The following is a 144,179-nucleotide window of genomic DNA, read 5'->3' as shown; positions in this document are numbered from 1 at the left end:
TCATAGGCTGCTGCTGTATCTAAATTTTACCTGATCAGATTTTATTCATCTTTATATTAATCATTACCAGCACCTGGAGTCATTCTAATATAGTTGTAGTCATTGGTGAATCATGACCCTACAAAATTTATGTCTGCTCTTCCCCCCTTACCACACACATACACACACACACACACACACACACACACACACACACACACACACACTCCTCTTTACATAATCCCTCAGGCACCTCCTGGTACCCAGTGACTTCCAGCTTCCTTCTGGCATTTTCTAACACCTTGACCACTGTGCACAAATCAGAACTCTAACCACCCAGATGTGTTCTTGGTGCTCATTTAAAATCCATTTTAAAACCCTTATTCCGTGAGTGCCCATTATTCCAGCTGCCAGAAATCTGACTAAACTCAAAGTGGGAAGAGAATTTCGATGGAAATTGGGAGGCTGCCTTTAACTAGCTGAAGATTTTGGATAAAGAGTTTCATTTCCCTTGGCTTCCAATTTCTCAACTAGTTTATAATGCCTATTGTAAATTGAAAGCATTTTCTGAGAAATGAATTCATACTACAATATGAATGGTTAAAATTTTGTTTTACATTTTTTGGGATATATATATATATTTATTTAAATAGATAAATATAAGTATAGAAAATTTGTATGTTTTTTTTTAAGTAGGCTCCATGCCCAGCATGGAGCCCAATGTAGGGCTTGAACTCACAACCCTGAGATCAAGACCTGAGCTGAAATCAAGAGTTGGATGCTTAACCGACTGAGCCAGTTAGGCATATATATATGCACATATATATATATTTAAAGATTTATTTATTTATTTATTTATTTATTTATTTATTTATTTATTTTAGAGAGAGAGAATGTGCAGGGAGGTGGGCAGAGGGAGAGGGAGAGAGAGAATCTCAAGCAGACGCCCCGTTGAGCAGGGAGCCCAACACAGGGCTCAATCCCATGACCCTGAGATCATGACCTGAGCCGAAATCGAGAGTCAGAAGCTTAACCAACTGAGCCACCCAGGTGCCCCTTTTTATACATATTTTAAAAGGTACCTATAAATCCAGTTACATTCAGCCTGTTGACGGGAATGAGGGATGTCCAGTAGTGTTGAGGTCATACTGGGAAGATTAAAAAAAGTGATTTTCCTGGCACCAAAGTATATCCATCGCTGCCTCACCACACGCACTCACACACACCACCCTTCCCAACCACCCACTCATACATCACTTGAGAATCACATTTTCACTTGCTCTGAAACGGGCAATGGTCTTGTTGACGCACTTGGACAAGTTTGCTGACTCCTGTATTAGATGTTCGTCCTTTGGTTGTCCATCAAGGCTCACAACGGATGTCCTGACAATGAAAGACAGAAATACTAACATGGAAGGGGGTTGAAATACAGGACTAAACCTTGGTTATTTACACCTAACCACTCCAAAGTTCTAAGAGAAAGGAAAACTGGCAGAAACCTCCATATTTCTTTTCCCCACCAGGAGGAAGAGACCCTGAAATCCCACACCTTGGACAAATGGATCTTGCCTCCTCCCCATCAGCTTTAAGTACTATAATTTACTAGGATGACAGACAGCCTGAGACTCTTCAAATGTTCCTAAGTAAAATGTGCTGTGGGAAGACTGCCACCACCCCACCCCACATTCTGAGAGACTGCAAGAGAAATGCAGAGCCTATTTATCTCTTGTCCAAAGTTTTTGACAGGATCCTTATTTTTCAGGTTCTTTTTAGTCTGAGAATATAGGCAATAGATGGCAGACTGTTCTCCTAAATATTCCTGAGGGCCCCATGGAGTCACCAGAGTGGCAGCCTCAGGACAGGCAATGAAATGTGGGAAGCTTATTGCATCCCACTGATCAAAAGGACCATATAATATGGGATAACATTTTGAAGTATTAGCCAAAGGTTTTCCCTCACTTTTCTTTACTCTGTGATACTTCTTGTAACCGGACAGATAGAACATTCCACTTTCATGTCTCAGGAAGGGAATATTTCAGCAGACCAAAACTGACTTTTGAAACTCCGGGCAGGAACAGTGGTCTTCAGAAAAAAAAAGATTTTTAAGTCACAAGGACCCCAAAATGATGAGTTTCAGGGGCATGCATGGTACAGCAAATGTTCTCATAAACATCTCTGCAATGAAAGAATAGATGAAGAATGGGCTATCCTGCATATACACTGGGCATGTTTCATAGGCTGGGAGGAAAGAGGGAACTGGAGGTGAGGGAGAAGTTACAGACCGATTAGGAGCTCACCTGCCTCACTCCCTACCCACCTAGTCCTCAGGCGAGGTCAGCGTGACGACACCTCTGGCTGGGTTGGGAGGAGTAAGGCAGCACCATTTTGACTCCATTCCCTGTGGAGCCTGGGAAGATAACAGCCCTGTTCTCTGGCACCCAGGACAGCAATGGGGCTGTCTGTAGTGTGTGTCCCCAGTACTTAGAGTCCTTGAGCCTTAAGAATGGGACTGGAGAATAGCTGAATGTTTGCCTTGCACCCTCCAGTGAACCACAGCCAATACTGAAGGGAAGCCACATCGCTGTATGAGAAGAGGCCTTTTGGCTGGGACAAGAAAGATGAAACAACAAGTTAAATGTCCACGTAACTGCAGGAATGATGAGAACAAGGTCAGCTCAATGAATTCCAGCAGTGATGGACAACCTAGGGCCAGACGCTCGCCCCCCCAAAGACCCCCATTCACACAGACACACTGCCACACACACTCACAGGTGTGGACACACACCTGCCTTGCCACTTGGTAAGAAACTGAGTTACAACCATACAGGAACTAGGGTAATCCTAAAATTCACATGTTCCAAAACTCGCTTCTTGCGTTCTACACATCATTTTAGGATTCTGGGGCTATACAGAGGTGTAAATGAAATTTAGCTTCTACACCCAGTGGCATAGGATCCTAAAAGAGAAAATAGGATTAGCTACAGAAAACAAAGTCACATTTCTTGCAAAGGTGAGTTTGTGACCTGAGATTAGGATTAGGATTCATTCCTCCTCGGGGACCTCAGAGGTGTGGCAGGAGTCAGGAGGCACAATGGGAGGGACATTGACAATTTTGCTCTGGTGTCCTTAGCTTGAGAGCCTTATCATGCCAGCCTGATGTACAATCTGCTTCAGTTCTCTCAGCAGGCAACTTTCTGGTAGTTTAACCTCAGAGCAAGAAAGAAGAACCACCTTGATAGGTGGTTCAAAATAGAAGCAGAAGCTCTGGGACTAAATTAGATTTCTTAGGCCTAGACTCTTGATCTTGCCTCTTCGCCCAACACTCACCCTCATGTAGTTTGTGTATCAGCGTTTCCAGAAGGACTTGTCTTCTGGCCCAGATGCTGTTATTCCAAGTGCCCAGCCTCTAGCTACTAAGCTACCAGCTACCCTAGTTAATAAGTCCCTAGCTCCCTGAGGCTGATGGAATATGGCCAACTCTGTTTTGATGGAAACCATATGTTTGTAACTTCATGTCAGTGTCAGATGGCAAGACATGGAGTAGAAGCTATGGTTTCTTGTTCCAAGGAGTATTTGCTTGCCTTAGGCTCAGCAAGATCAGTCCTGTAGGCTGCTGGGATAACTCAGCATTCCCTACTCCATACAAAAACCCTTTTGCTAGCCTTGCATTTTCTCTTGGTGCTTCCAGACAAGGAGTCAGACCAGTCAGCTCAAAACTGAAGCAGTTCACGCATCATGTCACCCACCCCGACATTGCTGCCTCCAGGAAAATGGTTCACCTAGAAGGCAGTGAGGATAAATCTGGGCTTTGTTCATTATGGGGGCGGAAAATACTAGTCACAAAACTCTAAAGCCACCCCGAGTGCCTGTGGTTGATTATAAACAAAGAGGAGGGCCTGAAATGGGCAGAGTCTAGGGTCAGGACCACCATCTTGGGCCTGAGCAGAGGAGGCCATAAAGACTCCTATTGTTTACACTGGGTCTCTCTGATGCCCAATCAGGAAGCCCCCTTCACAAACAGTCACCTCTGCCAGCCCTGGGGGAGCAGGGGAATACATTCGCCCAGCCTTTGGTCTGTGTTTAGACTCATGCCACACTGAATTTCATCTGGGAGGAAAAGCTGTTTCAGATGACCGTGAATAGCAGCTTTCATCAGCTGTCACTTCCCATTATGGCCAGCATGACATGGAAATGTACTAGGGGCTGCTGGAGGTCTGGAACAGGAGCAGCTCTTTCTATTCCAAACATTGATTGACTTCATTTATCCTTTTAAAAAAGTTAATTAGTCCATTTGGCTTTTTGTTCCCCCTCTCACTTAGGTTCTTCTGACTCTTTGGGGCAGACAAACTTGGTACCTTAGGCTGGCTCTGGGTAAAACTACGATGCCAACCGAGCCAATCCAGATGATTTCTAGAGCTCCATTCCATGTTCTTTTCCTGGGAGCAATCAGCTGCATCCCACTTTCTTCATCTGGCCTTGACCTCAAAGAAATAGGATGCATTTTCTGTATTTGGAGAAATAGGATAATGCTTTTGTGGCACATGTTCTGTCTTATATTTTTTGTTCAGAGTAGTTGTTCAGGCTTACTTCAGTGGCATTTGATAAAACAGCTCTCTTAAAAAAAGAAAGAGGAAGGGAGGAAGGAAGGAAGGAAGGAAGGAAGGAAGGAAGGAAGGAAGGAAGGAAGGAAGGAAGACAGGCCATATTTGTAGTGTTTGCCAATTTCCACACTCATGGAACACTCCCACCATAGTTGATTTCAAGCTACCAGCATGATATCACTGAATGCAGAGCCCATAAAGGTGGGAAGAGATGCAAAGAATTGCCTCCAGTGAGCCAACAGGAGTCAGCACCAGCACAGCCCATGAACCTGTTAGTTAGTTATACAAAGCTGTGTGATGGGCACAGGCAAAGAACTTCTTCTTGACTTGTATTCTTCAAGCCAGCACAGATAACAAAAGCTCTTAATCCAGGGGCAGGGATGGGAGGAAGTGGGGTGTGACTGGCTGTAGTCCAAACTACCTGACATAATGGGTTTTACTCCAGCCTGAGAGCAAAGAGGTAAGAGGAACCATTCATTGACCATTCAAGATGTTGACTCGGGCAATGGGGAACAGGCCAAGCTCTCCTGTCTTGACCCCCAAACTCCCGCTTAGGCTTCCCCATACCATGAAGAAACAGAGAATTGGGAACCAACCCTTATTCATCTAGCCTCGGAAAAAAAAATCACCCGATCATCTTGTGCTGGGCAGGCAGGAGAATGAATCTAACTGCCTTTGAGGAAAAAATGATCCTCACTAGTCATTTTCTATATAAGTTGCTATGGCCAAAGTAAACTCACATGAAGCATCTGGACTTCCCTGCTCATTGCTGATTAAGGTTTCGTGCTTGATTCACAGCAACTGTATATGGGGCAGGGCCAATGGAACTCAGTGGCCTCTGGGGTGATCCAGGACAAATACTGCCCAGTTGGGGGTCCTTATACAGCCTGGTGGCAAAATGACCCAATTGGGTCCTTTCTGGGAAAACATAGAAATGTAAAGTAAACACAGAAGATTTGAGTCATTTGCCCTCAGTCGTTCCTCTATGAAGTGTGAGAAGGTGCTCTTGTGGGTTCTTTGTGAGATGGGGTGCATATCCAGTGCAGTAATGGCCATAACCAGGCTCTCTTTCCTCGTGTCCTTCATCACAGTTTCCGTGTCTGTCTCTCTCCCAGAGTGAAACCAGTCCCGTGCTTAAGGAAACTGCAATCTAGGAATGTAAGTTTTATATATAACTAGTATATAAATAACAGCATAGAACTCATCCCCAAAGTGTCCGCTGAAGGCGTGGGAGTGGGGGAGAAGAGCTTAAATTACGGAATGATTGGGGAAGAGATTATGGAAGACACAGCATTGCAACCTGGCCTAAAAGGGTTCACAGTAGGAAGACCTGCAGAGAAATTAGGAGGTGGGGAGAACAAGAGAACATTCCAGAAAGCATGAGCCAGTGGATGAGAGGGAGGCATGGACAGTAAAATGCGGCACAGGAAAAGAAGAAAGGAATCACAAAAAGGAACATCAAAAAAATCATAATCCAGACTGGATCATGGGAAGACAAATAATGAGCTAATGAAAATTTCTGAGCAGGAGGGAGTCCCTCTAAGAATGTCTGGAAGATTACTGTGGTGATAGTGTGAAGCCAGGAACATAAAAGCAACAAGATCCTATTTCGCCCAGAAACAATCTGACGCTGAAACTTTTTCTGATCAGGATGCCATTTGTATTAAAAGATGACCACAGATAGGCTATCTGGCATCGATGAAAGGGATACGAGAGATGTGGAATGCTAGCTCTAGAGGTAAGTTAACCCAGTGTGGACATCTTGCCAGACCTTGGGTAACTGCCATGGGGGAAATGTGGTCCCTACGGCAGTATGAATGAGGTATGGGTAATCAAAGGAAGTGGAGATAATAGGATTCACTCATTAAATTGTTCTTTTGGGTTTTCTTTATAAAAGTGCCGTCTCCAGAGGAAACGATACCCCTTCTCTTATCAACCTTCTCTCCCAAGAACATGATTTGGAAGAAACACAATAGATTCATCAGACGGTTGCTACAAAAAGTAATATAAAACCATCTAGCACCGTAACTATAGGAACTGCTTAGAAATGCTTTCCAAATATGACTCATTTGACTTTGAAACTCCAAGTACAAAGTCCTCTGTGGTAAGGTACCTGTCATATTAAAGGGGTGGTGGAGCAATGGGCTATGAATAAAGGCTCTGGAGCCGGACTGTCTAGTTTCCTATCACTTGAGTCCTTTGAAAACTTAAACAAGCACTGAGCTACTCAATGACTCAGTTTCCTCTTCCAGAAACTCATGTTGAGGTGCTGCGAATACTAAGTGAATCCACATGTGAACTTAGAATAGAACCTAACACATAATAAGCACTTAATAAATATTAGCCAGTGATACCTACCAACTTCTCTTTACTGAATGTTTACCTTTGTTTATATCAGTTGGACATTTGTTAATGTCCTGTAACATCCAGAATGGAGGCGGGCCATGTTCACACCTCCAGATTCTACCTGTAGCAATGCATTCCCTGGTGCTCGTAAGAGAAATTGTCTAAATGATGCCCATTTTTGTCTATGGACAATAAGGGCTTTTAATTGCTCTCTGTCAAAGTAATCCTTGGATGTCTTTCTGGAGCCTTTAGACTCCCAGAAGGTCTGAATTGCTCTAGACCACGGAGCATGCCCTTTATTCCCCTATGCTGAGCAAAGCTAAATTCCCCCCCATCCCCGGGGGGATGGGAAGATGGAATGGGAATTCATCTGGAAGCACATTATTTAACAGGAGCATAAAGAATTCCTGAGTCTTTACCGCTTTCTTCCAAGAACATGTCTCCTTTATGGTCTGAGTAGGCTTTTTAGGGCAGCTAGAGCCTGCCTGCCTTCCTTCCTTCCTTCCTTCCTTCCTTCCTTCCTTCCTTCCTTCTTTCCTTCCTTCTTTGTTTCTTTCTCTTCTTCTCCTCCGCCTTTTCTTCCCCCTCCTCCCCTTCTTCCTCTTTCTCCTCCTTCTTCTTTTACAATTTTAGGTCACCTCCAACATCTATAACAGGGTTTTAAACAAAACTTTAAAGATGCTTCATTTTGTGCTGGTGTGCATTACTGAGTGTGAGAAACATGAGGAGATCTAGAGAGTTTTGTGCCCCCAGCTCCATTGCTACTGGATGACCCAACAACATGCCTGTGGAAGAAATTTGGGTCTCTTTACTCACCCCCCAATTCCCAGTACTTTCTATTCTGGAGCTGATTTTACTCCAGGATAATATGTATATTTGCCCTCCTCTCTCGCTCTCTCTTAAGCCAATGTGAATATGCAGTTTGTGAGAAGACTTCATTTTATCTATTTGTTCCTCACTCAAAATTTGCTATCTCTCACTTATCCTCAGAACCTCCTAACTCAATCCAGCTTTCTTCAAAAATGCCTGCCAATTAAAATTAACAAGTCAGGAAATGACAGATGTTGGCGGGGATGCAGAGAAAGGGGAACCCTCCTACACTGTTGGTGGGAATGCAAGCTGGTGCAACCACTCTGGAAAACAGTATGGAGGTTCCTCAAACAGTTGAAATTAGAGCTACCCTACGATCCAGCAATTGCACTACTGGGTATTTACCATAAAGATACAAATGCAGGGATCCGAAAGGGTACGTGCACCACAATGTTTATAGCAGCAATGTCCACAATAGCCAAACTGTGGAAAGAGCCAAGATGTCCATCGACAGATGAATGGATAAAGAAGATGTGGTATATATACACAATGGAATATTATGCAGCCATCAAAAGGAATGAGATCTTGCCATTTGCAAGGACGTGGATAGAACTGGAGGGTATTATGCTGAGCGAAATAAGTTAATCAGAGAAAGACATGTATCATACGACCTCACTGATATGAGGAATTCTTAATCTCAGGAAACAAACTGAGGGTTGCTGGAGTGGTGGGGGGTGGGAGGGATGGGGTGGCTGGGTGATAGACATTGGGGAGGGTATGTGCTATGGTGAGCACTGTGAAGTGTGCAAGATCTGTTGAATCACAGATCTGTACCTCTGAAACAAGTAATACATTATATGTTAAAATAAAAGAAAAAGAAGATAGCAGGAGGGGAAGAATGAAGGGGGGGAAATCAGAGGGGGGAGAACCATGAGAGACTATGGACTCTGAAAAACAAACTGAGGGTTCTAGAGGGGAGGGGCATGGGGGGATGGGTTAGCCTGGTGATGGGTATTAAAGAGGGCACGTTCTGCGTGGAGCACTGGGTGTTATGCACAAACAATGAATCATGGATCACTACATCAAAAACTAATGATGTAATGTATGGTGATTAACATAACATAATAAAAAAATGCCTGCCATTCTCCCAATTTTAAGATAAATAAGTCATGGTGATATAATGCACAGCATGGTGACTATAGTTAACAATAGTGTATGATAGATCTTAAAAGTTCTCATCACAAGAAAACAAATTGGGACGATGAGTGTTAACTAGACTTAGTATGGTGATTTCTTCACAATATATACATTTATTGAATCATTATGTTATACACCTTAAACTAATGCAAAGTTATATGTCAATTATATATCACTAAAACTGGGGGGGTGGGAATTAAATGTCATTCTCCATTATAGGGAAAAATGAGCTGAAGAGTATTTTCTTCCAGAAATTCCCCATAGTCCAAAGTAAGTATTTTAGAGAAAACAATAACTCATTCCTTTCTTTTCCATACAGTTTCCTAAGTATGGTTTTCAAAAAGACCAAATCAATAGGTGTGCCATGGTTAATTCACAGGGTGGGAGGCAGGCTTGCGTGTGTGGAATGCCAAATGGGATAGGAGCAAAAACAATGGGTTATAGGGTTCTCTTCTCCCCCCTAACCCCTGCCCCATGCAGATAGGATTTCTGAAGAATATAGAATTTGGGGACACTCCTTCTAATAGCTTCTCTGACTTCATTTGGCAATTTCCCCTGGCAATGCATAGTGATGTGGACAACTGTACATGGCCAGTTCCTAGTAGGTTGTCAGAATACCATTGGAAAATTGCTCTGGCCATCCATTACCCCTCTCACTGCCCTTCCCCAGAGGTTAGAATGCCTTTCTAAGTTCCATTACCTTCTGAAATGCTAGCAGGTGCAGGGTGATACTCAGATGCATCGGATCCATGGGTATAGGCCACACAGTTTGATGAGATGATGGAGGGGGGAGAAAGGATTTTCATCAAATTAGATCGAAGTGTTTCTGGATTGAGACAGCCTGGAAAGAGAGAGAAGAGTTTCAAATTCTCTTCTAAGATGTGCTCTCCTCAAGGACTAAGTTCAAGTTCACTTGTTCCTCACTGTAAAAGGTCAGACCAGTCCATGTGTTTTTCTGCTTTTCTGTGCATATTTGGTACAGCATTATCTTGCTCCTGGAAGATAATTCATTTTTGCATCAATAAAGTTTATGAGCCAAAACAGAAGCAAAAACAACAACAAAAGAGGAGTTACTAGACAAGCATCCCAGGACCCCAGAGCATATCCAAAGAGATGCTTAAGAAAGGAGAGGACCCCCCACTAGGGGGAGTAGACCAGGCCCAGGACCACCAGGGACATTTTCCCCCAAGAGCAGAGGGGTGTTGGGAGCTGCGTCAGTACCCTAGGATTCTCCTACCTTCCCTGTTGAGCATCGTTCCCTGTCACGGACCGCAGGGCATCTCCAGTTTATGCAAACTGAAATAGCCTCTGAAGACATTACTGATATAGTTGCACATTATTTGGAAAAAATGAATTGAAAAGCCAAATTTCAAAAAATCACAGGAGAAATCAAGTGAAGAACCACATCGCTCCGAATGCCCACACGTATCATCACCGTACCGACGAGCAGCCCTGTTTCATCTGTAAACAGACATTCTTGGAACTTTCTGTCCACGTCCTTTGTGCTATGCTGTCATTTCTGTGCCTGGAAATTTCTAAAGTCATACTGGTAAAGGGTGTTCCTCCGTTTTGGCATGCATTATAGGTATAACCCCAAATCCTTTTTAATCTCATGATGTCATCTGAACATTCATTAAGTAGTAGTACTAAGGCTATACCAAAAATCGCACGTGAAAATCAGTAGGTTTGGTATGAGTCTTAAATGGTACACACTGCTCTGAGAAAGGCCAAATAGGCCCTATGATATGTCATGCTGTTATTCAGAAAAAGAACTCTACAGAATATTCAATAGTACTGGGGGAGGACAGGAAACATGGCAACAAAACTGTTTTCAGTGATTGTAGATTTGTGGAATCCAAGGGTGTTTTCCTCCTGCCTTATAGATACTTTTAAAACATGCAGGTCTTCCAAAAATGTGTCCTTTGCACCAAACATGGCATCCTAGGTCACTGATGAGACTCTAATTTTCTCATCTTGTGACTGTTCACCACGAGGGACATTTTCTAGACTCTGCACCTTTGCCCAGTCCTTTTCTCCTCCTTGCCCACGCAATGCTCCAGAACCACCATCAGCCCAGATAAGAGGGGATGGGGGGTGAACGGGAGTTGGGGAAACCTCTCGCATGTGTCCTTTGGTGCCAAAGAGCATTGACATGAACCGTTTCAGAATCCCATGAATTGTCATTGATAACACCTTTCATTTCACTGATGATATAAAGGAATCAGCTCCGTTTTTCCCTTCAGAGACACTGTGATGGGATTCATTGAAGTGAGAATTTATAGTTCAACATCAAGAAAATGTTGGGGCTAAAAGAATAATCAGAAGGTAGTCAAGTTACCACACTGGAGAAATGTGGGTTTTGATGTGGGGGAAAGCAAATGCAGAAATTGGATATTATGTCATCTCCCAAAAGGCTTGCTAGTGGTTGATATTCAGCTTTCTGTGGCACAATAGCTTGGCATTAAAGGTTTACTGAAGGCACTGTGGGTGGGCACATTTCCTGGAATTGGTTGCGGCCTCTGGGGACTGTGCCTGGGATGATCGCGGCCACCACTGAAGAGTGATATCCTTTAGGATAGGCATCTGTTAGGGTGTCATGAGCGGAATGTAGACTGAAGGCAGAAATGAACCACAGAGGACTCACAGAAGAAACCAGCCACATATCCACTAGGGTCAGAACTTAAGAGTATTGATGATCATTCTAGAGGTCAGTAAAGTGTTACAAATAAGGCCAGCCTCCTAACCATCAGGGATTACTACTACAGCCCTTTGCAATACTTGTGTAGATAGAATGGAAAGAAATGCAATTTCCTCATTTACTCAGTTGGGCAGTACACTCAGTTCTTCCATGGATGACTCTTTGAAGAGAGACCTTAACCATTCCATCTGCCAGGATCTTCTGGGATTATGGGGGTGACGTCCTTTGGCTGGAGAGGATATCCTTCTGGAATAAGCCAGGAGTTAAGGAGTAGAGCCTTACAGATGAAATCAACCCACATGTCACAACCCTGACCTTCTCATCTCTTCCCGAACCCCTTTGGATGATGTTCATTTCACACTGTCTTATCTTCATTTGTTCTTGGCTTTCTCTCACCTAACTCATGCCATCCCTCCATCGGAGTGAGTTTGGCATGCGGTAAATGCCTTCAATCTTTGAGCCTTCTGACTGCTATAACTAGAGCTTTATTTATACTAGACTCTGGCTCTATGAATTGGATCAAACCTCTCCGGTCCCCACCCCACATGTGGTTTGCATTAATATCAGGAAGAATGTCTCATGCCAGCCCTTGAGCTGAACCCAGTATGCTACACAATGCAATGGTATCCATTTCTTCCCTCCAGCTCTGAAGCCCCAGTTCCTGCCGGTGAATGCCCTGATGCTCTCTGTATTGAGTCCCAAGTAAGTCAGAAGGAACCTAGAACTGAGCAGACAGCTTAAGTAACTTGTGGGCTGTAGACTTTGTGGCTAAGAGCACAGTGCACCAGGAAAAGGGGCAAGGAGCTAAATGTGTGATTAGCGAGAAAATCAGACCAAATGGCATTACTCGGACAAATTATAGAGCCCACAAAAGGTCTGGGTGCACATTCAGAAGCAAAGCCAAGAGTGACTGAAGGATGGAATTGTTTGTGGTAACCAGTAACTTCTAGTGGAAGTACTGGGTTCTCCCCTTCCCACCCCTTCTAGTCTAAAAAATATATATATTTCCAATGTGCTACTGGATGCAGTTTGAAGTTGCAGAAATACAGTTAAAAGTTCCTGTTTTGTCATGGAGGGCCCATCTAGGATCTCCCTTTACTTCTGAATAGTTAATAGAGCAAGAGGGGCTGAAGGATCTCTTCCTCTGTTCTCTTAGAAGGTCGAGAGAATCAGGATGTGACAACTGGAAAAATGGACTAAGACAGACCCTTGGGGGGCTTTGTGTAGGTCTTAATAAAGCTGGAATGGCTAACCCCAAAGATCTCTTTGAACTCCAAGATTAAATTGAATTGAAAATTAACTACGCTTTTCCGTATTGCAGTTGACATTTTATTGACAATTCCGTGCATTTGTTGATGCACCTGGCCAATCATATTGAATTCTTGGATTTGGGTCCAGGGGATTGGGGGAAAGATCAGATTGCTTTGCTGTCTTTAAAATTGTAAGTTGTTGAAAAACTTTAAAAATTAATGCATCTTCTGTTTTTCATGAAAAAAAGGTAGTATAGTTTGTGGATATAATTAGGATCAAAACAGAACATTTTTTGGCAATAATTGGAATCAATGAGTTCACTGAGGTTTTTTTTTCATTGCTTTCAAATATTTTTTATTTAGAGCGTGCACACACACACGCAAAGACACTGTGAGTTGCCAGATTCTTCAATATCAATCTACCTTCCCTATTACGGCCCTTCAGAGTGTTACGATGAGTGATCCAAAGGAATAAGGAGGAGGAAATGATGTACCTTCCAGGTCTGGAATGGAAGCTGATATCTCAGAACACTTCATAAATTGGGGGGATGGGCTCCCTTAGGCCTGTTGGCAACACTTAGCCTCCGATCCCTCGGCCAGATTGAATAGAACCTTGCCTCCAAGCCTCGCCAACCTGAAGCATAACCCTATTGTGCCACAGGAAGGTCCCTGAGGGCCACTAGCTCCAACTTTCATTGCTCTGTAGAAAGGAGGTCAGGGTGTTCAGCCATTCTTCTTATTTTTAGGCAGCGACATGGAGACAAAGATAGGCAAAGAGGTGGAGACAGTGATTGTCATCTGCTTCACCCTGAATATGTGATAGAAACCTAGGACCCTTTTTTTTTTTTTTTTTTTTTGCTTCAAGGCTACAGCTAAGCCCACTGAAACAGCCATGCATTGCCAAGAGCATGATGACAAAATTACTTTTCTTAATTGCTCTTGAATATAATGCAGCAGAAAAGGGAAGGCAGGTCTTTCGACCCTCAGCCTCATCAGTAACGAATGAATCAAGCATTCCATCCCTGGATACCTTGGGTTTTAACTAGCCCTAGGTGCAGGATTTATTGGGGCAGATGGTTATGACGTGGGATGCCACTATGAAAAGTTCCCTTGGAGTTGGAGAGCTGTGCGCCCACTGGGGCAACCCGGTCCTGCGGAACAGATGTATTTCCTGTCCTGGTTACTTCACTTGGGCTCTGTAACTAAAGAGGTCCCTCATGACAAATTCCTCCAACACTTTTAAAACCACATTTCCCACGAAGTTCTTTCTGAGGTGAAGTAAAAGTTAACGCAAAGCACAGTGAGGGGCCAGGCTCAGGTTGCATTCGGGAAGTTTATTATGATTCACACAATGCTGTGGATCTGGCAGACATAACCACTCTGCTAGGACATGGTGAATGTAGAGGTAAGCAAGTTTGCCAGTTCCTTCCCAGGGCTTGTCCCTGGAGCAGAGGCAGAATTCCTCCCAGCCCACACAAGGGAGGCTGTGTCGGTGGGAAAAGATACTTCCCAACCCTCATCTAAAGGTAACTTCTTGGGAAGCCTAAGTAATATCAGTATCAATGTATACAGCTAGTATATATCAGGTATCTATTCCATACCAAGCACTACTCTAAGAACCTGATGTACATAACTTTATTGGATGATTACAATAATTCTACAGATCTGAAACCATTGTTACTCCTATTTTGCAAAGGAAAATGAAGCAAAACACTATAATCTGGTTCTGTGATCTCAGTGTACCCAGATATCTTCTGGGTACCTGTATTTCAGTTATAGGGCTGGGAGGCTGAAGTGTGGTGAAGTTAATCATACTGTAAGAAAGAGTGAGCTGTCATTTGAAATCCCTGTAATCCTGTCGTTTTCCTTCTTTATAAGCCTCTGTCTGCATTTTATCCCTTTATATACCCTGAGCTCTAGAGCAGGGATGACAAAGAGATTTCAGCTTTAATCAATTGGTAGTAGCTTCCCAAAGCATGTGGTGGGGGAGGATTTTCAGGGCAAATTGGGGTTCGATATGTCAAAGTACTATGATCAATCAGTGACATCTTCTGTGGGATATGGAGGGAGTGTACGGGGCAGGTGACCCGCGTAATCTTCATTCGCACAACTCTGTTGATACTTCACTAGTGACCTGAGACAATAAAGTCATTTATTAACGAATGTATTCTGAGAAGCTTCTCTGTGGTGGTACTACACTGTCTCTTGCCCTCACACCACCAAAAATCACCCTATCCAGGGACACCTGGGTGGCTCAGTCTGTTAAGCCTCCAACTCTTGACTTTGGCTCAGGTCATGATCTCAGGGTCATGAGATCGAGCCCTGTGTCGATTCTGCACTCAACAGGGAGTCTGCTGGAGATTTTCTCTCTCTCCCTCTCCCTCTGCCCCTCTCCCCCACACTTTCTCTTTCTACGATAAATAAATACATCTTTAAAAAAAAAAATCCCATCCATCCTATGAAGGTACAGTCAAATACTACTGCACTGAGGAATGGGTTCACTGTTGTGAGGCTGGCAGTTCAAAGAAGAGTTTCAACAGATACTGGCCCGCAGTCAGAAGCATTTAACTGAAATCTCAATGAAAACTGATCTAGCTCTGTATTGCTGTATCTCAGGCTTGAGAACGTCATTCTCTCACCAGTGAGGCAAGATGTGGGGTGGGGGTAAGCATGGAGTCGTAGAGCAGGCTGAGGAAGAAAGAGGGTATTAGGGCTTCAGGAGCTGCCCTGCCAACTTAGCCCAGGCATTAAAGAGCCTAGAGTCCTGGGCGGGGATGGGGAGGAAGGGGTGGAAGAAGGCTGCCCAAGTATATCGGCACTGACCAGAGTGGCAGCTCAGCAGGAGACTTGAGGTAGGGACATGTAAGTTCTGAGCTTTTCTCTCCCAGAGAGCATCATTTTAACTTAGAAATGCTATTGTAAAAAGGAGGGTGGGTGTATTACTAGCTGCAGCAGGGCTGGGACAGGATGAAGAGGGAGGGCACCAACAGGGATATGAGAAAAGATAAAGAAAGGCAGTGGGCACTTCAGGGTTTGCGTGTGTGTGTGTGTGTGTGTGTGTGTGTGTGTGTGTGTGTGTGTGTGTGTGTGTTATTTTGCTACTGTTTTACTTGAATGATGTAGCAGCAAGACTGGGTTGGTTGTAGCTGGAGAGGAGAGAAGAGAGGAGGAAAGAGAAAGTGGCAGTGTAAGCAAAGAGAATCCAGTGGCAAATGACAGGAGGAGGATTATGAAACAAGCCTTCTAGGCAAGAGTCACGTGGAGACCGGGTCTGATTAAAGCAGCCCAGGGAGGGGAAAAACAGTATGATAGGGACCTTCTCGACCATCAGTAAGTTATATCAAAAAGTTATAGCTCTGTAATTTACCTTTTCAGAAGCAAGAGATTTGAGGATAACCTCAGATCAGCAAAGAAAGTGTTCTTATTCTTCAAGAGACTACACAAGAGAGTGTATCAAGAAAAAAATAAACAAGTCAATAGTGCTATGAATTCCAGTTACTCTACTCAGAGGAAAGTGAAAGTCTGGTTTTATGCAGGAATTAAAAGTCACCTTATGTTGGCTGAAGAAGCCTTTCTATGAATGTTTACCAATCTTAGCAAATGTAGCTGAGAAGTCTAGGTCTTTCATTGACAAAAACATGGATACAGTTATAAATGGCTTTGTGCTTAGAAGTCAAAAGTGGGACGTGATGGATGGGCAAAGAGGTTACCAGCAGATGCAAACTTAGGGGTGAAGGATCTCCCTAGACATTTAGATACAAGGGCTGAAGGAAACCCTGACACCACCTTTTGTCCCTTCATTCATCAGGCAAGGAAACATATGGCAGACAGACTCTAATGGGTCCCTCAAGATCCCCACTTCCTGGTGTACATGCCTCTGGGTAATCCCCTCCCCTTGAGTGTGGTCAGGACTTGCTTCTAGCCAAGAGAATATGGCAAAGGTTACGGATCTCATTCCTGTGATTATGTTACACGATATAAGATTTCACCCTGCTAGCTGACTCACTCTTGAGACTCTCCTTGCTGGCTTGATAAAGTAAGCAGGCATGTTGAGGAAATCTACAGGGCAAGGAACTGTGGTGGCCTCTAAGAGCTGAGTGGCTTCCAGCTCTTAGTCAGCAAGAACTGGGTCTTTGGTGCTCCTAAAAAAAAATTCTGCCAACAACTTGTATGAGCTTAGAAGCAGAGTCTTTCTTAGACTAGCCTCCAGATAAGCAGGCAGCCTGCCTGATTGCAACTTTGTGAGACTCCATTCAGAAGACCCAACTAAGCTGTGCCTGGACTTCTGATCCACAGAAACTATGAGATAATAAACTTGTGGCAATTTGTTCTGCAGCAATAGATAACACACACACATGCAACCCAGAAAGAATAAATCACTGGTCTATGGTGAATTCGGTGTAACTCAGTAAATATTTATTTTAAGTCTTCTGAATTTATGTACTGCTTGGGATTGAATTATGTCTCCCCAATGAGATTTGTTGAAATCATAATCACAGTTACCTGTGAATAGGGTTCCATTTGGTCTTTGAGAATGTAATCAAGTTAAGATGAGGTCATCCTATTTAAAAATGATGAAAATTTGAAATAGAACTACTATATGATCTAGCAATTCCACCTCTGGGTATTTATCCGGAGAAAATGAAAACACTAACTCAAAACAATACATGCATCTCCATGTTCATTGCAACATTATTTACAATAGCCAAGATATGGAAACAACATACATGTCCATCAATAGATGAAAGAATAAAGCAAATGTGGAATACGTACACCATGGAATACTATTCAGCCACAAAAAAGAGTGAAATCTTACCATTTCTGATCATATAGATGGACCTAGAAGGCATTATGAAATAAGTCAGAGAAAGACAAATACCATATAATTTCATTTATATGTGGAATCTAAGCAAGCAAGCAAACAAACAAATAAACAAAAAATAAGCTCATCAATACGGAGACCAGACTGGGGGTTGCCAAGGGTAGGGGGTTGGGGAGTAAATGAAATGGGTGAAGTTGGTCAAAAGGTACAAACTTCTAGTTATAAAATAAATACATTATGGAGATGTAATCTACAGCATGGTGACTATAGCTAATCATCCTGTATTATATATTTAAAAGTTGGCTAGGAGGGTAGATCTTAAAAGTTCTTATCATAAGAAAAAATTTAACTATGTATGATGTTAACTAGATTAACTGTTAAAGGATGCACGTTAACTGATTGTGGTGATCATTTCACAATGTATACAATTATTGAATAATTATGGTTTATACCTGAAACTAAGATAATGCTACGTATCAATTATACTTCAATTAAAAAAAGAAAAGCTGAAGGCATACTGGATTAGGGTGGGCCCTGAATCTAATGACCCGTGTTTTTATAAGGATAGGGCAATTTGGACGGAGAGGGGATACGGATGCACAGAGAGGGAAGATGGCTATATGAAGACAGAAGCAGAAATTTCAGTGATATGCCAAGGAATGACAAGGATTCTGGAAACCACCAGAAGCTAGGAGAGGCATGGAACAGATTTTCCTTCAAAGTCTACAGAAGGAACCAATTCTGCCAACACTTTGATTTCAGACTTCTGGACTCCTTAACTGTAAGAGAACAAATTTCTGTTTTAACCTACTCAGTTTGTGGTCATTTGTTAGGGCAGCCCAAGAAACTAATATACAAACCTTGGAAGTAAGCTTAGTGACCCAAATTCCCAAGGTTCCTAAGTCTGAGTTCTTTTTAAAGTGATGAGATCCCAGGACAGAGTTAGAGATGTGCAAGACCAAATGAGAGCAGTGGAAAAATAAAGTGTGTGTGTGTATGTACACATGTTCATTTAAACCGCATGTGATCAACCATAATAACAAGCAGATGGAAGGTAGGAATTAATGCTAGAAACACAGTTCTTTTGTTTTTGTCATGAAACTATAAAGACTAGACAATGTGACAATCCCACTTTTCTTGGACATCTCATATAAGAACAAAACAAAACTCATTATGCTAAATGACCCACTCCAAAAGCCAACAAAGACAAGATGGCATCATAAAAAATAGTCAATTAATCCAAAGGAAGGCATAAATACATAAAGAAAAGAACAAAGAACAGATGAGTCAGACAGTAAACAAATATCAAGATGACAAATTTAAACCTGACTATATCAATAATCACATTAAGTGTAAATGGTCTAACTACCTCAGTTAAATTGCAGAGACTGTCATAACGGCTAAAAAAGGAAGACCCAAATATATACTTCCTACAAAACAAATATTTCAAATATTTTGACACAAATGGATTAAAAGAAAAAGAATGGGAGAAAAAAGGACTTACCAAGCTAATCAAAATAAGCTTGAATGACTATTAATTCTAGACAAAGTATATTTCCAAGAAAAGTATATTACCAAGGATAAAGAAGGCTATTTCATAATGGTAAAGAGGCCAATTCATCAAAGGTACATAATAATCCTAAATGTGTCTATACCCAATAACAGAACTTTAAAATGTATAAAACAAAACCTGATAGAACTATAAGAAGAAATAGAAAACTTTTTGGAATGTTGGGTATATTTGTTATTTTGAGTATGATGATGGTTTCATGGGCTTTTACATATCTCAAACTTATCAGATCATATGCTTTAAACATGTATAGTTTATTACATTCAATTGTATTTCAATAGAGCTGTTAAGAAGTATTTTTGAAATCCAAAAGAATAAAATGAACAAAATATAAATAAACTAACATTAATTTTTGCTTTATCAAAAACCGCAAACCCTCCCATGTGTTGCTTTTGGATTGAAAGAAAGTTAGACACAGTTGATTTTAAGGAAAGAAAAGAATATATGCAAATCTAAAGCTTTGATAATTTTCATTTTAAAGAACATAAGACTAACTTTAGTGTTGAAATAATGTTTACCCCAGCAGTAATATTGATATCCTTAAGCATTATGTTCTATAAATAGGCATAAATAGATGAGAGCAACTAACCTGTGTTGTATGAAATCAGTGCATTTTATTATTAAGTAAAATAAAAACACAAACCAAATTTATTTTCTTAAACAGAAATAACACTGAAGGGAAAATGTCCAACGAAACATTATGTGAAGACAGATGTTTTAAACTCTTTAAACCTTTATTGTAGAAAACATACATATTTTTGCTCATGTAAGAGGAGACAGAAAACCTAGTGTTGTGATGCAATTTAATAAATACATTTAAAATGGGATTTTTCCAATTTTAAGTTTAAATTTGTAGTTATTGTCTATACTTTCCCTGGTAGTTTTGTCACGGTGAATTTACATTTAATACATGAAGCAGTTCCCAGTTTAAGTTACTAGAGTAGAAAAGTCACAGAATTAAGAAAATTCTCAGAGAAGCATTTTGAATAAAAGGCCTTTGCAACTGTTGTAAGAAATAATCAAGAATGATGGACATAAAACAGGAGAAGAATCTACATTTCCTCAGAGAAAGAAATTGGTGAGTTCTCTCAGATGGGGCAAAATTTGCAATACTAAAAAAAAAATTCAAAGACTTGAAGCACATAAAAGCTACCTTTTTGATGACTTAGTCATAGAAAAATATTTTAAAGGAGCTTTGAAAGGAGCTTTATATAAATTTTAATGATCTTCAAATATAGTCAAACAACTTGGAACTTTAAATAGAGTGCCTCCTTAATATAGCATATGCATAAATATAATTACTACTTCAACAAATATGAGAAAACAAATTGCATCAAATCACCATCCACCACCACAAATGATCTTTCAGTTCCCTTTCCACTACAGGGGGAAGAAAATAAACAAAAATGTACAATTGGCTTAACTGAACCAAACCATTTAGGGAAACTATTAATTTGCTTGTTTCTTACGAACCTTAATATATGTGCAAAAATCCCTGGGAAGCCCACATTTGCCCTTGGAAAGCTACAACTTTTAATTTAAGAAAAGGCAGGGAAGCTAAAACTGTTTAACTAACTTGATAGGTACAGAAAACGCTGATCACCCTAGTCTATAAAGCTGGGAGCCTTGTAAAGTTTTATTTCATAGTATAGAAGTCCTACTTCATGGTAAATATCTTCATCTTATGAAACCACTGCTAAAGACCATTTTCATCATGTTGAAGTTGTGCAACTGTAGGTGTGAATTTGTTCCATGACTTCAAAACATTCTGACAAACAGAGCATCCCCATTTGATTAACCTAGTTTTTAAAGATTTTATTTCTTTATTTGAGAGAGAGAGAGAGCAAGCACAAGCAGGGAGAGGGGCAGAGGAAGAAACAGACTCCCTGCTGATTGCAGAGCCGGGCGCAACGCCACATTGTTCAGGCTCCATCCCAGGACCTTAGTTCATGACCTGAGCCAAAATAGAGTCTGACACTTAACCCACTGAGCCACCCAGGCACCCTGATTCACTTAGTTTTTATAGTAGTTGGGGTTGAATAGCACCCTTGCCAGGATATGAATCATGTCCCATCAAGCTTTTTTCCCTAAAGCTTATCACTTAAAAAAATCAACAGATTTTTAACTTCATTATCTCCATCTTTCTTCCTCTGCTAATGAAAATATAAAATCTGTGTTTAAGTTGTTTCTAGACTAGATGGTTGTGGAAGTGGGGTGTGGCATAGATGACTTAATCTACCTGATCACTGTGCCCATGAAATTATTTTTTTAAGTAAAGAAAATACTCTGCCATGTTGCTACCAAGGTGTTACTGAGGAAATGTTGTTGAACTTAGGTGTTTTAGGAGTGTAGAGTGATGAAGATGGAATATTCCACCTTTAGGGACACTGACTGCAAAAGAAAAAAAAATGGGGGCACCTGGGTGGCTCAGTCAGTTAGGTGTCTGCCTTTGGCTCAGATCATGATCCTGGGGTCCTGGGATCAAGCCTGGCGTCAGGCTCTTCACTCCTCGAAAGTCTGCTTCTCCCTCTCCCTCTGCCCCTCCCCCCTGGGGGTGCGCTTTCTCTCTTTCTCTCAAATAAATAAATAAAATCTTCTTAAAAGAAGAAAAAAATGTAGTCTGTGCCATTCAAAGACTTGTGCAAACCCTAAAATGTTCTACAAGTGAAATGTATCATCAACTAGAATTCCCCAAGCAAACAGTTTGATGAAACTTGCATTCATATTTGCTCACAGCTGGTAGGGACCTTCAAAACCATTTAATCTACTCCCTGAGGAGCAGATGGAGACTCGAAGAATTTATGGAAAATCACAGGATCGTGCCAGACAGTGGAAAACTCCAGGGCTGGTTAGGGGGTGCTCCTTCCAGAGCCTCACAGCTTTGCAGTGGGGAGACCCGTGGGTCACTCTACCAAGTAACCCCAAGCGTTTACCTTCTTTTTTAAAAAAAAAAATTTAAAGCAAATTCTACCCCTACGGTGCGCTCAAACTCATGACTCTGAGGTCCAGAGTCACATGGTCTCCCGACGGAGCCAGCCAGGGTTCCCAGGTGTTCACCTTCTGTTGGATGACTTGATGAGGAAGCTGGTGTCCTTCCTGTCCATGACTTGTCTCTGCAAAATATGGGGATGCAACTCTAGAGTGATAAACATGAACTCCTTAAGTGAGTTTAAATTATCCCTCACTCCTTTTGTTTTCCTTTTTTTCCCCTCCTTGCTCCTTTTGATTTCTACTTAATTATTAGGCAGATTTAAGATTTGGAAACTTTCTGTGTGTATCTGAGCTTTTATTTTTTTATTTTTTAAAGATTTTATTTATTTACTTGAGAGAGAGAGAGCAAGTGGCGGGGAGTGGCAGGGGCAGAGGGAGAAGCAGACTCCCCGCTGAGCAGGGAGCCTGATGCGGGGCTCGAACCCAGGACCCTGAGATCATGACCCGAGCTGAAGGCAGACGCTTAACTGACTGAGCCTCCCAGGCGCCCCCGAGCCACCTTTTAATTCAAAGGAAAACAACATTAAAGTGTAATGCAGTGATCCCTAGTTGCGCAGTCTGTGTGCAGAGGCCTGGGAGGGCATAGGAAGATAGGATGCGTGTGTATGTAAATATATTCATGCAAACTACAGTGATTTTCTGGAACCCACAGAGTGAGTGCATAAACCTTCTAAATAGAAGCTGAAACTTATATCCTGTTTACTATGTCCCAGGCATTGATATAAGCATTTCTCGTAATATTTCAATCTTCCTAACAACCTTATGCTGTGAGGGTTACTGTTATCACCCCTTCTTTACAGGTTATAAAACTGAGGATCAGAGAGATTAAGTATGCTTCCCAAAGTCACACAACTAGAACTGGCAAATTAGGATTCAAATCAAACACCCACACTCGTTTTTTGGTTTTTTTTTTTTTAAGATTTACTTATTTATTTGAGAGCAAGAGCAAGAGAGATCACAGAGGGAGAGGGAGTGAGAGAAACAAACTTCTCCCTGAGCAGAGAGCCCAACACAGGGCTCGATCCCAGGACTGTGGGATCATGACCTGAGCTGAAGGCAGATGCTTAACTGAGTCACCTAGCTGCCCCCAAAGGCACACACTCTTAATTAAAAATCTACACTAACTTTCAGTAATAAAGATTTATGTTAGAAAAATGGGCTCAGAAGGGTGTAAAGTGATTTTTATTTTTTTGGTTGTATTAACATATCTAGTGTCCTGATCACCATGGGTTTAGGCCTGTGCTGATCAGTTTCATCTGACACTAACAGTTACAATTAAAGTGCATCATTACCATTCCTTTCAAGTGTTGCTGAGAGAATGCACTTTGATTGCACTGGCTTCGCATTGTTTCTTTCTTTTCTTTCTTTCTTCCTTTTTTTTTAAGATTTTATTTATTTATTTGAGAAAGTGAAAGTGAGAGAGATCACAGAGGGAGTGGGAGAAGCAGATGCCCTGCTGAGCAAGGAGCCCGATGAGGGGCTCAATCCCAGGACCATGGGATCATGACCTGAGCTGAAGGCAGATGCCTAACCGACTGAGCCACCCAGGTGCCCCTTGGCATTGTTTCTAACATGGATCCATAGGCCTCTCTGTAAGTTAGAGTTACAACCAGATGTTGTAGGGAGAGGAAGAGGAACGGGACAATATAACTGAGGGGTTGAAGGAGGATGGAATTTGGGATGTGCTGTCAAGAGGGGGGTGAAGGGAAAGAAATCATCGCTGGCTGATGTGGCAAATTTATACTTCCCAAGAATCACACAGGCAGATGTGGAGACAGGTTTCATGGGGCAGCCTGAAACTCAGACAATTTTAGGTGTTCTTTTAAGAAAGGAATATAAAACTGCAGATCTAAAGTTGGGTAAAGACTCTTTAAGGGTCTTATCACCAATAAGGGACCTGAAGCTGGAGCTTTATTTCCTTCATGGTAAATTCACCTGCTCAAGGGTAAAGGCAGGAGAAGACAGAAAGCACTGTTGTCTGTGCGTCCAGGTAGACGGGAGAGTTCTTCAAGAACACCCTTCAAGAGAATCAACAGCCACCCAGGGAATAGCAATGAATTTGGGAGGAGCTAAAGTCACATAAGCTACCCTTCAAACTCCTAAAAGAAACACATTCAATTTGAGAGTGAAAACGGATTTGTCTTGGAAAATGTATGAAAATCAGCCATGGTCATTGAAACATGTTCTTTAGAATTAGGCTTCCCTTGGCTTTCGCATAGGTCAACAACGACATCACTAAGATAATCAAATAAATAGAGAGTAATAAAGGCAAAGGTCGGGTGCCCAGGCAAACTCAAAAGGAAATTTACTATCCCATCACCTGACCTGCCTAGGTAGATAAAGCCAGGGAGGTCTGGCAGCAGATATCGGGAATGCAGTCAAAGAGACCGACTTGGACACACCTCCTGAGCCTGGAGGAACTGGAGGGAGAGGGTGGAAAGGCAGAAACCCAACTGTAGAGGGAGAAGACAACACTTGGGTACTGGGCAGTATTTTGAGATTGGAAGCTTGATTACAGAAAATCAAAATGAGCCTAGTTGTTAGAAGTTGAGCAAAATGTCAAGGCAGGTGGGACCTCAGTGGGTGTGGTTGTCTACTTAAGATGGAGGCATCTATTCTCATCTCAAGACAGGATTGGGCTGTGAACCTGGGGTGGCTCTGAATTTGTTCCTAGTGGCATTTTTCTGAGATGTACTTTTTAAGAGACAAGTGCAAGAATTCATGCAGATTCTTCATTCATGGTTGTTTTCTTTTTAAGTGAAAGCGATGAGTCACTTTTATTCATAGTGATCCTACTAAGTAGGCTTAAATTTTGCTTATCCCTTCAGGATAAAGGAGAAATTGTGACCCAGCGAAGAAGTACTGGCTGTGTTTACAATTCTGGCGAGGTCGACAAGTCGTCCCTGAGATTGTATTGATGACTATATTATGTGAAAAAGGAATGTGGCAGGAAGGAAGTCGTGTTTCCTCTCTGGAACTTGCTTGGTCATGGCTGGTAGTCAAAGACCTGGACCACTCACTCATTCAAGTCCAGAGGAGGTTGAAGGGGTCTCTTGAGTGTTTTATACCAACAAGAAAGCATCTCCAGTGTTCGAAACAAGAATCTGGCAATACTTGGAGTAAAGGTGAGACTGAACGTGGTCTTTGGGGGAAAGCTGTGGGTGAGCACACGTGTGGGCTCATGAATGTGGGTGTCCTTACCACATGCTTACTGCGATGAGGAGGAAAAATGTACAGTTGGTCAACTTCAAGAGTCCAAAATGAAAAGGACAGATATGTGGGGCGAATCAGGTCCATCCAGATGAAGCCACCATATGTTTTCATGATAGACAATCAGGGGTTTCCAAGCTGTGGGAAGTGTGAATGAAAGAAGAGGAAGCAGTTCAAGAAAGTAGAGGAGCAGTTTCCTGTTATGGAAAGAAATGGGGTAAGCGGATTTCATGTGAGGGACAGGGAAGGGGAAGGAGGACACAAAAGGGCAAGGAAAATGAGAAGTGAGTCTGGATATTATTATTTTTTTAAAAGTCCCCTAGAGGATTTAGAAGAAGAGGAGGAGGAGGAGGAAGAAGAAGAAGAGGAAGGAAAAGGGCATCCAAAGACTTTGAGTTAAGGAATAAGAGCAGAAAAAAAAAACCTTTTTCTTCATAGCTACTAGGATGATGACAATTAGTTTTTTAAAAAAGGAAGGAAGGAAGGAAAGAGGGAAGGAAAGATGAAGGGAGGGAGGGAAGGTAAGGAAGAGAAAGAAAGAGAGAGAGAGAGAGAGAAAGAAAGAAAGAAAGAAAGAAAGAAAGAAAGAAAGAAAGAAAGAAAGAGAAAGAAAGAAAGAAGAAAGAAAGAAAAAGAAAAAGAAAGAGAGAAAGAAAGAAAGAAAGAAAGAAAAAGAAAGAAAGAAAAAGAAAGAAAGAGAGAAAGAAAGAAAGAAAGAAAGAAAGAAAGAAAGAAAGAAAGAAAGAAAGAAAGAAAAAAAAGAAAGAAAAGAGAAAGAGAAAAAAAAGAGAGGAAAAGAGGAAGAGCGGGAGGGAGGGAGGAAGGAAGGAAGGTAGGTATCGGAAAGGATGTAAAGAAATCGGAAACTTCATGCATGGCCACGGTGGAAAACAGTTTGGTGGTTGCTCAAAAGACAGAGACTCTAGCACTTATCTGTACCCCCGTGTTCATAGCAGCATTATTCCCAATAGCCAAAGGGTGGAAACAACCCAAGTGTCCACTGACAGATGAATAGATACACAAAATGTGGACTATACATACAATGAAATATTATTTAGCCTTAAAAATGGAGATTCTGACCCATTCCACCATGTGGATGATCCTGAACAACATTGTAAGTGAAATAACCCAAGCACAAAATGACGAATGTTGCATGATCCCACTTATAGAAGGTACCTAGAGGGGTCAAATTCATACAAACAGAAAGTAAAATAGAGATTACCTGGGGCTGAGAGCAGTAAGATGGGGAGTCATTGTCCAATGGGTACAAAATTGCTGTTATATTGGATGATGAAAAAGTTCTGGAGATGGATGGGGGTGATGGTTGCCGAACAACATTGCGAATCTACTTAATGTCACTGAATTATACTTAATGGTTAAGAGGGTAAATTTTATGGGATGTGTATTTTACCAAAAATTTTTTAAATGACCCTCCCTTTTTTGTAAAAAGAAGTTCAGAAGACACCTTGGGACCTAAGTAAATTCCCACAAATGAAAGCTGGCTGGATTTCATTGTAGGGATCATATAGGCAAGGAGCCAAGGCAACAGGTAATTGCCTTTTCTGGTCACTCGATGACACTCTTTCTGCAAACCCTAGACTCAGAAGGCACTTTGATGGTTGATCAGGAGGCAAGAAACACTATCTCCAATTTTAAATGGTTATAAAGTGTGCATTCAAGGATTTAAAGAGGAAGATTCCTACCTCCTTCTTTTGCAAAAACAAGGAAGGGGGCAGGAGTTGGGGAAAACCACGATATAAAAATTTGCAGAAAATAGCAGATGTCCAAGGGAAGACATGTTCTATCTGGACCAGATCAAAGTGATGATGGAAGCAATGGTTAGCACAAGAATGAATGAGTTTCTTTATATTTTACTGTTCAAGGTGGGGGGTGGTCTGTAAATTAAAGGGGCTAAAGTGGATGGATTAAGATAGGCCCAATTTAGAAACTGTGATTCAGGACTTTTTTTTTTTTTTCCCAATAGAACTTTTTCAGGATCTGGGAAAGATAAAGCCTCAGAGTCAAGAAGGTTTGATAATGCCTGGACTTTAAGGAAAGTAGGAAGAAACTCACAATTCAAATGCAGTCACCACTCTTCCAACACTGACAAATGTGACCCAAGTGATGGAAGAAAATTTTGGTGGCCAGCTTGCACTAAATCTACTAATAAAAATACATTTTGGTTGTAGTTTCCAATGGCCTATTGGAAATAGGTAAAGTGATTGATCTAATGATAACCATTTTAAGAGACAGAAGAAAAATTATTAGTGATGGCCCCTGCCATAAAACGTTTCCAGACATTTTGGTTGCAATGAACACAGTTGATTCTCTGCATTTTTTTAGTAAATAAAAACAAAACAAAACAAAACAAAACCACTGAAGTTCAGTGGTACTGAATGATTCATGCAAGACTTCCTTATTTGTGGTCAAATCAAGAATATTCCCCAAATTATCCACAAGACATAGGGTTTCATCATTAAGGCACAGGAAGAGCTGATGGATTAAAGGAACATCATTTTTTGAAAAAAAAAAAACAAGTAGGATCAAGAAAATGGGCAGTTTGGGCAAAGTATGGCTTCCTTTCAAGGTATATAGAAGTATGATGTACCAGGAAAGTCTAATGAATACAGAATCACATGATTTGCCATGTGGCTGGGTCTCAGGACTCAAACAGCAAATGGACGAACATTTTAAATAAAGTAGTTGATGAAGGTGGTGTTGGTGAAGATGTGAGAACATTGGAGAAAGGCACACTCAGCACAAACACCTAGAAAGTATCATAGTGGTGATCGTAGAAATAAAGAGATGATAGTGAAATGGATGACCATCAGGCTGGAGAAATGAAAGCTAGAGTAAATTCAGTGAATAAACGGGCATGGAAAAGCAGAGATCAGACTGGCTGAGAAACCTCAGGGCACACATTGAAGGACTGGTGTGAAAACCAGACACTGGGCATCGATACCATGTGGGAGATTTGCAACTCAAGTTAGAGGGCAGGATGCGGCTGGTAAAAACATATCTGCTTCCAATTTTTTCTGGGTATTCATTGTATATGGCTCAGGCTAGTGGAGTTTATCATTCCGTTGATACAGAACCGTTTTATTGATGGCCTCATCAAATAGCAGGGGCCAAAGGGTCTGAAAAAGAGTTCATTATTTATGGCTGGGTAGAAGAGCAAGAGGGTGTTCAATACGGAAATCATTTTACAGTTGGAAGCCAATGTTGTTTGCTCCTTCTGCGCTTTTGTGGGTAAGGAGGGATAACACAGCTCCAGCCCCAGAAAGTTTCAAACGCCGTATGCTGGAAAGCTGGTGGAAACGAGATGTTTCTCTAAAGAGAACTTTTCCGAAAATGGAGAGACACCTGAGAAAAAGTAAAAGGGACAAGAAGGTAGACTGAAGGCCAACTTCTGAAATGAAAAATAAGGTATAATTCTGGGGCCAGATGGTTAGCAAAAAGCAGAGGAAGGCACAATTCTGAGTCTCATCGAAAAGCAAGGAGGAATACACAAAAATAAAGGCACAAGATGACTTTTCACTGAAGGATTTGGATACAGGAAAATATTAAAAGGTAAAAGTTCACACATAAGAGAAATGATATGATTTACAAGTCATTCAGTTGCGGGGAAATGTGATTTGTTAGAAGTGAAAAAATGTGGTAATATATAAACTTCTTTTTTTTAATCTGGAAAGAAAGGAAAACCAACAACGGAGAGGCTATTCCAGCCTAAAGGTGGATGTAAAACTGCTTTGAATCATCTTATATAAAGTAAGTTGTTATTATAGAATAGCTGGGTCTTCCCTAACAGAGCACTGATCTGGGATTTGAAGAGTAACATCAAACAGTCTGAGAGAAGAATTGGGCTCGAACTCTAAAGGCATCAGTTGATGGGAGGCAATCGAGAACTTTCATTCGTGCTGAAAAATGGCAGTGAAAGTTTTCTTGCTTCTTTCTGTTCTCTGGTTGACCAGCTGTTGCGGGCTTGAAATAAATATGAGCTTAGATAAGACTTTCTGGGAAAACAGGAAAATGCCACTGCTCCGACCAGAGGCAGACATGCCTTCGGAACTGGAACGCCAAGGTGCCGACCCTGTTCTTCAGGTGTGTGGTGAGGGGTGGGGCACTGGAAACCTCCCTGGGCAGTGTCCTTCCGACAGCACCTCCCTCTCCTGTCAAAAAAATGTGCTCTGGTACTTGCGTATTCGCCTTCGTCCGTCCTCCTTTAGGACCCGTTTTCCTCACATAAACACTCTTGGGGAAAGTGAAATCCTTCTGGTCTCCACCCATCCTGGTATCCACAGCAGTCCGACTCCTTTCTCTAGAACTGCCGGAGCTGAGAGCAATTTCCCCCAGGAATCTGAGGTAGGAAGTGGACACCACTGAGCATGGTGCAGGGTGGTAGAGGCTGAGATATGAGGACTCACCGGACACAGGCAGGACATGGAGAGAAGGCACTAGAAAGTGTACGAAGCAAGGAGAGGAAATGGGAAGGGAAAAAGGCACATCAGTCCTGTTCGCAATGAAGACAAATCCTCAGGGGTGGTAAAAACTCGGGGTTTACTAGAAAGTGACTTTGGGAAGGACGTGAAGCTGAGACTGTAGTTTGTCCATATGTGGACCAGACAGTGCCCTAAACGTCTTCTGAGTCATCAGCTAGCACCACGCTGAAAATCCAGCCTGATGGCATCCCAGTCAGGCAAGGTTAATAAAGGGTAGCATACCTCATCATATCTGACCCTTCAAATGCACCTAAAACATCAGACCCGGGAATTGTGGGATGGAAAGGATTCACAGCAGAAAGTATGTTCCCCATTTATTGTTAGCTTTTATTTTGACGGTAAAACTGAAGGAGACTAAGTTGCTGAGCGTGTAGCTATTAAAGGAACACAACGGACAGTTAAAAGGAACTGAAAACGGAGTCTGAGACATACTGACATTTCTTAATATCCCACAATGGGTTCATATATTAGAAGTAATTTCTATTTTCTGTGCTCTTTTCTCCTGGCATAGCTAAAATCCACTATTTTATGACTCTGTATAAAGTCGCACTGCCTCGTGATTATCTCCGAGTTCACCTTCTCTTCAAGCTCTAAGGGGAAGGCCTACCATTCCAACATTCCATGATGGGACACACAGGTTTCTAAATTTCCCTCTCTCTCTGGTTTTCATCCATAGAATTGAGACTCTGAACGCAAATCCGTTTGCACTTTGAAGATGTTTCAAGGATCAGATAGGCTACAATAATGGGCTGTTTCACCAACAGGGCTGGAGGTTTGGGTTTGAAAAGGCTCATTCTTCAGTGATTACAGGATACACGAGGAGAATAGGTAGGGTCTTTTACTTCTAGAAGAAGAATTTTCCTGGACTGAATCCCAGCCACACTTCCCCATGTTTGGTGATCCTAAGCTCTTCTCTTCCCCGATTCTATGGAAATTAGACACAAAATTCTGGGGTTTCTAGAATATACGGCAGAAAGAATGTCCCTTCCTTTGTGATTACTCAACAGCTCAGGGCCCTTCATGAGCCCCAATTCTGCTGTTTAACAGAAGTGGGACCCATTTACTTGTCTCTCTTGACACGACGGCTGTGTCAGGTAACAAGAAATACTTCCAACAGCACGGTCCTGGAGGCAAATTGAAACTGTAGGACTTGAACTTGAAAACACCTTCAGAAATGTTTTATCGGCATGTGATGTTCCCACTCGAAGTTGACGGATTCCACTTCACAGAAATGCAATCATCCATTTGTTATAAACAGCTCGTGGATCTCGGCTATAAAAGCCCAATTCAGCGAAGTTTCTCGTTCGCACTCCTCTTGGCAAGGCATGACGTTAAACACTCATCTGCTTACTATGATGGAATGACTTACGGAGTGAGAGGGAGAAAGAAAGGTCTGCAAGAGAAAAACTTAGGGTGATGAGGGAAAGAAGTCCCAGCTAAGCATTCATTAGAATCTGGTTTCTAGACCTGTTTCAGACATGCACTAGGTGGTATATGCTTTACTTCTTAAACCAGGACTCTCAGCACTGCTGACATTTTGCGTAGGATGATTCTTTGCTGTGGGGGGGCTCTCCTGGGCATCACACTGCCCACTAGAAGCACCCTACACTCCACCAGCCTTGGGACAACCAAAGTATCTCCAGAGATCCCCCCAGGGGGCAGAGTCGTCTTTTGTGGAGAACCACTGTTCTCCTGAGTGTTCACTTGCTCATCTGGAAAGTCAAACTCTTTGAGAGTGGAGAGTGGCTGTTGGGTTTAAGGGACAATGAAAAGGTAATCTGCTGGTGAATGTAATGTACTATGATGACATACGCACCTTTATGTATTCACATGTTGAATTGTAAGTATCTTCACGTGTAACAGATTTGGCGGATCTCAGCCCGCAGAACCAGATGAAGGTGTTGAGGAGATACTGATCCTCTTTACAACAACAGAAAAATCCAGAGTGAGAATTTCCAGACACGTTCATGTTCGAACCCCCCGTGCAACAAGTTAAAGAAAGGATTTAAGGGCCAAATGGCGATTTGATCCGTTAGGTTTATTCTGACTTTGAAGATCTTTGAAATTAGGAAAGGTACAGTGGGAGTAATACTCCTTGAGTAATAAATATCCATTCTCTAGCAGCTTATCAAGCTCCAGTCATTAGAATAAATGAATTTCCCCTAAAAGTTACTTACCTAGAGAATTTTACACCATAGACAGGGCCTCACAAGCAAACTGTTCAGGATAAAGCTCCAGACCTCTAGTTGCTCTTCTAGAGAGAGAATGCTCTACCTCTAAGAAGAATGTAGGCGGTCAGTAGGCATGGCCGCGGAGCAGACGGCTCAGAGGAAGCATGGCTAAGATGTTCAGATCAGGAACAAAACCTATTAATTGGTACAGCTAAATGGACAAAGGAAATCTGAAGCCACACATAGCAGGAGTAAGTACAATTCTTGTTCTGGAAGAAACTTCGAGTATATGGACCCTAGATCTGTAGACGTTTTGCTGGGATCTAGAACTTCTGACACTCTTATGAACTTTTAGAAGTTAGACAGTTTTCCTGGAAGGCTCTAGAGTCATTCATTATTTAAATAATATGAATTTCAAAAAAAATCTACAATGCAAGAAGAGGTGCTTTGAACTCAGTTCTGTTCTTTTATTATTTTTTAACACAGAAAGAGGAAGATCGCCCAATACAATTGTTAGATGCACTCCTTTCCTTGTGCAAGCTATGTCTGCTTATTGCCAAGCAAATGCTTATAAAAGGATCAGAGGCACAAACGAAATGAGTTAAGAGAAAAGATGCAAAGAGTTTAAGATGAGTATCTTGTTTCTAAAAGTGATGATTTAAGTATAGCGAAAACAGGGTGTTGTGCTGGAAAATTAAGGGCACCTTAAAATCAACTGGGCAAAGGAGACCTGGGATTTTTTTTTTCTTTTTAACTGTCATAAACGGGATATTCATACAGAAATTCAAAGGTTTGGAGAAATGTTGGAATATCTAGAAACTTAAATAATTTTTTCCCTGCATTTTAATCCTGTGTTAGGCCTCTCAGGAAAGACTTATTTCACCTGATGCAGCATTTAGGGTCGATGCACATTTGCACTCTGCATATTTTCCAGCAACTTTAGTTTCTTTGGACTGACAACACTGGAGAAATAAAGAATACTTATTTAAGAATACCATAGCATCTGCTCCTTTAAAATTTTGGCAGATATGGAAAAGTTCCAGGAGATTGGAGACATTTTCCTCTTGGGTTTAAACCTGTAATAAAATGTTGCTGACAGACTAATTATAAATGTTTCATATATTTCGTGCATATGTGCTTCTAAGCCAATTTAATTCCCATTAATGCTAATCTTGTTAATGCCCACTCAGAGAGGAAAGGAATACTCTTAGTAAACTATTGATTTATTTGAGCTATTTAAATGGGGGAAGAGAGAACTAGATGGGAGAAGAAAAACCTCCGCTTTACCCACATCTGTAGTTCTTAGAATATTTTCCAAATATTAATGAATATTCCGTTATTCTTGGTACAAACAGGAAGTAGGGAAAATAAAGTGACAAAGTGATAGTCCTCCACCCATGAAAAATAATGGCATTTATTCATCTTTTTAGTATTGGCTCCAAGATTAGAAATGAGGTATTAAAAAGAGAAGCAGATTTTCTTTGTTAAAAGAGAGCTCAAGAAAAATGAGATTCCTACTTGTAAGCTCTTAACTGAAGTGGGTTTTTCTTTAAAAAAAAGTCAAAACCACAACTAGGGAAGTTATGCTACTACTTTTTGTCCTGTTCCCAGTGTGATTGTCCATCTCGTTCTCCAGATAAGAAGCCAGTAATTTCTCCCAACCTCAACCAAGCTGAGAGTTCCATAGCTCGGGGCATTTCAACGAGCCACGATTGGCTCTTAGACGATACTGTGCCCAGGTCCGAGTGGTGTCCTTGAACACTGATGACTCCTCAGGACCGAGTGTCACAAGGCTGGCCTGGAACTTTTGAAGGCAATAAATAGGAAACCCTTTCTGTCTTATCTCCGATCATCCCCAAACTAGCGAACTGTTTCTAAAAGTACAGCTGTCTTACTTCTCATCCTCTCTGGAAGAAGGGGCATGAAAAAGGGAGTAAGTGGAAGATGGGGTTTTTGCCCAACCTCCCCGAGACTCAGTTTATCTTTAAAATGGGGATCATAATCTCCTTCTTCTACCACATCGCACAAAGATGGAAGAAGGTGTTTTATTTGAAAGCACTGTGGTTAACTGTGAATAATTGTGGGCAAACCTACAGTATTATTAATTGGGAAATGGTTTTGAAGAAGTGGCACAGGAAAAAAAAAGAAAGGGAGGAAATGTAAGGAGAGAGCGTTTTATCTGGGACCTGTGAAAAGAGAGACAGAAGGAGAGAGGTAGAGACAGAAACAGAGAGACTGATTTACCCCCAGGACTTTCTTGAAAGTTCATGGTCACCGATGCTCAGAGTTTATAATTGTGCATATAAAACATAAAACAGAAATCGAAAATTGCAAGTATTTTGGTGAGTGAGGTTTTCCTTTTTTGTTTATCCAAATGTTCGGGGCCGGTGACACAGGCAGATGGGGGAGGTGGTGAGAACACGCTCTTAACATTCATTGCAAAAAAAAAAAAACAAAAAACTGAAACAAACATTTTCAGCACAAATATTAAACTGCCTTTTCTCTACCGATTGGTAAAAAAATATATTATATTCTGATTTTTTTTTTCTTTTTAAATTATATGGTCATCCATCCCAGCCGAAGTCCTGGCCGGTCATCTGGTAGAACTTCAAGTTGAATGGCCGATAGAACTCGCGCAGCCTGCGCACCACCTCGCGGTCGATCTCGGGGTGGGTCCTGCCCTTGGTCTTGCCCAGGCAGTGCGGCTTGCTGCTGCCCTCGGCCTTCTTCAGGCAGGGGAAGCCCTTGGTCTTGTTGAAGTAGAAGTGCTTGTCGGTGATGATCCTCTTGAGGCCCAGGAAGTCCTGCACGCGGCCCAGCTCGCCGGCCGGGTCGCTGATGAGCCGCTCCCCACTCACGAAGAGCATCTGGCTGATGGGGAAGTGGCGCAGCCAGTGCTCCAGGTGCTTGGCGTAGATGCCGATCTGGATGGCGCTCCACGACGTGTCGATGAGGCCCGTCGTGCGGTTCTTGAACGTCAAGCTCTCGAAGGTGGGGATGTCGGGCCGCTTGGACAGCGTCTGCGTGTAGTCCGAGATGGCTCGGGTCACCGGGTCCCGCACCACCACGATGAGCTTGGTGTCCTTGGACATGGCCGAGATGCGCGCGGGCGCTTCGCGGGTGACGAAGTAACTGGGTGTCTTCTCCATGGTGATCTGCCCCTCCAGGGTCCTCGGCATCAGGTCCCTGAGGAAAGCAAAAGGGCCTGTTAGAGCCTGAAAAGGGAGCGACTTTCCCTGCTGTACAGAGAGAGCTCATTGCCAAGGAGGGGGGAGTCCTCTAGACTCTGGGGGGGGCGGTGGTGGTGCCTGAACTGCTGGTGCCCACCCTCCCACTTCCTAGATGGAGAAGTTGCACAAGCTTCTCAGGTCCCTAGTGTATTTATTTGTTTTTATTTTTTTAAGATTTTATTTATTTGAGAGAGAGAGGTAGTGAGAGAGAGCACCAGCCGGGAAGAGAGGGAGAAGCAGGTTCCCCACTGAGCAGGGAGCCCAATGTGGGGCTGGATCCTAGGACCCTGGGATCATGACCTGAGCCCAAGGCAGACGCTCAACCAACTGAGCACCTGATCCTCGTGCATTTATTTGTTTATTTAAGATTTCTTTCTTTCTTTCTCTATTTATTTGACAGAGAGAGACACAGCAAGAGAGGGAACACAAGCAGGGGGAGTGGGAGAGGGAGAAGCAGACTCCCCACTGAGCAGGGAGCCCGATGTGGGGCTTGATCCCAGGACCCTGGGATCATGACCTGAGCCAAAAGCAGACTCAGCCCACTGAGGCTCCCAGGCGCCCCTCCTTCCTCATGTATTTAATGGGAAATAGTAATATCCACCTCACACGGTTGTTGCGAGTTAATGTAATATCCTTCAATACTTCAGGAGAGTGCGGGGCACAGAGTAAGTGCTATGTAATTTTTTATCTTATTTTTACCAGTAACCCACAATGCTGTCAGAAAATCACCTTCATCAAATCCTTTAGGTAAATTAGACAATCCTAATAAACACGATCATACTACTAGGAAATGGTATTAAAATACCCCGAGCCCATTCTGCAGTTTTCTTACAAACAAAGCAGTTCTATTTAACATAATGCCACTGCCTGGTACACAACATTACTTCTCTTTAGAGTTTCTGAATTTTCCTGTAACAAACAAGACTTATTAAGCAATCCGTCTTTTATTGAGTAACTTGAAATGCCATCACTATACAGATCATGGTTCGCCTGGACATGGGCTCAACTGTTGTTATCATCATGTATTTTTCCCACGACAAAGTGAATTCTGGGTCTTTGCCATTCAAAACGTTCTTGATTCTTGTCTGCTTTTTCTTCCTGATGAAGGTTAGGATCACTTTGCCCTATCGAAGGAAAACTATGCCACTGGAGTCCTGACGGAGCAGACGTTCCCACCTAGGTCAAGCAAACAGCACCCTACTGAGAACTGGTGAGTCTCAGGGCCAGTCAAAAAGGATGAGCAGGAGAGATAAAACTATTTACTCTTCCAATTTGAACGTACTACCATTACGTCCACTATTTGATATAATGGCATTGTCTTTCTAATCCCAAATTTTGTAAGAAATAGCTGTGGCTCAAATCAATAGAATAAATGTAGCCGGGGATTTATTTCAATAACGGCACTAAATTTGTCCTCTGATCCACTGTGAGAAGAATCAAACTTCTAAATGTTCTGACACTGGATTGACTTTTATTCCTGGAATACAAGCTGTTTCTGTTGGACTCTGATAGATTGTTCTTCTAATATCATCCTGGATTTGGTTCACCATTATTTTGTTCTGGATTTTTCATTCATACTCATTAATGGGATGTTCCTATAGTTTTTCTTGTGATCAATAGCTTAATCAATTGCTAGAATATGAATTAATCCACCAATAAAATGAGTTGAGAAATGTTTCACATTTTTCTCTATCCTAGAGAAGTTTAAGTAGCAAAATAATTTTTTTAAAGATTTTTTACATTTATTTACTTGAGAGAGAGAGAGAAGCAAACTCCCCACTGAGCACAGAGCCTGACATGAGGCTCAATCTCACAACTCTGAGATCACAACCTGAGCCGAAATCAAGAGTCAGACGCTTAACAGACTGAGCCACCCAGGCGCCCGGCAAAATAATTTTCTGTTCCTTAAATTTGGTGGGCATTACCTACAAAGCCATCTTACACTGATGCTTTTGAGGGTAAGGACAGGAAAGAAACAAGATTTTCCAAACATATCTTTTCAGTTTCTTCCATGGTAATTGGTTTCTTGTAAATACCCTGCCTTGTCTTGACAATTTTGGCAATTAATATGTTTCTATAAGTCACCCAGTTTAGCAGTGAGTTACATCCTCAGTCTGAACTGTAATTTTATAGTTCCCAGGGATTTCCCATTTTCTGCCTTTCTTTCTGTTTTCTAGATTCTGTTATCTGTTTAAATACATTTATTTGCATTTTAGCTTTGCATTATCTATAATAGCCAAATGATGGAAGAAGCCCAAGTATCCACTGATTGCTGAGTGGATAAAGATGTGATATATGCACACAATGGAATATTACCCAGCCATCAAAAAGAATGAAATCTTGCCATTTGCAGTGATGTGGATGGAACTAGAGAGGATTATGCTAAGCGAAATAAGTCAGAGAAAGACAAATACCATAGGATTTCACCCACCTGTGGAATTTAAGAAACAAGTGAGCAAAGGAAAAAAAGAGAGAGACAAACTGAGAAACAGACTCTTAAATACAGAGAACAAACTGATGGTCACCAGAGGGGTGGTGGGTGGGGGATGGATGAAACAGGTGATGGGGATTAAGGAGTCCACTTGTTGTGATGAGCACCAGGTGATGTATGCAGGTGTTGACTCACTCTAGTGCACACCTGAAGCTAATATTACACTGTATGTTACCTAACTGGAATTTATATAAGAACTTTTAAAAGACCCATTCTGCTTCCCATTGTCATTATTTTTGGCAAAAATTCCTCAACATCTGTAGCAATAAGCCATTGACCCTGGGCTAGTTCGGGGATGCCGGGATTCTCAGATCTTTGCGGTCTTTGATATTTTAGCCTGGTTATGTTTACTTTTTTCCTTGGGGAAGGACATGATAATTAGATACCTGATTTCTCTTGCTTTTTTGCTGTTGTTTTAAGAAAGCTGCACTTCTTTTTGCAAAAGAACCTTTATTGTCACCCACCCCCACTCCCGAAATATGCCTTAAGCTCTGGGGAAGACTAAGCAGCAACCAAAATTCAGTGTTGCCGCAAGGCAGACACAGATTGCTGTCACTACGCACGTTAACACTGGTGTCACTGCGTGACATGAATTCACAGCCTCATCACTGTGCATCTCCCCACAGAGAACTGAGAAATGGGTGAGGCCAACCCACTCTGGAAGCTTAGGTTGCACGTTTACAAAATGAGCCAGGAGATCCACCCAGACATTGGTGGAATGATTCAGTGAAGGAAATTTGATCAACTGTGTAAAAAACATCGGGGATAGCAAAAGCAAACATTAAGTATCAGCGAAGTGATAAGAAAGAATATTTGGTGATTAAAAAAGGAAAAGAAAAAAAGTCCACATTCTTGCCTCCTCTCCTGACTTTTAACTACTCGGCCTCTTTTTTTGGCAAGACAGAACATACTTCGCTCAGAAGCTACTGGTTGGGGGGATCTCAATCTCCCTCTCTCTGCTGTCGCAGGGGAACCCCCAGATCTCCAGCAGCCCTTTCCACCCAGATTCTGGCTGGAGACTGTGCTGCACGAGAGGAAATCCCACTAATGTCTCTGAAGAAAGAAACCATATTTTACATTCTCTCAATAGAGTAAGGGAAAAGAGGTATCCAAAATAGGCGTTTGAAGAGGAAACAGCTAAAATGGGATTTCAGAAAAAAACACATTAATGACTGTCATCTCTAGGATGAGGAAAACGGACTGGTTTGGCATGGTTTCGGGGGAGGGTGGGGGTGGGGAGTCCCAGCGAACTGGAAGCCACCTGCAGGCCACCTTTCTTCAAAAAGGAAGAAGTGATAGTCTAAATAAATCCTTAATGAAGCTTACGTTGTAAAAGGACTCACAACAGGATTCTTTAAATAGTCATCTCCTTTTTAATTTCTTTATTCATTTTCTTACTGCAATTTGAATTTCAATGTTTAAAGTAGAGCTCATCTATCACATAGAACGAAATGCAGGTGTAATTTGGAATACCGTATTTCAAAGTGTTGAGGAGAACCTGCAAATCGTCCTTCTTTACCTGAGTGAGACATAACACTGTGATTTTATTCTGTGTCAGGACTTGGGCCCAAATGGGCAGAGAAAAAGCCATCCCAGTACCATGAAACCTCGGAAGAGATACCAGACAGGCTAAGGGAGAAGAAAGGTGCGTATAGTAAGACACGTCAAGTTTCCCTAAAGACGGAACAAGTTGGGGTGGCGAGTGAGAAATTCGATTGGATGATGGGAGAGGTAGGTTGCAGGAGGCCTTAATTTCCAGGCTAACCGGGTAAGGCTATCCCAACTTCACCTCTAAATAGTGATGAAGATCTGGAGACATTAATAGTAGGTATGGGGATGGATGGGGAAATGGGTAGAAACCAGAACGATAAGGAAAAATTAGGAAAGCTTATATTTTTTTCCTGAGGAAGGCAAAGAAGGGTTAAGAAGAGATCTCACAAGCAAATTAAGGGTTATTACAAAGTGGCTTGCACACATGTGCTCATTCTCCCCAAAGAACACAACAGCCAAAAAGTAGAAGCAATCCAAGTGTCCATCAGCAAATGAATGGATAAAGAAAATATACTCCATACACACAAGACACACAATGGAATAGTATTCGGCCTTAAAAAGGAAGGGAATTCTGACACCTGCTCCAACATGGAGGAAGCCTGAGGACATTCTGCTCCGAGAAATTAGCCCATCACAGAAGGACAAACATTATGTGATTCCATTTATATGAGTCCCAGACAGAAAGTAGAGTGGTGGTTGCCAGGAGCTGGGGGAGGGGGAGAGAATTGTTTAATGATACAGAGTTTTAGTTTTGTGAGATGAAGAGTTCTGGAAAAAGACTGCTCCACAATGTGAATGCACTCAGCACCTCTGAACTGTACATTTAACAATGGTTAAGATGGTAAACATAAACATTATGTCTATTTTATCATATTATCATTTATTTAAAAAAAAAAAAAAACCAACAACTCCCCAAGAAGACAAGGGCTTCAATTGCATCAATAGAATTTAATTAAACAAAAGAGCCTTTTTGGTTTTGCAGATAATTAAACATTTAGCACAAGGTACTGAAAGAGGTTTGTGCTGTGGTTTTGCTTTCCTCTTGCTAGACCAAAGGGGACTATAATAATTTATGTGATATTTTGTAGCTGTCTGATTAGGAAATAATGTTTTTTGGCCTGCGTCTGCCCACTGCTGGCTGGGTGACCATGAGCTAGTCATTCAACCTCTCCAATCTCAGCTTACTCACCTCACCCAAAAAAATCAAGCCAAGGGGCTAGGGAAACTGGACCATAAGCCGTGTTGACATGACCATTAGGGCAGGGAACATACCAAGAACTGTTCTTAAGAAGGTATTTCCAGCTGCCATGAGAAACCCACCTAGTCCAGATCACAAGGGTCCAGAGGAGGACAGAGCCCCTCTGACATGTTCCTGGAACATCCACGCATCTGTCCATTAGAGGCCCTATGTGTATGACATTCAGGCAGAACAGTGCCTGATTTGAAGGCCACGAACTGGCAAAGCCAAGTTATTTGCCTGTTATGGGGGGAGAAAGGGGAGCTCGGTTTTTAAGGGGAATCAGTTTCTTCCCATGCCACATGGCACAGTTATTCCCAGAAGGGATCTGTTTGGTAACACTTCCATGTGACCAGGGACATTGTGCCTCCTAGATGTCCTGGGGATTTCATTTTGGATCCCATGTCACACTGGGATGAATCGCTATGGGCCTACAGTTATTCGAACAGCTCTCTAGTGGTCTATGGTGTCGGATATGGCCAAGTATGAACCATGAGACACCTTCTAAATAGTTTATTTTTACTTAAGCCCTAAGTCAACTGAGTTGTTCATAGTAGGAGTACTAAGGTGACCCAGAAGGCCTTCCCACTGCCACACTGTGGATAGGACAGATCTGCCTCCATGACAGCACCCTACTGATAGTCCTAGAGGCAAAACCACCACTGTCTACATCACCATCACCTGCATGGTCAGGGACACCACCAAGAGGCAGCCCTTAGTGGCACTCAACAACACAAATTCATTGCACATTCAAAAAAGAATAAAAAAGAACCCACCTCATGTGCTTCACCCTTTGTATTCCTTTGGGTCATAGTGCTCTGAATTCCCTCTGCCCTCATATTGTCTTCCTGCTCCCCCACCCTCCCACAGGAACTGCTACTGACCCTCTCCAGAGGTACTTCTTCCTTAAAAAATTACCCTCCCTCATTGTATTTTTAGTAAATGGTGTTTGGTCAATTGGTTATTCACATGGAAAAATAAATCTTGATATCTTGCCCTATAGAAAAATCCACTCCAGGTGGTACATATAAATATAAATGATAAAAGAGTGAAACTTTTGGAAGGAAACCTAAGAGAGCATCTTAATGATTGAGGGGGGCAAATATCTCTTAAGTTTCTTAAAGGAAGAACCACAAAGAAAAGAATGATGAACTGGACTATATTAAACATAAGAACTTCTGTTCATCAAACGATACCAATAAGAGAGTAAAAAGGCAAACATGAGAATGATGGTAAATATTTAAAACACATATACCTGACAAAAGATTTATATCCATCATACACAAAGAGCTCCTGCAAATCAATGAGTTAAACAAAACTAGCCATCATGAAAGAAAAATGGGCAAATGTCTTGAATAGGCGCTGCTTACGAAAAACAGTATCCAAATAGTCAATAAATGTATGAAAAGGTATGGCACTTTATTAGTCATCAAGGAAATGCAAATTAAAACACAATAACATACACCCACCTGAATGGCTAGAATAAAAACCACATAGAATTCCGAGTGTGGGCGAGGATGTGAAACAACTGATTCTTTGTTGGTCTGAGTATAAATTGGCATAATGGCTTTCGAAAACTATTTGGAACTATCTACCAAAGCTGCACATATGTATACATATGGCCCAGCAATTTTGCTCCCAGGACTATACACAATAGAAATCGTACATATGTTCATCAAAAGACATGGTCATGAACATTCATGGTTAATCATTAACAGCCCCAAACGCAAGCTCCCTAAACATCCATCAAAAATAGATATGGGCGCTTGGGTGGCTCAGTTGGTTGGGCAACTGCCTTTGGCTCAGGTCATGGTCCTGGAGTCCCTGGTTCAAGTCCCGAGTCGGGGGTCCCTGCTTCTCCCTCTGACCCTCTCCCCTCTCGTTCTCTCTCTCTCATTCCCTCTATCTCAAATAAATAAATAAATCTTTTAAAAAAATAGAAGATTTATATACATATATATGTATGTATATGTATATGCGTGTGTATATATTTTTGATGATACAAACAATACATACACATACGTATATGTATATATAAATAAGATACACATAAAATCCAGAATTGTAATGAGTGACTCAACACTTGTGAATGAATACCATAAACACAATGTTGAAAAACACAGCCAGTCACAAAAATGTACGTACTATGTGATTTCTCTCATCCTAAATTCAAAAACAGGCAAAACCCACCTGTGGTGTTAGATGCTGGGGACAGTGGTTACCCTTAGGAGAATAAGTGACCAGAAGGGGGCACAAGGTATTTCTGGAGAGGTGGGAATACCACTCTGTAATGTGGGATTTGTGTCCTTTTCTGAATTTGGTTATATACTTCAATAAAAATTTTCCAAGACTTATAAAAAAAATAAATGGTCCAATTCTCCATAATTCTCCAAGAAAAACACACATTTCAAAACAGTGCATTTGCTAAACCAACTACATCTCCAACTCAAAGAAATTTAGATCATAAAGGAAAAGAAGCTGACCTCCCATACGTAGGAATCAGTGGTCCTCTCAATGACCCTTTCCCCTTTGCCCAAGTTATCAGAACAGGAGCCACCTAACCTCCATCCCACACCTGGGCCACTGATTCTCACAGTGCTATAAGCACGGTGGTGGCTCATGGCATCATAGTGGATGTATCTCTAAGGTGTGGGCAGGGGTACGGAGATATCTGAAGACTGCATTATGTTTGCAAACCATTTTAGCAACTGCTTCCTCATTTAATTTTTACACGGCCCCATGAGAGAGAAGTTAGCCATCGTGCTCCCCAATTTTTCTGATGAGCAGGCTGAGATTCAGAGAGGCTAGGCAGCACGCACTAGTTCCCACAGACAGTATACGGAAGGTGACAATGGGTGCCCTGGTGCCTGGTGCAAGGTCATTTCCATCGCAACGGATGAGAGAAAGTCAGCAGATGAAAGGGGTAGGATGCGAATACAGTGAAGATGGTTCGACAGATGGAGAACTTGAGAATCTGAGAAAGCTGTCCAGAGGGTGGCTGTGAAGACCCCAGCAGAGCCAAACTCTGACCTGAATACAGAGGAAGGAATCTGTCATCAAGGGAGCTGTATGAAGTTGACCAAGAAGACGATTTTAAGATTAAGGATAAAGGAAACCCCACACCAGTGCACCAGCTGGAATGGATGAAGAAACGAACTCAGGTGGTTAGGTGCGGTGGGAGGCTCTTCCAACAAGATCCGAGCTTGAGGAGCTAGAGACCTGGATTCGGGGCAGGGCGGGGGGGCTCATGTGGGAGAGGGAGGGGTGTTCTGATGACGCTGGACAGCTGAATTATGATGGGAACAAAGCAGTTTTCAAAGAAGATCCCCAAGTTCTACACATAGAAAATGACAGGAATTTTACTAAAACAAACAACCCCCACCAAAAACAGTTATTTTGAAGAAAGAAGTAGGCTCCCCTTTCTCTAAAAGAGAAAAAAAAATGTTTCTCTTTAAGTTGAGTTGAGGCTAATTTTTATTTTTATTTATTTATTTTTAAAGATTTTATTTATGTATTTGGCAGAGAGCGAGCACAAGCAGGGAAGCAGAAGAGGGAGAGGGAGAAGCAGGGAGCCTGACGCCAGGCTCGATCCCAGGATCCTGGGATCATGACCTGAACCGAAGGCAGACGCTTAACCAACTGAGCCACCCAGGCACCCTTAGGCTAGTTTTTAAAAGTTAGGATTTCTGCCTAAGAATTCTGATGAGGGTAAAACATTATTGATTTTATTATAAAATATGACACGGAAGGATCACCTATGTCTCCATGAAGATAACACTGTTTTATAGGAAACTCAAAACTGGGAATAGAATGTGGATCCATCTTGATTTTGCTGTTCCTAAACAGTGTGATCTTGAGCAAATCACTTTCATTCTCGGGGCCCTGGCTTCTTCAGAAGCAAAACAGTAAGACTATTGTCCTCCACGTCTCTAGGACCTTCCCACCTCCAAGACTCGATGTAAGGAGCAGGACTTAAATTCATTATTAATTTTTCAGGTTTACAACTCTGCACAGCCTCACAACTGCTCTGTTCTGAAGTGTGACCCCACCAATCACATCAAAAGATGTGCATATATCAGGGACACCTGGGTGGCTCCGTCAGTTAAGCATCTGCCCTCAGCTCAGGTCATGATCTCGGGGTCCTGGGATCGAGTCCCATATCGGGCTCCATGCTCAGCGGCGAGTCTGCTTCTCCCTCTCCCTTCTGTGATCTCTCTCGCTCTCTCTCAAATAAAGAAATAAAATCTTAAAAAAAAAAGATTTGTGTAAATCATTAGGCAGGGCCAATCTGCATCAACAAAATCCATTTCAAAATCAATGAAGTCTGAAAGAATAAGGTTAGTCCAAAGGAAGGCTCCCTTGCTCTTCCCCTAGCGCTTGTAGGCAAAAGAAAGACCAGGAAGTCCAGGAGAGGAGTGGTCTCGAAGCATCCAGTAAGGCAGTGACTAAGGAGAACCCATCTCTGCCCCACACCTCTTCTGTGCCCGAAACATCAAAATAAGATGTCACTGCTAGAAAATGGAAGTTTCACAGGTAGGGCTATGTTAACAATAACTGACACAGGGCCACCAAGAATTCAAATGGAGGTGTCTGAAGACAGAAGCCAATGAACACTTACTAAAACATTTACCACTGACCCAGATCTGATGTACACTTCTCACATCATTAACAGCAGTGAAAAGCTGGAATTATTAACATAATTTCATGGTTGAGGAGATAGGTTCAGAGAGGTCACGCGACTTGTCTGAAGACATACAATGATGAGTGAAAGAGAATGAAAATCCAGGTTAGTTCAGCTCTAACGTGCGTATTCTTTGAACCTCCCCAGACACCCAGGTAGCATGAGCAGGACTCTTGGGGTGGATGTTATTGGCCAGTGTCGATATTCTGTCAACACACATGAGCATTCAATGTACTACTTCCCTATGCATTGCAGAGTGCAAATCATTCTGCTTGGAATCTTGCAAACAGGCAAGAGACAGAACATGTTTTTCAAGAGCTTTCTTCCTTCCGGGAAGGACACGCTGCAAGGAAAAGACCCCCGAGTTGTAACACAAAGGTAATTTACTTTGAGGAGTCAATAACTCTGGCTCTTGCACGCACACATTTGCTTCGTCTATACAACCAAACAGAAACAACGTGTCTGTTTTTGGAAGCCTCCGGCAGCAGGAAATTCTAGGAAAAACATGCTCTTTGCATGGCCCTGGCAAGAAGGTGGCTCCCAGGGGTCCCCGTTGGCGTGAGCCTGGAGCAGGGGAAGTTTTCAGCACACTCCCAGCGCTGTCAGCCCGCCATCCCTCAGGCCAAGGTCCAACCACATCAGTATTTCTTTTCCTGCTGTTATGATGTGGGACCCCACTCCAAACGTGACTTGTAAGGCTGGAAAGAAAACTCCCTAGAGCTGGTGTTTGAGTTGGCTTCTGTAGGAGAGGAAGACTTATGTTTTTGAACCCGCTCCCACGCTGACCCAATCTAGATGTACCATTCTTATAACCAAACCCTCCTCAAGGTACATCAACGCCAAGTATAAAGGCTGGTACGCATCCCAGGGCCTTTGATGGGCGATTCCTGGTGAAACTGTGAATGATCAAGTAAAGAAAGAGAAAGCATTCTAACTCTCCCCAGGCTTTATGACAAAGGAAGAAAGCTTATTTGAAAAACAACCAACCAACCCAACAAACAAAAGCCCATTATGTTCCTTGGCTCTCCAGGGTAGGAGAGAAAAGTCAAGGATTCTTGGTTTTGGGGAACATCAGGAAAGGGCAGAAAATACATCTGTATCCAGGTCAGAGAGGAGAATAACCCTGACAGGAAAGGAGCAAGAATTATCTTAGATCATGAATTCAAGCACGAATCCTTCATGTCTGTTTAGGACTTAGTCCCCAAGCCATGCCACAAATTACCTCACTCATCGACTCTGAACAAATACAGAAATAGACCAATATTTTCCAAGGCTTGATGCCTCACCCTCTGATTATCTCCTTCCAAGTTTACTCCACTGGGGAATCCGTTTTTCTGTAAGATTTAAAATATAATTTTTAACTCTATATCCATGGATCCCAAACTCTGTTTTAAAAAGGGGTCTGGCTCTTGGGAACTGATGTGCTTCTCCCAATGTCCTAGCAAGACGCCAAAAAATATCCAGGAAAAAAAAACTTAACAACATTAAAAACTGAAATTCACATACAACTCTGTAAGATGATCAGAACCTAAGAAATCATCTGTCATGCCTCTCCACAGTGGGTCTGTTTCTGAACTTTAGACATTCTTTTCTTTTTTTAATATAGTTTTAAAAGATTTATTTATTTATTTGAGGCAGGGAGAGGCAGAAGGAAGGGGCAAGAAAGAATCCCAAGCAGACGCCCGCCCCCCGCCACCGAGCATGGAGCCCGCCCAACAGACGAGGGGCTCAATCCCACCACCCATGAAATCATGACCTGAGTCAAAATCACGAGTTGGACGCTCAACAGACTGAGCCACCCAGGCACCCCTGGATCTCAGATATTCTTGAAGCACCAAATTAAAAAGTGAGGATAATTCTTCTGTCCTGTGTGGAGAACTGAACATGTGCACCTCACCCCGAGAGTAGGCACCCCCCTTCCTCAAATTTGTGCTACTGGAGCCCCCACCCTAGTTCCTGCCCTTGGAGAGCTGCAGGCTTTGAAAACTATTTGCGAAATTTGGAGTGTTTGGGAATAAAGAAAGCATTTCATAGGTGTTCATATAGAAAGACAAACACAGTAATGCTAGAACTAGCTACTTGAAAAACGAAGGTCGAGGGGTGGGAGGGTTGGAATTACACTTTCGTAGGAAGTGCCCAAAGGTCGTTAAAGATTCAAAAGAGAAGAACTTTTATCCTGAGCTAAGCTGTATTTCATTTAAAGTTGTATCAAAATAACACTTTTGGATATGCAATGATTCAGGAACCTTAGCATTGAGGTAACCTTGGGGGAAAAAAACCCCTGAAGTTTCGTTTCGGTTGAATAACAGAGCGAAATGAAAAGCTCAAGAATGAAGAAGTCCGTGTATAAGAAACTGAGGGGGCATCTACAATCAGAATAGAACTAAGTCTTCATGAATGATTCTGCAGCTAGTTATTAAAAAAAAAAAAAGACTCCAAATAGCAGAGATGACGTATAATTAAATTAGTCAGGATCTAAAGTCTGATAAATATTTACAAACCCTTAGAAGGGTGTGAAAGAGGGAGAGAGAGACAAGAAAGAGAGGGAGAGGGAGGTGGGGGTGGGTAGGGGAAGAGACTGATTACTGAGAAGAGAAGATGAAGGTAGGATTAAAAGGAGAAGAATGTTCTGGAAAAAGACAAGTGGAAGGACCGCTCTGCTAGGCGGCAGCAGCACTGGGTGTGAGAACGGGAGAAATCTCAGAAATCCCCTAATCCAGCCCCTTCATTTCCGATGCAGAAAAAACTTCCGAAACCATCTCACTTGCATGCTATAAAGACTTCTCAGACTTCCTTCTGAGAAGTCAGGCAGCTGAAGGGACACAAAGCTTAGCTTAGATTCTGGTCCACTGGCCCTCCCCCTAGTTCATTCTCTTTCTGTGACAGAGCATTCTTCCCTAAATCTAGAAATAGAAGACGCACAGGGCTGGACCACCTTCGCGTTTCAAGCCCCAGTGCATCTGATGCAGGAAAGTGACATTGAACCTGAGCCCTGATGAGAAGGAGAATCGGGTTTTCTTCATCCTATCTGGTACTTGAACCGGTGTCAGGAGAGGAACAATCCGGAAGGGGAAGATGGAGCTCCTAATGGACGTGGGCAGGTGTGGGCCGAGGGTGGCCACCTCTCCCCGCTCTGTGGTGGCCGCCACCACCACGCCCCATCAAGGCCCATCTTGGCCCTGGCAGGAGTTTTATAAATGATTCGCGGGAGAGCCAGGCTCTCGGCGGTGTGGTACCGTGGACAGCGGCCTCAGAGCGGAGCCCCCTCCTAGCCTGGATTTACCAGCTCTTTGCATATGTGTTGCTGGAGGTAAGGGAAGAACCGTGTTTTCCTTGCCTGGCGATGGAATCCTAGGACAGTGGGGGAGGCTAAGACAGGTGCAGAGGGCAGGATGCAGAGAAACCTGAAGGAACGTCCTCTGTTACGTTTTGGCAACAGTAGGGTGTTTGCTTCTTTTGGTTTCTTTGGGTTTTGTTTTGTTTTTTTTTTTTTCCTTCTGGGTTTTTAGGTTCTGGACACAGAGCAGGGGCTAAGTGAATAGGTCTTTTAAGTTTAAAACAGGAAAAGCGACGCAAAGCTGTGGTTTTAATGGGTCCGGGGCGCTGGACTGCCTGGATGTTCCTTCTAAAATTGCCAGCAGGTGGGCGCCTGGAGGGGCTCAGTCGGTGAAGCGTCTGCCTTCGGCTCAGGTCATGATCTCAGGGTCCTGGGGTCGAGCCCCGCATCAGGCTCCCTGCTCAGTGTGGAGCCTGCTTCTCCCTCTGTGTGTGCTCTCTCATCTCTCTCTCTCTCAAATAAATAAATAAAAATAAATAAATAAAATTGCCAGCAGGTGACCCAGCCTCCAGCTTCCCTGGGTTTTGAACAGCAGAAAAAGACACACATTCTGTCCCGCCAACAGAACTTCCAAAATCATCTCACTTGCATGCTATAAAGAAACCCTCCAAAATAAGACATCATCGTGAAATGAGGCATGCAGACAAAACAAACTTCAGGAAAGCAATCAATGAGCGTCCATTAGACACAGTCCATCAGTGTGGATGTGCCATCGCTGCTCCACCAAGGACCCTGGTGAACAGCATGAGCAGTGCCCTTAGACAAGAAGCATCCTTTCTCAGAGCCCCGCAACGTAGGAAGTCCTCCTATTACAGACACAACTTTGTGATCCCATTTAGGCAACCCATGACCTTGAGCATCCACTCTCGTGACTAACACTGCTCAAGTCCCAGGGGAAGCTTCTCCCAAACTCTTGCCCTGTGTCTTCCAAGCAAATGTCCGAACGCTGACAAGGGACACAGATTTGGGTCGCTGCGGACACTGGTAGGGGACGAGGATCTGGTTTGGGGAAGATCCAAGTGAGGGAAGCGGTTAGTGGAGGGAAAGGAAAGGTCACTTATCAAATAGTGCAGAGCAGAGAGCATGGAGTACTTTCTTGATATGAAATATCATTTGCTAGTGTTACTGAGCAAAGGAATGAGCATTCCTTTGCTTTGCCGCCTGTTCCAAATCATGGTCCCGTAGGTACTCACACACCAGCCTGGGGCTCACAACAGTCACACCCAGACGTGGAGGGACATTTTGTACTATTAAGCAAATGGTGTTATGCAAAACTTTTTAAATATGTAGGCCAAGGTGAAGAGAGGCAAAGCATGAGACTGAAGTCTTTCCGTGGGCAGCCAGATGGACATGGAAAGCTAGACTTCAGAATAGTTCCAATTTCCTGAAAATGTTTAATAAGTTTAAATTTAATCACCATTTAAAAAATTATTTTAAAAAATCGACTTTAGTTTTTTCTTTAATTTCACATCTTGATATTTATTCATGATATCCAATATTTTATCTTTGGATTTCAATAGAGAACTTGGAATATTTTTGAAGGAAAATCATTTCTAAAAACTAAGGAAAATCATTTTAATTTTTACAATTACTCTAATTTACAGTTTGGATCAAAAGATGTCAAAATATGTACCTTTGCTCTTTAAAAAATCCCTTAGACGAAAGGTCGTCAAACTATGGGCCCCAGGTCAAATCCAACTATTTTTATAATAAAGTCTTAGGGAAACAGAGCCATGCCCATTGTCCAAGGCTGCTTACATCGACAGTAGAATTTAAGAAGTGGTGACAGAGACCACGCACCCACAAAGGCTAAAACATTCTCTTGACCTTTTCAAAAAATGTTTGCTGATCCCTGTCTTGCATCATTATTGTCAACAGAACAAAATTAATATAAAAATCTTGATTGTAACATAATTAGCTGAAATTAGCATAAAAACCAATTGCTCTAAGTATATAATAGCTCATGATTTGTGCAGGTCCTAATTTTATGACTCATTGAAACATTGCTGGCCCATCATCAACAGAATACCCAGTTGAGCCATAATAATGCAATCTAGTCATCTTTGGTATTTTGCCAAAACTCTCAGACATGTAAAAACAATAGATTTAAATTATTTTTCTTTTTTCTTTTTTTAGAGAGGGAGAGAGAGAGAGAGAGATCAAGAATCTTAAGCAGGCTCCATGCCCAGGGCAGAACCTGACACGGGGCTCGAACTCACGAGGCCGAGATCATGACCTGGGCCAAAATCAGAGTCGGACTAAGCTTAACCAACTGAGCCACCCAGGTGCCCCTAAACATATTTTTCTGTTCTGCTGTTAGGAAGGAGTATAGGAGAATAGAATATATTTCATTCAACAGTTCATTAGCTTGATTTCTCTCTTTAACTGTTTAGACATAGGGATGTGGGGCCTCCATTTGTACTCTTGTTCAGGGAGTCTGGGGCTGAGGGAACTCCCAGCACTTGGAGAAGTCCTCATAAAAAAGAGGCGGCTCTGGTTCCAGTCAAGCCTGAAGGCCCCCGGAGTTGAGATTTTCCAAATGAAGCAGTTCACGAGGCCTCAGTGATGTCTACCACCACGGAGATGCCACAGACCTGCTCTCACTAGATCTGAGTGACTGCACAGGAAGGAGACTCTCCTCTTTCAGCACAGGGGGGGATAAAAAAAAATCACAGGATCTACGGGGAGACTGTGAAGAAAACAGCTATATTCCAAATGCATTTTAAATGAAATTTACATTATATTTATATTATATGATAATAATACAAAATTTTAATATAAACCCAGAAAATAGAATGTGCACATAGTAAAAAGGTTCACTGTAGACAAATGAGAAAAATCAGAGAAGCACAAAACCCTAAAAAAGAAAACCACCCACCCATCACTCAGACATAGCATTTTTAAAATACATATGTCTATGGGGCGCCTGGGTGGCTCAGTCGTTAAGCGTCTGCCTTCGGCTCAGGTCATGATCCCGGGGTCCTGGGATCAAACCCCACATCGGGCTCCCTGCTCCGCGGGAAGCCTGCTTCTCCCTCTCCCACTCCCCCTGCATGTGTTCCCTCTCTCACTGTCTGTCAAATAAATAAAATCTTTAATAAAACCAAGTAAAATAAAATACATCTGTCTAGACTCTGCAGTCCTTCATAACAGATTCATAAAATGAAATCATTTTGTGTGTACACCATTCTAAACTGCTTTTTTGCACTTAGGAATAAACAGGAAACATCATTCATGGTATTAAATACACATCAGCTTATTTTAAATGGCCGTGCAGTATCCCATCATATGAATCGCCATAAAGTGTTTAGTGAATCCCTTATCGTTGGGACACTTAGGTTGTTTCCAAAATTAAATATGCTACTGTTTAATCGTTTTCTTGACATGGAAAGGAAGGCCTGTATTGTAAAGGTTTTAAAACTGCATTGCAAACTTGCCTTCTAGGAAGGTATTTACACTTTATCTTTGAATTTTAATATATTTTTTGAACATCTTAATTCTACTTCAGCAGATTGTGTTTTTTCATGTACTCATTAATGCTGAGTATTACAATATTGCACAATTACTGCCAAAAAACACAGGGAAATTTTTTTTTGTATTTTAATACTTACATTTTAAAACTAGTGAGCATTTCCCAGATAGTTTAGGTACAGGACTTTCTTAAAAGACATTTCCTGGTTATGTTTTTTTGTTTTGTTTTTTGCCTATTATTTTCAACTGGGATGCTTGATCTTTCTTAGACCTTAAGCATTTTCTTTACATTAACAATATTTATACATGTTAATGTAACAAATATTCGTTTATCATTTTTCATTTCCTCTTTGTTTACAGTATTTAAAATATTTTTAACGTTTTAAAATCGGTTAGATTTTTTCTTAACGACCTTTCCTTTGTCTTCATGATGTTTTCTAAGGCTGTTCTTCTGTTAACATTAAATAAATATTCATCTCTGATTTTAATTTTATTTTGAAATTCATTTTAAATTCTTGCTGATGCTGAATTCTAAATTTCTTCCTTTTTTTAAAAAGTGACAAGATAACTGGCTTTTTATCCAGTACTTATAGGCCACTACTCCATATACTAAATTCCTACATAACCTTCATGCTGTGCATTAAGTTTTATATTCTGTTCTATGTTTATTTTGGCACCAGGAGAACACTTTTTCAATTAAGATCAAGAGTCGGCTCTTAACTGACTAAGCCACCCAGGTGCCCCAGAATATTATAATGTATAACTTTTTGAGCCTGGCTTCTTTCACTCAGCACAATGCCTTCGAGATCCATTCAAGTCCCTGCATGCATCAGGAATTTGTTCCTTTTCACTGCTGCGTAGTATTCCACTGTGTGGCTATATCACAACTTTTTTATTCATTCACACATTGAGGACAATTGGGTTGGTTCCAGCTTTTGACAATTATGAATAGAACTGCTATAAACATTTGGCATAGGTTTTTATGTGAATAACAGTTTTTCTCTCAGGTAATTAGCAAGGAGTTGGATTTCTGGGTCATTTGATGAGTTATGTATTTAACTTCCATAAGAAACTGCAAAACTGTTTTTAAAGAGTGGCCCTCCCATGCACATTCCCAAAGCAGTGTATGAGAGTTCCATTTGCTCCAATCCTTGTCAGCACTTAATATCGTTATGTTTTCTTCTTTTCCTTTCTTTAGATACACAGTGGTTATCTCACAGTGGTTTTCACCTACATTTTCTTAATGGCTAATGATCTTGAATATCTTTACCTTTGCTTAATAGCCTCTTTGTTGAAATGTTTGTGAGTCTTTGGCCCATTTTTTTTAAATTGGGTTATTTTCTTACTGTTGAGTTTTAAAAGTTCTTTGTATGTTCTAACTAGAAGTCCTTTATTGGCTATGGAATTTTGAAATGTTTTCCCAGTCTGCAGTTTGTCTTTTCATGTTTCTTTTCATAATTGCTTGACTATTCTGTGATGATTAAATTTTGAACATTGTTTTTGGGTCCCCCCCCCATTCCTTTTGGGTTTTGTTGAGAATGTTTAAGTTCTACTCTTAGTAAATTTCAATAGTGTTACCAACTATGTCACCAGGTTTTACATTAGACCCTCAGAGTTCACTCATCTTGTAAATGAGAATTTGTGCCCTTTTGCCAGTCTGTCCCTACTTCTCCAACCTCAAGCCCTTGGTAACTACTTTTCTACTGTTTCACAATTTTGACTTTTTTTTAGATTCCCCATAAAAGTGATACCACACAGTATTTGTCTTTCTTTTAGCAGTGTCTCTGGCTGAGCAAAAGTTTTAATTTTTTTTTAAAGATTTTATTTATTTGAGAGAGAGAGCATGAGCAGGGGGGAGGGAGAAGCAGACTCCCCGTTGAGCAGGGAGCCCGATGCGGGGCTCGATCCCAGGACCCTGGGATCATGACCTGAGCCGAAGGCAGACGCTTAACTGACTGAGCCACCCAGGTGCCCCCAAAAGTTTTAATTTTGATGAAGTTCAATTTACCAATGTATTTCACGGATTACACTTTTGGTACCATGTCTACAAACTCTTGGTCACAAATCCTCAGGAAAGCTTACTACAGGTGGTTGTGTATACTTCTTGTTGCTGTTATCCCTAAATAGCTTCTATTTTTTGCTATTTCCAATGGATTATTGATTTTTCGTTTTATCTAAATCTACCTTAAAATGTTTCTCAAGATGCAAAAATCGTACTTCTTATTTGGCGATGTTTTTTTGAAATTCTTTCTTCCAAGAAATTGAACAGATCATGTGTTTACACAGAATTATGGTTGTGTAATGTCAAGTAAGTCGTGAGGCATATTTGTGATAGATGTCCCCATTTGTATGTATCTCATCAAAATAACATGTGAGTGTCAAAAATATTTTAGGGGTAAGCAAGATACCAAAAATATAGATGAAGATATAGATGACAGAATCCACATATTCTGGCCACTTGTACACTTGGCATGAGGCAAGAAGGAAGGCTATGATGGGTGGGTCAGTCATGCTGATGGTCTAACCTCAAGTCCTCAGATCTGCCCTTTGTGTAGCTGAGTCTGACACAGGGCCCACCAACTGAAGGCAGAGGTTTTTAACCTAAGTTCCAAGAAAGAGTATCAGGAGGTAACGAAACCACTGTTAAGTGTATATAAAAATGTGAAGGTGAGCATATGTGCATTTTCCTGGGTAAAAAGTCTAAAATCTCATCAGACTCTCTAAAAATACCATTCCATTTCAAGAGGCACATTCACGTTCTCCCCATTCTCTCATTCCAAACATTTCCAACTCGCTGTACACGTTCAATAAGATATTTATTGAATGACTGAACAAATAAATATGTATTGAACTATTATGATAGGGTAAAACTTTAGGTCTGACCTCAAGTGTAAGATTTTTATTTAGCAAACATTTATCGGGTGCCTCCTTTGACCAAGCACCCTTCTAGAATATGGAACTCTATTGACAAAAGGGCAATGTTCCTGTTCTCAAAGAGAAAGATATAATAGCAAATGTATTTCAGTGGGAGAAGTGCTGGAATGGGAGTGTTCATTATGTTCAGAGAAGGAGAACCTGATCTGTATATGGACCGTGGAGAAGCCTCCCCAAATACAGTGGTGCTTGAGTGCACACGAGAACGCTCACGACAACAAAGCTCTAAGTAGCCTCCAGAACCCTTCAATTGCAAATGCTGGGACCTGAAGTTATTGCAGAGTGAGCATGATATGGGAACCCGTCACCAACCAGTTCTATGTAGACTCTCTTTATCATGGGTTATATGTAGACTCTCTTAATCATGGGTTTCATGACAGTTTATCAAAGTCAAGTAGGAGAGGCAGGGGGATTCTAGAAGAAAGTGTTTGAGGACACAGAGGTCTAAGAGATCATGGCACATTAGGGAACTCCAAGGGGCTCAGTCTTGCTGCAGGATTAAGTGTGAGTGATCCGACAGTCCTACATCTACTGGTTCAATTTCAAGAAAACCCAGGATAAATACCCAAGCATTTATGCAAATGGGTGTCCACCATAGCTCTGTCAAGAAAGTCTCCAAAACAGGAAACAACTTACATGTCCATCATCAGGAGACTGGATAGAATCTTCTGGTACACCCATACAATGGGAACATCTTGCAATGTTTAAAAGATCAAGTTACATCTTTTCAAATTGATTTCAAGTTAATCTGAGTCTTTCACAATAGTATAAGCCATAAAGCGATGGGATATTTTCTCGTATTTTTAAAAACATACAATACAAAGCAAACAAACAATGCTTGTGTGTTAAAGCATGTTTCAGTGATTGTTAGGCTGATTTGTGCTGATGGCCGCAATTTCTCGCCCCTCTCTCCAATCCTTGCCTTTTGCCATGGATTCTGCAACTTTTTCATCATGAGTGGAATCTCTTTTTCCATTCCTGATACTGAGTTCTGCCATGTAACCTGCTTTGGCCAATGGACATTAGCGAGTGTATAGTTATTCCAAGGAGAGCCTTGAAAAGCCGCTTGTCTATTCCATTCGTGCTCTTGTGCCTGGCCATTACAGTGAGGACATGTCTGGACCAGGCTTCTGGGGGATGAAAGACAAATAGAACAAAGTTGAGTCACCCGAGTTATCCAAGCAAAGACCACCCTAGATCAGCCTTCAGCCAGCTTATTCCCAGACATGTGAGCAGACCCAAACAAGATCAGAAGAGCCATCTGGCCGACTCACAGCTGACCACAGACACATGAACAAGGCCGGCTCAGATCTCAAACCAAGCATGGAACCCAGCAGCCTTGTAAAATAAAGAACTCTATGTCTCTGAGGTTTTGTGGTAATGCCATGGAATATTATTTTAGCCATAGATAACTAATACACTGCATTTGTATATAATATAGGCTTACTAAATATCTGGACAGATGCACACCCAACTATTAATAGTGGTTACCTCTAGGGAATGGAATTGTCGGTCAACTAGTACTTTCAGACACTGAAAGGCCTGCTGTACGCTCTAAGAAACAGAACTGCTACTCCTGATTTGATTCATTTGCCTTCTTTAACTTGTTCTTTCAATGCCAAAAGTAGGCTAGATAAGAAATTAGGTCCTGATTCTGGCAGCTGCCTGAACAGTAAGTCTAAATGGTTACAGTGCTTACTTTATTTGCAAAAGCGTTAGAATAGTTAGAAGAGCTCCTGTCTGCAACACTAATAGAACATCAGTGAACGAGCCCCTAACCTCTACTTTTGAGCCCATTTTTCTTTTGTTAAGATGCAAGTGGGGGCGCCTGGGTGGCTCAGTTGCCTTCAGCTTGGGTTGTGATCCTGGGGTCCTGGGATCGAGGGAGCCTGCCTCTCTCTCTCTCTCTTTAAAAAATCTTAAAAAAAAAAAAAAGATGCAGGTGGCTCCTGCTGAGGGTGGGGTCATTGAGATAATCATCGTGTCTACCATGAATGAGAGAAGCCATGATGAGACACTGTTAAGGCTACCCGAAATGCTGTACCAATGAGCGAATAATCTGAAAGTATTGAGTATGGGGATGATGATTGATGATGATGATGATGGCATGTGTATTTTTAGGCCCAGTGACAGCCACCTGATCTCTTAAACTCCTTGAAGTTGATCTAGTTTGGACTTTCAGATGATCAAAATAAACCAGATGTTTTATAGGTGGCTGGATACTGATGCATATCATTATTTCATTCATTCATACGAACTCTCTAGAAGATGTGGTTAATGCTTAACCTTTACCAAGTCTAGGAAAAACAAAGTATTACAAACTACTATTGATTTGATTGGATTGCTCTCCCCACATTAAGCTTCAACAAGTACTGCTCACAGTCCGCAAGGCACTTAAAGTCACTGTAGAAATCCAAAATCTCAGGGGATCATCCCTCAGTGAGCAGCACAGAATTCAGAGGTAGTAAGATGGGAAAATACCTTGGAAATGGGTCAGGTTTGGGGACTACAAGTATTTGGTCCCATTTTCTAGTAGGTAGGTGACCCATAAGTATCTTAATTTCTCTGTGTCTCCATTTCCCCATCCATTTAATGGAAATAACCAAAGTACTCTCATTATGAAAATCAAATTCAGTCATTTGCCATCATTTCCCTACTTCTGCCTTCAAAATAAGTCTGGCAAAGGATCAATGAAGAACTGATGCACTATTACTATTGATGCTCATCTCTCTCTTTTAACGATTTATTTTAGAAAGAGCGCCTGTGTGAGTGGGGGGAGGGGCAGACGGAGGGGGAGAGAGACGATCTCCAGCAGACTTCCTGCTGAAGGTGGAGCCCACTGGGGGCTCGATCCCAGGACGCTAGATCATGACCTGAGCCGAAATCAAGAGTCAGTCGCCCAATGGACTGAGCCAACCAAGCGCCCCTCTCCATATGTCTTAAAACGAAAAAGTTTTGACTCATTATTAAGGACCTTTTCCTGCCATGCTTTTATTTGCCAATGTCTACTTGAATGGAGATACAAAAGATCTGCTGTAGTCAGGACAGTCCCATTAAGACCCAGTCCCCTTAAATCCATAATATAGTCAAGGGGAAACACACCTTTATGGATGATACCAGCCCAACCATACACCCACATTTGTATTTAAATATAAATGTAAATTTATACTTACAAGTACCTAACTAGGAGACATAAAATAATTTGTCCAACATTATATGAATCAAATAGGGACAAACGTCTAGGACCCCACCCTCTAGGCCAGAACAGCCTCTCCAACATTCCCCAACCACTGTATATCTGGAGAAGCAATCCATAGTGGTGAGAGCTAAGAATGCTACGGAAGATGCAAAATATTTTTTTTATTTGATTTATTTATTTGAGAGAGAGCACACTTATATGAGCAGGGTGAAGAGGAGGGACAGAAGAAGAAGAGAAGCAGACTCCCCACTGAGCAGGGAGCCCAACCCCGGACTCGATCGCAGGACCCCGGGTTCATGACCTGAGCCGAAGGCAGACGCTTACCCGGCTGAGCCATCCAAGCACCCCGACATTCAGATAGGTAAAATAGATCGCTACTCACAGAAACACTAGAACAACGTCCTGCTCTACTGAGCTTGTTGAGACAGGCTCAAACCTTTTAAATAAAAGCAACTTCATAGGCTCCCTTCCAGATTCTCCATTGTGCACACACGTTCTGTTGTCCCCTTTCTCCACAGTACAGCTGTCTGCGGTGGCACGGCCCCAAAACCCACGCTTCTAGGTTAGAGCCACAACATGCCTGCTGGCTGTGATATTCTCCAGACCACATTAAAAGTCCCTCCACCCTGTGTCCTGCTTTCAGATCCTTCGCTAATCGCCTCTTTCTTTTGAGGGGCACAAAACCTGCCTCGGCTTCCCTGCCCCAGTAGGCAGGATGTTCTCTGCTTTCAGAGGTCTCGGCGCTGCCAGAATATAGTCTTGATCTTGGGAAAAGAAGTAATTAGCCTGATGGACAATAAACTGCCATGTCAGCAATTTTCTCACCACTGGGTTTTGAAGACACACAGGCCCAAGCAGGTCGGAAAGAAGTTGACTGCTGTTGGGTCTTAATGCCCCACTATGCTCAAATACCAAATACTGGCACCCAGAGCTCATTAGCTCTGACCCAACACTGCTAATCGCCCTGAGCGCTGAATCAGCTTTCAGGGACACTTAGAGATGCATTTGTTAACATTTTAACCTCAAAGTGCCCTGCGTGGCTTTGAGGACCCAAGCCTCACAAGTTGGCATAAACTCTAAGAAAGAGTCTACCGAGCACTATGATAAGAAAAAAATGGGTCTACTTTATGGAGTCCCCATAAGGACAAAAATTGTTCTTACAATTCCTCTGGGAAGAACCCTGGTGTATTATTATAAGCAACATTCCCCCCTTCTTGGCTAATGCTAGCCTAGAAGCTTAGTTTTCAGATTTGTGGGTACAACTCTTTAGGACAGGGTTTCTCAACCTCAACACTACTGACATTTCGGGATGGGTAATTCTTTGTTGTGGGGCTGTCCCATGTAATGTGGGGTTTAATGTGGGGTTTGAGCAGCCTCCCCAGCCTCAACCCACCGGATGCCAGTGACTTCCTCCCCCCACCCCCTGCCCCAGAGCATGACAACAACCAAAAATGTCTCCAGACATGGCCAAATCTCCCCTGGGAAGCAAAATCACCCTCTATTCAGAATCATTGCGTAATAAGGTTGTTAGCTGCATTAAAAAGAATATAATAAAATAAGATCGGATAGAAATTATCAGAATCAAATAAGAGAAAATCTTCTTTCATGAACATACATTTCATACTTGTTTGGATGTTTATGCATACAAATAATGTGAATCACGATTTTAAAAGTTTGAAAAATACGGGTAGAGTGTCTTGACTCTCAAAAAATATTTATCTGTGTTACTGCTAAGAGATGGGTATTCGTCTCCCACTTAGAAATCTCCCAATTTTTTCTCAATAGTTTACTGCATGCTTTTTTTGAGTTGTTTTTAATATAGTTCTCTATGAAACTAATGAAATTTTGTCTTCCTATCATATTAAGGCAATTGTGATAACATATCTGCACCACAGATACACAAAATTATCAAAACAGAACGTCACAGGTCACCCAGCAATTTAGTGAGACTTTACTACGTGTTGAATGAAAAATGTGTGAAGCCAGACCCCTCTGTGTCAGGATCTATCATCTATTTTGGTATAAAATCTAGTAAGTAACACCTACGTATGTCTCACTTTGCCAACAGATCACACAGAATTAGTTGGTGAATATCAGGAGTCGTATAAGAAATGGTTTTTGCTCAGTTAAGGACATAGGACAAAAACCTGTAAAAACTGAAACAAGTGTATGTTCAAATGTTCAAATAATGCTTAACAACAAAGCTGTTTCAAGTCAGGCTTCATAGACCACATATATGTAGGTGCACACACACACATAGAGAGTACAGAAGGTGACGCTCTTGCTTTGTGCCATATTACTGAAGGAAATGGAGTTTTGTAGGCAGTGGTAAAGCACATTCTTGCGCTGAAACAGACATCTGGAATGAGCTAGAAATGTTGAGTGTTTGCAAATGAAACAAATGGGGTGAAGATAGGAACTAGAGGCGGGAAGGTATGGTCAAATGCCAGAAGTTACACAAGGCAGGAGGTTCATAAAGGAGAGAAGAGGAACTGGATCTCCAGGGTCCAGCCTCTAAGATCTAGGCTGGAGCCAAAGATGAAGCGAAGTTTTGTCCATTCCCTTCTTCTGCAGGCTCCTTTCTAGGAAAAAAAAAAAAAATGATTTCAAGAGCTCGTTGTGTAGCTGTACAGAAAATGGGTGAAATAGTAAGGAAAAGACAAAGAATCAGGCCAGTCCCCTTATTTTCTTGAGACAGAAATAGGATCGTTTCCTTGAGACAAAGGACGTAACTGGTAGGACAAAGCCTGGACCTCTGGGGGCCCACATGGGGTAAATTCAGGAAGAAAACACAGCACAGGAGAAGGACAGAGTCAATGGGAAACAAAACGAGAGGGTGTATTTTAAAAACCGGTCCTGATCAAGTGTTAAATACCAAATGCTGCAAAGACGTGATGAAGAGAGTGACTACTGTCACCCTTAGAAAGAAATTTACCTAGGCTCTGTGCCCCCTGTGGTGAGGCTTCACACATTTTGGTGCTTCAGATTAAGAGATGGGAGTTAGTCTTACGTGGAGCTTAGCTTTGTCTGCTCTTATTTGGTTGTTTTTAATTGAATTTGGACTTGTCCTTCAATAGCTGATGTCTTTCTGCTTCCTGCAGACAGTGTGGCTGATTGGTGTCTTTCGGTAGATAATTTATGTCTAGTCTATTTCAAATTCATTATCATAAAGTTATACAGTGAATGTTTCCTAACGTCTTCACTATTTCTGGCCATATCTATTCTCATTATTGTATTTTGCTCCTTTTCCAGGTTTTGGACTTGAATGTTGACTCTGCTCATTCCTTCCGAGCGTGATCTTAAAATATACAGACATGCCTTCATTCTATTTACATCACCGACTCCGCAAGTATGATAGGTATTTAGTTTATCATTTGGCTTTTATCTAAATGACCTTTAACCAAAGATTTTATTTCCTCTTTAATTCAAGGATTTTAAAGAGTTTTCAATCCTGACATTCTATTAATTTTACTTTCCCTTTTATTATTATTCACTTGTGGTCAAAGTATGAATTTATCATTATTTAAACTTTCAGGATATTTACTATGCTCTTTATGGCCACGTATATAAACATTTCTACAAATGTTTCATGGGCTTTTAAAAAGACCACCTGTTTTCTGTTTGTAAGATTGGTAGCCTTCTGATACCTCTTTTTTAAAATAAAAATTAAAGTGTATTTTGGTGAGTTCCATGTGTTTATTCATATTTCCCCAACTGCTCTGGCAAAGATTCAAATGGATGTGTTGAAATATTTTACCAGTATTGTGATCTTTTAAGCAATCTCTGTTTGTTCTGTGAGTTATATCAGTGGTAAGATATTGCACTACAACACATACAAGATGTGTCTGTTGAGAGAAGCTGGGTGAAGGGTACACAGGAACTTCTTCTATCCACTTATTTGCAACCTGCAAATCTGTAATTATTTCAAAATAATAAGTAAAACAATAAAAAAAACCCAAAGCCATAAAATCTATTTGCATTAACGAACAACTTTCCCTTCATTTATCTTGATGCTTCATAGTTATACCACCTAGTACATAAAGGTTCATGAAAATTAAGCTATGGGTTGTACTCTTATTAAAAACAGATCTTTTCGTTTCATTTTAAGTGTTTTATCTTGGATTTTGCATTGTCTGATGCGAATTTTGTCATGCTATCTTGCTTACTTTTATTTCCTTTCTTTTTCTTCAAGGAAGTGTGTGTATATACGCATATGTGTACGCACGTGTGTGCGTATATATATATGCATGTGTCTGTGCATGCGTGTGTATACACGCATGTGTACGCACGTGCGTCTGCGTGTGTATATACGCATGTGTACGCGCATGTGTGTGTATACACGCATGTGTACGCACGTGCATGTGTATATACGCATGTGTATGGACATGCGTGTGTGTATATACACGTTTACACACGTGCATCTGCGTGTGTATATACGCGTGTACGCGCGTTCGCGTATATACGCACATGTGTACGCACGTGCGTGTGTATATATGCACATGTGTATGCAAGTGCGTGTGTATATACGCACGTGTATACACGTGCGTGTGTGTACATGTGCCCATGCACTTGAGTCAGCTTTGGCCGTTCTTCTATTTGTAAACACTATTTCATACTGTTTTCGTATAAACAACAAATAGCCATCACAAATTATTAATTCCCTTTTCTACTATATAAACTTTTCTTTACATTAGCCATCTGAGGTCATTTGAATGGCTAAAAATTCTTTTTTTCCCCATTAGGTTTCTTTTTTTGATTTTTTTTATTATGTTAATCACCATACATTACATCATTAGTTTTTGATGTAGTGTTCCATGATTCATTGTTTGCATATAACACCCGGTGCTCCATTCAATACGTGCCCTCTTTAATACCCATCACCAGGCTAACCCATCCCCCTACCCCCCTCCCCTCTAGAACCCTCAGTTTGCGAATGGTTAAAAATTCTTAAGTCACAACCTTTTTCTCCCTCAAACTCTGTAATATGAGGCTAGTGCTTTCTGAAAGGCAATATTTTAAGGAAGACATCTCACGGAAGTTTCATTTATCTTCTTTTGGCGGAATCTGTTTTTGTCGTCTGGGTGATTGTAAGATTTTGTTTTGTTCTGTTTTCCCCCTTCGTCCTTCAGGAAACTTTTCTCTTTGGAATCAGGATACATATAGGGCCGTGTTCACTACTTCTGCTTGGTATTTTGTTGGCCTTTAAAGACTAAAATCTTGTTGAGATAATAAACGAGAGTTTTTTTCAAGTTTTCTCCTATTTCACACTGAAGCTCTCTACATCATGGAGGAACAGGAAGGGAGAGGCTGGTTCCGATTCCTCCAGTTTGGTTATATTCTCTTAAAAGACTGAGACTTACCTTTGATCGTGTGTCTGCAGGCTGCCCCTACAGGGTACCAGAGGTGAATCTGTATTTGTCCCTAGTTAGGGCTGAGATGGCATTTGTTTTTCTGAGATCCTACTGAGATCCATCAGGGCCAGAGGAAGGGAGAAGAGAAATGCTACATATTATCTGGGCTTTACCTTATCTAATTAAAAGTCAAATCAGTGGAAGCCAGCACCATGAGCTGTGCTGAGCCCCAATCTGCCACTGGGGGGGCAGGATCAGGGCCCCATGGTTGACTTTGTGGACTGCAGGTATGAACGCGGCTCCATCCATCCTGGCACTGGGTGTAGACCAAGTGGTCCCCAGAGTAGATGTGGGTCTGACCCTCGTCACTGCAGAGCATCACCCCTCGCTGAGGTCCCAGTGTCTAAGTGTATGGGTGTCCAGGTGGTCCCTTCTGTTGCCCTCTCCCCAATCCAAATTTCCCTACGTTCTATCTTAGAGAAGTTTATGAATTTTTTGGTGCATTGCTGGTGACCTGCCCTGCCAGCCTGAAACACCTTACCCCCTTTTTCCACTCCTCCAGCCTCAAGAGCTGGGGCTGCTGGAAGGAGAAAGTGACAAGTCACAAGAACTGGAAACGGGCAGTCTGGGTCTGCATTTACCTGCCGCTCCTCACGTTCATCACTTCCAATCGATTTTTTTCCCCTTTTCTGCCTCAGCTTTAAAAACAGACAGAACAGAGGCCTCCTATGTCCACAAAATGACACTTCAGGGGAAGGGGGAAGGAGGGAACGGAGCATGAAAAAGAAAGAAATGTAGAACGCTCAAGGGACTCGGAGTTGATTCTGTCTAATTATACTTTTTAAATTCCCCTAATTGCTGTTTAATTATTGATGTGGAAAGTGTTCCCTTTTAGGGAGTTGAGTCATCAAGGGCCCTCAGGACCAAGGAGACAGCCATCACCTGCTTTGGGTTTGGTAATTAAGGCATTATGGGTCACCAGTAGAGGGGGGCAGACCCCTGTGGGAAAGCGGAGCCCCCCTCCCCCCCCCGGCCCCCCCACCCAGCAAAGAGCACTGAGACCAGTAAGAGCAGAGTCTAAACAAGTGCATTTGAGACAGCCTTGGAGCCATTGCGGCTTCTAGCAGGAGCAACTGATAAAACAGAAAGAAAAACACTCTGCTGTGATTCACTCCCGTTCTGCCCATTGATTTTCCTCCTTCTACAAACAAACTTGGTTCAAATTCCCAACTATGGCTGCCGCTGATCTGTTGTGAGTTTCAGGTCCCTTCATTACCTGTAATTTGGGGACTTTGAGTCATAAAAGCTTAGTATTTAGTGTCAACGTTTTTTGTTTGTTTTGATGTGTTATGGAATCACTATGGCTTACCACAGATGTCACTAATAATTTCCTCATTTTCTACCCGTTGTCCATCAGCATTTATTCCTTTTGGCCCCCACGAAAGGACAGTACTTCCTGGGTGACCAAGTAAAAGGATACTTGGATGTCACTGGAATAGGATTAGAAGCTGGATACCAGATTCTGATTTGGGATTTTATTCAGTATGGATCATACAATGATGGAAATCATGATCCAGTGGGGATGATAAAGAGTTCTGCTTCCTTGTCTGTAAGATGTGGAGTGTTGCCTGCATGACCTCAAAAGCCCCTTTGAGGTCTCACATTCCGGGTATGCGGTCACGGAACAAGTCCAGTAAGGCGGCAAAAAGATGGAAGACAAAGAGATGGGCTACTCTGATCCTCCTTCATAAAAGGACTTGCAGCCCAGCTCTGGGAAGTATAATCAGCTCACAGCTTCCTGCTGTTGGAGTCCTTCTTTGGGGTGAATCTCAACCATCAAGCACATACTTTGCTCTAAGTGGCTCTTGGTCAGTGGCTGAACAAGATGGCGGCACAGGAGCTGAGCCCCGTCTGCCCGAAGTGGGACCTCCTCTGAGGAGCAATCTTTACTCCAGGTCTCCAGGTGGGGCTGGCAGAGATCGTCAGGTCTGGGTTGGGTCTGCCCAAACCAGCTGCCTTCCCTTTTCCTGTTCCAATGTTCCAAAACATTGTTTATACTCCTCGCTCCCTCTCAGGATCTGCTTTGTGGCAAACCCAAATGGCAACAAAGCATAAATTACAAACAAAGTGGCATTCAACTCCAAAAAGGAAGGCCAACCACTGGAGCCACACTGGGGCAAGCAAAGTTACGAAGGAAGTGGCATTTGAATTTATCTTTGAAGGAGGAGTTGGGGGGGTAGAAGAAAGAAAATAGATATTTCAGTCAGTGGGGTGAACACATGCACAAAGGCACAAACAAGGATATAAAGATGGCTGGGTGTGGGTCATCCATGGAAATGGAGTATGGGCGTGTGCAGTGGTGGGGGCAGGAGGGTGGTCTGGTGACATAAGGCTGGAAAATATGGGGTCCAAGATATACAGCTGTCACAAATGCCTTATATGAACAGTCCTACTGGTTTGCAGACTCTGATGTAGGGAAATGGTAACCATGCGGAAACTAATGAGGTACCCAAAGCAATAAAATATGGAAAATTCCACAGCATAGTACTTTTGACAACCCTAAAAAAAAAAGATATTTTACTTCTATGTAGGTGGTTTCCTTGAACAAATAGCACCTGCCATTTGTTAGGGAGAAAATAAATCACTTGTCCCATGGTACAAAAAAATCAATCATAGCATCACACCCATCTATCACGTAAAATTCAGTCCCGAGGCCCATGTTTTCAGGAAAGAAATAGGCAGTTAATATTCCTATCTCTGTCTACTTATTCAGGAAAAGAGAAGGACCTGCATAGGTCCTAAATTAACCTCCTGAAGACTACGATCAAATTCCAACAACAAAGTTCATCCATCCTGTGATTTTATATATCACAATTTGCTTTAATTTTTTTTTAAAGTAGCATTTCCCCAACTGTGTTCCAAGAAACACACAGTCCTACGGATTTTCGTGACAAATGCTTGGCATGGTCATTGTCCTGGGGAAACACCACCTATGACAAATCCCATTTGGTTTGTCGCAGTGAACCTTACAAACACAACTATGAGAAGTCCACTGTCAAAAAAATCCATTCAACAAAGAATTCATTTCCCATTCATATTTGACCACAAAATCCTCCTTCCTTCATGATACCTACAAAGACTATAGAAGTAATATTATAGGGAATACATTTTGTAGGCTGACTTTGAGGATTTCAAAAGCATTTCATATCAAAATGAGAAAGCAGTAAACAAAAGAATTGAACTTATTCTTGAACTTATTCTTGATCTTGCTGCCTTTGGACTCACGGATGAAGTTAACGGGGTTTGTCTCTAGCTAGGTATGCGGACAGTCCTTCCAACTGCTCATGTTGTAGAGGGTCCAGTGAATGGCGAGACGTGAATATTCAATTTACTGTTTCTGTAATCAAAACGAGAAGTTCCACACCTACAGTTTGCTGAGGTGCTGAACAACCATCTAGGGAAAGAATTTCCTATTCTGCAAAATTAAGGAACATTTATGACTGCAGTGCAATATTCTTGGGTTCATTTTAAGTTTCAGTGATGTGATAAAAATTGTCCATTACTAAAACAATGATAACAAACCTGTCCAACACCAGGAAAACTAGGGAAAATGCAAACCAGTGAGCTATGCACTCAAACCAAGCTGAGGCTCCCTGGAAATGTTTTTGGGAAACCCGACTAAGCGAGGGTGGGTAAGCAAGTGGGTTCTAGGCAGCCGAGGCCTCCCTCATTCAACCAGCACAGATTCCATTTTATGGTAAGAGTTGGCAATAGGGTTTGTTTTTAATTTTAAGAATGAATCCTAGTGGTACATTTAAAACCATAACTTTAATCTATCTACGCGCGCGCGCGCACACACACACACACACACACAAAACACACACAGTAAGGTAAATCAGTCATTGGAAAAATAGACATGACCAGGAGCTTGATCGCTGGGAAAGAAATGCCCTCCTTTTCATTGCTCTGAATAGATCCAAAGCAAAGTTTCCAAGGAATTCTCCTGGTTCTATATACACAATCCCACCTACAATATTATTCTTACTTTAACTTTGAAAAGAAGTTGAGTTTGCAGGGTCCCATGTCTCTGGTCACTTTCAGAGTGAAGGATGCTCGCAGATGATGGGTCCAAAAAGTATGGCTTCATGGGCTCCCAGGTCAAATAATAAAAACCACCATAATTAAAACAAAGTAATTCACATACGCCATCTCTACTCTTGACAAAAGCCAAGCGAGGCAGACGTTACGATTTCCACTTTCCCAGAGGCTAAGCCACTTGTCCAGAGTTACCCAGGGGATCAGGAAGGGGGTTGGGACTTAAACCCAAGACACACAGATTCCAAAGGCAGTGGGTCACATTCACTAACTTCAGGCAACCCTGGGTACCATGATCCGTCCAGACGTAGGACAAAATGGGACCGTCAGCTCTCTTTGTGGAACGTGTGGGGGAAATCTGCCACCACCCAAATTAAATGGTGCTTCAAAAACCTCGATCCCTGAATCAGGGCATCCTCTGCCTAACCCAGTGGCCACAGTCAGTACAACCCACAGTCATTGCAAGTGGGAAGTTTTCAGTATCTCAGGTTTTTGTTTTGTTTTGTTTTGTTTTGTTTTGTTTATTCATTTGAGAGAGAGAGCGTGCACAAGCAAGGGGAGCAGCAGCAGGAGAGGGAGAAGCAGGCTGCCGCCTGAGCAGGGAGTCCGACAGAGGACTCGATCCCAGGAACCCAGGATCATGACCTGAGCCAAAGGCAGATGCCTAATGACTGAGCCACCCAGGCACCCCTCAATCTCTCAGTTTTTAAATGTGACTTTTCACATGGTTAGTGGAACAAAAGAGTATGAGGGAGGCATTTCCTCTCTTTCACCCAGTGGTTTTTACAACATTGACTCAAATCCTCTTCTCTTTCTTGGACACCTCAGGGAGGGTCCTAATCGCGCTTTACTGCCCAGCAACCGACCCACCGGCTTTCACATCCCGATAAACAGAATCAAACACTAGCGAGTATTAACTTCCATTTGACCCAGTTAAAAGCAACTTCTCCCAAGGTCACTTTGGTGTCATCGAGGATTCAAGAGAATCCATCTACCGCATGAGCCTGAATTTCTTGATTTAATTCAATCAAACTCTTAGGGAATAAAGCATACAAAGAGGCCCCGTGTAATTTTATCATGACTTCTCTCCTAAGTGAATTCAGAGCAAAGCGTGGATTGAGTTTTGTTCCAAGAATGGCCAACTCCTCGGACGTGCTCAAGGCTCAGAATCCAAAACCCGGGGTTGGGTTTTCAATTTCCCATCAATTTCTGTTTTAGGTGCTATTCCTGAGTGACCAGACACCCCCATATGTGGATTTCCTCTGGCTGGAGCAGGGATTTGCAAATGGTAGCTGTATGTGAGGGGATGGGGCGGGGTGCCGAGCCTAACTACATCTCACTATCTGCGAGAGAAAAACTAAATAGGTTTGGCCCCTTTTAAAAGTGTTTCAGACAGCAAAGACCTCCTTGAATCTGTTATAAACTTGAATAGGAAAAATGTCCATTCTTCTACCCCACCCCCCACTCCGCTCCCAGAATCTTTGTTTGCATGAGCCTCAAAAAACATGTAAATCTTGGCCCAGACTAAGCAAATCACCTTAAAAAGGAAGGTTAGAGAACTGTTTATTATTTGAAATGTCTCTCCCTAGACCTTATTTTTGATAAATTGGCCTCAGCTTCATTACTTCATGATATATCTCCCTTGACATTTAATTATACTTACTCCAAACACATTAAGCGAATCAGTCTGAACAGCTTCTTATTAATATGCAAATTTCTCCTTTGAAAACCCATGAATCTGTGAAAAATCTCTTTAGACTTCCATTAAACCCACTCAGGAAGTTGTATACCTCACACAGACACTTGCTTTGATTCACTGACTCAATGATTCAGCATTTACTAATTGTCTGAGTTAACTATTCTGGCCACATCAAGAGGAGGTGGTGGTAGGAAAGAGAGAGAGACAGGGAACCGAATGGGATTCAGAAGCTGAACACTTAAAAGACGAATGATCGGAAGGCCAGGCCTGAATCAGCGGCTGTAATTAAGAGTTCAGAATCGAGGTTCTTTGCAAGCCCAGCCAGCCCACGCTGACCTGGAGAGGCCACGGACAGAGCTGACCGGACAGAGCTGACCGGGGAGTGACGTCTCTGAATCAGCTGTGAAGCCTGGAGTGGGGCTAGCTGCACTCCCTTGCACTCGCAAGATCTCAAACTGGCCAATACACGGTCCTCGGGGTGTCGTCGGGGGGCCAAAAGCCAATTTCAGAAGAAGCATGCCACCGCAGATCTGGCACCAAGGAGAAGGGAGATGATCAGATGGGGGGAAATGAGCTTTCCAGAAGCAACCACAGCCCGAGGGGTCAGAGTGAAGGTGGAAAGGTAGCAATCCGCACAGAAGAGGGATCTGGATCTCCGGAGTGTAGGAGAGGATTAAGAAAACTCCCCGGTATCTGCAGACAGGATATGCAGGATGGGGGAAGACAGCCATGCTCAGGCATCCTCGAATCAAAGTGTGAAATCTGGACCATCTGGGCAGCACGAGATAAGAACATCAAACAGTAGCAGGCTGGAGTCCGGTTCTGGCGGTTTTTATAGTCTTGGTGATTGTGAATATTTCTAAGAAACATTTGCAGCTAGCGAGGAATATGGTGACATATACAACACTTGGCCTCATGATGATAATGCAAGAATTATACCGAGTTATTTTCAGGGACATCTGTGATCTCATCCTCAATAACCTCATCCTCTGCGGACCCCTGCCTTATCATCTTAGCTAAAAGAAGTCGATGGCACCTGCTCTGGGTTCTTTTCTCAGGGACGCTGTGAGGATTACACTGAATGAAATACATCTGAGAGTAAGGGGGCTCTGTAAGCTACAGAGAATTCCACACGTGTGAAGTTACTATATATGTTAATAGCTTTCTCATTTATGCACTTGCCTTATAAAGGACCCCACTGCTGAAGACAAATAAACTGCTTAATAAGGGGAGTACAAAACGAACAAATACGCAAGACGCCCTGCTATAATACAGGTATCGCTGAAGGCGATTTTTACAAATTATTCCGCTCTGTCCTCACAACCTTTGAAGAACATGGAAACATTGGCACTGTCCTCAGTTCCGTTTGGAAGGCAAAGATCTGACACACACACCCTCCTTTAAAAAGAGTCCCCATGGGATGCCTGGGTGGCAACTCAGTTGGTTAAGCATCTGCCTTCTGTTCAGGTCATGATCCCAGGGTCCTGGGATCGAGTCCCTTGTCCGGCTCCTTGTTCAACAGGAAGCCTGCTTCTCCCTCTGCTTCTGCTCCCCCTGCTTGTGAGCTCTCTCTCTCTGACATATAAATAAATAAAAAATCTTAAAAAACTAAAAAGAGTTCCCAGACTTTTCAAGGAAAGGCAACAACAGTAATCACTGCAAAACCCCCAAATCACTCATAATCTGAAAAATTATAAAACTTCTCTTAAGTGAAGGGGAAACCACTCTGTATCTGTTATTTGAGCCTGCTTACATCCATCACATATAGGTTAATTCAAAATAATAAGTAATAGGAGGAATCTGTATGTGATAAAAAGATGTTACTTTCACAGAAACAACTTCCTAATGCTTTAGATGTGGTCTGTAAATTGGTCAAACAGGACAACAATAACCAAAAAAAAAAAAACAAACCCCATTAAATGCTACTTTGTGATAGAGTATCATAGACTACAGTATAAAGTTCCTTTCTTGTTTAAAGTTCTTATCTTATATTTACTGCAACAAATCAGAAAAGACTTATATTTAAGGACTGAAAATTCTAGAAAAGCTTCTCTGGGAACATTTTTACAGCCATCTCAAAGTAAGCCAGAGGGAGAAATTAGGATGGCCTTGGTGTTGTTGAGAAAACCAACCAGAAATATCTATTTTGGTACCTTCCCTTTCTGGGTCCAAGACTGACAGCACGTGAGTTGTCTTCTCCTTGACTATCTAGACAGACAGAAGCACGTGGGAGAATGAATTCGGAGAGTCAATGAATCGAACTGGGTCCAAATCCTGGTTGTTGTTCTTAGGAGCTGGGCCAACTTGAGTCTTTGTTCCTATAGATGGTTTAATGCCCAACTATTGTCACGAAGCACATTCCATGAGACTAGGATACATTCTGTTGCACTTTAGGGTTCCCGACCAAGGTGGGCTCTCAACCCATATAGTCTATCCTCATTATCCGAGGTCGTTATGTTCTATAAAGTCCCTGGGAGTGCTGAATTAGTGAATACTAGATGGTTGATCCCAGGGGAAATGTAGGGTTAGGTTCCCATGAGCCTCTGGTCATACTTTTACCAACCAATTGATACAAAATCTCATCTTATGTGTTTCTGTTTAGAGCCCCCTTATTTAATATGTACTATTGATGCATTAACACTGAGCTCACAGCCAACCGCACTGTAATTCATGCTGAACAAAGTTATCTAACACACGGATTTGCTCCATAGAGCACATCACAGCCGTTCTTTACTTAGAAACAATAGGTAGTTCTTCAGCACTCGGGGGGCGGGGGGGGACTTTAAACAGTGAAATCACCACCAACAAAAAACCCCGCAAGAATGTGAAAAACACAGCACTCCATAAGATGGCAAAAAGGATTATTTACAATATGAGAGCTGAAACAGGAAGGCAGAAAGTCGCTTTGTTTGACCTCAGCTGGGAATGCGCATGCAGGGTGACTCAAATTTCTTGTTGCTCTGGGCGTGTCCAAAATGACCGGGAAAGCACAGCAAGTATTAATTTGGGGGTTGCAAATCAATTTTAGCAAGCAGACGAATTCACGAAGACAAACCTGTGGGTAACAAAGGTCAACTGTATTTATCAGGTCGCTGAATAGAAAAAAGAAATTAAAAATGTATAAAAGTAGACCGAATGTATTGCAGGGCTTCTGTTCTTCCAAATCGGGTGTTCCCCTCTTGCAAAAGCAGCAAAACATCTATAGATCAAACATCCATTCCTACAAAATAGCAAGTTAATGTCAAATTGCTTTCCTCATGCTAATGAGTGGGTTTACCGACCCACTGTCTATCATCTGGGGCAAGAAAAGGGGGAAAAAAGAGCAGATCTGCAGAACTGTATTAGGTTCTCTCTTCAAGACCAGAAACGGAAAACTTAGCATGTTTTTCTGGGGACTCCAGAACCTTCCCTCAGTGACCTGGAGAACCACAAAGTTACTCAGTTTCCAGCTGTCGGACACGGAGTGATGTTCCTCAGAACTCACAAGCCAAATCTGTATGCTCAGGTTTAGTGATCCTTTCATGGTTAGAGCAAGAAAAAAGTTATACATCATCCGAATCCCATCTGTCATCTCCCTGTGGTTCAGCTTGAGAACCCAGGCTTTAAAGAAGGCACTAGGGTTTCAAGGTCTCTTTTCAAATAGATAAACCTGCCAACATTGCCTGCAAAGTCAGTTCCAAGAGAGACGAGCTTATGCTATTTTTTTTCCTTAATTTCTGTATGGGGGACAAAAAGAGGTTTAAGTTGTCTTAGAAGAAAGGCAAAGAGTAAGTTTCAAGGCAACTGAATGGACTTGATTTTATCTTACGGATATTCAAAATGTTTGTTTTTTTAAAAGGTTTTATTTATTTATTTGGCAGAGAGAGAGAGAGAGAGCACAAGCAGGGGGAGAAGCAGACTCCCCACTGAGCAGGGAGCCCAACACGGGGCTCGATCCCAGAACCCCAGCATCATGACCTGAGCTGAAGGCAGACGCTTAACCGACTGAGCCACCCAGGCGCCCCAGTGTTTTTTTTTAACCTAAGTTCTTCTCTGCTCTACGAGACAACAATGGCCACAAGTTTTCTGTTTCCCCCCTCCTGGGTACCCAAGAGGGTCCCATAGGTACATCTCTCTGCACAGATACACGGTTTGAAGAACAAGACGGGGAGAAGTTCTTTGGAATGAACACCTGAATTCCATAAAAGAGAGCGGATCCAACTTAGTAAAACTGCTAGCTGACTTCACCAAGGTTTCACCACGCCTCCCACCCCCGCCACCATCGGTTTATTTTAACACATGGAAAACTGACAACTCCAGATGAGAAGATTCTTATCACAAAGTCGTGGAGCCAGGATGGGCTTTCAGGGCGGGATTCCAAGGCCATCTCCCAGGCTCCATGCTGAGAAGAGCTTCCTCTTTGTTTTATCCTCTGCTGTCCCGGCCAAAAAAAAAAAAAAAAAAAATTTCAGTTTTTTACCCCGGACCCTGCACTTTCATCGTGCACCGAGCCTCGCAAATTATAAACCTGGTCCTGCATGGAGCTAATTGCCGACTGAGGGAGGACGCCACAGATTCCTGGTTTAAGGGCTTCTCCCACCTCTGCTAAGTGATTTGACATTAGGTCTGCGAGACGGGTCACACACGCAGACTCCTGTGTGGCGTCAACTGCCCGGGGCGGGCTGTGAGCCAACCTCTCTTGCATGACCGGCCTGGAACATGCTGGAATCGTAGACTCTGCTCAGCTCTGCACAGACCCACTTGATCTTTATTAAAGGAACGAGCCCACGGACAGGCAGGTTAGGAACATAGTCATTTCCTGGATCCACAGCGGGGCCTCCACTCGCTCCTTCGGCATCATGCGGCATATTTTATGCATATGGATTTTTATAAAGCAGCTAGAGAAATACAGTAATCTTATATCATCTAAGAACAACAAGGGGACTTGCTGTTTGGCAGGCCGCCTTGCTACACTTCGCTCTGCTTTGCCCCGGCAATACCCCCCTCTCTCCTTTAGGCCCCTGGAAGTCTCCCTTGTGTCCCCGCGTTCCTTTGCACACAGATGAGTAAATCAACGTGAAACTCTGATTATCTTATTTTCTCTCTGCTCCCTCCTGTTCTGTCCTCCCGATCTTGAAGGGCTCGAGAAAAATTAATGCCCGTGTCTCTGGAAAATGTATTACGCCTATAATTCAGTTTTAAAACAAGCATACCAGCAGTGGCCAAAGCTTGGGGGGAGAACGTTCATTTTTCAGAGGAGTAACTGGATCCTTCACTTCAATTTTCTTTCAAGTATTAAAGACAACTGGTGCCTCACTAAAAAAAAAAAAAAAAAAAAATCGTATAAAATTTCCACCAGACACTTGTCAACAGAGGGTAGGGCTTTTGCCCCAAATAGAGATGGGATGGAGGATTGGGGAGGGAGCATTTTCCTCTACTCCACAAGTAGGATATTCCAAGGCACCAAAAGTCATAAGAATTATTTATCTCATCAGCCTCCACTTTATGCCATCAATATTTCAGTAAGGTTAAAATCTGGGCTTTGGTGCTTCCTTGGGTGACAATGTGGCCAGATTTGACTGAGTTTTCCACTAATACAATAAACATTCGTGGGCAGATTGCTTTGCCCTGCCAAGCTCTTAAAAGGTGTTTTCTATCAAGAAATATCTATTTGGCCTGTAAGTGCTGTATTTGTGTATTTTAAGTGACACATCAATTTTGCAGTGTTTTCCTAGCCAACAGAAGACATCTAGCAACTGTGTTTCATGGAATTAAGCTCACTGTGGTCCTGCATGAGTAAACCGTCCTTTGTGTTTACAGATGGGGATTCCACTGTTTTTTTTTTTTTCCCAGAAAAAAATGCATTTTATCATTTGCTGACATGGCTCTATGACTCACTTACTCCCAGCTATCAGGATTGACCACTGAGTAGCCCAGGACAGGTGGATTCACCATTTTGCAAGCCACTGAGAGGTTGTTTCTTAATATTTTCATGGTAGCCCTTTATTTTGCTAGAAATTCATTTACCCTTCCTTTCCCTGTAAGTATCCGATTTCCCATTTCTGATCCTTATCACTGCCTCCTTCTCCCCGAGGATTTTAATAATCCTTTGGAAAGTAATTGTGTACCACCTGTCCCTGTCTCCCTCTGCAATAGGAATTGAAAACCAAGCACCAGTAAAATAATATGGAAAGGGAAACTTATGAAACCATGCCCAGTATTGGTGACCTACAAAGCTGAGAGCCTCATCAAGACACGGCAGCCAAGGGGCGCCTGGGTCACTCAGTCGTTAAGCGTCTGCCTTCGGCTCAGGTCATGATCCCAGGGTTCTGGGATCGAGCCCCGCATCGGGCTCCCTGCTCCGCGGGAAGGCTGCTTTTCCCTCTCCCACTCCCCCTGCTTATGTTCCCTCTCTTGCTGTCTCTCTGTCAAATAAAGAAAATCTTAAAAAAAAAAAAAAAAGACATGGCAGCCATGTCCTCCAGCTCCATCATATTTGAGCCGAAGGGAAGCTTCTACAGGATCTTCCCCTGGGGAAGTCCCTCCTGTTTTGTTTGTTTGTTTTATGTTTCTTCACCAAAAGTCTGGGCGGCATCCGAGGCTAGAAAAGCAGAAGAGTCGATTTGGAAGAAGGAAAAAGAGCCAGCAGGAGTCTATGAAACACAATCTATTAGAAATCTCCTGGCCAACTGTCTCAATGATCTACTGCTGTTTAACAAAGCACTCAAAACATAATGCTTAAAATAATTCAAAGCATTCATTTGCTCATGTTTCTATATTGTAGGAAGGGCTCGACTATGTGGTTCTTCTGCTCCATGGGATGTGAGTCGTAGTCACCGAACTTTATTCATCCTGGAGCTCAGCTGGGGCGAGAATGGCCAAGATGGCTTCCCTCGTACATCTTGATTCCTCAGTTGGGAGGCTGAAGAGGTGGGGGCTCGCCGACCTCTCTCTCTTAAGCGGGGTGGTTGGCCTCCACATATGGTGGGCTCAGGGCTCCAGGGGAGCAAAAGCAAAAGCGAAAGCCATCATGTGGCTAAGTCTAGAACCAACACAGCATCGTTTCTGCCTCTTTCTACTGGTCACGGCAAGTCAAAGGCCAGCTCAGCTCCAAGGGGGAGGAAATAATTCGATTCTGCCTCTAGATGGGAGAAGTGGAATGTACGAATGCAGATGGGAGGAAGTGTTGGTGGCCATCACCATTCTCAGTGTTCTTCTAAATCCAGATCCTAGCTCAGAGGAGGGTACTAATGGCCAGTTTGTAGGGGGGGAGGGGGGAAGTCACGGTGATTCTCCATAATTTCACTTCACAGGTTAGAAACACTGCCAAAGAATACTTTTTTCCTCAAATATCACTGTGTATTTGTTATGTGCTGATTTCAAATTTATTTTAGTTACTAGACAGTTCTATCACCATCAATCTATGGCTAAAGCAGGAAATCTGTACAGTGGAACCAGATCGTGTGCAATCCCCTCCACATATTCTTCGATCAAGGTCACACAGAACAAAGCACAGAACATACATAGGCCCCCTTGCTTGGTTCAAAAGAGACCTTGGCTTCCAACATCACAGGAAAAGGAACATATCAGCCAAATTTCCAGACACAAAAGTAACAGATTATGATCTGTTGAGTTTCTTATGTCTTTGAGTTTCTAAGAGTCCAAAGGATTCTCAGAGATCATTTTGATTTTGTTGGATCTTTGCCATTTATTTGGACTTTATTTTTTTCAGGATTTTTTTTTAAAGTAGCCTCCACGCCCAATGTGGAGCTTGAACTCATGACCCTGAGATCAAGAGTCGCATACTCCACCAACTGAGCCAGCACCTATAGTGATTTTATTTTTATTTTCACTTTTTTTGTATTGATTTTAGAAACTCACCACCAACTATGTAAGATGAGAGACCACTCGATTATTTTCCAAACGAATCACTGAAGAGCCATAAAGAAAAGGTGCCCCTCTGTTCCCCCACTGGCTTTGGTAACTAAGCCTTCATTCCCTCCATGAACATGTTTTAAACTTACAGGTCCAGAATGATAGACTTGTCTTTTGTGTGCCAACAAGTTGGGCTCCATTTCAGGTATAGATGACATGCTGTTTTGCTTTTTTCTTAAAGATTTTACTTATTTGAGAGAGAGAGAGAGAAAGCATAAGCTGGAGGAGGGGGAGAGGCAGAGGGAACAGACTCCCCACTGAGCAAGGAGCCTGATGGGGAACTCGATCCCAGAACCCTGAGATCATGACCTGAGTCAAAGGCAGACGCTTAACCGACTGAGCCACTCAGGCGCCCCGACATGCATTTTTATACAAGAGAAAGTATTGTACTTTCTGACTGGCCTCTGATTACTAGGCTTTTATGACTTGATCAAAATGCCCTCAAGCAACAATCTACGTCCTAGAGTTATCTGTGTCTAGCTGCTTGACACTGGGCAAGATATTTTGCCTTTCCTGAGCTCCAGTGAAGGGGTTTAGAAACAAACATGAAAGCTCCAGTTAAAGGAAAGGAGGTAGACATCATCACCATCAACACTTACTCTTGCAAAATGTTTTATGGGTTACAAAGCACCTTTATGTAATTATCTCCTTTGATTTCGATATACAGGGTCTCCTCCATTTTCAACGGTGTCTGATTTGATGATTTAAGAAAATACACGCTCGATTGGTAAAATTCACCTGTTTTTTTTTAGCAGTTTGTTTTAAACAGTCCGTGTTTTAAATGTTCCTGCTGTGGGAAAAACTCACCTCCTTTAATCTCTCCATTTATGTTGGAAGACCACCTCGCTTTCAAAATATTTTTCAAAACTCAGGGAGAGGTGTGACTTACTATTTAATGATCGGCTGTCATTCACACACGTTCTGTGGTTCACGGGGAGAAATTCACCGTAGAATAAGAATCTCCAAGAGAAAAAGTGTTCAATCTATCTTCTTGGACGATCTTGGCATTTGTTCTCATTAAGGGCTACCCAAAAGAGTGAAACGGAAACACTAAAGTCTCTGAGCCCCCACATCTTTATGTGAGCAAAGTAACTTTCTTTGTATTGGGTTTGTTCCATTTTACTTCAGTGTAAAATTTCACTTGGGCCCAGAGTCCTAAGGTCATCAATTATTTGAAAACTACGGCTTAAGGGAACACATGTGGATTTGTCAATCCTGCTAAATCTACTTATATATTGTGACATAATTCTCCTTACTGATGCTGTAAAAGAATTTTTTCTTTTCTTTTTTTTTTAACTGAAAGCTATGATATAAACTATTCAGACTGACCCTTCATCTCCCCAAAGGCCTCCTTTATAGTTCTACCCCGTGGTTTGAATGAGCTTTGAATGGATGCCAAACATTTTCTATCTCCCTGACTAAAAAGGCCAAGACTACAAAAGAAGTCAAGCCAGGAAAAAAAAAAAAAAAAAAAGCTCAACCGTAAAGTTTTAAAGAATTTTCCGATTTTAATTCTGACCCGAGCTCCAGAGTGATTCACTGGTGGGTGATGCTAACTAATCTTACTTTGGACTTCTTAATCCATGTTCTATTAATGGATTTTAGCCACAGCTCAAAAGGTTAGGAATTAAAGACCCCATTTCCACCTCTTTTTATTAAATTATTCTAACCTCATCTTGGGTAATTCATCACTGTCTCACTCACTCTTGGTATCCACATTGGGAATGGAAGGGCCGGTTGCTATCATTACCCTCACCACCTTCCCAAACAGATTCTAAGAAAACAAGGCCTGAGTCCAGTTGCTTTGAGATTGGGGAAGGCGAGCCTTCCCATTTTCCATCCTGCGTTGCAGAATCTCCAGCTCCAAGAGACTCGTGGTCCTGGAGCGCTCTCTTCCCTTAGTGGAATCACACCCCCTTCCTTAGGCCTGATTGTTTTCAACGCTGACTTAGGTGGAGTCTTTGAGCGTCACAGCCAAGTAGCCGTCTGTTGGCTGTTTACACAGAACGCACACAGGAGACACAGATCTGGAAGGCTAGTCAAAACGTAGACGTACAGCTCAGGTCCTTCTCCACCTGTGAATGGGGCTGGCTTTCGGCTTCCTGTACGGGTAACAGAGTAGGTTGAAGAAACAGAGGCCTTGACTTGATTGTACCTATTACAGACCGAGTCACGGTGCCCCCAATTCACGTGTTGAACCCTTAACTCCCAATGTGACCGTATTCGGAGACAGGGCTTTTGAGGAGGTGATTAAAGTTAAATGAGGTCCTAATAAGACTTAAGAGACTCTCCAAAAAAGAAGGGAGAGAGACCCCAGGGGGCCACACACAGAAGCAAAGCCATGTGAAGACACAGAAAGACCAGCCCTGCCAACAAACACCTCAAGCCTGGACTTCCAGCCTCCAGAGCTGGGAGAAGATACATCTCTGTGGTTTAAGTCACCCAGTCTGTGGTACTTCATTATGGACACCCTAGAAGATGGAGATAGGACCACGTCCCTCCATACCTGGAATCAGCCTGAAGGGGAGACAATTCTAGACTCCTATGTCTGTCTTTAAATGTCTGAGGGGCGGGCGCCTGGGTGGCTCAGATGGTTAACCGTCTGTCTTCGGTCAGGTCATGATCCCGGGGTCCTGGGATCGAGTCCCGCATTGGACTCCCTGCTCCTTGGGAGCCTGCTTCTCTCTCTCTCTCTCTCTCTCTCTCTCTGTCTCTCATGAATAAATAAATAAAATCTTTAAAAATAAATAAATAAATATCAGAGGGGCTACCGCATGGAGAATCAGATTTTTTCTGTGTACTTCGGAGGAAGTCTAGAAGGAGCGGGGAGCGATAAAGACTTTGGCTCTATTATAAACAAGAGTATTTAACTGTTAAAGGTCTTCAAAAGAAAAAATGAGCTACATAGCCAAAAAGCATGAGACGCCCTGACACGAATCAACATTTAATAGGATTTTGTAACATCACACTTCTGTGGCTCTATGATGGTGTCAAGGCGGTCAAAGGAAACTAAGGCGATCTCTCAGGAACAGTTACCACTAAGCAGCCCGTGAGCTTGGGCAAGCTGCACAAAGTCTCTTAACCTCAGTTTCCAAAATCTATTTTTTTTTTAAAGCAAGTCCAATTTTTGTGAAAATCAAAACAGACTGTATTAGCGGGACATTGTCTAAATGGAAACATCATGCTGTGTGTGCCACCAAATAAAGCATTCCAAGGACAGATACATATGTATGTATCTTAAATATATATATATGATATATATATATACATACATATCATATATATATATATAAGCAGACAGGTAGGCATTTTCTGTGTGCTTTGGGCTTGCTTAAAAAATAGCAGTGTGCATTTATTAAAAAGGGAACCATCTCAACTCATTAAAAAGACAAACACAGGGGCGCCTGGGTGGCTCCGTCGTTAAGCGTCCGCCTTCGGCTCAGGTCATGATCCCAGGGTCCTGGGATCGAGCCCCGCATCGGGCTCCCTGCTCGGCGGGAAGCCTGCTTCTCCCTCTCCCACTCCCCCCTGCTTGCGTTCCCTCTCTCGCAGTGTCTCTCTCTCTGTCAAATAAATAAAATCTTAAAAATAAATGAATAAATAAATAAATATAAATAAATAAATAAATAAGCCAAACTCTGAAACTCTGTGTCAGTTCAGAAGAACAAAAGGCATAGGGGAAATTGGACATAAGGTCCTTCCCCATGAGATGCCATCCAAACCAGCTGTGGATGCAGAGAAAAACACATCGATCCTTCATTAGACGGGTCTAGGAGGTCCTTTCTCACCCGGGCAAAATGGTGTGTTTGGCCTTTTCCTTCGGAGGAAGGGGCTCCCTGCCTGGAAGCGGTTCCGCTCTCCCCCAAGGCTCTCACTCATCATTTGCAGGCCCTGCAATGTCTGGTGCAGCCCCAGCCTTTATTTGTTCTGCTTGGCTCATGTTACTGCAGAGAAGTGATGTCAGGAGGCTCTGACTCAGGTGAGCAATCAGGAGCAGATGGGGCACCTGCAACCCCGGAGCCTCTCCTTGTGCCCCACTCCTTGTAGCAACGCGACCGCTACCATAGGCAACACAAATGCACCCCGATTGGCTATTGTTTAGGAACATAGTGCCCCCTCCATGGCTTATTGTTCCCAATCTGATTAATGAAAGGGTGTTGCTAACAGGGTGTCCAGCTTGCTGCATCCCATGGCTGACCCGCATCGGGCAATCCGCCCCCCCTCCGAACATCAATTCTCAGCGCCCTTGTCAGATAACCATTTATGGCAAGATGAATGCGTGCGGCAATCTCGGGTGAAGGAGGCTGATGTATGTGTTGTTAATGATCGAAATAATCAGTTTGGTAATAACTGGCATGTGGGTTTGTCAAGTGGCAAGCTGGGGAGCATTAGCATTCTCCAGGCACCTCATCTTTATCTCTAGGCTGGTGTCTGACAACTCCCCAAGATCCCCATGAATAAATACCGAGCATTGCCCAGACATAATTAAACTGCCAATGCAGATATACCTAAATAACGTTGATATCTTAATGACACCAGATAGTGTTCAAAAAGTGAAAGCAGCATGAGAGGGACCGTGCACAATGAATGGAAGCATCAAGGCTCTGTTCGCCCCGTGAATAACTCGTCCCAGGGTTTGCTAGTCATCATGGCGGAGGCTGCATTTCTTGAATTTTCTCTTCCACTGGGTAGCCTTCTTCAGCACCTGAAAAACCTTTTCTCCCTTCTCCTTATCTCTACGTGGGAGCAAAGCATCTCTCTGCAGGGAGGAAGTTTTATATTTCCTGTCTCAATCCCCTGGCCCTAGAGCTGGTGGTCTGGTGATCTCTCAAGTAACCCAACCGTGCTTGGGACACAGAAGGTGGGTGAGCCTGGATTGGAGGCTGCATTACGTCTTCCACGAGGTCATGGAAAAGTCCTCTCTTCCATGGAAGGGACGCTCTCTTCCTCATGTCTGTGTCACCCAGAGCATCTAGCACAGTAACTCAAAGAGTTTCAGATGAATATTCATCTCCAACCTCTTGCCATTTGGGGGGCTGCTTGGGAAGGGGATTATGTAGGTGTATTTCTCTACTTCATTTCCACCAGTCCTTTTCCACTAAGGTCATGACCCTGTCTACCAGGGAGACCCTCTCCTTACCACTAAGATGTGTGTACTTTCACCTCGTCTTATTCCCCTATCTTCAAAAAAATGTAGCGGCTTCCTAAATTTTGTTCCTCCCAGTTCCGTATCATGCTTCTCAAATTTCCATTATCCTGCCACTGATTTTCCCCACTGACTTTCCTAGGGGAAGGAATTGTACCTCTCTCTTGACGCACTATTCATAGGCTTAATTTCCTCATCTGAAAAATGGAGAGATTGGACAAGATCATCATCTTCAAACTGCATTCTCTAGAACACCAACCCTTCATAGCATAGTGCCGACTAGTAGATATTCGGTAAATAACGTGTTCAATGAATGAAAATACACATACCATGAGAAAAAGTGGATTTCATAAGCAAAGAAGTTTGGGGAGAGTTGAGTTAAATGTGTTTAATCTTCACTCTCGGGCTTCCAGACCCTAGAATGGGCTAAGAAGCAGTATGAAACTCCAAGATCATATGATGTGCAACATTCAGCAAACACACTGAACCAGGGAATTCATGTTCTGCAGGTTTCCTAGAAAGCCCTCACGGAATCCGCACTAGACTCAGTGGTTACCAAATTTCTTATTCTATTACAGATTCTGGTAAGATTCCATGACCGTGTCTCTTAGGCAGAGGCCCACCCTCCATCCCCGTCCACCACAGGAGAAGGAAAGGAGTCTTCAGCTGGATGTCTCCCCTCAGCATCTAACACCACGTCTTGCCTTTTTAAGTCCCCATTATTTAACTATACTAACAAGTCCAAGTCTCATTTTCATACTCTGGTGGTTTCCAATAGCCATTTCCACTGTCTTTAATGATTCTGTAGCTGTACTGCTTTTATATATGGTCTTCATCAGTTCGGGCTGCTATAACAAAATACCACAGGGTGGGTGGCTAAAGCAACAAACTTTTCTTTCTCACGGTTCTGGAGGCTGAAAGTCCAAAATCAAGGTGCTAGGAGAGCTGGTGTTCAGTGAGAGTGCTCTTCCTGGCTTGTGGATATCCACCTTCTTACTGTATCCTCTCAAGGTACAGGGACAGGGGCTCTGTCTCTTCCTCTTTTCATAAGGACACTAATACCAACCTGGGTGTTCCCCTGTCATGGCCTCATCTAAACCTAATCACATCCCGAAGGTTCCACCTCCAAATATCATCACGTATGAATTAGGGGATGGGTGGGGGATGCAGACATTCAGTCCGTAATATATAACCACCATGTTTCCTAACATCCTAGATAGTATTCAGTTAACGGAACCAACCATCCATAACCTTGACCATTGGTCTACCATCTTGACTAAGACTTCACTGATAGCCTCCACTCTACACCTGTCACCCGTCAACAAAGGCACATAGTTAAGGTACAGTATCACTCAGTCTCTGCCTCTTACGGGGGTATTTTCTCTTGCTGCTTTCCTTTGGCTCACCACCATTCAAGGATCCTCTGACCTCAGGGAAATTTCCCTGACACTGATCCCTCTCCATGAACCAACTCCATTGTTCCTCACTCTGTTGGGTTCTGGAGCTGGACTCATCACCACTACCATATGCAAAGCCACTCAACCCCCATGAAGACTTAACTATTTGCTCTATCAGTTGTCATACTTGGAACTTGCTAGCCAGGTCTTTTGTCCACTCTAGCCTCTAGGAAATTTACTGCAAAAAGTCACAAAACTTGCCTATCTTAACTCACCATAATTTTTTTTTTTAGATTTTATTTATTTATTTGACAGAGGTGAGAGAGAGACAGAGAGAGCGAGCGCACAAGCAGGAGGAGCAGCAAGCAGAGGGAGAGACAGGCTCCCCACTGAGCAAGGAGCCCAACACGGGGCTCACTCCCAGGACCCTGAGATCATGACCTGAGCTGAAGGCAGATGCTTAACCAATTGAGCCACCCAGGCACCCCCAAAATTTTCTTTTTTAAAAAAAGATTTTGTTATTTTTATTTTTTTATGTATTCTCCACCCCCAGCATGGGGCTCAAACTCACAACCCTGAGATCAAGATTAGCCTATTCTACCAACTGAACCAGCCAGGTGCCCCTCTTCATAAATTCTTGTCAACAAATAGAGCTGGACTGTTAATGGTTAATGGTACTTAGAGGATCTTCTGTCCATTTCTTATTATCTGAAAACTTTCCTTTCCTCTAGATACACCATTTCCCAAAATGCCCAAAGGATATTGACAGATATTCTACGAAAAGAAGGTTCCATGGTCAAAAATATGTTTGGGGGAACATAAAGTTATTAAAACAAGCTTGTTTCATTTATTTTCAGAGCTTTAAAATGCTAACATGCATTATGAATCTGCTAAAGGGTACAGTAGTATGAAACATTCAGAAGTTTATTTGATGATTGAACCTATTTATTAGTAACCCATCACTATACTACTATTACCCAGTGGTAGTAGAATTTTTTTAAAACATTGAGAACGCAAGAACCAAACTTGGAATAGCATTAGTTTAAGTTTTCTTTTCTTTTCTTTTTTTGCTCTTGAAATTTAGTATTCTTTTTTTCCAGTTAAATTTTCTTTCTAGAACTTGTGACAGAGGAGTCTCCTAGCAGTCCATTTAGCCAATCCCCTTTGCTTTTTGAGAATATGGCTACTCTTCATTTGCCACCCACACACCCAGTATGGTGCAGCATGTGACTGAACTCCCACCAACAGCAAGAGAGCAAAGATGGTATGCATCATTTCCAAGCCTGGTCTGTGAAAACCTCCCCTCCACTACCCTCTTCCATTCCACATTCTCTTCCATTTCTGGCTGCTGGAATGGAGATGAGCCCCAGAGCGAGCTTGGAGGCATGTGTCAGGTGTGAAACCTGGGTTCCTGAATCACCGGGTGGAGCAGAGTTTCCTGGCCCATAACAGAGGAAAAATAAACCTCTATTTATGCAGACATTCAAACTTGGGAATGTATTCGGGGCCAGGACCAGGCTGAGAAAAGAGCAGTTTCCCACAGGTGTGCCATATGAGGGGACACCCAAAATTCAATAATCAAGGTAAGATTTGAATGTAGTATTTTTCAAAAAATCAAAATTGGTGCAAAAAATTACCCATCATGAACAAACTATCAACATTTTAAAGAAAGAAAGGATCACCATTTCTTTGCTCCAGCAGCCTGTTTCCCAAACTAAGAGAGGGTTCTCCCACCATGCACAGAGCAGTAGATTAACTGTCCTGTGCAAAGGGCACCCAGGTAACTCTAAACTGCTTAGCCAGAAATCCTTCACTCTCAGGCTCCAAACTATTTTTTCCTGCTTAAATAGATCTCTCATTCTCTGGAAAAAAAAAAAAAAGGAATTTTTAAGACATTCTATTGAATAAATTGCATTTGCTTCCATCTTAACGCGGTACATGAACTGCTTCCCATCCTAGCTTTTCATTCTTCACCTTACTCGTCACTCAGAACCCTCCTCGGTGAAGGACCAACCTCCGTGCGACTTTATCATAAAGATCTATTTGCCCTGTGGCACTTCCTTGTTTGCTTTTGTGTTTTCCATATCTGATTTAACTCAGGAATTACTATTTAACATTCCAGGTCTGAATCTACTCTATCCAACTCGGCTGCAGGCTTTGGGAAAGTCGAGAATCCTGTCTCAGTGTTCCTTCTTCCCCACACCCAGAGATGCCCATGGATTTGATTTAGACTTCAGTTTATGGCTGTCTAACCGGCAATTGCTGTTATTTGCTTCTTGAACACTTTAATTTTCCCTTGGCTGACCACAGGACTTATAATCTAAGTGCCAGGTACGTCAGGGCAAAATACGATTGCGGCATTGATCAATATAGCTTCCCCATGAAAGCATTCTCAAGGGCAATGTCAAATGGGGATATGTGCATTGGGGGAGGGGCTCTTTCTGTCTCCTCTTAGGTGGCTGGCTTTGGCTCTGTCACCTCATTTGTAAATGTATTTATATACATTAAAAAAAAAAAAAGAGTTCCCATCTGTACTGAAACGTATTTGTCTCCCAACTCTGCCTACTGGCTGGAGGGACAGTGTTAAAATCCACCTTCAGGATTTTTCAGTGCTGCATTTGTTATGAACATCTCAGGAGGCGGGTCTGGGGGACTCTTTCATATGCAAATGAAGACACAGAAAAGTACAGCTAAAACTTTTCATCATCCAGCCTCATCAGCAGCCATTGTACTTGAGAAGGACTCAAAACAGACTAGGGTGAGGGCTTCCCAGGGCTTACCTTTTCACAGCAAGCAAACAATTTGAACCCTGAGCAAACCCAGTCAAGGAGATCTTCCCTCCGTGGTTCCTGACTCAGGCATAATCCTTCCCTTTATCCGGGAGAACTGCGTTCTATCGATTGCCAAAAAAGTGGCCTTTTAGTGTCATTTGGACTTCCGGGTCCCAGGGTCGAAGGCTTCCTGGTCTTTCCATAATTATTATTATTATTTTTTTTATTCCCACAGGGCAGGGTCTACACAATAAGCATGAACTATTATTGGCCCAAAGGTGCATACAAGTTCCAGAGCCCTGTTAACAAGTGAGTAGACTGTTTGTCAGGCTGAGTCATGGAGCTGGAACCCATTCTGTGCCGCTGGCTTCTTGCGGGCATTCCACGTGCCGGTGGGACAGGAGAGTGAGTAGGGGGCACTGCGAGTCCCGGGTGGCTCAGTCAGTTAAGCATCTGCCTTCAGCTCAGATCATGTTCCCAGGGTCCTGGGATTGAGCCCCGCGTCGGGCTCCCTGCTCAGCAGGAAGCTTGCTTCTCCCTCTCCCACTCCCCCTGCTTGTGTTCCCCCTCTCTCGCTGTGTCTTTCTCTGTCAAATAAATAAATAAAATCTATTAAAAAAAAATCTCAGAGGTGACATCTCACCAACCAACTTCCCTTCCAGAGCACCCTTTGGCTTTAGAGACCTTTCTTCTGAGGTGCCCTGGCCAGCTGAATTACTACATTCTCCGTGCTCCTGGAGTTCTTTATAAGCACATGAAATAGGACTGAGTTCTCAAAAAAAAAAAAAAAAAAAAAAGTTAGGCACTTTATTCCTAACCCCCACCCTTATTCTTTCAAGTACTTCATTTTAATTAATTAATTTACTTTTACTCCGTGCCCAGCACAGAGCCCGGCGTGGGGCTCAATCTCACGACCCTGAGATCACGACCGGAGTCAAAATCAAGAGTCAAACACTTAACCGACTAAGACACCCAGGCGCCCCTCAAGTACTTATTTTTTTTAAGATTTTTTTTAAATTTCTTTTAATTTTATTTATTTATTTGAGAGAGAGAGAGAGAGAATGAGAGACAGAGAGCACAAGAGGGAAGAGGGTCGGAGGGAGAAACGGACCCCCCACTGAGCAGGGAGCCCGATGTGGGACTCGATCCCAGAACCGCGAGATCACGACCCAAGCCGAAGGAGGGCACTTAACCGAGTCCCCCAGGCACCCCAAATACTTCCTTTTTATCAAACTTCCCCTAAAATGATATCCAGAGGGAATTTTATTCCTTTGATGCCCTTTACGGATATGCCCTTCAGAGCAATGGATGACCTAATCATTCGCCTACAAGAACTCTAGGCAAACATCTCAAGGAAAAGGAGACCCCAAGATACACGCACAATGCTGCTGACAAGATCGCCCGCAAGGACTGAGGGGGCTGGACACTGCAAGGAAAATCAGAGGTTCAAAAGGAAAAACAACATTCTTGGCGAATTAACCGGAGCGGGGATTTCCTGCCTCATAAATAAGACATCTTATCCATCCGATTGTAGGTTTATTGGGGGGGGGTGTTTCCTTGTTCTGCTTTTGTTTCTGGGCGACTCTACTGAGTGGCTAGCCTGTGTTCAGGGCAGGACAGCAGTCTGCCCAGCTCCGAGCCTTCCGCTGATGGCAGAAGAACAGTGGGGAAATTCACAGCACTCTAAGAGGTAATTGCCAGTTATTGCTTTACTGGTTCCAATTTTAGTAGCAAATGAGCAATGTAAAAAATATATCAAGCGTATTAAAAATAAAAATGAGAAAGACAAGTGCTCACAAGGGGCATGGCGAATCCACTAAGTTTTCCCGGACACCACCACCACCAGACCCACCATCCCACAGCGAGAGGTCCTGCGTGGTGCTGATGTCACCGGGGTGCCGTCCCTGGTGGAGGCTCGGGGGTCAGTGAGCGGCCCCACCCCCTGATCAGTGCCTTCCCTGCTGACCGCTGGAGACTTAGGAACCAGTCAAGTCCCAAACCAATGATGCCGATCTAGTTAGAAGCACATTCAGCCTTCCTTCGAAAAGAGAGCCGGGGTTCTGGTTTTCAAGCAAGAAGGGGGAAAAGTTCAACCAGATTTTCAAAACCCTCCAGCATGGGAAAAGGTGCCATCCCTGAGGGATGAGATGCCATCCCTGAGGTTCTAACAGATGCCGCCTCCCTCACCATCCGTCCAACTCCAGGACCGCCTTATTATCTTGAAACTAAACTATGGCAATATCCTCCTAAGTGACTTCCCTGCAGGCAGATGACCCCCCCCTTTCCATTCCGTCCTGCATCCGGGTGCTGTCAGAGTTGTCTTCCTTAATTCCCCTGAGGATGGTGTTACTTAAAATCATTCGGTGGCACCCGGCTGATGAGCAAATCATGATGGAACATTTCAGTGTGGAACTCACCGTTATTCCCAGTGGAGTCTCAGACTGCCTACCTCTCTAGCCTTATCTCACACCCATCTCCAGCTTGCGACCCACATTTCTGCTGATCTAGGACCCTATGGCTCCCTGAACACAGAACGAACCCTCACCCTTCTTAGCTAAGCCCTGTGTCTGCCTGGAGCTCACCCTCCCCCTGATTCTACTCTGGGAAGCCTTCCCCAGCTCCTTGCTCTTCTAAATCCACCAGAGGCTTCCTGCAGTGTGGGGATGAGAACAGACAGATGGAGAAGCATCATCCTCCCTTGTTTAAAGAGGTGACATGTTAAACACCCATTTCACCACTTATTAGACAGATTCAACTTGGCAGCAACAGAACACATGCGAAATAGGGCAGGAGATCCGAACTGACCTTTAGCTGGGGGTGCAGGCCCTAGGAAGTCAGGTAGGGGTGCCGATGCTGTCCACGCCTCCTCCATAGGCCCACCTGCTTCCTGCAGGACCCCTCCCAAGAGAGGCCCCTCCCCAGCCAGCTCTCCAGACCTTAAGGAGATTCTCAGGTATGTGTTCTCTAAGAACTTTCCCTACCTGTGGAGTTTAAGACCTAACACCCAAACAAGACATGAATCCCTTATGACATAGATGTGGCACTTAAAAAAAAAAGATTTTATTTATTTATTTGACAGAGAGAGCGACCACAAGCAGGGGAAGGGGCAGAGGCAGAGGAAGAAGGAGCCTCCCCACTGAGCAAGGTGCCTGATGCAGGACTTGATCCCAGGACCCTGGGATCATGACCCAAGCCGAAGGCAGACGCTTAACCGACTGAGCCACCCAGGCGTCCCAGATGTGGCACTTTTTAGCAAAATAATGAAAATGAAAATATCTTCAGCCCAAGGGGCTGGGAGGACCATGTAACTATCTGAAATAAGAAACAAAGTTCCAGCTGTACCTCCAACCAGGCAGGAAAGTTAAGCTCCAGATGTGTGAAGAGTTAAATGTGTATGTGATTATATTATGTTATATACAAGAACCTGAAAACAGAGAGGAAGGTGCGGGCATTCTTGGAGAAGTTAGGTCCTTCGGCGGAGAGGACATGGATGGAATCAAGCTAAGGTTGGTCATGAGGCTACGGTACCTTGTGCCTTTCCAGAAACCGTAGTGTACTGAGACCAGCTACCCTAGAAAGACATCTGTAATCCCCCTCAATTAAGGGAGGATTAGAAAGAGAAGTCCTAGAGTAAACAAACACACAAACAAAAACCACTCAGAAACTCAATGGTATTGGTGCTTGCACCCAGCAGAAAGCCCTCAGGACAGCAGAAAATTTCCCTGAATTAAAGGCAGCGGCCAGCACAAGAAGATCAGACACAGTCGCATCGTATACCCAGGGACAGGGCTCAGCCAAGCAAATCAAACAAAAACCACAAACTCCCAATGAACCGAAAGCCCATGCGGAAAGCAGCCATCTTGTTCCGCAGATTCACAAAAATGACCAGAGGTCAGAGGGACGGCCCAGAGATGTTTTTCCCCGTGGGTGCTCTGGGCTTCAGCCTCTTTTCTCCTCCTCACAGTTGCTGAATCACTGAATTAGAATGTTTTCCATTAACTGGACCTCCTGTTTATCTGAGGTGAATCACGCACCCTGTCTTTTGAGCAAATTAAAGACTCAACAGTCCAGTATGAGTCAACAGATAACCACTGAATGAGCTCTAGAAAGAGAAGCCACAGAATTAAAGGAAAGAAACAAAGCCCTAAATAGAAAGAGACAACAAAGGTACATTTTGGAGAGAAAAAAAAAAAAATGCACAGCAAACCAACAAAACCCGAATTGAGTTTTAAGTGATAGGTACCCAACATGGAATAAGGACTCTATAAAAGCAGAGAGGAAGTGCGGAACGCTCAGACTAAAGACAGGCTAAAGACAGAAACGAAAAGGGGACAGGTGAGGGGCACCTGGGTGGCTCAGTCTGTGAAGTGTCTCCCTTCAGCTCAGCTTGGGTGCTGACCCCAGGGTCCTGGGATGGATCCCTATGTTGGGCTCCCTGCTCAGTGGGGAGTCTGCGTCTTCCCCCCCCCTTGCTTGTACACTCTCTCTCGCTCTGTCTCTCTCAAACACGTAAAATCTTATCAAGAAAAAAGAAAGAAAGAAGGGGACAGGTGAAATAAAGCCTTAAAAGAGACCAAACAAGTTAAAAAGGTAACAAATCATTAAAAGAGGCCAAACAAGTTGAAAAGGTAACGGTCAGAGGCCAAACTCATGTTCTAGAGAAAGCTCTCACAATCTGCAATCTGAGATAGGAAGAGATTTGCCACGGACAAGGCACGCTTGCTGAAAAAAGAACCACGCGATGCGTCCTGGTGAATGTTTTGAATTTTAAGAATAAAGACAGAATCCTACAAGTTACCTGAATGGAAGACACAGTAAGTTGTTCAAGAAATCTGTGTCACAAGGTAAGTGCCATAAAGACCAGGAATCAGATTTTGGCAGAATTTCTGGAGAAAGTATCAACGACTCAGGAAAGCTATATTCCACCAAGACTTCGCTGAGAGGATTTTTAAGAAATTGGTATGCAAAGAATCACAATGAAAACGCTGAAAACATTACCTAAAGCACTACAACAAATACATAGGAAAATAAAAATAACGATGTCGACTATCTCTGATGAAATTCAAAAACAAAACAACAGCAGTTCTTATTTATGGCATATGTAAGTAATAAAAATATCAAAATATGCAAGCGAATGACTCAAAAACAGATTCGGGATGGTGGTTTCCTCAAGGAGGGAGGGAAGGAGGGGCTAGAGTCTAGGAGAGGCAAGAAGAGACTTACATATAACTACAAAGTTTCTGCCTCTTAAAAATACCTCTGTCCAAATGCATCTACATTTGAAGCGAATATGGCAAAATGTCAAGTCCGGGACATGAGAGGTCATGTGTGTCATCCGTACGCTTGATATGCTGTGTGTGTTTTCTTAAAGAAGGGAATAATGGAGAGATTAAGACTAAAAGACTGGATTATCAAAACAAAGCAAACACAAAAGTCTACGTAACGATCATAAAAATGTTTACAAAATGCCAATGCCAAAAACAGCTCTGGAAAAAGTGGCAATGTCATTGAAAAGTAAGAGTAAGATGCCAGGCGGTGAACTCTAGTTAAAGGTTTGAGCTCAGGAAGAATACTGATCTGTATCCACAGCCTGACTCTAGCACTTAAAGACTGTGTGATGTCAGGCTGAGTGCAATGCCTCTCTGATACAGAGCTTCTCCCTTTCTATAAAGGTTAATAACGATGCCCACCTCGCAGGGTAATTGCAATAATTCTGGAAAACAATGACTACAAGTCTCTTATCCCAAACCCTGGAAATATGAGCTCTCGATTAATAATAGTTGTTAATATTATTACCGCAAAAAAAAAAAAAACACAAAAAGGAACCAGGTAGAGAAAATGTGGTAAATAGTAAAAGCAGGAAATGAGTTCATTTTATAGAGGGAGAGTAGATACCCTTTCTCTCTGTGTCCTGATTATAAATGTATTTTCAATTTAAAAAATATTAAAGATAATTAGCAGCAGAAGCAAAACAATGACTACTATTCACATTAGTTTTAGAAAGTGAATAAGAATCATAGTCCATGTAGGAAAATAATGATTGTTTGGCCAAATATACCAAGTACAGTGACATCAACGAAGGGAAGTGAAGGAAACCTGCCTATCAGATTGGTATACGTCATCTAAAAAAAATACAGCAATACGTTGTTCTGAAAAGATACATCTGAAACAAAGTGGCATCAAGTGGTTTTAAAAAGTAAAACTAAAGGCAAAGTTGACCAAAAAACAAAAATTAATAATGAGTAAAGTGGAAGAGAGTAAGAGCTGAAGGAAAAATGCACTGAGGAATGGTAAGACTCAAAACCTCTCTGTCGCCCCTATGGGACTTGGATGCAAACGTGAAAAAGCACCCCACGCTTTGGGCACCATGGCCCCACGCCAGGATGCTGCGGGAGGCGTCAAGCAACGCTGCTGATTCCCTAGCCCCTCAGCTGAGCAACTGGCACCGAGGGAAGCTCGGGAAGGACATTTCCTTTCAAGCGACAAACCCTTCCCCAAACATCTAGGAATTCAAATATTTGTATATCCAAACCTTAGATCTAGATGGTTATCTATTATGTTAATACTGATGTAATTTATTATTGTCCAAATTTAAGAACATAATGCATGTTATATATATACATATATGTATCTACATGGTTTTAAGTAATTTATCACCTTTAGAGTATCCTTCCCCTTATAAAATTATAGAATTAACAAACCATTAACAGACAGTGAGTAGCTGACAGCAGCTAGTATATTCTTCCTCAGAGTCTGGGGCCAGAATGTAAGAACGTGCACTATTCTTGGGCGCCTGGGTGGCTCACTCATTTAAGCATCTGTCTTCTGCTTCTCCCTCCACCCTTCCCCCCTGCTCATGATCTCTCTCACTCTCTCTCCCTCAAATAAACAAAATCTTTAAAAAAAAAAAAGAAAAAGAACGTGCTATTCTTAAAGTAACTGAGGAGACACGTAAGCGATATAAAAATATAGTTTATTTATTTATTTTTGCTTGGATTATGCAATTAACAATACTCATTTTTCAAAGCGTTACTTTATTTTTTTAAGATTTTATTTATTTTGAGAGAGAGAGAATGAGCAGGGGGAGGAGCAGAGGGCGAGGCAGAGGCAGAGGGAGAAGCAGACTCCCCGCTGAGCATGGAGCCAGACGTGGGGCTCGATCCCGGGACCCTGAGGATCATGACCTGTGCCCAGTTGCCCCTCTAAGAGTTCTCTAGAATTGGACCACCAACTTCTTTTTATCAGCCCTTTGGTTCCCCAAATTTTTATTTTGAAAAATCCCAAAGTCAGAGGAGAGTAGTAAGCGTGAGTGCCCACATACTGTTCACCTAAAATCACCAAATGTTGTTTGTTTTTTGGTTTTGCCACACTTGCCTCTGGCTGTGTGGAGAACATACCTACCTCTTCTTTTGTGGAACCGTAACAGAGTTCGTTGCAGGCATGGTGACGTCAACCCCCTTGGTATTTCTTTTTCTTTTTTTTTAAAGCCTGTCATGGGGCTTGAACTCAGGACCCCGAGACTGAGACCTGAGCTGAGATCAAGAATTGAATGCTTAACCGACTGAGCCATCCAGGCGTCCCTAAATACTTCTGAGTGCATCTTTTTTTAGAAGATTTTATTTATTTGAGGGAGAGAGCGAGCGAGCACAAGCAGGGAGAAGGGCAGAGGAAGAGGGAGAAGCAGACTCCCTGCTGAGCAGGGAGCCCAACTCGGGGCTCAAATCCAGGACCCTGGCATCATGATGCTTGGGAAGGCAGTGGCTTAACAGACTGAGCCGCCCAAGAGGTGCCCCCGAGTGCATCTCTTAAGAACAAAAACATTCTCCTACATAATCACACCATGATCCTACTCTGGATATTTAACATCAAGACAAATTTTTATTATTCTTTCTTTTGTCATAACACATGTCTGGATTTTTGGTTTAGAATATAGGGTAAGCGGGTGATGGGTATTAAGGAAGGCATGTGCTGTGATGAGCACTGGGTGTCATATGCAACTAATGAATTGTTGAACATTACATCGAAAACTAATGATGTACTGTATGTTAGTTAACTGAACGTAATAATGAAAATAAATAAATAAATCTTGATATTTACAACAAAAAAAAAAAGAATACAGGGTTTTCATTAGTCTGGATACCCTTGCGTATTCTGCCCACGGTAAGGTGAGCTGACCTCTTTCAGGGCAAAAATACGGCTCCATCACTCAATACCAAGGAACAAAACCTCTAAGCAATTAAATATTATAATTTTGTTTTCCTCAAAGTACAACTACAACACAAGTCCCAAGGAAGAACCTGACTTTGAACTCATGTACTTCGGGGACAACTTTGTAAATGTTTTCTTTTCTTCTTCTCCTTCTTTTCAAGACAAAGACACCAACATTTGGGAAATTAAGGTGGCATTCCTCAAGTTCACTGGCTGAGGAGGGGCTGGTGAACTCCCGACTCAAATTCTAGCAATACCATCCGGCAGAGCCCCAAACCTGAACATGCACAGCCTCTGGGGGGATGAGGGTGTTAACAGAGTCGCTAATTGCTGCCAGGTTGCTATTTCCGTTCATAACTCATCTGCGCAGAGGTGCCCGTCCCTCGTGCACATCACAGCTGTCTCAGGACCTTGTAAATGACACACAGCCGCCTTGGAGCCCACCTCGGGCCAATTCAATAGGAACCTTGGGGAGGGAGCCAGGACACCCAGATTGACAGGCTCCCCAGGGGATTCTACTAAGCATCCAGCGTGGGGACCCCAGGCTGTGGAGGAAAGAGAGCTCAGGCACGGGCAGCCCGTGGCTGAGCATTTCTGTCCACCTCCAACAAGCGCGCAGTCTCTCTTCTCCGGACCTAACACCAGCCTGCATTTTTCTCTCCCTGCTGCTGATTTTCTTGCAGACATTCACCCTAAGCTGTTGCCAGGCCAGGGCCAGGCCTCAACGTGTTGGCCGCGGGCCTCCCACCAGGCTGGAGACATTGGGGGATTCTAGCAGGATGCACACGGCAGGCAGATGGCAGCCCTTTTGCTCACAGAGGCACTCCAAAGAGCCGTGCCAGCGTGAATATCGGGATCGCAGGGGTGGGGCCAGGAGGAACCCAGAGCAGATTGGGGACGCCAGGGGCTGGGCAGGGTGGGGCCAGAGGCCGCTTCCTCAGAGAAGTCCTTGGCCGTGATGGGTGGGCACTGGACCCTGGAGCTCAGCTGCAGGAGAAACTGGCCCCTGACAAAGGCACCCAGGTGTCCCTCACGGACAGTTGGATCCTCCAGCAAAGCCCAGTGCTTGTGAGGTCTCCAATACCTCACAAGCACAAAAAAAACTGAGAACACAGGACAGATGTGACTGTCGCTGTGACCCCGCTTTCCTGTCTACCCGTAGCCAAAGCCACCCTGTCTGTTTGGGAACGGGCGAGTGGTAACTTTGGCTCTGTCTCCAAGGAAGGGGAACTCTGCAACGTGCGAGAGTTTCCTGGGCTCCGACAACATGGCAGCAGAGGAGTCAGACCCTGGCGTGGCCTCGAGCAGCGAGAGGTGGGGACACCCCCAGGCCACTCTGAACACCTCACATCCTGTCCCCAGTGTGGTAGCCGCAGGCACACACAGAGAGCACAGCGGGGCCAGGACAGTAACCCTATCTGATTCCTGACACTGCGGCCCCCTCCCGCGCCCTCAGATCTCCCTTACATCCTGGGATTGAATGGCCCTATAAAAATGTCCAGCGTGAAAGACAGATTCAAAAACCGAAGAAACATTATCCTGATGGTAGTCCTTGAACATCCTCTGTCTTTAGGCCCTTCCCCCCCGCCCCGGCCCCACCATACGTACCCCTCCCCTCCCCCACTCCCACCCCCACCCACAGCCAGGCAGAGAATTTATGGGCTCTAAGTCCTGTTTTTTTTTACATTGATGGAAATTGCTGGCAAACATTTCCACTGGGCCAAACTCCATCCAAAGAGTCAAATATCAAGGCACCCAGCTGAGCTCCAGGAGCCAGGGTTTATGAAGCCAATCGACGTGCCCCGCGACCGTTAAACCATCTTGTATTTACTATGATAGGACAGTATTCGAGTTCATAAAAAAGATGACTTTTGTCTAACTTTGGCTGCCGGGAAGACCTTAGCTTCTTTTTGCAAGGAGATTGTGTATCAGGAGCGAATACAGAGCCTGAAGAAGCTAAGCCAGCTGGTGTTTGCTTGGTTGGAGTAGAGGGGTCGAGTCAGACCTAAAAGGGCCCTAAACAAGATCCCACTGATTCTCAGGGGTTGAGCTGAAAGTGGGAAAACATGTACCTGTTCTGGGCCTGCTGCAGAGGAAAGGTAAAGGGGTGGGGGCAGGGAAGGGAACCCATTCCCCAACCTTTCAGACCCTACTTCCTCCAGGGATGCGTGGATTCCATTTGGAAAGGAAGGCAGTTTAGGAACCTCTCGAACATGCCACCGGAACCCTGGGGGCAGGTTAGAGACACAATCTTTTCAGGGTGGCAGGGGTACCGAAAGGGAGTCAAATCAAAACACAAAGTGAGCAGAGGGATGACAGGGTGCCACCTGCCACCGAAGGGGGGCAGCAAATTCTCTGCTCTTTCAGAAACTTGAGGGATCTGTGTGTTGGTCTGTACCAAGGTCATGATTCCCTCAATCACTATGCATCATTAGAGGACCTTATGTCAGCTGGAGACGGGGCAACTCGAGGAGGATTTTTTTGTAGGTCATCTCGCATCAGGAATCTGGGCAAACAATGAACATGTCAGAGATGTCCCGCTAATCTGCTGATCCCATTCCAGGGGGTTGGGGGACATACGGTTTTCTTCATCTCAACAGCAGCTTGACGGGTTGGAAATTCAGAAGGTTCTTCCCAGCTCTGATGCTCTCTGCCTCTAGGAAACAGTAAGTGCAGTCCAGAGGGTTTTTTAGCCCAGGAGAGCACGAGGAAATGCCCTTCCCTCAAGACATATGTCTGTATGCTCAACTGAAAACCACTGTTCTCTTTCTGGCTGTGGACATTTGTCCCTGGACAACATGGCTGGAGCTCCTTCGTTTCCTGAGTATATGTTTCTGAACTTTTTTTAAATGCTTTTAATTAACTGTCAGAGGGCAATGCAAAAATCACAAAATTGCACCTATTACCGCTGGTGCCAGGGTTATAGTTTTTCTTAATTATCATTGAAGGAACAGCTCAATCTTCTTTTATGCAAAGAAATTCTGGATCTGTCCCACTGACCAAAAAGCTGCCTTACCATTGCTCTGTAGGTAGCTGAAGAGTTTAGAATTGGTTTTAGAAAGTTTTTAATGTTAATCCAAGAAAAGCTGCTCTTCCATCAGCAACACTTCAGGACGTGTATTTTTATCCTTCACTGTGGAAAACATGAGAAGTGGAATGTAATGCCAAAGTTTGAAGGCAATAAGGATCTTCTCCAAAGACCCAGGTTCTTTTTGACAGAGACCTATTTTTCTGAGGAAATAGATCTGAGAATCTTTCAATGTTTGAGTTTAACTCATTTACATTTATTTTGATAAGTTATAAATCTGCACTGGTTTTCTACCATCTTATTTGATGCTTTCTGTTTCCTTAACTTCTACTGCAATGATCCAAGTTTATTTGTATTTTGTTCTATTGTCTCTCCAGCTTGCAATTCTTTTTCTTTTAGTGGTTACGTGAAATGTTGTGTATGACGATGGACTTAAGAAAATGGAAAAGTTATTACTGTTATCCTTCTTGCCATCAACACAAAGTCTTTAAAATACCTTGACACTGACCCTCACCTTCACCTTTCTTTCATTCTAACAATGCAAACAGTTTATTCCCTTTGTTAATTTTGTACTCATTGCTCATTTGGATTTATGTACTACCACGTTTAACAATTTCTTGCCTTAACATTGCTGTTATGATACCATGTTTTCCTTCTGGATGCAAGTCTTTCTTGCTAAAGTATGTCATCTAGTAGTGGTCTCGGTCAATGGCCGCGTGTAGTTAACTCTCTGTCCATGTTCTCAGTCCAGGTGCAAAGTAAAGGAATGTTCTTACGGATCTTAGACCTACGTTGCCTATTCTTCATGCCTCCAAACTGCCCATTTTTAATGTCTGTCTCCTTATCTCTGTGATAATTTTATCAAATATTTCAGTTATTCCTATTTTTCAGCTGTCTGGCTCTCCTTTTTGGAAAACTTATCAAATTGATCTTTTATTTATTACTGTGTTTTTCTGCTCCTTTAATCTGCAGTTTATCCTAACCATTGAGTTGTTCAAGTCTACTTTTTATTTCATCTTCTCTCTGGTTCTTTTTCAAATCTTCTTTGCACTGTCATGCATTTTTCATTATGGTTTTTACATTTTATTTTATGTCTTTAATAATTTGAAGTAAGTATATTTGTATCTTTTAGAGTATTCAATTTTTTAAAAGATTTTATTTTTTAAGGGAGAGAGAACATGAGTAGGGGGAGGGGCAGAGGGAGAAGCAGACTCCCCGCTGAGCAAGGAGCCCAACTCAGGACTCGATCCCAGGACCCTGGGATCATGACCTGAGCTGAAGGCAGACACCCAACCAAATAAGCCACCCAGGTGCCCTGGAGTATTCAATTTTTGAAGTCCATCTTGGCGTTTTTAGGGGTACAGCCTCTCCCTCGTGGTTGATTTCTTTCCTCAAGTGACTGAAATTGTTAATGGTGCACTCATCCTCAATCTTGGTTGTTCATTCTGGGGAAGTTATGAAACCAAGGGAACCAAGTAATGAAAATCATCCAGAGTAGTTTCAGCTTTACCTCTGCCAAAGATATAGGGGGGGAGGGGGGCTCCATGGTCCTATCATTCTTTTTTTTTAATTTTATGTTAATCACCATACATTACATCATTAGTTTTTGATGTAGTGTTCCATGATTCATTGTTTGTGCATAACACCCAGTGCCCCACGCAGAACGTGCCCTCTGTAATACCCATCACCAGGCTAACCCATTCCCCCGACCCCCCTCCCCTCTAGAACCCTCAGTTTGTTTTTCAGAGTCCATCGTCTCTCATGGTTCGTCTCCCCCTCTGATTTCCCCCCTTCATTCTTCCCCTCCTGCTCTATCATTCTTAAGTTGATTTCTCAACTTGTGGTTCTCCCACTTTACAGGAAGTATAAACTCAGACCACATGCAAATATACAACTCCTATTAGTTTCGGTTTTAATTCCTTGTGGGTGAATTTTTTTCTTTTGTCCAAAATCCTATATACAGAGAAAGCTTCCTCAGCACTTTTGTCTGAGCTGGGAGGTAAACCATGGGGTCAAAGAGCATGGAGTGTGTCAAAGCATTTGGTTTTGGCGTGTGGGGCAAAATCTGTATCTCCTGGCAAACCCAAGTCAAATCACAGAACGCCAGCCTTTCGCCTGCAGGTCCTTTTTCCTGCTTATCCTCTGTGGGTTCCTGCAGCCCCGGGGCTCTACTTACTGTTCTGGTAGAACTCCCTTGTTTTTATTGTGGCTGTTGTTATATTTTATGCCACATTCCTATGTGCTTATTGTTAATAGCCGGAGGGAGACAGGAAGTAGACCGCATCTCTCCTCCTCCGCTCCAACCATCTCATCGCCAGAAGTGTTTCTGAGATAATCAAAGGTTTTAATGACGAGGCTGTATTTGTCCCGCATCTCATGAGTGGAGAGGCTAAGAGGCATCCAGCAGCCTTGTGCATTGCTGTAACGCAGCAGATGCATGCAACAACATGAGCCTTCCAAGGAAGACTGCTATGGAATGCCGCCCAGTGCACAAAGCCTAATGTTCTGAGATGATGCAGGAATGATCAGATGATTCATTCACTGCTCCTGTTCCCAAGCTGTGACTTGCCCGCTCCAGCAATTTCTAGCTCCCTCTAAAACCATTCACGATTTTTACGACGTTCGTTTTTCACAACTCTCAGCTTCTGAAACTTTAATGCAGACGACAAGACCAAAAGTAAAAATCAGATGGTAAATTCAATCCCTTGGAAAAATGGGAGTGGGGAAAAAGGTAAAAATGGAGCTTCTGAATCGTACACACCCAAAGAATCTCAATGACACCTCCTCCATGACCTCCCTGGTTTTTGCACTGCGTGTTCTAGAAATCCAAACTGGATCTTTAACCATTCCACACTCCTCCCACCTTCCTGCTCACATAAACTGTGTCCTAGATGGGGAGACTGGAAATTCTATTCTGGGAGCCACCACTAATCCTGCTTGGAAAGTAGCTCAGTGCAGAAGACAGCAGTTAGTGGCTTACCCAACCGTTAACCTCACCTCACAAAAGTCTCCTTACAGCTCTAAAGTGATAAAATCTGCCAGAAGTTTTGACATTCAAATATTTTCAGCACATTTGAGAGATTCCAGCTCTTTTCCCTTTGCAGGGGTGCAAAGTAAAGGAATGTTCTTAGGATACGGAAGGCAGAAATCAGCAGTCACTGCTCCGATTAGGCAAAGAAGGTTCATCTCTATAATATTTTAATTTCTCTCCCAAATGACTGGTCGTTTTCTTCTTCAACTATCTACTACAGAGATCACGTCTTACTTTTTGTCCTGAAATGATTAAGAACGGAGGCTTAGTCCCAATGCACCATTTTTTTATTGATAAAGGTAGCACCACATTATAAGTAATTTTGAAAACAAGAAGAGAAAATAATCACTCATCTATTAATTCTAGCACACTAGCAGTCTTTTTTTGCCTTATGATTTTTGCTTCAATACAGCTGAAATTTTAATGTATTTACAGGAGTTTTAGGTTCCTCAACTTCCTGTCCCACCCTCCCTCCCTCTCTTCTTTTCTTCAATCACAACCACCCTCAAACTAGAACGAGGTGAAAATTCTTGGCCATACTTTACAGAAAAGGACACAGAGATCCAGGCATTTGACGCTCATTGCTCAGCATCAGAGACAGGAGGTGTCCCTTTGTTATTAAAGCTCTTCTTGGCCAACTGCAAGCCCAGGGAGCTCACCTTTGCTACTTCAGCCCACACAAACTCATAGGTCCTGAGAGGAGAGCCACCACCATGATTAGGAGGAGAGAGGAGGGATGGGGGATAACTTTGAGAAATGTTGATTATTGAGTCTAATCAGCATGTGCTTTTCCAGAAGCAATTAAGTCAGTTTTCTTGTGAGAAGAAAAAAAAAAAATTCACCCCAATACTCTGCGTAATAGCAATACTGGAATAGGTATATATTTCTACTGGAGGCTACGCTTCAGTGAACTTCACACACTTAAAACGACAAATTATAAAAAACACAGTGTCTTTATTTTCGTATTTTATATTACACAGCTGATGCCTACTCAAGCAAATGCTCTCCTCTGAAGGCAGGAAGAAAATCTCCCTCAGAGGACATCCAAGATGGCGCTGATGACCCATCTGCTAACTCCAATTTGCCTCAGAGGTTAACTGGCAAATTTCCCTAACTTTCCCATGGCCCTGTGGATTCCCGATACCCCAAGGGATCATGAAATGGAAGAGAATTCTCACTGGATGGAGGATAAATAGATGGAAAGATACGTGATAAAACAAGTACAGTAAAATGTTAAGGATAATCTAGGTGATGAGTAAGTGCACACGCACTGTAAAATTCTTTCAGCTTTGCTACATATTGCAATTTTTCATACTAAAATGCTGTTTAAAAAAGAAAACATAAGAGAGCTTTCCAAGAAAATGCTTCCCTGAGTAACAAAATGGTGCTGGGTTGACTTTTTTTTGGGGGGGGGGAGTCCTAAAGAGGGGAAGTAACTTGTCTGAAATCAATCCATCGCACAAGTCAAGGCAAGTTCAGGAGCAGAACACAGGTGTCCTATGTTCCAGAAGACACAGTGTCCCTATACACTTTCCTTCCTAGGAGACGAATGGTTGGACCTCCTTGTAGGACTTTAATCTGAAGGGAACTGGATAACTAATGTGTTTGGAAACTTAAAGTGGAAGTTAAAGTAAGTCAGGATGCCGAGGACAGCCCATGAGCTAGCCAAGGGGAAGGGAGAGCTGCCCCAGTGAATGATTCTATGGCTGATACGGGGCTGTTATTGAACCTCTGGCTTCTGTTCATAAAGGCTGGATTGCCTACAGGAGATGTCTGGGCTGTCCAATGGTGACTAAGGTCATCTTCATCTGCTGAGGTCACTTCACCTGCTTGATCTTCAGACCCTGCCTCTTATTTTGCAGGAATAAAGGAGACAGCGAATTCCACGGCTAGTTTCTGATTTTCTACCAGGTGTGAGGCACTGGGCCAGAAACCACAGGAAATGTATTAAAAAAAAAAAAAAGCACAAAACACAGACTCAAGGAACTCACCATCCTGTTAAGGCTATAGGAGATGTGAAAAGAGTAAGTTAAAAGGTTATGTATTGAATTGCAGAACAGTGATGACCCTTTTCCTAAGATCATGCCTACTTAATAGCCCGATCACAGTGGGCAGGAGGGGATTTTTATGTGTGGTCTTGGAGTTCGGGAGGTCCCGGGGAAACAGTACAACCCGCTCCATTAAAGGTTTTCCTCTTACATCTGGATTTCAGTCAAAATATCGAATGCTCATCAGATTGCTCACCCTGACCTCCTAATTGTCAGACCCATTTGATCTTTATTGTTCTTGATTCTCCTAGCTCCAGCTTGTCTGCATTTCAGATGAACACCATCCTCCCTGACATTACACTGAGCCTCCATCTCCTCTGACCTCTCTGGATGCATTTTAAAATATCCTTCCGGAGCCCAATGGCCCCACTAACACTTCTTACAAGGCCTCCTACTCTCTCCCTCTCTTAAGACTACAATCCATCCCTGATTTGTCCTGTGACTCCCAACATATCACTCCAACTCTGCATTGCAGCATGACCCCTCTGTCTGATGAAGGCTCCACCTGGAACTCACCCCCTGACCTCTCTGTGCATCTACAACAACTCTTTATCCACGCTCGTCGCCTTCATCCATTGCCATACCACTAGGATGAAAATTTGGGAAGAGTCGCTTTTAATTCCTTGTGATTCTCCCGAACCAACCAGACGCCGAAATGTGATGATTCGCCCTCCTGCAGGTTTCATCCTGCTACGGGTCACTTCATCTGCTCTAGCCCAAATGACAGAAGCGGTTAGTTGGTGGGAGCTCTACCCCACATCCAACACCCCCCCCCCAATGAACTCAATCCATACTCACGGCCCTATCACTATTCCTAAGGCATTTAAGGGCATACATCATTACCCTGCTCAGGGTAGAAAAGAATTTCAGAACTTTCCAACTGACTTTCGAGATTCCCCCACCAGGAGGTTCTAATTTTTCTTTTTCATCTTATCTCATAATCCTCTTCATAGACAAAACCACCACCCAGTTAAATGAATCCTCTTGCCTCCACACTGTAAGAGTAGCCATGTGTACCCCCCTCCCCACTTCGAGGTGGTCCCTGCCTCTCCCTGCTTATCTAATTTCTACCCACTTTTGATGATCTCATCTCCTTCAGGAGGCTTTACCTCAATGCCCCACCACACAGAGATCTCTCCTGCTTTCTCAGCTCTGAAATTCTCTATTTGCCATCTGTTCTCTCTCACCTGGCATGGCATATGCTACTGTATACTGCGACTCTTCCCCGAATCCCTCACCAAATTGCAGGCTCCTGCGTTAAGGGGGGAGAAGGTATCTTTTGGAGGCTCAAAAAAGTCGGGTAATGGTGCTGGAGGTCAGAAAGGAATGAAATTCCTAGACTCCCGTTCTGATTTCATCCTTTGCCAAATTCACAAGACAACATAACTTCATGGCTCAGATAAAGGCAAGGGTGTGCTCTGAAGAAGGAGCCCAATCACAGAGATGCATAAAGGAGTCTGCATCCCCTGGATTCCTAGTCTAATCAGGGAGTTCTTGCTCCGTCTCCTAATTATGGTGACTTGTGTCAGAGAAAAAAGTGGGAAAACCTTTTTTTTTTTTTTTTGAGAAAGAGAGCGTGCACAAGTGGGGGGAGAGGGCAGAGGGAGAGGAGGAGAATCTCAAGCAGACTCCCCACTGAGCACAGAGCCCAATGTGGGGCTCAATCTCACGACCCTGGGATCATGACCTGAGCCAAAATCAAGAGTCAGACGCTTAACCGACTGGGCCTCCCAGGCACCCTGGAAACCATTCTTTTTTTTTTTTTAAAGATTTTATTTGTTCATTTGACAGAGAGAGAGAGACGCAGTGAGAGCGGGAACACAAGCAGGGGGAGTGGGAGAGGGAGAAGCAGGCTTCTCACCGAGTAGGGAGCCCAATGCGGGGCTCGATCCCAGGACCCTGGGATCATGACCTGAGCAGAAGGCAGACACATAACGACTGAGCCACCCAGGCGCCCCTGGAAAACCATTTTTAACCTTCAACTCCCTCCGGTGCAGATGACAGCCTATTCTATGGGTCATTCAGAGATTTTAGCTCCTTCTGCGTTTGTCTAGGCGACTCCCAGACAGTGCAAGACTATGCCAAGCGTTAACAAGGAGCCTGCCAATAAAAGGTAAGAAAGGAGACAGATTGTATTGGTAAAGAGTGAGCTGGAAAGCATACTAGTTGCTGGAATATTATCAAAAGACAAGCAGATTCAGAAGCCTCAAAAGCCTTCATTGTAAGTATTAAGCTTCATTCCCAGCTTCAATGTTGAATAGCAAACAGAGGCCTCAGGTAGATTAAGAGGGCTAGAAAAATTTCCCAGGATGGGGCCATGGAAAAACTTCGCTTTATTGTGAATAGGATGTTCACAGCAGGGTTTGCTAGACAGCAGATAAATGGGAACTTGTTAGAAATGCAAACTCCGAGTCCCCACACTAAGCCTACTCAATCGGATTCTCAGGAGCTGGGGGTGGGGTAACTGAGATATATTTGACATACAACATTGTATTAGTTTCAGATGTACACCATCATGATTTGAAATTTGTACATATGGCAAAAGGATCACCCTTATAAGTCTAGTTAACATCCTTCATCACACACATATAGTTACAGAACTGTTTACTACCTCCTGATGAGGACTTTTAAGATCTACTCTCTTAGCAACTTTCAAATATGAAATATAGTTATTTTTATCTATAGTCACCATGCTGTCCATGACATTCCCATGACTTACTGATCTTATAACCCGAAGTCTGTAACTTTTGTCCCCCTTCACCCATTCGACCCTTCCCAACCCCACTTCTGACAAGCACCAATCTATTCTCTGCATCTATAAGCTTGACTCGTTTTCTATTTTTAGATTCCACGTATAATCGGATCATATGGTATTTGTCTTTTTCTGACTTCTATTACTTGGCATTATGCTCTCAAGATCCATCCACATTGTCACAATGTCACAAATAGCAAGATGTCACTTTTTTTTTATGGCTGGTACATAGATCTCTTCAAATTGGTGTTTCTGGGTTAGTTTTGTGGTTTTATTTTGTTTGTTTGTTTGTTTGCTTGTTTGTTTTTTGGATAAATACCCAGAAGTGGGATTGCTGGATTGTATGGTAGTTGTAGTTTTAATTTCTTAAGGAACCTCCATATTGTTTTCCATAGTGGCTGCACCAATTTATATTCCGACCAACATGCACAAGGGTTCTCTTTCCTCCACAGCCTCGGCAACATTTGTTATTTCTTGTCTTTTTGATAACAGCCATTCTAACAGGTGTGAGGTGATAGCTCGTTATGGTTTCAATTTACATGACCCTGATGATTAGTGATGTTGAGCCCTCTTTTCATGTACTCAATGGCCATCTGTATGTCTTCTTTAGATAAAAAGGTTTATTCAGATTGCCCATTTTTTAATCAAATTGGTTTTTATTTCTGGCTAGTGAACTGAATGAGTTCTTTATGTACTTTGGATATTAACCACTTATCAGACATATGATTTGCAAATATTTCCTCTTATTCAGTAGGTTTTTTCATTTTGCTGATGGTTTTCCTTAGCTGTGCACAAGCTCTTTAGTTTGGTGTCGTCCCAATTGTTTATTTTTGTTTGGGTTGCCTTTGCCTTTGGTGTCAGATCCAAAATATCTCTAAGACTGATGTCAAGGAGTTTACTGCCTGTGTTTTCTTCTAGCAGTTTATGATGTTAGGTCGTACAATCAAGTCTTTAATCCATTTTGAGTCAATTATTGTATGATGTATTAGAAAGTGCTCCAGTTTCATACTTTTGCATGTGGCTGTCCAGTCTTCCCAACACCATTTATTGAAGACACTGTGTTTTCTTGGCTCCTCTGTCATAAATCAATTGACCGTATAAGGAAGTGTTAATTTCTGGGCTCTCTACACTATTCCATTGATCTATGTGTCTGTTTTTATGCTAGTACCATACTGTCTTGATAATATTGGAGCTTTGTAATAGCATTTGAAATCAGAGAGCATGATACCTCCAAGCTTTGTTCTTCTTTCTCAAGATTGCTTTTGCAGTTCAAGGTCTTTTATGGTTACATACGAATTTTAGAATTGTTTCTCCTATTTTGTGAAAAATGCCATTGATATTTGTGCTTGGTAGGATGGCCCAACCAGCACGCTGTTAATTAGGGGAACCCAAGGTATCTTCATCCTGATTCGGCCTAGCCTAGATTAGACAAGATCCTCTAAGCTACTATATGGGCTGTGTTTCCAACGGGTCCATGGGGTTGTTTTCGAGCTGCCTCACTACAGGGAGCCTGTCTTCCCCACGGCCTTTCACCTTGAAGAACCTTTAGGTCTGGCTGTGGAGGGAACCAGCCAAGTCAACTGTGCCCTCCTAAGAGAAAGGAAGAATGGGAGCTTGAGAATACTGGTCATTACAGAAAAGCCCAGAAGCTTTCCCTATACTCATACAGCACAGTACAGAATACCCATAGAATGGTACAATTTTGGGCCAAGGGCGTGAACAGAAATCACATAGTTTGACACTATTCTGCAGGTGAAAAAACTCAGTCCCAGGGAAGTCAAGTGCCTGGTGTGAGTTCACTATCAATGACAAAGCCAGGACTAGATCCTAGAACTCTCCACCACAAAGTGCTTTTCTACCCCAGTCAGTATGACTGCCATATGCATCAAGTTCCGGCGCAATCTAATTCAACTTTTATGTCTGATGACTCTTGTAAAGATCCCAAGAAATACCGGTAACAGCTTTGGTATATGTATGTTTTGTATACATGCCCACGCATTTCTCAGAATGGCCGTTAATCTAAAACCCAATCAAACGTACTCTCTCACACCACCAGTAGGAGCATTTTGTGTAACTTTTCCCAAACATAAATTTGCACTGTCAAAACCCTTAAAAAGCGTATATGTGATTTTACCCAATATTTTTCTTCTGAGAAATTATCCTAAGGAAATAGTCATGGGTAAGCATTCAAAGTTTAGTTATGAGGACTCCACCACGGTTTTGTTATAGTAACATACCGGAATCCAGTTAGCACCATAGCAACATAAATAATTATTTGCAAGTTTGGCAATTATGTGAATTTGAATTACTTCATGTATTAAAAATAGAAATTGGGGGCGCCTGGCTGGCTCAGTCAGTGAAGCATATGCTTTTAGCTCAGATCATGATCTTGGGGTCCAGGGATCGAGCCCCACTTCAGGCTCCCTGCTCAGCAGGAAGTCTGCTTCTCCCTCTGCCTCTGCCCCGCTCCCCGGCTCATGCTCTTTCTCTCACTTGCTCTCTAATAAATAATTAAAATCTTAAAAAAAATTGATTTTCCATTGTCATGGTCGCGAAATTTGCCATTTACATAATGTATGAGCTGCGTGATGTCTAAACACCTAGAAAAATATTTTAATGTTAGCTATGCTGGAGACTTATTGACCATACCACACAACTATGCACTTTAAAATATCCAGACACCCAGCACTGTGTATCTTTTTACAAAAATAAAGACATTTGTATACCTGAACATCTTTTTCCATTCAAATGAAATTTTTCTCTCTGTTGTTTGAGAATCATGGACACATAGGAACTTTACCACACCTACCTGTTCAATACTGTTGGGGGTATAAATTCCCACAATCACTCTGGAAGTCAATTTAGCAAAATGTATCAAACATCCATAACCTTTGACCGTTTGATCCTATTTCTGAGAGTTCTAAACAACTTATACTCAATTTAACAAATAGCATTGTAAACAAGGAGATCCATCAGAGTGCTATTTATAGTAGCCCCAAATTAAAAAAGTACCTAAAGGCTAAATGACCAGTAAATTACGGTATGTTCTTTTTTTATTATTCTTTTATTTATTTATTTGAGAGAGTGAGAGCAAAAGCATGGATAGGAGCAGAGGGAAAGGAAGAGAGAGAATCCCAAACAGACTCTTGCCCTGAGCGTGGAGCCCAAGGTGGGGCTCAATCTCAGGACCCTGAGATCATGACCTGAGCCGAAATCAAGAGTCCAATGCTTAACAGAGCAAGCCACCCAGGCGCCTCTATGATATGTTCTTAAAGGGGGATTTAGAAGTCATTGCAGTATTTATAAAAGGACTAACAACATAGTTAGAAAATGTTTAGGGGCACCTGAGTGGCTCAGTCGGTTTAGCGTCTGCCTTCGGCTCAGGTCATGATCGCAGAGTTCTGGGATCAAGTGCCACGTGGGCTCCCTGCTCATCGCGATGGGAGTCTGCTTCTCCCTCTCCCTCTGTCCCTACCCCCCAGCCCGTGCCCTCTCTCTCTCTCTCTCTCAAATAAATAAAATCTTAAAAAGAAGAAAATGTTTATACTGTACTCCTAAATGATATAATCATAAGAAATTATACATATGCCCTGAACCAAATTAGGTAAACAATTTTTTAAAAATTACCTGAGGAAGAATAAAATGTCTGGAGGTAAACACTTCAGATTGGTTACAAGGACAGTCTTTCGTGCATTTGCTACATCTTCTGCAGTGGGTGAGAGCACACCAAGTCAGCGGCGCTGTTAACTCCAACAGACACATTCCTAAAATCACCGCACTACATAAAATCACACAGTAAAAACCACAGGGCTTATGGGGATAATGGAGTTAGGGTATTATGCTCTCAACTTTATCCGTGCAATATTCTTAAAAAGATACGAACCTCATAACAGGGGTAGTGCAGTTTTAAACACTTGAACGGTTAAGAAATTCATTCCTCCTACAATAAATAGGACGCTTGACCTTGAAGAAGCCCTAAAGTTTGCTTGTGGCAGTGGGCACCGGAGCCTTGCATCTAGCCGGTTACAGCTAGCAGGAGGGTGTTCTAAAATTGGGGCCCACACAGCCAGGGGTGGGTGTGACTTGGGGCCAGTGGTGAACGGAGGTCGCTGGCGGATATCTGAGGCTCGTGTGCGTGCACATGGGCACACCTGTTCCTGCATGGCTGGCTTCAGCTGAGGGCTGTTTCCTGCATTCATCCAGCGCTTCTGCAGAAGCAAATGTGATTGGCATCAAACAACAATGGACTCCTAATATATTAATTCCGTTGGCACACATTCCCGTTTTCAAAACAAGCATCACAGCAGAGCTGACTGTATTATCTTCCTAATAGGCAAATAAACTTCAATATGAGCTAATAAAATCCTATTTGTAAAGTCGTCTATACACCCTACACTGTCTCAAAACACCTAGTCACAGGAACAAAGAATAAACAGATGCGAATCGGCTTGGCAGTGGGTATGCAGAAGCAGCGGGTAAGGGCAGACTAAAATATTTTGCTCCTCAAATAGTGTCTTATCAATGTTTTGAAGACGTATCTCAACGGCACTACTTGATGATGAGAACAGCTCTGAAGCTGTTTCAATAAACTTTGGTCTATCAGATAAGTATTGCACTAGATGACCGGGGGGTCATTTCCAATGCTAATGATATTTTAAGACAGGATGCTTTTTTTCTTAATAACGAGGTATTTATTTGGGGATAAGAATAAACAAGCTCACATCCCAGAGGGTTGAGATTTAGTACAAGCTCCGTGAATTCCAAACAGGAACTGAATGTAATACTGGTAAAATCCAGTCACGCCATTTCTGAGCCTAAATATTTCAGATTTTTCCGCAAAAAAAATATTTAAAATACATTTTATGTTTTGTTGAGCATTTTAAACAACCGCAAATATGTGAAACATCTCTTATCTTCTGTCATTTTTATACAAACACATGCTGTGAAATAGTCCAAATTACTTTCTTCTGATTATAGAAGACACTAATTTCCTTTAACTACTGTCTTACTATCTCTGTGCCCACAGACGAGAACCCAGAAACTCAAGCCTTTTCGCTTCCTAAATGTCACCTGAAAACAATGCCAAGTTTTCCTCTTATTTTAAAATTACCTTGACTTAAGCAAACACACAAAAAGGTCTTTTTCCTGGGAAACAGTTTGCCAGCTAGACACTTCCTTTTTTCCTGATGGATATCACAAAAAGGGAAGCGACTCGTTTGGCAAAGCATCGTACATCATTACTCAAACCTGAGTTCAATAGTTCAGATTTTTAGAGGCCTTGGGGAGGAAGAAAAAGAACTTCTGTTTTTAAGGAAAATGATTTTGCCCAAGCCTTCAACACGGAGCTAGCAGATTCTACAACATTCTGATAATAGGCACACATAAGTCAGACATCCAAATCACTATACCGAAATTGCTTACCTAGCTAATTACTTTTCCATTTTTAAGAACTTCCTGTTTTGAAGGGCAAGGATTTCACCCAACCTTTCCAACGATGCTGGCACATTATGGTAACGGGTATACACCATTCACATGTTCAAGCCAATACACGAACAGTCATTTACATGAACTATTATTTATTTGGTTTTTTTTATAAATGAAGGGTAAGCATACTTTTAAAAATACAACCAGGGGCGCCTCTTTGGCTCAGTCGTTAAGCATCTGCCTTCAGCTCAGGTCAGGATCCCAGGGTCCTGGGATCGAGCCCCACATCAGGCTCCCTGCTCCGCGGGAAGCCCGCTTCTTCCTCTCCCACTCCCTCTGCTTGTGTTCCCTCTCTCGCTGTGTCTCTCTCTGTCAAATAAATAAAATCTTAAAAAAAAATAAAAATAGAACCAAACTATCCATCTGATGCAGTTTGCTACACAATCGAGGGCCTGCACGTGGAATGAGACATTTAATGTCCAGTAGATTTCTAAGCACTTCCTATCCATCATCTTTTACATTTGCAGAGCATTGCTTATACATGCCATCATTTCATTAGTAGTTTTCATGTTTTCTCTCCCTGAGAAATCCATCTTCTATTATAAGAAAACCATATTTGAAATACCATCTATCTCTCTGAATGCCTTTTTAACTAGCATCGCCATATAGAGTAAAACCCTGGGCCCGGGCTTTGATAATGTGTACGTAGAAGACACAGTTCATGAGATTATGTCATTTGTTAATTTTCTAGAAGCAGATGATTGAAATTCCTACGAAGACAGTATAGCGATTCAGTATGCAGAAACAGGGGGCAGTGTTTCACTTCGAAAAAGATCGAATGGACAACGTGATGGGGGGAAACTGAAAGGGCAGTAAATTTAGGGTCTTCAGGAAATTTATTGGAAACCCCTGGCTTAGAGAAGCATGTGACCATGGAGACAGTATCAGGAGAACACAAAACTTCTGATACTTGGTGTCTCTCATCAAATGAGATGATGTTCTTGATGGAAGAGTACCTGAGGGCTCAAACTTTAAAAAAGAATTTCAGGGGCGCCTGAGTGGCTCAGTCCTTAAGCGTCTTGCCTTCGGCTCAGGTCATGATCCCGGGGGTCCTGGGATCAAGCCCCACATCGGGCTCCTGCTTGGCGGGAAGCCTGCTTCTCCCTCGCCCACTCCCCCTGCTTGTGTTCCCTCTCTTGCTGTCTGTCAAATAAATAAATAAAATCTTTAAAAAATAATAAAATAAAAATAAAAAAGAATTTCAGCGTTGATGAGAGAGCAAGAAAACACAAAGCAATTAAATTTCTTTGTTCTCTCGTGGAACTTTCAAGCGAGCGTGCAAAAGATGAAGGCTTGTAAAGCAAGTTAATTTTCCATTCCACACTTGCCATGGAGTTTAGAATAAGTTGGTGCAGCGCTGCCTTGGAAAGTCACAAAGATTTTCAAGAAAATAGCCATATCAGACACTGCTTGTGTTCAATAATTAATGCTGAAAGCCTTAAGCATCCATTAAAAAAAAAAAAAAAAAGTCCTAGCTAAGACCCTCTGATAAAGAAACTCGTGATCAAGTCACCACACCTAAGTAACCACGTCGGTGCGGAAGGCAGGATGTGTAAATACAAAAACCAGACGAAAGCCCACTAAGCACGTTTTAAACACTGCATTCACAAAGGGCGGTTTTATCTACATGATGACTCGCTGTCATGGTCAGAAAGCATTGCACCAAGACTCCATGGGTTGACTCCAGTCCAGGCAAGAAGAGGGAGATGGACACATGGGCCAAGTTCATTATTTTCCTTGTGTCTTCTGACGCATGTCCATGTACTCAACCAACTGGTGCTGGCAGTCTGTCCCACGGCAGCCACCCACCTGGTCTCAGGGTCACCGGTAACTTCCTACCTGATAAGACAAACACTCCTCTGTCCCAAGCCTCTATTCCCCCTTTTTCACAGCCTTTGATACCACTGATCTTAAAACTCTCCCTCCCTCCGGCCGACATTCAATTAGGGAAATCTTCAGCATGGTGAAAACTGGAAGGAATGCTGTGACAAACACCTCTGCCTGCCAACTAAATTCAAAATTTGTATTTTCCTTAAAAATCTGGATTTGTATTATCACATTATCCATCCATCCCTCATCTTAACTTTTTTAATGTGTTTCAAAGGAAATTAATAGACATCAGCCCAGTTCCCTCTATACACTTTCTGCATGCATGGCTCAGACGAAGGAAACTATATGCCTCTGGGGTAAAAATATAAACATGTTTTCATGGTCCTGCTCTCTTTCCCCCGCCCCTACCATTCCGTTACACATTTTCACGTCTCGGCTTTGTGATGGCTGGCAAAAACCTCAACAATCATGCCTTACGTGGCTCCCAAGCCTGACCTCACTCACAAGCTCCAGCTTACCCTGAAGCCCTTTCCACTTCACGCCCAAAACACAGTTGTTTGTCATCAGTACCCGTTACTTCTTTCTGTGTTCCTTACCCCTGTCACGGTTACTAATAAATACACCTGAGCTAGCAATCTTCAAATATTCTCCAATTTATACTCCTCCCCTCATGCCTAGCGTTCCACACAAAGTTTTATAATCCCTTCTACCAAAAACACTTCTGGCAAATCTTCCCCCCATTTCCCACACCCACTGCCCAGCTCCAGGTCAAGCTTCCGTTGTCTGTCCTCAAGATTTCGAGACGGTCACCTGGCTCCGTCTGCCATCTTCGACACTTCTTATGCAACCTGGGATTAGGTGTCCCCAGCAGAACCAGAGGCGATCTGTGGGATCAGTTCTCCACTGGAAGCCCTCACTACCCACTCCCCAGGGGCAGAACTGTAGTGTCCAATATGGTAGCCACTGGCCTCACAGGGCTATGGGACCCGTGACACTGGCTAGTCAGAATGAAGACATGCTGCAAGCATCAAACACATAGTAGATTTGGAAGATTCTGCATGAAAAATGTAAAATGTCTCATCCAGAATGCTTTGTTTTTGATTACCTGTTGAAATTATATTTCAGACGTCTTGGCTTTCAATCAAACTACTACTGAAATTAATTTCACCTCTTCAGTCTTACTTTTAAGGTGGCTCCTAGAAAATTTAATACGGCCAATGTGGTTCCCATCATATATATATATTTTTGTTTGTTTGTTTGTTAAGGTAGGCTCCACACCCAGCAATGAGCCTAATGTGGGGCTTGAACTTGTGACCCTGAGATCAAGACCTGAACTGAGGTCAAGAGTTAGGCGCTTAACCGACTGAGCCTCCGAGCGCCCCTCCCATTATATTTCGATTAGACAGTGTTGATCTAGAAGAAAGTCCATCACCTCAAACATGCCAATTACTAATTCTCAAAACTCTTTCCTCATGCTTGCTTCCAGACACGATGCCTCACCCCTTATCTGCAAAGACAATGTTGAATTCAACCACACAGCAGGATGCTTTCTCATAACGGTGATCAGGTGAGGAAGTATGACCTTCCCGTGTCCCCTGTGATCCCTCCACATGCTTTGCAGGATGCCCCGGGCATCCAGAAGACAAAAGGGAAAATGGAAACGCAGGGGTGGATCTATAAACCGACCACGCACTCAAGTACAAAGTCAAGGAAACATCAGAACGGATTCTTAAGCTTTTTAGGAAAATGACCAAAGCCTGCTTTGATTTGTTTTTATGTGGTATCTCTTCCAAAATAGAATGTGTGCCGTTGAGCGTATAATCACCTTTACATGAAATGCCACCATCCTGAATAAATCTGCATATTTCACAAAGTTCCCACAGGTCACCGCTATGCAGTTCTGAAGTGAAACATCCTATTTCTCACATGAGCCCAAGAAGCTCTGCTATTTCTGAGTCGGATCTCAAGTGTGAGGTTACTTCAACATCATGCATTCACGCCTGCCATGAATGTTGGTGGAGGGTACTCACCTGAGGGTAACAAGATTAAGTAAAGAAAGGGAAATCAACATGTTTGAAGCCTTTAGCCTACCCTAGAAGGCTGCAAACTACCAACAGGGAGCCAAAGGTCTGTTCTGGCAAATAAATACAGCCATGCTTGTTCATTTACATACTAAGGCTGCTTTTTGGCGAAAACAGGGCCTGGGAAGCCAAAAATATTTACTATCTGGCCCTTTCCAGAAAAAAAATTGCTGACCTCTGGCCCACGGATCAGTTTTTCGTCTCTTAGGAGGCAGGCAGAGCTTCACGCCCTGGACATACAAGGTTGAAAAGAACTAAGATATAATATATGGCGATTAAAATGACATAATAAAATAAAATTTAAAAAATAAATAAACAAACAAACATTAAAAAAAAAAAAAGGTGGTGAATCCACAGCATGGAGCGAGACTCCCGTTCAGCTTCTCTAGGAACCCCGAAGCACATTCATTTTGGATTTCTCAAACAGGACTTGTGTTCACAAAAGCCAGCATTTTTCAAACTTTTTCTTCCCATTGAGAGCCACTGTAACAAATACATTTTACCACCAACCCTCTCTACACCCACTCATCTACGCATATAAATATCGGAACCAACTTTGTCGAGATAAACCTGTCTTGCTTACTACATGGAATCAGCTCTCCTACTTTATCCAATCATAGTGCCTTTCATTTAAAAAAAAAATAACAATAGATTTTATTATAAATTCATGCCTTGTGGATTCACAGGTTAGAAAACTCTTGGTGTAACACCAGCTTTTGATTGTCTACCTCTGGTCTTCACCATAAACCAAAGGTTATAAACCACTAGCCATTCACCTTCAGATGAAACTGATCTGCCGCACCCATGCAGAATTTTGTTTTTAGCGTTGCTTTTGGTATTTCATGATTATTATTTCTCAATTATGTTTTTTAAAAAAGTCAGTATTCCGAGATTATTTTGAAAAATCAGAGGGAATGGCAAGAATGAGTCTACTTTTTTACTGGGTAACAATCAGCTGGAGCTGAGAAGTGATTTCTCCCATGCTTGCTACCAACTCGCCACCGTTTGCCACAGGGCAAATGCACCTGAAAATCCGAAGAATTTTCATCACAGCCATTAGCTCCCCATGACCTCCCCCCCAAAGATAAATATAAAACAGATCCAATTTGTTTTGTTTCCATCATTAAACTCTAGCAGGCATTCTAGTAACCCTCTGGCTTTGGGGAGAGCTTTTTTAACGGATACTTCTATGATCCCAAATCCTCCCACACCAGGAAGAAAGAATGAGGTCTCATTAGAAAGAAAAACAAGTAGCTTTTATTTCTTACAAAAAAAAAGGGGGAGAAGAAAGAAAGAGAAGAAAAACCCACAGCATTTGATGAAAGAACGACAAGAATAATTAGAGTCCACCAGGAAATTAAAAAAAAATTAAAAAGATGCCAGATTTTGTTTACTCAAAAGCTTTGGGAAATGAAATAATTTCATCTTTGCAGCATTTTCCTAGAGCCAGAACTTTAAACTATCAAGTTAGAACAAAAGAGGCTCCAGTTTGGAAAGGTGATGAGGCACGCAATTAGTTTTAGTTACAGCTTAATCCAGTTCTTTTTTTTTTTTTAACTACATGAACTTTGTAAGAATCTACAAAGATTTATGACTGTACCAAACACATCCATCGTTTTTGACTTTGTCCTTCAAACCAGCCTGGCCAACTTTGATATTTCCTATCGAAAGGAGAGATCTAATCCAACTAAGAACGCTGAAAAAGGGAAAAGGAATTTTATTCCCATAATTTGATTGATTACTTCCTACTCTGAACACTCAAGAGAAAAAGCAAAGTTTAAAAAAAGAAGAAAAGGAAAAAGAAAACTTCTTCCTGTCTTTACTGGGATTTCCCCCACTAATCTTTAACAAGCAGGCAACGACCATAAAACACAAATTACTCACGAGGATCCACAGGCCAGTCATGCTAGCTGGGTCCCCAAATCTATACACATCAAAATATTGAGGAAGTCATCTGAGATGAAAACCGGCCATTGAAAGATGAATTGACCGCTGACTCAAATCAATTCAAGGCTTTAATTCACCCACTCTGGGAGGAGAAAAACATAATGCTATTAACTTGTTCCATTCTCTGGAATGTTTCTGTCATGGTTGCCAAACCTCCAAAACTGAATTTTTATCTTCTGGAGCATGGACTTATTTCTTAATTGTATTCTCCAGAATGGTACCATGGAATTCAAGAACCCAGTCTTGTCTTTTAGCTGAATGTCAAGCGAGGCACGGCGGTTCCTTTATAAGCAAGAAAATCTTTATCTCCCAGATAACTTCCATAACTCCAGCAACCTTTAGAGTCTATGCTTCTATCTGACTGGAACCAAAGGAAATTCACATCATCAGCCATTTCTTACATAGCAATGACCTGACCACTAGAGTAAAGGGCTTGGTTCTCATGATGACAGTGATTAATAAAATAATAATGAAGATAGACAGAATCGTGCTTGGGGTGACAATTAGGATGTGCCCTGATTGAGAGTATTAGCATACCTAAAGTAATAAAAAAAGGAATGTCAATCAAAAGGTGCACACACAGAGGAGCCTGGGTGGCTCAGTCGATTAATCTGCCTTCAGCTCAGGTCATGATCTCAGGATCCTGGGATCGAGCCCCACATCGGGCTCCCTGCTCCACGGGAAGCCTGCCGCTCTGTCTGCTCTGCCCCCCTGCTCTTTCTCTCTCTCAAATAAAAAACATGTTTTTTTAAAAAAAAAAGGTGCACACAAAGCAAAGAGTGAGAAATCTGGACGTTGGCAGTGACTCAGCCATGCTCAGGAGGAAGAGGCAGTCGGTCGGCAGGTTCTTACAGGCAAATGGGAGCCCAGGACTGCGTGATGCCAGGAGCAACGAGACGCAGCCAGGAGTTCACCTGGCCCCAACCGCCACAAACAGCGAGCAGCCTTCCGATCGCATGTCCCACACTATTTTGGCTCTCCCATACAGCAGTTTAGGAGGAAACTTGCTCATTTGGACTACTTCATAGTTAAGAGACTTGTTGTTGTTTTTTTTCGTAGTTACTGTCGATATTTAACAGATGGGGGGGAAAACCAAGCGAATGACCAGGATTTCTGCTCTGCCCAGTAAAGATGGATTCTGTCATCAGATTACTTTTTTTAAAAAAAGAGAGGGAGAGAGAGAGGTTGAGCAAAAACACAAGTGGTTTGGTTTTTCCATATAGACTAACAGACTCACAAGATCTACAAATAGCACCTCTACCATTTACTTGGCTGTATGACCTTGGACAAGTTACTTCACCTTTCTGGGCCTCTGTTTCCTGGGCAGGCAAAAAGTGATAGGATCTACCTAGTAACAGTCATCATATTAATAAAATATCCAGACTACATGCAATAACATCCAGCACAAGGTAAGGCCTCACCAAACGTCACTAAATTGTTACCTTCCATTAAAATAAGAGATCGTCCAGACGGAAGATCAATAAGGAAACATTGACCTTGAAAGATCCTTTAGACCAGATGGACCTCACAGACATACACGGACCATTCCATCCAGAGTAGCAGAATGTTCTCCAGGACAGATCACGTGCTGGTCTGCAACACAAGTGTTAACCAAATTTAAGAAGACTGAAACCATGTCAAGTATCTTTTCCAACCAAATGGTATAAAACTAGCAATCAATGAACAAGGGGAAAACTGGAAACATCACGAATATGGAGAGGTTGAACAATCTGCTCCTGAAGCAGTTTTATAAGGGAAGTTTATAGCAACGAGCGCCTACATTAAGAAGAAAGATCTCAAACGAGCAACTTAACTTTACATCTCAAGGAACTAGAAAAAGAACCACCTAAGCCCAAAGTTAGCAGAAGAAAGAAAGCAACAAAGAGCAGAGCAGAAATAAATGAAATAGAGACTAAGACGATATATTTCATCAAATGTCCACTTCAGGGTTTGCAAATATTTTGCTATTTCTAAAGAAGTTTCAAAATGCATGAAGAAAAGCGTAGAGCAACTAAGATGGAAAGATGCCAAACGGCCAAGTAGGGAATGGTATTAAATCACAGAAATTATCTCATCTACGTAAGCATTAGTAGTGGGTCCTTTGCACAAAACAGGTTCATAAAACTAATCCAATCGATGGGGCGCTGGGGTGGCTCAGCTGGTTATGCATGGACTCGATTTCGGCTCAGGTCATGGTTGCAGGGTCGTGAGATCAAGCCCCCTGGCTTGGGCTCTGTGCTGGGCTTGGAGTCTGCTTAAGATTCTCTCTCTCCCTCTCCTGCCCCTTCCCACCACCTACCACTCTGTCTCTAAAAAAACAAAAACAAAACTGATCCAATCAAGATAAGGGAATAATGATGAAAAAGGCAACGCTAAATTCTCTGCGTCTCGAGATGCAGTGCACGTGGTTTTGTTCTGATTAAGTAAAAATATAATGTGGATAACACTATTTTTACAGTTGTTAAAAATACCAAAGAAAATGTTTCAAGGGAGATATTCTTTCTTTTTTTTTTTTAAAGGTTTTATTTATTTGACAGAGAGAGATAGAAAGGGAACACAAGGAGGGGGAGTGGGAGAGGGAGAAGGAGGCTTCCCGCCGAGCAGGGAGCCCGATGCGGGGCTCGATCCCAGGACCCCGGGATCATGACCCGAGCTGAAGGCAGACACTTAACCAACTGAGTCACCCAGGCGTTCACCAGGGAGATTTTCATTACTCTGGTAAACCAGAACCTCAGATGCACAACTGTGTATTTAAAAACAGAAGCAGAAAATGCCAGGGTGCCCCCCCGCCAGATGGGACGCTTGAATCTGATGACATGGGCATCCGGGGCTCACTAGCCCCAGCGGGAAGAACCACCCTGGGTGCCCAGGTCCTGGTTATCTGGTGTTCTAGAAGTTGGATTTTCTCTGGTCCTTCCTCATCCTTGAACCCTGTGATCGGTCCGTGTCTGTTTTGCTCTGGTCTCATAAGCCACAGTGTCTAAAACAAAGGTGAAAGCACCAGGTCTAGTGAGCTGGCCGAGAAGATCTGGGCTATGCTGGACCTCAGCCACAAAGAGCAATCATTCCACCCCATAACCAGCTTCCCCACCCAACAACAGCTCCTCCCGTGTTGTAGCCAAAAAGCCAGACGCCCACGACTGATTTGCCTCTGACCCCTAACCGCAGTTCTTTGTGTTCTCAAAAACCTGTCCTTGGCATCATCGAAGCTTCGGCTCTCCAGCATGAGTAGGATTCGGTCAGGGTGGGTGACTTTTTATACCGTCTTCACATTACATCCGCCAGCCGTAAAAAAAAAAAGAGAAGAAAGAGAAAAACAGAACGGTCTCTGTGTTTGTTTCAGGGACAAGAGAGTAGGAGGGGAGCCGTGAGCCAATTTTACTGGGGAGTCAGCTGAGGGAAAGATGAGCATGTCTGGAAGCAACAGGTGCCGGCAGGGGAAGTTGGCAGGCCTGCGCCGGGGGCCTTTGGAAGGAAAGAAGGAACGGGGCGGAGACAGAGCTGGTGGGCAGAGGAGTCCTTCGGTAGGAGCCCTCATCCTGTGATGCCATGAGGCATCTCCTCCCTTCTTTGTTGATATGGCTGTTTTTCCTTTGGTTTTGGAGTAATATCAGATATTAAAACTGTTCAAGAAAAAAAAAAAAAAACCACACACAACCCAAATAGCAAAAGAGTGCCTGGGTGGTCAGTCGGTTAAGCTTAGTCTGCTTTCGGCTCAGGTCACGATCCTGGGGTCCTGGCATCAAGTCCCGTGTCGGGCTCCTTGCTCAGTGGGGAGTCTGCTTCTCCCTCTGCCCCTGCCCCTGCTCATGCTCTCTCTCTCTCAAAAAAAAAGTGCAGACAATTCTCAGATGACCCTCCACCCAGATTCCCCTAAAGTTAGCATGTCACATTACTCTTGTACAGTGATCCAACTGTACTCTCGTGCAGTGATCAAATTCCCATTTTTCCATCAGGATCTAATCAAGGGTGCCACACCGTGTTTACTCACTAGTGGTTAGTCTCTTGTCTCTGATCTGTGACTGTTTATCAGTCTTTGTCTTTCACGATCTTGACATGTTTTAAGGATACCGATCAGGGATTTATTCAGCTGCCCTGCCATTTGGGTTTGTCAGACGATTTGGGAGAAGGACACCCTCCTCACCGGCATACCCCAGGGGTGCATGATCTCCATGTGATAAGGCGGCAGTGTTAACCTTATCACCTGGCTACAGTGGGGTCGGCCAATGTCTCCTCTGTAATGTTCCTGTTTTCCCCCTGCCCCCCTGTGAAACTTTCACCTGACCGCCACTACTCTCCCCCCACCCACCCTCCCCAGGCATGGAGCGGCAGCCCCAGGAAGGGCTCTCCGGCTGGGACTCTGAAAGCAGCCTCCTGTGACACTGTCCCTCGTGGGTGGGATCTTCATAGTGTGTCTCCATGCATTCGGGGTTAAACAGGCTTCTGTGGGGCGCCTGGGTGGCTCAGTCGTTAAGCGTCTGCCTTCGGCTCAGGTCAGGATCCCAGGGTCCTGGGATCGAGCCCCGCATCGGGCTCCCTGTTCCGCGGGAAGCCTGCTTCTCCCTCTCCCACTCCCCCTGCTCGTGTTCCCTCTCTCGCTGTCTCTGTCAAATAAATAAAATCTTTAAAAAAAAAAAAGTAAAAAATAAGAAATAAAAAAATAAACAGGCTTCTGTGTGCTGCCTGTTAGGAATCATGGGACCCTCCTCCAGAGCCTGTACAACTGGGGGGGAGGGAATAAGCCTGCATCACTGCTGTTGAAATAAAATCATCTGGAAGTGTTTTCATTTGAAGCTGGCTTTCAGAAACAGAGGCAAAACACACTAACGAAACTAATCTGGGGCATCTGGCGTTCCTTTCCACTCATGCACCTTTCCAATATAAACCTCCTAATCATTTATATCTTGTTTCTCAGGTTTATGGTGAAGGCAAGTCTCTTATTTCTCTCCAAAGAATAAACTCCCCGCCTAAAAGGAGTGAGCTCAGACCTAGATGCAAACAAAGCACAGCGTGGTCACGCTAAACACACGATCCACGCTCTAGGTGCTACCGAAGGCGACCTGCCCCGCTTTCCCTAATTAAGACAGCACTCACTCTCTGATAACTTGAGGTTTTTCCAAGTTCAGCGGCTTGGGTCCCTTCCTGACTCTCCCTCCCACTAGATGGCACTACATGTCACCTTCAAAGTGGACCGCCCTCCACAGTCTGCGGGAAAGGATTCTATTTTTCAACTGTGCAAGAGTATCACACGCCTTGTGGCAAGTACTAAATTTCATTCTTAATGAACACTCCCTCTTTTTTTTTTCTACATTCACTGTCATCTGACAGCTTCTGAAAGAAGTCAGATCTGAACTTTTGGGCTACAGTCCTCAAGGGATCACAGGATGGCGTGGCAGTCTTGACTGCATGATAATGGGTAAAAAAAAAAAAAAAAAATCAAGAGTTGCATCACTGGAGACCAGCAACTGGAAAGATGCTTCAGGTCACTGAACTCATTTCTTCAATTTCTCAGTTCTGGTTTCACCCAAGTTTATAAGTTAACTGTATCATGATCCCCCATGGAGATTCTTAAACTGTATCAAATTAGCAACAGTGCTGTTCAAACTTTTAAGATAACAGGACTAGGGAGTTGCAACATTATGTAGTTACAATATTACTCTGATTGCGCATTAAAGGCATTGCTTCCATAAGAAATCTCATTTTCACAACTGTAACTCATCACCTCAGCAGAGATCAATTTTCAAAAAGCGGGGAGTCTAGTATATCTGGGAAACGTACGAAGAGAGGACACTCTATCAGCCAAGTTATTATGACTTGGGGGAGGAAGATGTCCCCCTCCCCCAAGGAAAAGTGCTAAGTGTGTAAAGTTCCCAACGGGGCCCGGCAATTTGACTGATGGTAATTGCAATTTGCAGTTGTTCACATGCATCCCTTAGAGATGGGAGGCCCTTTCGTTGTTTAGATCAAGTAGGTTTGTTTGCTCTGCGACACTCTTCCCTTCCCAATGTGAGCATCTGGTCTATGTAAGGTTAGCGCCTAATGTCATTAATTGCACAGCTTATTATTTTATTCCCATGACCCCCTCTGATATACAGATTTGGAACGTATGTTTTCCTGGCCAATCAACAGACTTATGTACATGAGACAAATACTCTGGCCACAGGGTTCTCTTTTTAAGGACAGGGCAGATCACAATATTATGGAGGATTTTTCGCCCAGAGACAGCTATGCCTTTCACATAAAACGTTATCAGCACACGATAACTCTCACTTGTTATAAAGAAATACTGGAGCATGAGAGCTATTTCAGTTCCAGGCTGTAACAAACGTGGGTTTTGCTGTTGTTGTTTTCAATGCCTGGACTCACCAGTCCCAAAGCCTGTTCCATATCCTGGGTGTCTGACAGTGCTCAGGAGTTCAACAGGCACTTTAAGAACTTGCCTGTTACTAATTCCATCACTTTGCCCATCTACTCAGTGTCTCTGCTCTTGTACGCACCCTTGGACACACACACCTAATCACAGGAACGAGGCCGTCTGACTGGTATTGCTGGGAGCCCCGAGGAGAGACATTCAGCTAACAAAATGACAGTGCTGGGCCTTCTCAGAATAGGCTGTTTGCAGTCTCTCTACGGATAGAGAGTGTACAGTCCCTAAGAGCCCCTGGGAACTCTATGCATAAGAGAAATTGCACCCTCTCCCCCTGTAGACAAGCACCCTGGACTCGCGGTCCAAAGCAACTTCTTCCCGCTTTCCTCCTACCCCGCATCCCTTCCCACTGTTCTTAACTCTGCTCTAAGGACAGAGGAACTCCCCCTGGACTTCAGTCCCTCTGACCTTGCATGGGTGGCCAAACTCTGCAGCTCCCTTGGCTCGAATTTCATTTCCACCCCTTCGTGCAGAAAGAGCTTGTGGCTCAGGAGGGTGGGAAACTGCACATGGAGGTACTCTGCAGCTGCTCCCAGCTGCTAAGAAAGGCCAGTTCCTCCTGATAGGAACCGAAAGTTCCTCTGTTCCGTCTGCCTCTTCGGTAGACTTGGAAAACAAGTCAATGATCGGTAGAGGCCAGAAAATTTTAAATTTTGATGCAGCCGGGGTGGGAAGGGGAGGGGCAGAGAACCAACTCCTCAACTCCAAGCTGAGTGATCTTTGACCTTCCTGGATGCTATCGAGTAAAATAATTTAATGATACTCTTCTCCAATCAAATTTTCCAGTATTGCTAAAGAAAACACATCATAACGTAGGAAAGAAATGTGCTGGCACTTTTAGAAACGAGGAACACTTACTATCTTTCCCCAAAATTCGAGATGAGACGGAAACGTTACAGAAAATAAAGTGTTATACATACATATATATGTGTGTACACACATATCTTCAATACTTTATAAATAGGTAACTTTTGTTTTACAGAAAAAAAAAAACACAACACAGCCTTCTTGTTGGAGCAGAAATACACAGGGAGAGGGGGGCCTTCTTATTCAATTCTGAGCTCACCTGCTCTTGTACTACAACAGAGGCATTCGACTTCCAGAAAAGATTTTCCAGAGTTTTAAAGCAAATGCAACAATTCCCTACTTTCCTTTATGAACCCACCACCCATATAATGGAAATGCAGACTGTTCATTGTGAAGCTTTGCTTTCCCATGACACGCAAGCCACAGACATTTGTTGTCCTGATATCATGTTTGCTAAATTAAGCAATGTGGAATGTTTTTTTTTAAAAAAAACTCCATCAGGGTGGAGTTTCACACGCAGAAGACTCCACTGAAGCATCCTCTATTATCATTAACAAATTTCCTGGAATCTAAACACCTGCCCTTTTTCATTTGTTCTAAGAATACTAGGACACTTTAAAACAATTCAGAGTAACTTCCTTTCTTAGAGATTTTGACAACACTCACTTTCTTGTCTTCACTACAAATCTGCTCAAAGGAAGAAATTGATTATACTAGTGGTGGGGGTGGAGTGCAACTTACAAAGTACTTTATGTTTTCTCCCAGTGGGGGAAATTTACCAAAACATCCCAATCATGGTCTTCTGGTTGTTTTCATTCTCAAACACATTCTCCATGGCATTTTCCTCCTATTTGCTAACAACACACTTCTCCCTTTGTCTGGACGGTAGGGGGCACTGCCACAGCGAACTATTATGGTCAACTGTGAGATTTCAAGGGGCAAAACAACACGGCTGGACATAGAGGATTTTCCCATGTCAATGAGCATCTAAAAAATATTTTACACATTTTTTTCTTCCATAATTCACTTCAGGGTGCAAACACTGGAGTTTTCTTTCTGTTCATGTTGTGGGGGGAAGTAGGGGGAGTCAGCAGTATGTGGTAGAAATCCCATATTACAAATTTGGGGCTGACTCAGGAAGGTCTCACCGAATCCCTAATCGTAAATATTGGCTGAACATAAGCAGTAACGTGCACTTAATATAGGTTAAGTAGTGTTCCGTGCAAGAGATTTTTTTTTTCATAGTCTTCAGTCTGTCTCACAAACATCAAACTCCCAAGTTCAGAGCCAAGATGAAAGAGAACCGTGGCAACATTTCATTGAATAATCGCATAATCCAGGCTGCATAGGTGGAGGGTTTTTTTTTTAAAATAAGTTTCATATGTAATTGAATTAAACTTAAATTTATGCATCCAATAAAAACCATTGCAAATGGTAAAACAAAGACATTGCTCCGACACTTAGAAAATTAAATTCACCAAACCATGAAGTCTACCGGGTAGTTATTTTTGTAACCACCATAAATTGTTTTATAGCACTCCTCTGCTGGAATCAACAATCCGAGGAGAAATTTACTTTACAGCACACGCATCTTGTTTCCAAAAGAGAGTGACCTAAAAAGTTTACGGCTCTTTCCTTTCTTCTTCTTTTTTTTTTTTTTTTTTTTTTTTGTTAATACTGTGTTTCTAGTTACCTTGAAACCTTCCTTCTCTTTCCTGAGCAAAGGCTCACAGAAAATAAGATCCAGGTCTGTAGATATCCTGCGCCCTCACATACTCATTTCTGGAATAAGAAGAACAATCATACTTTGTGAAAATAAGGACTATATGGCAAAATGAAAATAAAGGGTTTTAGTACTAAATATTTCACCGTATTTAATGGCACCTCAAGCCAAACGTTGTCTTGGACCTTTCGAGAAGTTGCCTTGAATTGTGTTCCCTTACAGCACTATACGAGGCCCAATTCAATGCAAACTGCTACAGATAAGAGTTTTAGGGGTCTTTAATCACTTCTTTCTTGTGTCCTTGATGGAAAAAACAGAGCTGCCTTTGTGCTAAAAAGAAGGACCTGTTGTTTTCAGATTCAACAGGTCATTTTTATAAGAACTTCCCAGAGGATACAACATAAATGACAGAAACACAAGGCGATTTTTTTAAGTGGCTGATGATTTTAGATGATATATATTCTATATTAAGGGAAAGTTGTTTGTTTTTCTTTCCAACAAATGCAAAGTTACTGTTTTAAAAATGTTTAATGTTTGAACTTGACTTTTAGGGCCAAATGTTTTCTCCTAAGTTGGCTTACTGTAAATTCGGCTCCCGAAATCAATCTGAGGGTGTGCCTGACCAGCCTCAAGTAAATAAACTTGTCAGATCGTGTTCATTTCTGCTTGGGAGATGAATTATTTATTTAGTGGACTTTTGAAATATATTTAAATTGTGGTCACTTTTGTAATGTTCTTTCAGTTAAAATAACAAAGAGAATTCATACTTAATGAACAAGATAAAACTTTCTAAGATGAAAATGCTGGCCACATGACTTTTGGTTGTTCTCAGAGGAAAGAAAACAGGCCAATATTTTATGGCAAATAAAATCCAGGTGACACCAGGATTTATTGGAGTTTGGCTGATTCCATTATTAAAGGTGGTCTAAATTTGAGAAGACTGGCAAATTTAAGATTAAGAACCGAATCAGACTTGTTTCCTAAACTTTTATTGGGAGGCTTTTTCACAATGTAACCAGTGTCCCTATTTCTTCTTTTAAAGAAGAAAAAATTGGCTACTTCATGTGTGAAGAGAATTGTTTGAAGATCTTTAGGAAAGTTTCAGCCAGGCCAAAAACACAAGGTACTATTCCCTTTAAATTTAGCAAACACTTTCCAAAACTCATTCCTCACCACAAACAAAAGTTGTTATCCAGGAAGCCCTTCTTTAAAGCGCAGTGACTGGTTGCCGGCACTTGCTCGAACATGTATTTCCCAACTACCTAGACTCTGGTTCTTGACACTTTTACTGAGTCTCGATATTACTTACCACCTAGGACAAGGATCTGGCAAAAGGTCAAGGTAAATGAATACCTGATGGCAAAGACTGCGGGAGCCCCGGGGGGTGGTTCAGCAGATAAAGAAGAAATAAAAACAGGGGCTCTGAGGGAACGCATGGAGCACACTGCAAGGCTAATAATCGACGAACAGGTTTCTCACTTAGGAGGTACTTTTTTTTCCCCACTTAAGCTAACAACAGGGCTACTTTCACGGAGCAGGAGAACAAGATGGGATTGGCCGTGTGAGGAAAAGGAAATCCCAAAAACTAAAGAAAAAATCGTGAAGGCCAAAATTTCCCTCCCACCGCCTCCCCCGACACCCACACTTCCCTGGAAGCACAAGGCGGCACGAGGAACGAGACCCCTCAACTCAAAAGCAGCCACTGCAGAAAACCGGGAGGGAGGGGAGCTGGGGGTCCCCCCAACCCGCGCACCCCGCCCTTCGGCTGTCCCCCCACCACCCCCACCCCCTGGCCGTGCCCTGCGCCAGCTCACCGGTACCAGGCGAGGCCCTTGTGGTAGCTGCGGTCGAAGAAGTGGGGCTCGGCGCCCACCGCGCGCACGTCGGGGTGCACGCGCAGGAACTCCAGCAGAGCCCGCGTGCCGCCCTTCTTCACGCCGATGATGATGGCCTGCGGCAGCTGCTTGCTGCCTTCGTCCAGCAGCAGGGCCAGGGTCCCCGGCGGGGCCTCGGCCACGCTGCTCCCGGCCCCGGAGCCGCCGGGACCTCCGGCCAGGCCGGGGGGCTCCTCTTCCCAGGCCGCCTCCTCGCCGTCGTGGCGCGGCGCGGGCGGCCGGAGTCTCCGCCACGGCTGCAGCTGGAGGAGGCGCTTCCTGTGCGCCGCCGCGGGCCACACCGCCAGCTCCCTCGGGCCTCCGATCAGGGCGCCGCGCCCCGGGGCCCCCGCCTCGTCGCCACCGCCCGACGGCCGTACCAGCGGGCCCGCCAGGGTCTGGCAGCGCTCGGCCAGGCAGTAGAAGACGTACAGGGACGTGAGCAGGGAGCAGAGCATCAGCAAGAATTTCCGGAAGATGCTGCGGGACAGCGGCTCGGCGGAGGTGGGGTGAGCGCCGGCCGGGCCCGGAGGGGCCATCCTAGCCGGAGGCGACGGCGGGCCGCGCGCGGGCCATGCTAGGCCGGGACTCCGCCGGGTGCCGCGACCTCCTGCGGGGGGCCCCGCATCGCCCGTGCGTCCCTGCGGCCGTGCGAGCTGCGCCTGGGAGACGGAGCCCCCGGCGCCTGTGAGCGGGATCCCTGCCTCCGGTCGAGGGGGCGGGAGGGGGTCGTGGTGCCGTGCTTAAGAAACCATCGTCTTAGACTCGCCCGAGTCCTGAGCCTTGGGGTCGCGCTCGGCGCCCCGGTTCCCTGAGTCGCCCGGAACGGGGGTCCTGGCTGCGGCGGCGGAGGCGTGCGTCTCAGCCCCGGCCCCGAGCGGCCTCTCGGCGCGGATCCCCGTTCAGCGATCGTGCATCCCTCGCTCGGTCCCGCGGAGGGGACTCGAGGCTCCCGGGCCGCGGAGCTCCGTGCGCTGCGGACAGCAGCGAGCGACAGTGCCTTCCTTCGTGCCCGTGGCCGCCGGGGCGCGCCCTCTGCGCCCGGCTACGAGGTCCCACCGACTCTCCCCGCCCCAGCGGCAACCAGAGGCCCGCGGCGGGCCGTGCACCCCTCTTCGCGCGCGCCCGGCTGCTCCAAACGGCCCTCGGTCCCCACCTGGGAGCGGCGTGCCGGAGCCGGGCTGCGCGGGACCTGTCAGCGGCCGCGCCACTGCGCTCGCAGACGCTCCCCCGCCGCCTCCGGGCCGTCGCCGCCGCCACACGTGGGGCGCGGAGGGGAGCAAACTTGGAGGTGACGTCAACGGCCCGGGCCGCACCAGCCCCCGGACGAGCACAGTGGGGCGGACGGGGTGGGATGGAGAAAAGGTGGCGCGGACCCCGCCGCGTCGGCCCAATGACATCGGAGAGGGCGGGGGCGACCGGGGCGACGCCCCTTCCCCGCCTCGCCCCCTTTCCGGCGAGCGGTGGGTCTGCGGGGGCTCCGGGGTTAGTCTGACTGACAGCTAGGGCCGGCCGGATCCCCGGGGGCCTGACTTCCACCCGAGCCACCTAGCAGCCTCGGCTCAGCCCTGACTCCCTCCGAGCCCCCGCTCCCGCCTCTGTCGCTCCATCTCTCCCCCCCCCGCCCCGCCCCGCCCCCTGCCACCTCCCGGGCCCTTTGGAAGTTTGGTCGGCGGCAGTTGCCAGTACCCGCTGCACGCCACGCCCCCGTTTGTCTGGGGCGAACTGAATTCCTCCCCGCGGCGCCGACTTGCACCTACTCTTAGTGTCCGCTGCTGCCCGGGAGCGAAGCCCTTTCGCCCTTCGGCAGTATTTTATTTTGTCTTTTCTTGTGCCTGTTTTGCCTTGTATTAGTTCGGGATGATCGAGAGTTCCCCAGGACCGAGAAAGGAACAACTTCTTAGGAAATGAACCAATAAAGGAACCAAGGAGAGAAATTAGGAGTTTTAGAAAAAAAGATCAGTTCCGATTCCACATCCCTATGCGCAGTTTTTGATGAAGGAATTTTTTTATGTTGTTTGTAGTAGAGTGTGTGTGTGTGTGTATGTGTGTGCGCGCGCGCGCGTGTGCGCACGCGTCTCGGTAAAGGAGTTAAATAGCCTTTCCTGAACAGCAGTTTCCTCTTTCTCTTGCCCGCCCTCCCCCCCACCCCCCCGCGACGCTATATCCTCTTCACGCGCTCCTCCGAGAGTAGGTCAGGAAAGGATACAAATCACCTTGCTGTTTAATGGAGGGAGGTGGCCCGTGGACCCCGCATGGGGTGGTTTTTTTATTCCGTTTCGATTTGTTGCTGATTTCTTAGTTTCCTTGTCTCAGCAGGACGCCCGGCAATGTGGGCGGGAGCCTGACCGCTCCGCACCAACCCGTGTAAGTGACACTGGCAGCTTGCTGGGCCCAGTGTAGATGCTGACCAGCACCCCCCCCCCCCAGTAGGCACCGCGTCCTGTGTCTCACAAGATGCCCACTGCTGGGACTTCCCAACCTTTTTCTTGCCTGCTTTCCTGCGCTCTGTGCTGTATTTGACCACGGAAGTGGACGTCAGGGGAGTCCTACTAGTAGACCCTTCTAAAGAGCATCTAGTGATTCTAACTGTGCGTGGGTGGAGCTGGTGTATTTGTGCCTTTGCTAGGCACGGTTTTATGTTTATGAAGTACCAATCCCACCGTCTTCTACGAAGCAGCCAAGAGCTCCTTAGCCTCTGATGCTTTAAAGCAATGAACTTTTACAAGGATGAACAGTGAGGCCTGCCAAGGTCTGCTCTCTCTTTGTGTCCTAAAATTGGATATCGACAAACCAGTTCGGTGTTAATACTGTCTTGAGCTTTAATATATTTTGAAGTTTTTCTCTAGGTATTTCAGTCTGATTGGCAGAAGGAAGACATAAAAACAAAGACCATTTTGAAGTGAGGCTGAAAGCCTATGCAGCCTCATAAATGCCAATAAACATGCCTTGGTTTCCTCCTTGGAAAAACGATGATCTCCACTTTCCCTTCTAGCTCCAACAGGTTACAAGATCATGCATTTATGCTTTCACATTTCAAACATAGGTATTTTCTTTAGGCAGGGGTTAAAGACCTACACTGTTTAGGACACATGGTTTTAGGATCACTCACAATGTCTAGGGCAGCTGTGTACATCCCAAATAAATTCTGAGCCACAAATACTAGCCTTAAAGACAACTTTAAAATTTCTAACAGCCACCTTGAAAAAGGTGAAAAGAAACAGGTGAAATCAAGGTGAAAGATATCTCCAGCATATCTAAAAATGTGACTTTAGCATGTAGTCAATATAAAAATGATCGAGGTCACTTTATGTTTTTTCTTTTCGTATCAAGGTTTCTAAATCTGCTGTGTGTTTTACCTTTGCAGCACATCTTTATTGGGGCTGGCCACATTTCAGATACTCAAAATCCACAGGTGGCTAGTGGCTGCCATGCTGGGCAGCTTCAGTGGGGATGTTATTTTTGGTGAGAGAGGTGTATCTGTCAGTGTCTAAACAGGAAACAGCACATTCGAATCAGGATAACTCATTGGGGGGGTTATTTACAAAAGAAGTGCAATGTCTCAGGCAAAGAGTCAGGAAAAGAAAAATTTTTGACACAACAGCAGGGGAGAGGTATGTGGCATTATGTCTGATCATGAGAAAAACATCAAGAAGACTGATTAAGGTCTCTGGATAACATTAGCGAGAGTCATTCTCCACAACTGGTTAGAATATGCTTTGTCTTTGATCCACTCAGATGCATTTATTAGAATGGAAAACAATTGCAGCTAATCATTATTAAATGGGTGCTTTCAAAGAGGAACAGTGGTCATGAAAATACCAAGGAGCACAGTGGACTTTGTTGTAATTTCTTCTTACTTCTCCCTTTTCTCCTTTCCTTCCATGTTATCCTTAAAAGTGATAAGGTTCTGCCAGGAAGAGTTCTTGCTACCATAAAGCTGGTCTTGTATTCAGGGGTGAATAGGTGACGTTGATGTTTGGTGACTTCCGCTGCTGCTTCTCTCTCCCTCGTGAGTACCCACTCCTGCTCCAGCATCTTCACCCAGTGTCCTACCCTCAGGCCTTTCCCAGCCGTGGATCCTATAAACCCGTTTGCTCTACCGTACAGAGGATCGCTTATCTTCTCTCATGCCCCACCCACAGAGGGTTTACATTTTAGAGTGAGGAATATCTTTACAAATGCCTTTCTCCTACCTGCCCCAGAAGCAAGAATTCGTGCTATTTTAAAACTGCGATGCACGATGAAGTATAAGGAATAAAACAAACCGTATACCAAATTTCCATTTTTATTGCCCAGAGGTGACCATGATTAATATATTGGCTAGTTATTTATATATAATATATGTTATTTATATGTACTTCTGTAAAATGTTATATAGAGAATTTCTCTCTCTATAGAGATAGAGAGTTCCCTCTCTATATAGAGGTGGATGTCAGTATACATGAGATAGATAGAGATAATTCTTTAAAAATACTAAGACTTTCTAGCAGTGTGGAGAATACAGAGAGCATCTTTTGGCCACCTGTCATAAGGGACCCATGAATGGTTCTGCTCAATGAATTTGGGTGCTTCACTGGACCTTTTTTCTTTTTAACCTCTCCTTACCCCAGAAGCCCTCCCTATGGCCCTCCATTGCCCTGTTCCTTTCCTGTCTGTCCCTCACGCCCAGCCCTCCTTCCAAATCCTTCCAAACCCACCAGCCACACCAACATGGAAGCCAGAGAGGCCAGGAGCCCAGTGATATAAGAGATGAAGGTCAGCCTCTTCCTGGGGCAGGAACAGGGGGTAAAGTGGGTCCCGGAAGGCAGAGTATATCCCACAAACGGAAAAACAGGAGCCTTAGGAGTTTATAATCTTAATGCGACAAAACATGCACACAGTCCTTAGAATGCAAATTTGCATTGTATTCAACTCAAGTGCCAGACGTGGTGCTATACATTCACCAGATTCATTGTCAGTGCTTGGTTACGCCCTCCCCTTCCTGTCTCAAGGTCTCTGGTGTCTCTACCTATAATACGCATCCCCTTCACCCTTCAGCTATCAGCTGGAACAACACATCTTCAAGGAAGCCTTCCATGTCCAACCCCCACCCCTGCTTTGAGCAAATCTGACACAGATTCTCTTGAGTCCCAGGTAGTTTTCCCTCCAGATTTTATGAGGGTTTGTAATGTTACCGGTGCGTGCTTATGCTACGCCTCCCCCTTAGACTATGAGCACTCCACAGAGCCCAAGACCATTCATTGCTCAGTAGCATCACCTGGTGCAAGGCGATGCCCAGTAAAGATCTGTGGATGAACTAATGACCCCAGGCAAGAATGGAGCTGGGCATTCCAGTCTGAGAGTACCTCACAGCAAAGTCAAGTCCAGACAGGGTGCTGTGTGTTGTAAACTGTTTGTGTTTCAGCATGAATGAAGCATGGGCTTGGCCTGGGGAAGCCATTGGAGGGAACCAGAAGTAACACAGAAATGACGACAGAGAAGGAACAGGAGCTAGTTGCTGAGGGCCTTGTGTGATTTTCTTGAGAGTCTACTTTTATCGGACATCTGTAGAGATCAACAGGAAAATACTTGCTTTCTTAGGAAGACTTCCCAAAAAAGCTTTCTGAAACCCAACAATTAATGACTCTTACGCAACAAAAATATCTGTTGCTTGGACTTATATGTGCGCATCATTCCAGTATAGTTTTTAAAAGCTTTACCATTCAAGGGGTGCCTGGGTGGCTCAGTTGGTTGAGCGACTGCCTTGAGCTCAGGTGATGATCCTGGAGTCCCGGGATCGAGTCCCGCATCGGGCTCCCGGCTCAGCGGGGAGTCCGCTTCTCCCTCTGACCCTCTTCCCTCTCGTGCTCTCTATCTCTCATTCTCTCTCTCTCAAATAAATAAATAAATAAAATCTTTAAAAAAAATAAAAGCTTTGCCATTCACGAATGGAAACCTTTTGCTTCTCAGAACATATTTCGATCACAACCATATTGAGAGAATAGAAGATTGATACAGCCCTGCTTGGAATATAAAACTACCTGGTCCCACAAACTTGGACTTACTTCTAATCAAAACAGACAAAACCAAAGAGACAAAAAAAAAAAAAAAAGAAGAAGAAGAAAAGAAAGTCCAGGATCTTCAGACCTCAAATTCAAGCAAGTGCCCGATTTCTCGTTCTCAGCCCCAGGACTAATAAATGTAGTGTTTTAGAAAATGTCTTTGAGAACCGAATGCTGGATAAGTTAGAAAAGCTTGAAGCAGACAATGCATTGAAGAAGCTGTAATTAAATAAATAGCAGCCGTAAAATCATAGAATCCCAAACTGCAGTGTTGGTAGGGGGTACAAAGAGGAAGAGAACATCTAAAGTATCTCACAAAGCAAGAAACATGATAGAGTAGATGCAGCAGATGAAGTAGAAGCAGAAGTCAGAATCCACTCCAAGTATTGCCATTCAGTTTGTCCTTCCATTGCTGGTCTGGTGTTTGTTTGCCAGTTGGCTTTTCCTTCTAGCTCTGCAGTCAGGCAGGCTGGTTTCTTGCTCTAAATTGACCTGGAGATGTGCCAGCAGGACTGGAGAGATGGGATGGGGTGGGTAGCGGTCAAGGGGACAAGCCAGAATGGAAGCTGGGCCAAGTCCCATTCAGAACTGAAGTAACAGTCTTGGTCTCGAGTCAGTGGTCAGCAAACGGTGAGGCAGGCTTGAAAGGAGGTCATCGGGACTCTCAATTATCCTCTAAATCAGATGTGGTCCTCACTCATCTCCTACCGGGGGAAAAATGGTTTTCCCAATCCAAGTGAGATGATGGCTAACAATTCATGATTTCCAAGCTGTGAGTTACTGAGAATTCAAATCAGATAGATGACCAGGAATTCCCAAAGTAAGTGGAATTTAGAAGGACCTTGTTGAAGAAGGAGTATGAGTTTTGCAGCTGGAGAGGACCACGGTGGTTGTTCCAGATTGAGAAACAAACAAAAATTATTACAGGGCAATATGAAGAAGTCTTGAGCATTCCTGTTAAATATTAGCGTATTATAGTCTCTGAGATGACTTTTCAGTAAAGAAGACAGATTTTGCTTAATCCCACGTTTTCAAGCCTTTTGGACCATGGACTCCCTTTACCCGTGTCCTGTCTAGTAACATTCATTGTTCTGAGGCACACGGATCCAGAAATATAATCCTAAGCTGTATAGGGCTTGCTATTGTCAGGAACCTGGGAGGACACAGGTTTTGTGAACATACTGGGGCCTCAGCTGCCTATAGTGAGGGTTTGGTTTACTTTGAGACCAGGTGGAGGACATTTCACCAAGTATCTGGGATTTCCTTTGTTCTATTATTTCTCCAGGGGCCACCGCCCCCAAGGGATGGGGTTTAACTAAGGACTTGACAAATGGTAATTTTCATGAATTATTGATTTGGCCAAAAATAACGGGGAAGATTGATCATTACATAAAGATTTCCCCGAGCTTCTTTTTGCTTCTGTTCTGGCTCAATTATTTCAGATTCTGTCCCATGTGAAAAGAAAGTGGTGCAGGTTTTGAAATACGCCCTATCAAAAACTGAATTAGCATGCAAAAGAGTCAAGAGACATTTTTGCAGTAGGCTGACCATCCTGGCAGAGCATCTGAAGAAACAAATGTTTGCTGAAAAACAGGACCTATTTAAATAGGTGATGTAGAACTAAAAGTTGACTCATGGAGGGTTATGTGATTATTTTACTTGTCCTCAGTTTCTTTTCTCAACATAGAAGACACTGAGTCCTTGTTTTTTGTTTGTTTGTTTGATTGTAATTTCGGTGCTTTTATTTTAAAGATGACACTTTTGTAGCAGGTAAAAATTAAGTTAATCTTTTGAGGGAACTTGAGAAGGATATAGGATATAAATAATACATCTGAAACATAAGGGGAGTCTGGGTGAGTTTCCTTGGTTTCCCACCTGTATAGGAGATTTAAATTTTTTCTTTGCGTTGTAAGCGACGGGGATAAATCAGAGGGAAAGGAAGAGAGTGGAGTGCTGGTGCTTTCTGAGCAGAAGCCCATGTCCTGCCCCTTCCATTCCAAGGCATACGTTCAGCAGGAGCTGGGGGAGAGACATAGACTGAACCTGAGAGAATCTGAGAGCAAAGGAGGGTTCACAAGGGCTGTAGTGCTCCTTTTCACAAAGCAGCCGCAACAACTCTTTAGGAGTTTCTCCGAAGCTCTAGAGGCTTGGAGAAGGGCCCAGAGTAACTGAGAGGGAGCAGGGTCTGGAGGAGGGAGTGGAATCTGGAGAAACCTGGCCGTCTAGAACAAGGCATAAAACATGACATTGACTGGGAGGGACTAGTGACAGGTAGGGTAAAAGGGCGGCTCATCAGTTGCCCCGGGGGTGGTTAACAATGGCAAAGCCCAGATTCTCTATGATGTCTTGACACCCTAAGACCAAACAGGAGACACTGGGTGGGAGCCGAGAGATTGCTAAAGGTTTCAGGGGCAGGTGAACAGGAAGTGACCTTGAGATTATGGAGAATAGACTGAGAGTACCTTTCTACCACTTAGAAACATGGGCGCTTGAATGGAAACTCAGTTCAGTTTTCAAAAGCACAAGAAAGTTCTCTTTGGCCTGACTTCCCAGCGAGAGATTTTTGTCCTTGCAGCACTCACGGACGTAGGTATAGATCCCTACTCTTGGTTTTCTCATGAAACCCTAGAAGGCATGGCTTAAAACACCCATGGATGGCACATCTTTCTGCAGAAGGTTTTTCGTTTTCTTTTTAGTTCTGATTATTATTTTCTGCACAATTATATAGCTTCTTCAGTCATATCACTAAGCAACTAAAAGCACAAGATTGATTATTGCACACTGCATGATTTTCTAGGGCTACCATAACAAATGGCCACAAACTGGGAGGTTTTCAACAACAGAAAGTTATTTTCTCCTCTTTCCGGAGATTAAAAGTCCGAAATCAAGGTGTCAGCAGAGTGAGCCACACTCCCTCCATAATATTAATCCAGCTGTAAAGACCCTATTTTTTTTTTTGTTTTATTTATTTATTCATGAGAGTCAGAGAGAGAGAGAGAGAAAGAGGCAGAGGGAGAAGCAGGCTTCCCGCGGAGCGGGGAGCCCGATGCGGGGCTCGATCCCAGGACCCTGGGATCATGACCCGAGCCGAAGGCAGACGCTTAACCATCTGAGCCACCCAGGCGCCCCTAAAGACCCTGTTTTTAAAGAAGATCACGTTCACAGGAATTAAGGTTTAGGACTTGAACATGTCTTTCAGGAGGACACAATTCAAACCACAACAGACATGCGTCAATGCAATTGGCTTAATAATAATAACTAACACTGATGAGCTCTTACCCTGTGTTAAGTGACTCGCAACCAGGCTTTCCCTTAGTTCTCCGGTATTATTCCTATTTGACAGATGGAGAAGTTGAGGCTCAAAGAAGATGGTGAAACATGCCCTAAATTGCATAGCTCAGAAGGGCGTTGCTGCGTCTTGTTCACACCTGTAGGTGTCCTAGAAACGTCCTCAAGTGGTGGAACTCCTACAGGCTTTCTCCTCTGGGAGCTTCTGCTCATTCTTATTCTCATTTCCCAAGACCGGAAGTTGATCTTCTTGAGTCCCTGATCACCTCCGTAATGTTTGCAGTATTTCCAGGAGGAGAAAGGGGAGAGGGAGGGAAAGAGGGAGGGAGAGAGAGAAGGAAGGAAGAAAGGGATGTAGGAGAGGAAGAGAGAGAGAGAGAAGTTGAGAAACAGAGACGGATTTTGCCAATGTCACTTCCCTGGAGGTAAAGGAGCATCTCATCCATCTATCTGATCACCTCTTCTCTTTAGCATTCTGCCCTTTAACTGCTGGAATAATATTAGCAGGAATTGCAAAGAAAATGCTTATTTTTACTAGTCAAACACTAGATGCCCAAGCTCACCTCTATGCTTTTTACAGCTTGACCTCTGACACAGGTGTCACTCTGTTAAAGGACTTAGAATAACTCACATCCCAGCCTATATAAGAATGTGACTTTTTAAGACCCTTTACACAGGACAAAATAATATTTTTAGACATGGCTGTATAGTGATTTCCAAAACAGTCCCTTCTTTGCTTGTGTACGATTAGGTTTCTTTGTTTTTGTTCATAGATGGGTAGCAAGAGTAAAACTAGGGAGAGTTGCCAAGAGAGATCCTCTGAGGGCGCTTCTTACCTAATCAATTTCTCTGTTTGTAATAACATAACCATCTAACTTTTTTTCTCCAAATGATGAACTAGTTTTCCTAATACCTGTTCTTCCCGCCCGTCCCCCTCGCCACTTGAAAAGACACATTTATCTTGTATTTAAATTGATACATACTTGAATCTGTGCTGGGACATTTTATTTTGGTCCAAGGATCTGTCACTGTCATCAGAACCCCATGATATTGTCATAGTATTTATTATATATTTTCACTCAAAGACTCCAAATGCTATCATTTCAGATGTCTTGATTACTCTCACATTTATTTTTCCCCCAATTTTAGGCTTCAGTCACCTCCAAAACATGCTGTTTACATTTTTATTGGTCTATCATTACTTTTGTTGATTGCTGCGGGGGGGGGGGGCGGAATTCACATACTTGTAATATACATTATAAGCCTTTCAAGGAACATGGAATGCCTTATTCTTTTGCATGACACAGGAAAATTTTTCATTGCTTTCATAAGATTCCTGCATTGTTTGCTGTGGTTGATTGTAAGTGATTTAGATGAATGATTGTTCTGTGAATGACTCTTTCCCCCATGATATTTTCATGATTTTTTCCCCTGGATCTAAGCAGGCTATGAACTTTTCCAAATATATTCAGTAACTGGCACCTTTACTGGGCACACCTATTACTTTCAATGTTTTCAGTAGACAGTTACCCCATTTCTAGTTGATAATCATTATTAAATCCTCTTTCCCAAAAATCTAACTCATTCATTTTTCCTGCCAGGTTGCATTGGTTAAAACTGTAAGAATACAGTGTACCTGGGTGGCTCATTCCGTTGAGTGTCTGACTCCCGATTTCAGCTCAGGTTATGATCTCATGGGTCATGGGATCAAGCCCCCCTAGAGCTCCATGTGGAGTCTGCTTGAGATTCTCTCCCTCTGCCCCTCACCTTGCTCTCTCCCTCTTTCTCTCTCTAAATTAATTAATTAACTAATTAACTAAATCTTTAAAAAAATTTTTAAAAACTGAGAATAATGTGAAATAATAGTAAAAATATCAGACATCTTTCTTCTGCTTCTGTTATTAATGAAATTCTTCTATAGTTTGATTATTAAGTATGGCATTTGTCTTTTTTTCCACTATGGATTCTTCATCTCACTAAAGAATTAGCTAACTTTATTTCTAGTATTAAAAATACACATTCATTATAAATGGTTTGGATTTTGTTTAAGGCCCTTTACTGATATTAAGATACTTGGGGGGGTTGTCCTGCTTTGTTTTATTTATTTATTTATTTATTTATTTATTTATTTATGATCTAGTAACATGTATGGTACATCATTTGTTTTAATGTCGAAGTGTACTCACATTAGCCGCCTTGGTATTATTATTATTTTATTTTGCTATTGTATGTTTTTTGCTAAGGTTTTATTTGCTTGCATCTGTAGATTTTTTAAGGCAGTTTTAGTTCTTTTTTCTTTCCTTTTAAAGATTTTATTATTTATTTGACAGAGAGAGACACAGCGAGAGAGGGAACACCAGCAGGGGGAGTGGGAGAGGGAGAAGCAGGCTTCCAGCCGAGCAGGGAGCCAGATGCGGGGCTTGATCCCAGGACCCTGGGATCATGACCTGAGCTGAAGGCAGACGCCTAACTGACTGAGCTACCCAGGCGCCCCAATAAATAAAATCTTTAAAAACAATTTTTTTAAATAAGCCAGAATTTTTTTTTGTTCAATTTTTGTCAGGTGTTTTTAGTATGAGTGAGCTGGCTTTCTAAAATGACATGAAAACTTTCTATATTTTTTAAGTGGTCTGCAAGAGTATAAATAATTTATGGGTTAGATATTTCTTGAGAGTAATATCAAAATTATCCATATGGCAATTCAGATCTGGAGCCTAATAGAAAAGGGTACTCAATGACAATTAAAACTTTTCTTCATGGTTGTTATAGGCAGAATTTCTAGCATTTTTTGAATTAGTAATGATTCCTTAAAATCATTCATGAGAAATGAGATCAAGATGGTAAACAGTACACTCATCCATGTTTTCACCCACTCAAAGTGAATTAATTACCTTACGGGGGGAAAGAAAAGGAAAAAATGTAACAAGGAGACCAGAAATGTTGCAGAGTGCCAGAAAGCAAGAGAGAAAAATAGATTAGTTATGTGGAGCCAAGCACAATCCAAAAGAGTGTGGGAGAAATTGTTTCAGAGGTGAGAGTGGTCCCATGTGGTCCCAATGCCACAGTCAACAAGTGGGTTCAAAAAGGGAAGGGCAGGGGCGCCTGGCTGGCTCAGTCGATTAAGCATCTGCCTTTGGCTCAGGTCATGATCCCGGGGTCATGGGATCGAGCCCCGCATCGGGCTCCCTGCTCGGAAGGAAGCCTGCTTCTCCCTCTCCTACTCCCCCTGCTTGTGTTCCCTCTCTCGCTGTCTCTCTTTCTCTGTCAAAATAAATAAATAAAATCTTTTTAAAAAAAAGTGAAGGGCAATTCATCACAGTGATGAAAATAGGAAATGATGCTCAACCTTCTTCCTCTGCCTCCTCCAGCCACACTACCTGCTGTGGGACCAGCCCACCTCACCTGGCAACAGCTCCTGACTCCCATCAGTGGCCAAACTACAGAGAAAAGCATAGGCAGAAAAACAGAGATTCTTAAAGATTTGTCAGATATGAAATCGTGGGTTACAAAACAGCTGAATATCAGTAATGACGTTTGGTTTAACCTGCTTTGAACCATCAGGACAGATCAATACTTAATTGCATTAAAAGAATAAACAATATCTGTAGGTAAAATGGTTGACCAAGTAAACATCTACAAAGACCCTTTTTACTTTCTTTAAGACCTGATTTATTTATCTTGGGGGTGGGGCAGAGGGAGAGAGAGAATCTCAAGCAGACTCTACACTGAGCAGGAGCCCAACTCAGGGCTTGATCCCAGGATCCTGAGCTGAAATCAAGAGTCAGTTGCTTAACCAACTGAACCACCCAGGTGCCCCTGAAAAACCCTTCTTAAAAAGTAAAATTAAGGGGCACCTGGGTGGCTCAGTTGGTTGGGCGTCTGCCTTCAGCTCAGGTCATGATCCCGGGGTCCTGGGATCGAGCCCCTTGTCGGGTTCCCTGCTCAGTGGGGAATCTGCTTCTCCCTTTCCCTCTGTGCTCTCTCTCTCTCTCTTGCTCTCTCTCAAATAAATAAAATAAAAATCTTTAAAAAAATTGAAATGTCTTCACAGAAAATCTCTTTCCCAATACCTGCAGAAATGAGTAAAAATGAAGAAACAACCTACCTTTCTCCCATTCCAAAATTCATCAATTAAAAAGAGAAAGAAAGAAAAAGAGAGGAAACCTGATTCATTTAGAGCAGAGCAGGGGGATAAAGCTTGATTCTGCTCCTATCTCTGCCTTTCAATCCCCAGAAACCATCCTGGTGAATGGACATAATCCTGAGAATTTTTACAAATATTCCCAAGTCAGGAGGGAGTACAATTGAGGGGCCAGCTTTCTCTCCTAGACTCTTCTGATCAATGAGGAGTAGAGATTGTTGTTGGGGAGCAGTGAAATGCATGGAATGAATTATGGGGTGGCCTCATCCAATTTGCAGAGAGAAAACTATATTGGTGTTGACTTCTATGAAGGCAAGTCGCCACCCTCTATCAAAACAGAAATGATAAATCCTTACAGGAATTTATGCTAAATAAATATTTGCACTTGTATCCACAGATGCATAGATGCTCGGTTTCCATGCTGTTTGTAATAACAAAATTGTTAACATCCTGAATGTCCATCAACGGAGAAGTAGTTAAATAATTTAAAAGGCGGACCTTCCTGAGAAGCACTCTAAGGCTGTAACATTGGATGAGATAGACCCATATGTCAACACTAGATTTATCATCAACTCATTTGCTTAAGCGAAAAAGCACGTTTCAGGGTGGTATGGATAATATTAACTCACGTGTGAATTTTTCCATATAACACAGAAAGCATAAATCCATACATTTGTAAATGTATCCGTGGGGGAAATGATGAACTCTTGAAAGTGGTTATTTTTAAGAAGAATGCAAGCAAAGAAATGTAGAAAAGAGACATTCTTTCTCTTGTTGTACTTAATGGTGTGATTTCTTTTTGTGATAATGTATTCATGCTTTATCTGTATATTTGTGTAATAAACATGAAAAGCACACTAAGATTATTCTATTTATCAAGTTATTCAAATTGTATATGCATTCAATTATAATTTTAAAAAACATGATATCTCTTTATAATTCTAATTTTTATTTAGTGCACCCGTGTTTCATGCCCGCCTTTTATTAAGCATGCCGGGAGCTCTGTGCATTTATTTCTCTTGTTCAGAAAGGCAACTGAGAAGTACAACTCCCACTTTCTGTTTTCTGACTTGTTAATTTTTGCTTGTAACTTTGCTATTTCCTTTTTTCTTTCCTTAGATGCATTTTGTGGTGGTGTTCTAGAATCTGGAGCAAGCACAGAAATGATATTTTATTCATTTTCATGTTTTTCTTGCTCAGTGATAGGAGTTTTTAGGATGATAACTTTTTATCTAAGTAGAACTTGGTCCATAACCCAAAGCTTTTCTATGTGGTGTGTATAGCTGACTAATTGATTACTTACTATATGCTGGGTATTGTGTTATGAACCTTATATACAAGGGAGGAACTCTTGCTTTATTTTGCATGTGAAGGACCCAAAATAGCTCTTTGGGGAGCTGGCCCTCCCTTATCTCCATTAAGAAGAATGGATCCAGCCTAACTTTGAGGGGTAGGTACCTGAGCCAACACTAGTCATCCCTTAGCCATAGTCATTGGTTCAGGACTAGACAAATGACCCAAACCCAATTAGAGTTTTTCTAAAACTCTAGAGACTTGCTAAAACTCCCCAAAATAATAAATGTTCTTTCCTATAGAATCATCAGCGACATAACAAAACGAAAACAGAGATATCTCTGCCTCATTGTGGGTATAGAGTTTGCCTGAGTTTGAAGACAATAATGAGGTATCTGTGGTGGTTTATGGCAAAGAAGAGAAAATTCCTAATAATATCATCTGAGTACCTATAACCAAATATACTTGAAGCCAGAAGAATGCCTTGAATTTCCTGATTTAGCAATCTAATAAATTCTTTTTTGATTTCAGCTAGTTTCTATCACTAAAATCAAAATCAGTCCTTAGAGAGTTAAATCTAACAGATCCCGTAACTATTAGTGGTGGCCCCAAAATATGACCACAGGTAATATAATACCAGAGCCCACAATCATAACCATCAATTCTGTTGCTTTTATTTGTTCATTTATTTATTTACCTACTCATTCATTCATTGAACACATATGACATTGAAGAGGTATGGGTTTCATTTAGCATCTTTTATGACAGGGAAGAGTTTGGAGGTCATTCTAGGTGGATAGGAAAACCATTGAGGGATTTTCAGTAAAAGTAATATGATACTATTTACATATTTAAAAGATTACTCTAGTGATGCATGGTGAATAAAGTCTGGGGGGACAAGAGAAAGCATATGAATACCAGTGAGGAGTCTCTTATACTTCTCCATGTTCTGTGGAGTGGGGTGTTACTGGTGAAGGTACTAATAAGAGAAGATATTGAAATGCTTTTTGGAGGTATAGCCAATGGGATCTGATGATGGATTTGATGTGGGGCACAAGGGAAAGAGAGGAATCAAGGCTAGCTTCTAGGTCTTTGGCCTAAGCAACTCAGAATGTTTGTTTTACTTATGTAAATGGGGAAACACGGATTCCATAATGGCTTGGAAGCAAGAATCAAAATAGAGTTTTGGTCTTGCTAAGTTTGAGATGCTCACTGGACATCCACATGGAGATGTCAAACAGACACAAATCTGGAGCTCAATGGAGAAGTTGGGACTGAAGATATAAATATGGAAGCCACTAGCTTATTGAATATACTTAAAACCATGGAAGTATATTTAATCATGGCCTGAGGAAAGAGCATAAATTAAAAAATGAAAACTACCAAGCTCTGAGACCTTAGATGTTCCATATGGTGTTTCCCATAAAGACTGGGAGAAGGAAGGGGAGTCCAAAAAGAAATGTGCAAAGAAAGAACCAGTGGGGTTGGAGGAAAATGAGCTTAGCATGATAAGGTGGAAAAGAGT

At 43.0% G+C, this 144,179-nt stretch overlaps 1 protein-coding gene across 1 annotated transcript; it reads right to left on the bottom strand.

Annotated features, from left to right (window-relative positions):
- Positions 1–34,708: 34,708 nt before the first annotated feature.
- On the bottom strand, positions 34,709–128,427 carry HS3ST3A1 (heparan sulfate-glucosamine 3-sulfotransferase 3A1). The gene is made up of 2 exons (XM_028089063.1): positions 127,829–128,427; positions 34,709–35,330 (listed from the first exon to the last, which is right to left on the bottom strand). The coding sequence occupies exons 1-2, from the start codon at positions 128,425–128,427 to the stop codon at positions 34,709–34,711; spliced, it is 1,221 nt and encodes a 406-aa protein (XP_027944864.1).
- Between the last annotated feature and the right edge of the window lie 15,752 nt (positions 128,428–144,179).

Source organism: Eumetopias jubatus, unplaced genomic scaffold (assembly GCF_037043125.1).
Source record: "Eumetopias jubatus isolate StellerSeaLion01/CBP00866 unplaced genomic scaffold, mEumJub1_p1.0 scaffold_10, whole genome shotgun sequence".
In the NCBI taxonomy this organism is placed as follows: Eukaryota; Metazoa; Chordata; class Mammalia; order Carnivora; family Otariidae; genus Eumetopias; species Eumetopias jubatus.
This window is presented reverse-complemented; position numbering and strand designations above follow the sequence as displayed.

What these genes read in the sequence shown, in the direction of transcription:
- HS3ST3A1 (XM_028089063.1), bottom strand. Translation starts at nt 128,427, where the DNA reads ATGGCCCCTCCGGGCCCGGCCGGCGCTCACCCCACCTCCGCCGAGCCG. An exon ending in AAGGGCCTCGCCTGGTACCG is followed by an intron (nt 35,331 to 127,828) that starts GTGAGCTGGCGC and finishes TGCTTTCCTCAG; the next exon opens with GGACCTGATGCCGAGGACCC.